This window comes from Urocitellus parryii, chromosome 5, assembly GCF_045843805.1.
Source record: "Urocitellus parryii isolate mUroPar1 chromosome 5, mUroPar1.hap1, whole genome shotgun sequence".
Lineage (NCBI taxonomy): Eukaryota > Metazoa > Chordata > Mammalia > Rodentia > Sciuridae > Urocitellus > Urocitellus parryii.
In genome coordinates this window covers 156,611,278-156,728,435 of record NC_135535.1, presented here as the reverse complement: position 1 = coordinate 156,728,435, position 117,158 = coordinate 156,611,278, and the positions used below count along the sequence as shown (strand labels likewise).

The 117,158-nt window shown below is 37.3% G+C and overlaps 1 protein-coding gene across 5 annotated transcripts; it reads right to left on the bottom strand.

Annotated features, from left to right (window-relative positions):
- Positions 1 to 7,858: 7,858 nt before the first annotated feature.
- Tet1 (tet methylcytosine dioxygenase 1) lies at positions 7,859 to 115,753 on the bottom strand. Of its 5 annotated transcripts, XM_077799001.1 has the most exons (12): positions 113,808 to 115,753; positions 87,646 to 87,699; positions 47,896 to 50,164; positions 43,049 to 43,139; positions 42,381 to 42,474; positions 26,525 to 26,736; positions 23,160 to 23,310; positions 22,325 to 22,411; positions 17,576 to 17,665; positions 15,891 to 16,028; positions 14,072 to 14,423; positions 7,859 to 9,424 (listed from the first exon to the last, which is right to left on the bottom strand). In XM_077799001.1, the coding sequence occupies exons 1-12, from the start codon at positions 115,695 to 115,697 to the stop codon at positions 8,415 to 8,417; spliced, it is 6,438 nt and encodes a 2,145-aa protein (XP_077655127.1). In that variant the 5' UTR covers positions 115,698 to 115,753; the 3' UTR covers positions 7,859 to 8,414. The 5 variants fall into 5 exon arrangements, with proteins under 5 accessions (XP_077655127.1, XP_026250457.1, XP_077655128.1 ...); XM_026394672.1 differs by lacking the exon at positions 22,325 to 22,411; XM_077799002.1 differs by lacking the exon at positions 87,646 to 87,699.
- Positions 115,754 to 117,158: the final 1,405 nt, after the last annotated feature.

Genomic DNA, 117,158 nt, shown 5'->3' with positions numbered 1-117,158 from the left:
ACCATATAGCATGAGAGAATGTGAACAAAATAGAAAACATGGTTATCTCTCTGCCAAGTAATTTTATAAGTTTCTTTTTAGGGAACACTTCTTGACTTCTCAGTAACCCATATATGGCCATCTACCCATATTTCACAATGCAAAAGCTGCCCTTAGTTTTTACTATAAAACCAGTTCTCGAAAAATATCCTCTTCAAGCACCTATCACAATGTTATCTTATAAAGGCTAAAAAAAATATATATATAACCATACATTGCAATAAAAATATTTAATCTTTTTTTAAAAGAGCTGTTTTTGTTAAGTTCTATATCATTAGCCATTTTATCCTAGCACAAATAGGCATTGGTGAGAATAGGCAGTTAGCAAACTCACCAAAATCATAAGATTTTTTTGTTTGTTTGTTTTTAATATTCAAATTTTGGCCTGGATTTTTGTACTGATGGAATAGTCAAAATATTCACTCTATATACGGGTTGCTAAAATAATCCATAAAAAGGTTATTAGAAACTTTACAAATACATCTCATTATTTTTCTTAACCTTCTGGCAAAGGAATATATATCTTTTGAACCACAAATTTTATGTGCCTGAAAACAAAGAGAAAAAAAAACAAGACCAATTCAAGTTCAAATAAGTGTTTCCTTTTAGAAAGGCCAACAATTTAGCATTTATATTATGAGGGGCTGGGAACTAGAATTGCTTACCTCGCACCATTTCCTTCAAGAAACGTGCACTTCAATAAATTTTAAGAAATACATTAAACATTGATTGTGACCCTGTTTTTTTTTTTTAAGTAGTATTCAAAAAATTATTTAGAAGATTCCCGATTTTAGTAGTACTGGGGTATTTTTTTTTGGTGGACACAACATCTTTATTTTTATGTGGTGCTGAGGATTAAACCCAGTGCCCCGTGCATGCCAGGTGAGCGTACTGCTTAAGCCACATTCCAGCCCCAAGGGATATTCTTTATAAAGTTTTTGTTTTGTTTTTTGTTTTTTTTTAGGAAGAGAAAGAAAGAAAAAACAGTAAATCCAAGCCCTAATATGTAATTTATTATTCCTAGGAATTTAGGAATCTTTTCTTAGGCATGAGAAAATAGCTAAACAAAATACTTGAGAAACATGTTCTTCAAATGATAAGATTCTCTGTCAGTTCAGGGTATAGAAATACATTTAGCAATCTGCAGTTACTAAATATTTTAATCTCAGAGTTGATATTCTTGTCATCCACAGATTCCTGATCTGTAAGATGAGAATAATATTCTTTGTCGGATTTTCAGTGTCAGAAAGAAAAAGTTGCACATAATAAAGCAGTTTTATAATAGTGCTTCATTAAGTGCAGGGGTTTTATTATAATTATTGTTATTATTATTGATATTGGGGATTAAATCAGGGCCTTGAACATGCAAGGCAAGCACTGTACCACTGAGATATCTCCCCAGCCAAGGATCATAGCTTTTATTACTGTCATATTTACGTCCAAAACATTTCCTTAATTTTAGCAGCAACTCTCATATATAAAATGTTGTAGAGTGCAAAGAAGAAATATTAAAAAGTATCTCTTCCTTTTGAGGTGGTTGATTGAACCTTCAGTTGCTGGTAGGAGCATAATTCTCCCTCCTTTCTGGCCCTTAACTCTTCCCCATAGTGCCGTGACCTTCAGTTTCTGATGGCTTACTAAATCACCCTCTTCCAATTACTTTCATTTTTAGACTTTTCTCACCCAGATTATAGAATAGTTCCTACTATTGCTAACAACCTAAGAATTCCAAAGGAGTAAATTTACATTAGAAAATAGCTATCCACATAGTTTGATTGGGAAATTAGAAATACAGGTAAAGAGATACTGCCTACTTTATAGATAAGATCCATTACTAATCCAGTTACTGTTTAGTAAATATATAATTAGCATGAGGGATTACACAGAAATTGCATACAATACACAAAGTCTTAAAATATTTATCTTCTAATACAATTTTTTTTGGCAAAAGTCTTGAACACCAAGAAAAAATTTAAATATTAATGGGATTTGTATAGAGACCACTTGATAATAAACTCTGTTCTTGTATCTAGTGCGTATTCCTATAAACAGAATTTGCCACTAAATTTAAATGGTTTAATAAAAGCTCTTGATTGTTTTTGGTATTCCATCTGAAAGGACTTGTGAGATTAAAAGACAGAAAAAGACAACTTAAACAGGGTCACTAGTGTTTTTAAAACAAACCAAGTGTATTTGCAGAATGGACCTGAGGAATGGAAACAGGACAAAGAAATGGACAAAGAAATTTTTATTAATGTAAATAAAAGTCACAGGAAGAATAAAGACGTAAAAAGAAAGTGAACTTAGCAAACAGTGCAGCTTCCATAAAATGGAAAAATAATAATGATCCGAATTTTTATCCCAGGATTTTAAGTTTATAGCCTGCCAAATGGAGAATTACATTCCAATATTATTTCTCCTAAAATGAAAATCTGACAGCTGCAATTTTTTTTCTTATAAACAAGAGAATGCCTTTACATAACAGCTGCTGGGGCAAAATTTCTATTTTTAGACAATTATGTTTATAGGATTAACCAAGTCTCAAACATCACATTCAAACATAAATGAGTTAAATCAGCTAATGCTCTATGTTTGATAACATTCCTACTTTGGACTAAATTTTGCTTTAAAATAAGGGACATCTATGGCAGAACAAAGGAGAATAAAGTTTATGACCCAGATAATGAGAATGATAGTAGGGATGGAAAAATGTCTACAGGAAATAAGGAAACTATTAATGTTTGATTTTTAAAGCTAGGAATATGAAGTGTTTGCATACTAACCAAGAGAAACTTGAATATGCCTTGAGCTAACCCGCCCTTTTTTTGGTACTGGGTTTGAACCCAGGGTCACTTAAACTACTGAGCAATATCCCCAGCCCCTTTTATTTTTTATTTGTGATGTGTCTGGCTTCAGCCTCTTGAGCAGGCACAAGACTGCACCTGGCCTCCATCTCAAAAAAAAAAAAAAAAACTTTTGCGTAAACACTGGTATTTAATTGGGCGCATCTCTCCCCAAGAAAGGATCAAAACATATTCATTCAAGCTGGGCACAGTAGCTCATGCCTATAGTATCAGCTGTCTGGGAGGCTGGGGCAGGAAGATTGCTGTAGTTAAAGACCAGCCCAGGGGCAAGATGTGGGAAATTAAATTCATCCAGATGCAGAACTGCATAAAAAGTTCAACAAGGACAAAAATAGTGAGCTCTTGAATAAAAGCTTGCTCTACCATTCTTAAAAATAGAGAAACTCACTTTTTCCTTTTTTTTTTTTTAAATATTTACTTATTTATTTTGGTTTTTGGCGGACACAACATCTTTGTTGGTATGTGGTGCTGAGGATTGAACCCGGGCCGCACGTATGCCAGGTGAGCGCGCTACCGCTTGAGCCACATCCCCAGCCCACTTTTTCCTTTTTTTAAAATGTGGTACTAGGAATTAAACTGGACTGCTCTATCACTGAGTATATCTCCAGTCACCCCTCTCTTCTTTTAAATATAGTTTATCGTGAGACAGGACCTTGCTTAATTGCCCAGGTTGGGCTCTGACTGTGATCCTCTTGATTACTGTGTCCAGCAAGGTATTCAGTCTCTCTTGTTTTTTGAACACTGGAGATTGAACTCAGGGGCACTTGACCACTGAGCCACATCTCTAAGCCCTATATTTATTTAGAGAAAAGGTCTCACTGAGTTGCTTAAGGCCTGGATAAATTGCTGAGGCTGACTTTGAACTCATCATCCTGTCTTAGCCTACTGTTTCTATATAGCACACACATTTAAGAAAATGCAGACTCAGTTTCCAATGAAGTACATATGGATTTTGACTTTCAGAATTGCCTTTCTGAGCCACAATGAAAACATTTTCTAACGCTGTTAGAAGAAAACTCAACATGGAACACAATTTGATTTAGATAAACTCAGACTAGGTAATCTGGCACTGATGACATCACTTGGTTAAGTATGATGTACAGACCGGTGTTGAAGCTACAACACACCTGAGTAATTTTCGGAACTATGGATGTTGAAACAATATTCCACTTCTTGTAGAGAGACACATGCTGGGACTTGCCTAGCTGGATATGAAGGGAATTGTATAACCATGGCTAGGAAGTATGGAAATGTTTTCCTCAAATATTTCAATCACTTGTAGATGGACAGAATGGCTGTATTTTTCCTTTTTTTAATGAACCCAGTGCCACATGCATGGTAAACAAGTGCTCTGCCACTGAGCGACAGCCCTGTTAATCATCCAATATTTTAAAAACATCCTTATGTATGCTAGGTACCAAGGGAAGGAATAAGTATAAGCCTATAGTATAGAAGCTCTTGAGATGTGCTTAATGAAATGCCAGAGTATTGCCACATCTTCTAGGAAGAGTTAACAAAATAGCTCCCAGGGATGGGGAGGTAGTTCAGTGGCACACACAAGGACCTGGGTTCAGTCCCCACTACTGTGCCAAATTAAATAAAAAACAAACAAACAATAGACAGCTTCACGGGTAAGTCAGCTCATTTCCCACAAAAGTATATGAAGTCAGCAGGCAGGGGCATTTTGACCTATTTTCACTGTTCACTTTTTCTAAAGATCTCAGGGTGGAGGGGAAAAGTCATTTTATGTTATTTTCTTTTGTGTGTGCTCAGGATTGAACCCAGAGGTACTTACCACCGAGTCCACTTGTATCCCTTTATCTTGAGACAGGGTTTCATTACTAACTAGTTTAGAGTCTCACAAAATTTCATAGGCTAGATTGAATTTATAATCATCGTGCCTCAGCCTCCAGAATTGTTGGCATTTAATTTTGATACGTTCCCAAAGAAGACTATTTCCTAGTGATAAATCACTTTGTGGGTGAGATAAAATAAAGCTTGTTTATACTCTACGGTTATAAGCACAAAGTAGTCTTCACCTGTAAAAGGTTCAAGGTTTAATTACAAATTGAAATTGATATCTGTTCTTTGGCTTCCAGTGAACGAACTGTTTGACTTCTGAGGTGAATTCCAACACTTTGAGAAGCTAACATGTTATCTTATTTAACAATTGTCATGAATTTCTAGACAAGATTAAAACTCACACTTGTAGTAAACCTAGGTTTCCATGGACTAAGGAGTGAAATTGAAGGAAAACTACTAAAGATTTCATACACCAACCAATTTAGTAGGTATGTTCAAAGGAAATGCTGTGCCCATTATTGGTGGAAACTGTCATGCAATGATGTTTTAAATTTGCCTGATGAAAAAAAAATCTTGATTTTTTTTTGTTTTAAAGAACTCATGCTATGGTGGAATGATAATCAATGATTCCACCGGAGTAATAACATTAGAAAGTAGGTTACTTCCTATGAACTAAGTCGGTACATTTGCAAAGGGTATGCATTCAATTAAGTATGTATTGGGGTTATGTCTTAAGTAAATTGGTTATGGATCTCATCTAGTGAAGTTCTGTATGTAACAAATCAAATTATTTCATCCACATGCAAATTGAATAATAATGATGTTAAAAAGTTACTGAAGATGTGAATGTCCCGAAAATTCAACTACAATTTTAGTTTCCTTGCCCAATAGATATTTCAATTAGATTGATATGATTTAGTTGGCTATTTGAGGATGAATTAGAAACAAAATGTAGGTAAGGCTGATGAGCAGAGGGGGAAAATATAATTCAGTGATGGCCTCATAAACACTAGAAATGGAATCTTGAGGTACAGTTGTACTTTCAGTAGGATTCTACAATAGGCAAGAGTTATTTTATTATAATTGATAAATTTTGTTGTTTTGGTACTGGGGATTGACCACTTAGCCACATCCCAACCCCCATTTTTGTATTTTACTTAGACACAGGGTCTCACTGAGTTGCTTAGCGCATTGCCATTGCTGAAGCTGCCTTTGATCTTTCGATTCTCCTGTCTCAGCCTCCAGAGCCACAGGGATTACAGGTGAGTGCCACTGCGCCTGGCCATTATAGTTGATAAATTTGTAACATTATTAACTGGAATAACTTGAAACTCAGGTATAAATGAGTTCAATGATCATACCATGAACAAAAAGCAGACTTAAAACCTAATTTTAGTGCAATAAAGAGGAAAAAGAAAAGTGATACTAAAACATAATAGAGCTGCAGAAATGTTAGATGACCAGTTTTATGAGTGAAAATGTCATTTAAACCAATTTATTTTCTCACTTCAGGAGAAAGAGCACACTCCATTCATGATGTTAATTACAACAATGGACTGGAAACATTTTAGTTTAAAATGGACATTCTCAGTAATTGTTTTGGTAAACTATAACTAGCTTCATAAGTTTAGATTATTATGAAAGTTTTTTAAAGATAAAAACAAATTGATTTGAATTACTGTACATATACTACAATGGATTATTTTGAATGTAATTTGCTATTTCTTTAAAAATACATATCCACGGTACCATTGAGGATTTTAATTCTTCAACTCTACCAATTCATAGGTGATGATTCAGAGAAAAACAAAAGTGACATTTAAATTTTGTGGGTATTCAATAAGTGTGTACTGGGAAAATGGGTAGATGGATGGATGGATTAAGGGACATAAAGTTTTATCCATTATATCTGGTGAGGAAACAACTTCTAGTGGGAGCTAAAGCTTAAAATCTAAAATGTAGTTATCACAAGGGTGTACTCCTGATAGTCAAATGCTAGAAAATATGTTATTTAAGCAGCTGAAGCAATAAACAATCACTTATATACTTATAAGAAACCTTAGGCTCAAAAAACAACAAAAACACAAAACAAAACAAAAAAAGCCACATTTTAAAACAGATATCTAAGGCACAGAAAATACTAAACCAAGTCATTGAATTACCCTATTTTACATATACAGGTCTATTAATGGACATTTCCTTATTTACAATCCCTTCATATTCCTTTACTTAGATTAGTCAAAAGCTTTAAACTGATACTTTGCACCATATATTATTTTAATAAGTTATAATGAGATTTTTTTTTTTTGAGACCTTGCTGGAACTGTTTGCTTTTGCACCAAAATTATAAATTAGCAGTTGTGGGCTTCCTATGGCATTTCCAAGGGAGAAGCACCATTAGGTTTTCTAGACTCCCAAAGAATCTGATACTTTGAATATTATAGCACCTCAACATTTTAACAGAATCAAGTATTTCTTAGAAGGTTCTTCTTGTTCTTAATGTTTTGTTTCAGTATAACCATATTTATAATACTATTACCATTCTTAAGTAACTGATAATAATGGTGACTTTATTTCAACAGGAATTTTTTTTTTATTCTATACCAGGATGGATATCATAATAACAAAACAGAAAACAAACAAACAAACAACAACAACAACAAAAAAAAACAATTTGGGATGGGTAGGATAAAGCATTTGACTATTCTGAATCACATTTTCTCCCATTTTCCTTTTGAAACTTGTTTAATGGGTTATATTGAAAAAGCTGGGATGAAAGTAACTTGAGGCCATGGTAGCTCAATAAATCATAAGAGACCACACTATTTTAAAATTTAAAACAACTTAGTCAATATTGATGATATGTTTCTTAAGTCCAATTTTAGGAATTATTCACTATTTTATATAAGTAGCTATTACATAACGTGAAAGGACACATTAAAAGAATAAAAACCATATACACGATGCAAATAACATGTTGCATTTAACAAGATGGAACTCTACACAGCAAGAATAAATGATTTCTCTTGTATGCAAATATGCACAAACAATAGACAATAGAATTCTTATACTATACTATTTCAAGTTACTTTTAAAAATAGAAAGTGCTTTTAAAATATATATATTTACAATTACGAACAGCCTCCAACCATTACAAACATAATGAATTATTTTATACAGGAGAAATATTTAAAGAGAGAAAGCATTTCATTGGTTTAATTCAAAGGAAAATGCTGATTTTCTAGCAGTGATTGGAAGATATTGGAACATGGCACCATGAAACAATGATTCAGCTTATTTTTAACTGTGTCAATGTGGTTAAGCACCAGGAGCTGTGTAGAGTTAACACTGTGTCTTGACTTTACATCACAGACATGAACCTGTTAAAATCCTCTAAAAATGACTCGTTTCATAGTAAACAGACTTAATTTAAAGCACCAAACTGAGTGATTCTGTCAAGGTTAACACCTAACCAAAATGTTTCTTTATGTATTTAAAACTAGAAAACTTATTTTTGCTTAAAATGTGCACCTTCTACCAATTGACAAAATAGTCACAGTTAAGTACCCACCCCATTTTTAAAATTTTTACCTCAGACTTGAAATGGGTGAGATGAAGATAGAGTAAACGACAACATGACTTTCTCTTAACAGCACCTTGAAAAAATACACTGCATGAGGAAAGGCGATAAGAAGGGGAGGAAAGCCTTTAGACCCAACGGTTATAGGGCCCTGCAACCTGTGTTAGAGCATAAGGGGACACAGTGACAACATTGTCATGGGTTAATGTTAATGCTTTATGAGAAGGAATTTGGTTCAATTCATTTATTTCAGGGGACAGTTCAGCACCCTTGTTAGCTGCCTGGTCTTTCAGCTCTGAGGCCTTCAATTTCTTATTCTTAGCTACTTTAGCCTCGAACTTAATCCTGTTTAGTTCAAAACCATGGTGGGGCTTATTCAGGTTTTTGTGCTGGTAGAATACAAGGGAGAGGCGAGCAGGATGATTGCGGTTTGGGTGTGCCACAGCAGTGGTAGCATGAAGCTCTCGCCGGGCACACTCAATCATGACAGAACCATGAGTGGGCGCAATTGCCACCCCACCAATATTGGGATCTGAGAAAATGTGCTCATTGTCTGACCAATATTCCTCGATGTGGGGAAATTTTTCCTCAGCAGGTGAAAGAATGTCTTCTGATAGGGGGTCATCAGATACAGGCTCATCTGCTTCAGAATGTTGCTCATCTTCTTCCACCAGACAGGAAGCAGGCTCATGAGGAGAAATGAGGAATGGGGGCTGCTGATTTGACTGATTAGTAGTTAGCTGCTCAGTTGGACCAGTGGGAGGCTCAGAAAAAGCAAGGGAATCTGTCATGGGAGGAGGCAGGGAGGGAGGAGGAGCCAGGTCGCTGGGCTGTGCAATTCCAGTGCCTTCCCCAGCAGCTGCATTAGCACCACTGTGTCTTCCAGAAGGCATTGTGCAGTGGGGAATGCTACTTCTTTCTGAAACCCCGGAGGAGGCTACTTTATTGAAATTAAATGGAGCTGTTGGCATGGAAGAAGTCTTCGGGTAACAGAGGACTGGAGACAGGGTTGCCTCATTCACTGTTGGAGGAATGGATGGGGTCAATGAATAGCATTTAGTGTTCTCTGAGCCTTTGAAGATAAAATGATGTTTAGTTTCACCTTTTATTCCAGGTTGCACTGTCTCACTATTATTCCCTAAACAGATAAAGGAACAAGGAATGTAAAAATAAGCTATGATTTTTTTTCCCTACGAAGCTAGAGAAGGAGCCCAAGGTCAGGTATGTGCTAGACATGTACTCTACCAGTGAGCCACATCCTAGCTTGTTAGACATTTTGTAAATCATGGTGTTACTGGGCGTTGAACCCAGAGGTGCTCTACCACTGAGCTACATAATCATGCTTTCTTTTTGGTACTGGGGATTGATTCTAGGGGCACTTAACCACTTAACCACATCCAAAGGCCTTTTTTGTACTTTATTTAGAGACAGGGTCTTGCTGAGTTGTTTAGGGAATCACTAAGGTTGCCTCTGAGGCCGGCTTTAAATAATCCTCCTGCCTCAGCCTCCTTAGCCCGTATGCCACTGTGCCAGGCCTTATTTTTATTCTTTATTGTGTGACATAGTCTTGTTTAGTAGCTGAGGCTAGCCTTGAACTTGCAATCCTCTGTCCTTGCTCTCTCCAGTATGTGACACCATGCCTGGCCCGAGTATTAGTTTTTAATTCGTAATGTTCCATAAAGCATTTATCTTTTTGGAAGTAATTAGAAATTAGAAATAAGTGCAAAAAGTTATCCATAAGCATGGATATTCAGTATTTAAAATGGTAAATTAAAAAATGATCTAATAGGCTATGCACAAAAAGCTCAACAAAACATTGGTATGCCTTGCAAGTGATAACACAATGACATGGAAAAATAAATATCTACCAAGTATCTATATGACTTTTCAATTTTTTAAAATTTTTTTAAAATATATTTTTAGTTTTCAGTGGACTTCCCTACACCTCATTTTTAATTTTGAGACAGAGTGGGCTGGGGATGTGGCTCAGCGGTAGCGCGCTCGCCTGGCATGCGTGCGGCCCGGGTTCGATCCTCAGCACCACATACCAACAAAGATGTTGTGTCCGCCGAGAACTGAAAAATAAATATTAGAAATTCTCTCTCTCTCTCTCTCTCTCTCTCCTCTCTCACTCTCTCTTTAAAAGAGACAGAGTATTGGAAACTTGCATAGACAGATCTTGAACTTGCCTTAGCCTCTCTAGTAGAGAAGATTATAGGTATGTGCTACCATACCCAGCCTCATGTTATCATTTCTAGAGCAGTTTAAGTAATAGTTCAAATATATTTCTGGGTAATAAGGGCCTCACAATTGGCAAAATGTTATTTTTTATGTAAAGGAAGTCAAAAAAATTTTACTCGAAAAACATTTACCTTGAGACATTCTAAGCTTGTTTTGAAGCTGGAAAATGTTCGGGAAAGGAAAATTAGTCAATTTAGCAATGACAAGAAAGAAAAGGACCCATATTATGATATAGTAATGTAACAATAAATATAACCAGCTTCAGATGATTTCCAAGTTTCTTAGATGACACATCATAGGAACATGAAAGGAACGAAATAAAAAGTATCAAGCAGGCCGGGCACAGTGGTAAACGCCTGTAATAACAGCAGCTGGGGAAGTGGAGGCAAGAGCATCAGGAGTTCAAAGCCAGCCTCAGCAACTTAGCGAGGTGCTAAGCATCTCAGTGAGACACTGTCTATAAATAAAATACAAAAAAAGGGTGGAGTTGGCTCATTGGTTGAGTGGCCCTGGGTTTGATCACCATTAACCACATGTTAAGTATTAAGCAGTATTATATTATATTAAATTATATGAAGCAGAAAATTGCCTTGCAGGCACAAGGCCCTGGGTTCTAACCTGTACCACACACACACACACACACACACACACAAAGAGTAATAATTAAATACCTGTACTATGATTTCTTCCATCTCATAAAGTGAACAAGCCATCTTATAAATGTGAAAATGAAAGAAGATAGGAAAGCTCTAGATTCTTCTTTTTCTGTACTGAGGATTGAACCCAATCCAGACTAAGCACAGACTAAGCACAAGGTTTTCCACAGGAGTACTTGCCCAGGGCTATCCTGTCATTCTAAGTTATATATATTATACACACACACACACACACACACACACACACACACATACATATATATGACAGTAGGTCAACGACAAACTTGTGCATCTGTTTCATGTGAGACCATCCTTATATGTAACTCTAATTTGACTGAAATAAAATCTAAATCAAACATAAAATTAAAAATCATATTTACATCAGGAAGTGATAAAATCTTTTGGACAGAAGAAAGACACATAGGTTTACACATGAATGCACAATCACATAATTTACATAACTGAAAAGTACTATATTATCACCTAATTGTGGAAATCATATTCTGTAAGCTATTCAGCAATTGGTATACATGTTTAAAAATGTTAAGAAATTTATTTTGAAAGTTACATTAGGCTTCCCTAAGGGTAAATAAAACACAAAAGTACAGCTCTTTGCAGAGGAAAACATTCTGTATTCAATTATAGCTGGTTGATAAAGTTTTCAAATTTTTAAAAAACATCTACTTTTTAGTTTTTTTTTTTTTAAGGTGGACACAATACCTTTATTTTATTTTTATGTGGTACTGAGGGTCAAACCCATTGCCTCACACATGCCAGGCTAGCGTGCTATGACTTGAGCCACATCCCCAACCATCAAGTTTTCAAATAATTATTAATATTAAAATCAAGGCAAAAGACCTAAAAACAACTCAATATGTTTAAATATTTTCATTACATTTAATGCCTAAGAATATTTCATACATTAGAGTGGAACACACCTGTAATCCCAGCAACTCAGGAGACTGAGGCAAGAGGATCACAAGTTCAAGGACAGCCTCAGCAACCCAGCAAGGCCCACAGTGAAAATATTTAATTATTTTCCTGTCTTACATTCTTTCTTATTACCTTCATTAGGAACCTCTCACGCTCCCTCCTCCTCCTCATTCTAAGTTTTAATATCAGTATAAGTTGATGATGTATTTTTCTGTAGGCTCCTTATATAAATGGATGTTATTAAATACAGAGCAGAATTATATAAAATAAGCCTGGAACATTCTGTTGTAACAGAAGCTGAGAAACACTATCAGGGTGTGACAAAAGAATTCACAAGACACACATACATAAATTCACAAGCCAGCTTGAAGGGATTTCTGTAGACCAAGGATAGGAAAATTACAAAAATTTGAATCACTTTAAAATTCACAACTTGGGTTGTGGCTCAAGTGGTAGAGCGCTCGCCTAGCACGTGTGAGACACATGTTAGTTCCTCAGCACCACATAAAAATAAAGGGATTGTGTCCATCTACACCAAAAAATAAATAAATATTTAAAAAAAATACTGGAAGGATGAGGATGTAGTTCAGAGGTACAGGGCTTGACTACTATGTGCAGGTAAGTCCTGTGTTTGATACCTGGTAACACACACACACACACACAAATTGTGTGAGTTGACCTAATGTGCATCAAAAATAAATGTCAAAAAATTTGTGAGATCAAAGTGACATTAAATTTTAAAAAACTGACCACAATGGAAGACACTTAGCAGGCACACTTTTCAGAGAAGAATGACTGGGGACATAGTGCAGTCTATAGTGTAGAAGAGCAATTAATTGCCTATCATGAGTGAAGCCCTGACCTGAATTCAATCCCAACACCACAAACAATCAATTAGACTTAACTCTAAACAATAGTTTCTTCTGCTCCATAAAGAAAGGACGAAAGCGGAAAAAGCAAGGACAGCAAGCTTAAAATGAGAGGCCTGACTGACATATTATTAATTAAATAAAATGTGTGACTTTCTGTGTGGTACTGAGGATCTAATGCAGGCCCTCAAAATGTTAGGAAAGGATTCTATCACTGAGTTCATACTGATTCAATAATCTGAATAATAGAATTATGGTATCACTGGCTTTGTTCACATTTGTTTTCTTTCTTGTTTGTTGTTATTGTATGGTAGTAACAAAAATCCTTAATGGGAATGATGATGAATAACTGACTACAAATACTAAGAGGCTGAAGCAAGATTCTAACTTTTAGTGATACATACTGATGAATATGGATAATGTATGATTTCTTCAGTATGCTCAAAACAATCTAGGAGCCTCATGCAGTGGTGCAGGCCTCGAATCCTAACATGGAAGGCTTAAGTAGGAAGATCACAAGTTTGAAGACTTCAGCAACTTGACAAGACCCTAAGCAACTTAGACACTTTCTCAAGATGTAAAATAGCTGGGCACAGTGGCCCAGGCATGTAATGTGAATGCCAAGTGAGGCTGAAACAGAAGGACCTTGAGTTCAAAGCTAGGCTCAGCAACAGCAGGCACTAAGCAACTCAGTGAGACCCTATCCTCTAAGCAAAATACAAAATAGGGCTGGGATGGGGCTCAGTGGTTAAGTGTGCCTGGATTTAATCCCCAGTATTAAAAAATAGACAAACAAAAACCACCCCCCAAAGCAGAGATAGGTCACGTTTTTCTTAATTTTCAGTTTGAATACTCATGTAGAAATATATTTGGAATCTAAGACTTAACTCTAAACAAAGTATAATAATGAAGATGAGACTCAGTAAAGTCTAGTAAATTATCCTTTTAAGTTTGTCTTCTCAGAATGCCTTTGACCTAAGAAGGAAGTAAAGATAAAGGACAGGAAAAATATGGTGAAAGAGAAATTGCCAACCCTGTGTCAAAGAAGTTTGTACACAGAAGAAAATTTGGTCCCACAGGGCTCACCTGGGAGTGGCACCAATGAAGTTTTACTGTTCTTTGCCAGCGCAGAGGTATTCTTCCGCTTGACTCGAGGCATTTGTTTCTTCTCCACTACCCTAATCTTGCGCTCAAGAACTTCGGTCATCATTGCTGCCCTCTTCTTCCCGGATCGAGGAACAGGCTGAGTAAAACGTGTTCTTTTTTTGCAAGTTGGTTGAAGGAACTGAATGGCTCCAGATTTGACCTTGGCTTCCATCCCTTCTCTGGACCCAAACTCATCAGTGTCGGCAAGTTTATACAAAGGCAGGACATGGAGCTGCTCATCCTCAGGAATAACACCCAGGGTGCGGTTATCTTCTCGGGTTAAAGTACATACCTGTTAGGAGGAAAAGAAGTGGGAAATACAAGCTGTACATCTTCATCATACATATTATTACCTTTTTAAAAAAAAGTTTATTTTTCAGTTGTAGTTATTTTTAATTTTAATTTTTATTTATTTATTTAAAATATTTATTTTTTATTTCTCAGCGGACACAACGTCTTTGTTTGTATGTGGAGCTGAGGATCGAACCTGGGCCGCACGCATGCCAGGTGAGCACGCTACCACTTCAGCCACATCCCCAGCCGTATTTTTTATTTTTAAATGGTGCTGAGGAACCCACAGCCTCCTAAATGGTAGGCGAGTGCCATACCGCTGAGCCACAACCCCAGCCCCCATTATTACCTTCTTTTTGAGGCAAATATAAAAGATATGTGCAGTACCCTTTTTACTTTCAATTAGTTGTTGCTGGGATATTAATTTTGGTATTTTCTATCAAGACAATCAACTTGGTTTAATTCTACCAATTAATCAGTTGTCTGTAAGCTGTTCAGGTATAATCTAATCGAATTCTATAAGTAAATTATTATATTGCAAATATTTGATATTCTTCCTATTCAAACTTCTTGTTGAATTCAATCTCATTTCTTTTTTTTTTTTTCCAATCTCATTTCATTACTTACATTGAGAAATGGTTATTGAATTGTGTTCAATTGACCTATCATAGTGACACATGCCTGTAATCCCAGATACTCAGGAGGCTGAGACAGGAGATCACAAGTTCAAAGACAGCCTCAGCTACTTAGTGAAGTACTAAGCAACAAAGTGAGACCCTGTATCAACATTAAAAAAAAAAAAAAAAAAAAAGCCTGAGGGATGCAAGACAAAAAGAGAAATTACCTTGCTTAACATTATGAGTAGTAGTTTGAATAACATTGAATTGTTGCATTAAAGACTCAACAAATCATGCACTCTCACCTCCCAGCAAAAATATCCAATGAAATATAAAATGCAAACCCGTAAACGTTTATTTAGTTATTTTGGTAAAGGAATTAAACTCAAGGGGCTTAACCTCTGAGCCACATCCCAGGGCCTTTGTACATTATATTAATTTATTTATTTGTGGGAACTAGAAATTGAACTCAGGGGAACATGTCCATTGAGGCGCATCACCAGCCCTATTTTGTAATTTATGCCTTACTGGTATTGAGGCTGACTTTGAATTCATGTTCCTCCTGCCTCAGCGACTGGAACCCCTGGGATTTAGAGGCATGCACCACTACACCTGGCCATGTCTGGGGGCTGGCTAGATGATCCTCCTGCCAATGATGTTCCTAGTCATGGAGATTACAGGTGTGTATCACTGCACCCAGCTCAAACGTATTTATTCACGATCAGTTTTTAGAAACACAATAAGTTCAATAAATATCACCTATTTATATACTGACAACTAATAGCACATACAACATGACTTGTGACAATAATCACATGTAAGAACTGCAGCCTAGGCATATAGGTACATACTACGGTGCTTCCATTATTCATGTTGTGTATGTCTCTGTGGGAATGGGCACAGAAATCTAGGCAAGCAGTGACCCCAGAGAAAGGACGACCTTCCTTATAACCAAGTCGACATTCTTGGGCAACATGTTCATATTCCACCTAGAAGAAAAAAAAAAAGAAAAACTGAAGAGACAGAAATAATCACATTTAATAAGAAACAAAAATCATTACATAACAAACTACTTAACATCAATGGCATGTAGAGTAAACTGAGAAAAAGGTCAAGTGTGAGGCCAGCCTCAGTACTAGAGAACTTCTGGTTTCAACTGCTAGTAATACAAAATAAAAAACAAAAATTATAATAAAACTATGGCAGGGGAAAAAGGACTTTTGGTGCTGGGGTGTAGTAACTCAGTGTCAGAGTACGTGTTTAGAATGCACGAAGCCCTTGGTTCAGTTGCCAGCACCACATTTAAAAAGAAGGAAGTTGGGCTGGGATTATGGCTCAGCGGTAGAGCACTTGCCTAGCACATGTGAGGCCCTAGGTTAGATCCTCAGCACCACATAAAAATAATACAACTAAAACTTAAATTAAAAAAAGGAAGTAAAAATTACTGAGCATAGTAGCACAAGCCGTTAATCCCAACAACTCTGGAGGATTAGGGAGAAGGATTCTACGTGTAAAGCCAGCCTCAGCAACTTAGCAAGACTCTGTCTTAAAACAAACAAAAAGGAGGTAGATTGGTGAAAGAGTGTTCCTGGGTACAAATACCTTTCCAAAAATAAATAAAACTTCAAAAACATAACAACAAGAAAAGAAACACTTGCAGTCATATTTAAAATACACGCATTTTTCTTATATACGGTAGATCATTTCATGTTCCTTTCTTTTTTGGTTCTGGGAACTGAACCCAGGGGCACTTCACTACTGAGCCACATTCCCAACCCTTTCTTGTATTTTATTTAGAGACAGGGTCTGAAAAAGATACTTAGGGCCTCAAAATTGCAGAGGCTGGTATCATTTGAAGTCAAAAACATTGATTTCAATGAATTTCCATTTATCCATTTTGGATTGTTCAATACTAACGTATAAAAAGATAGTAATGCCCAGCCCATTAAATTAATTCATCCATTTAAAACAAATATGTTCTTTTCTAATGGGCATAGAAACCAGGGGCACTTTACCACTGTGCCTTTAAGACAGGGTCTCACTAAATTCACTCAATTACTGAGGCTGACATTAAACACAAGATCACCCTGACTCAGCCTCACAAACTGCTGGGATTACAAATGTGCGAAACCTCGCTGGCTCTGGGATTATGGATTTGAAGCACTGTATCCAGCATTTGGTTTTGTATGTTTTGTGTTGCTGAGTAATGAGATCAGGACTTCAATGCTTGGCGAGTATGCTAAACTGAGCTATACTCAACGCTCTTTTTAAAATTTTGTTTTGAGACAGGGTTTGCTAAATTGCTAAGGCTGGCATAAAACTTGCACTGTCTGGCCGGAGCTTCCTGAGGCTTCTTCTTTAACTGAACTGAATGGAAAGAGTTAAAAATCAAAGTAACAACAAAAACTCTACTAGATCCTTACCTGCGCGTATACATATATATCTATGTGTACATATATGGATACACCCCCCCAATAAGTACTTTGTTATAATTTGAACCATGTGTAAGAACAATGTAAAATGTTTCAAAACATACCTGGTTTTTGTAAGCTTCAGGAACCATCTGCTTATACAATGGAGCTAATTCTGTAGCCAAACCCTGTAAAATACCTTCAAAGAATTGTTCCTATAAGAAAAGACAGGCCATATAGGTTATTTTATGACATTTAAAAGAATTTAATGTATTAAATTCTACGATAAATAATTGCTAATGGATGCCTAATGGACAATTCATCTTCATCCTGATAAAATAGCTATCACAGACAAGAGTTTTTCTTTCTTTTTTTTTATCTTTTGAAACTTGCTAATTTGTGGCCTTGAATTTGTGATCCTTCTGCCTCAGCCTTCCAAATTGCTAGGATTAAAGACATGTGGCACTGTGCACAGTTTTTTATTAATTGTAACGAAAAGGAAAATTATTTGCAGTTGTAATACCTTAATAGCATACTTGGAAATAAAAATTTAAAATCTAAATAGTGTTAAAGAGCTAAGAATGGTGGTATAGGCCTGTAATTCCAGACACTCAGGAGGCTGAAGGAAGAGGATCATAAGTTTTAGGCCATAGAAACTCTGAGATACCCAGTCTAAAAATACAAATTTTAAAAGGGGTGAAAGTATAGCTGTGTTACAGAACCCCTGGGTTTGGTTCCCAGTACCACAAAAAGCAAGCAAACAAACAAAAAATTCATTAAAAAATGTTGCTACAAATGAGAATCATACTTTATATATATTCAATACTACTGGATACTTGATACAATCGGAGATTCTTGCTGGCATGGGGTATGTTGAAGAACAGAATGCAAACCAGCACAATTCGATGAATTTCTATATAATAGAGAAGGATGAGGAGGAGCAACATATCAAAAACATGCATAGTATAAATTGGATCCTGGGTTACCAGTTTCAAATACAATAAATTTGTCTTAAAAGTAAAACTTCAAGGTAGAGAGGGAAAATGGGAAGGGAGGGGAGGGGAGTGGGGATAGTAGGGGATAGGAAAGGTAGCAGAATACAAAAGTCACTAATATGCCATCATGTAAAAATGTGAGTATGTAACAGATGAAATTCTGCAATCTGTATTTGGGGTAAAAAAGGGAGTTCAAAACCCAATTGAGTCAAATGTATGAAAGATGATATATCATGAGCTCTGTAATGTTTTGATCAATAAAAAAAAAAAAGTAAAACTTCACATTTCAAAGAAACTGGCTGAGAGGTAGAGTGCTTGACAAAAACAAGGCAAGGTTTTGAGTTTAATTTCCATCATCAAAGAAAGGAAAAAGAAAAGGAATCAAAAAACACCCTAAAACACTTGACAAGGCCTGATATACGTGTGTGTGAGTGTGTGTATTTAAAGAATAGCAAAGTGGGTCGGGGTTGTGGCTCAGGGGTAGAGCACTTGCCTAGCATGTGGGAGGCATGGGTTTGTTTCCCATTACGACATAAAATGCCTGAGGATAAAAGATAATTAGGTAATTAACTGAGTAACTAGTTGTCTAAAACCAATATTGCCTCTTCTTCACCATAATGACTATAAATTTAGATAGATCTGATAGGAATATGAGGACCATGAGCACCACATTAAGCATCTGGACTCACTGATTAGAGATGTGGGAAGTTTAAAAAGGAAAATCAATGATGGGAGCATCTATTAAAAGTGCTACTGCTGCTGATGGTATGAAGAATGAAGCAGGGAGGGGAGACACTGAAAACCAGAAGACTTCAAAGACCAGTTAATGTTTAACAGAAATGATTCTATTATATTTGAAGTTGGAGACTTGTCAAATGTGACTTCTATCACATCCAAGGAAGTCAGTTTAAAGGAGATTGAGATAAAGGATGAAGGAAGAACTTGACAAGGTTGAGGCAACAGCTTCATGTGAGAGCTGGGATACAGATGCCATAAATATAGTCAAAACACCTTAATTTGGTCATGTTCTCCTGTAACATGCTTTAAATTATTGCAGAAAACAAAGCTACCCAATATAGAGGTAGGAAGTCAATTCTGTAGATTGATGACTGAATCCGGGCAATTATGAAGCATGAGAAATGACATTCATTTCCCTACTGACTTATGTTTATTCTTTCATTTATTTTTTAAAATATTATGTTTTAGTTATAGTTGGACACAATTCCTTTATATTATTTTTACGTGGTGCTGAGGATCGAACCCAGGGCCCCATGGGAGGCGAACACAATTCCACTGAGCCAGAATCCTTATATTGTATACAAGAAATAAATGCATGTAGGTTCCACTTCTAGATTGTGCTCTTCATCTGTTTATACCCACTGGAAAATTCATTTGTGACTTCATTTATTTGGTCTATTCTTGAGGATTCTAACATTGTTTTATTGGTAACATCCTTCTGCTCTTCTTACTCCATGTTTGATCTCTAGGACTATCATACTTTAAATTGATGACCTCACCTAGACCTCCTCTTCAGCTGTCACCACTTAAGATTTCCCTTAGGGACTGCAAACCTCTCCTGCCCAAATTGAATTCATTATCTGCCTTCTACCATCCTGGTCTTAGTGTGTTCCATATGAAGGAAGAACATCAGAATCCAACTTTTTTTATTTTTAATATTTATCTTTTAGTTGTAATTGGACACAATACCGTTATTCCATTCATTCATTCTTATGTGGTGCTGAACAACGAACCCAGGGCCCCGTATGTGCTACTTGAGCGCTCTCCGGCTGACCCACATCCCCAGCCCACAATCCAGTTCTTACAACCTCTCCAAACCAACCATGGCTCCTGTGTCACAGTCATATTCCAAGCCACCATTAATCCCTGTTCTGGATTGTTCTCATAGATTGGTAGCTCAGGTTCCTAAACCCTTTCAAGGCTAATTGCAGTCAAATTATTCAAAAAGCATCAAGGGAGGGCTCATTAAGGAACAAGTGTAATTACACAAAACTCCTCCTTAAAATCCTTCTATGATCTTACAGAATTCTTGAGGTGGCATATAAGGTTGCCACCTGCACCTCATGCTGCCTTGTCTGCTGAGAGTCAGACATATTGGCCAGGAGCAATGCTTCTTCCTATCAGCACTGTATAAATTTTATTCATTAATAAAAACAAAAAAGATGTCACAACTATTAATTACATAGTGATATCTATAATTGTTGTAGTATGAAATTTCACCACAAATATTGATATATTTATATACTAAGAAACTTACATAATATTTATTTTTATTTTTTTAATTTTTATGTGGTGCTGAGGATCAAACCCAGGGCCTAGCACATGCTAGGCAAGCGCTCTACCCCTGAGCCACAGCCCCAGCCCCTTACATAATATTTAAAAGGAAAAAATTACTTAGAAGATAGATGGACATCAAATTATAGGGTGTTGTTATCTATGAGCATAGTACATGTTCATTTTTAGGTATTTCATATAAACTTTCTACCTTTTGTTTGACTTTTGTGTCCGACTAGTTCCAACTGTTTTGTTTTTTATATATTTTGATTTTTGCAGGAAGATAAGGTACTGGGTATTGAATCCCAGAGGGTTCTATCTCTGGGCTACAACAACAGCCCTTTTTATTTTGAGAGAGGGTCTTGTCATGTTCTCAAATTTGGCCTCAATCTTGCCATGCTCCTTCCTGTCCTTACTTCCTCAGCTTCTGGGTTTGCAGGTGTGCTCCCACACACTTGCCACTTGGTAGACTAACGACTTTAAAACTCTTTTTTTGTCAATTTTCTTGCCTCTTTTGGGGGGTAGGGTGAACTGAGGACAAAAGCTATACACGTGCTACCTCTGAGCTATATTCCAGTCAGTAACCCCTGTCTTTTTCAACCAAGGGTCCTTTACCACTTAGCCACATCTCCAGTTAACCCCCCAGTTTTCTGAGGACTGATGAGGTGTGACCGGGTCACAGCCTTTTTTATTTATTCTTCATTGTGTGACAATTTCTCCCTAAATCGCCCAGCCTGGTGGCGATCTCTCCATTTGGAGCCTTAGCCTCAGTGTCAGGGTAGTGATTTTTCTTAAACTCTTTTGCTAAAGTTTTGAAAGAAAGATTTTCTCTCACAACTAGTAAAAATATCAATTTTATTCAATTTGTTGAAATTTTTAAATACATATTTTTCTCAAATATGGTTTTCTCACAAAACTTAGAGCTTTGTTTTCCAAGCTTGGAGAATTACTTATTGGTGGGAGAAGAAACTAATTTAGCAAACAAACTAACACTTTATAAAGAAATGAAATTCACTAAAAACACTGCAATACATATAGGGGATTCTTACAACAATGTTGATATGCTTTTTTCTTTTGAACACAATATTTCATTTGTTTATGTAGTGCTGAGTATTGAACCCAGTACCTCACGCATGGTAGACAAGCAAATGCTCTACACTGAGCTACAACCCCAGCTGGATATAAAAGACTTTTAGAAATATTTTAACATTTTACTTTATAATTTTGCTAAGTATTGGTCTTTGATGATGTCTTAATTTTTTGGTTTTTCCCACACTATAATTTTTTATTTCTATAAATGTATATGTATAGTGGTTGTAATATATACTACTTTTTTACTTTTGGAACATGGACAAAACACCTATCTTCAAGTTAATTAATATGATTAATACATAAGTCCTCTTCACCCAAACAACACAAAAATATTGCCATGCTTAGTCCCCACTGAGCCACATGGCACCCGTTTCCCACCTCCACCAAGTTGATATGAATTTGTACTTATACTAATAGGTGCTTCTTTTAATTAAAAAAAGAAAGTACTCAACTTATTTAAACTTAATTTTAAATTTAACTAATTTCTTTGCTCACCGTGGCCTTGTGTTCCGGACAGACTCGTTCCGGTTTCTTAAGTCTTCTTCTTGCATTACGTCCTTTAGTAATTCTGTCATAGAGGTTCTGTGGGTAGTTAAACTTTCTGAGTCTTTGAAATGTTGGCAAATGGTAAATGGTTTTTTCTACCAAAAGTGTAAAATTCTAGGTTCATCTATCAATAGTTTCCACGAGGGTTGAGGCGCAGGAGGAAGGAGCCAACAATAATTTATATGGGTTGACACGTAATATCTTTACCTAATTTATTTGAACTTTTTTTTTTTTTCTTGTACCTGGGATGAAGCCCAAACACAGGGCCACATCACAACACCTATTTTGTGTTTTATTTATAGGCAGAGTCTCACTGAGTAGCGAAATGCCTCGCTAAGGTGCAGAGGTTGGCTTTAAACTTTGGATCCTCCTGTCTTAGCCTCCTGAATTACAGGAATTATAGGCCTGTGCTACCATAGCAGGATACTTTTAATTATTTACTTAAACATATTTAGTATTTCATTACTACTTTTTATTTCTTGACATATTTTCTTGGTGGTCCTGGAAATCAAACTCAGAGGTACTGTAACACAACTACCTTTTGTAAATTTTATTTTTGAAACAGGGTCTTACAAAATTACAAAATTCCAAAGAGTAGCCTAAAACTTCCTACGCTTCTACCTCCAAGTAGATAGGATTATAGGCATGAGCTACCACACTTGATTTCATTACTTGAAAATATATGTAGTTTTAAAAATATATGTACACATTTAGTATTTCAAAAATGTTAAAGGAATACATTTATATACACGCTCTGTAATTTAAAAGGGAAGAGGACACTTACATGTCTGGGAGAGCTGGGATCAATTCTAAACCTTCTGGGGTTTGGGCTTCTACCAAATTTACATCCATTGAAATACATGCTCCATGAACAGCCATAAGAGTATGAAGCTCCACAAGTCCCTGGGTCAGTTCCTTGACATATACAGTTACGACTGCAAGAGGGTAATTGTAAGTGAGTTGAAAGGTAAACCAGGATAATACCTGAGACAGAATATTTGAGAGTCACATAACTATAAAAGTATAAATGGATAACAGATCAGTTACCAAATTTATCTATTTAAAAACTAATCTCTTTCTTTCTTTTTCTTTCTTTTTTTGTTTGGGTGTGTGGTGCTGGGGATCCAACCCAGGGCCTATGCATTGTAAGCATGCTCCCTATCAACTGAGTTACATCCTAGTCTTTAAAAAGTAAACATTAAAAAATATATACTTTTAGTTGTAGATGGACACAATACTTTTAGTTTATTTATGTATTTTTATGTGTGCTAAGGATCAAACCCAGTATCTCATATGTCTAAGAAAAACACTCTATTACTGAACCACAACTCCAACCCTGAAAACTCAACTTTTAAGTAAAATGTTTCTTTTTAAGATTACAACCCCCCACTGCCCCATTCCTTTGAGCCATTTTATTTTGAGACAGTCTTCCTATGTTGTCTCAGGCTCCAGTCTCTCAAATTTTCGACATGTACCAATGCATGCAGCAATTTTGGGGTATTTCTGAAGACCTAAACGTTATTATTATTGTTTAATCTTTATTGTGTTCATTTATTTTTATGTGGTGCTGAGGATCAAATCCAATGCCTCACGTGTGCAAGGCAAGTGTTCTGCCACTGAACCACCACCTCAGACCCATATATATTATTAAAGATGCAAAAGCAAGTAGATAGTGTACATTCTTCAGGAGATTCTAAATTTGTGTAATGCTTAAAACATGAAGTAGAATATATGTATGACTTATGTAATGATCAAAAAATACAAAAAGTGAAAAAACAAAAATTATTTTTAAAGTCAAGGAAAATAATGTGGAAATTCAGATTAAAACAATGCTTTGGTGTGAAGTCAGGAAAATCACATAACATTCCTTATAATGAAGAAAATGAAGATCAATCAATCAATTTAACAACTTTGAAGACAGGTGCGGTGGCTCACACCTGTAATCACAGCAGCTTGGGAGGTTGTCAGGGGGATCCCAAGTTCAAAGCCAGCCTCAGCAATTCAGCTAGACCTGACTCAACATAAAATAATATGAACAAGGGCTGGGAATGTGGCTCAGTGCTTGAGTGTCCCAAAGTTCAATTCCCAGTAACAACAATAACAACAACAAAAAATTAAAAAATAAAAAACTTTGAGGGGGAAGAAAAACAGGACTCAGAAATATGGCAACTTCCTATAGAGGTAGAAGATGTATTTTGGAGGGTTTGGAGATCCATTAATAGTACAATAATTGATAAAGAAAAAAAATGAGTTGCAAATTTAGATCCAAGGCTTAAAGTAAATTTGAAATTGTAGAAGGAAATTAAAGGTGCCAAACAAATAGAAAAATAATTTATGTACATCACAGCAAAAATACATAGGGAAGAGAGAAAACTATAAATTAACATACTCTCAATGATTATTTCAAACCAAAGACGTAAGAAATGTGACAAATTGTGAGACTTAATAGAGCTGTAAGTTAACCTCTCCAAAAATTGACTTCAGATAGCTTATAATATTAAATGTGGCATATACTACAACTACCAATACTTCCAAAACTGATGTGAATCTGAAGGAAACTCTATGAACAATCAAAATTTCACCAGGACTCAACAAAATTAAACTTTTCCCTTTAATGATTTCAATGCCCTAAACAACAAAAACTGAAACAAAAGCTTTTTGAACTCTAAAAAACAAAATAATAAAACACATTGAATTTTAGGTAGAGGAAAGTGACTATAATGCACCTTTTCAAGAAAAGGGTATGTGAATGAGAGTATATAATATTTTCTAAAAGGCAATTTTCATGAAATAATTTAATACTAGAAGTGTTACTGTTATATATCAACATAATAAAATAATTAACCTTATCTTATGTAAGGATTGGGAAGAAAATGATGTAAAATTTCATTTACATTTTGTTTAATGACATTTCTTTTAAGGAAACTTATGTGGAAAAGTTTAAAACATTCTTAAGGGAAACTATATTGAATGAATAGAAAATTTATGCTATTGAATAAGACTCAATATTATGAAGATGCCAGTTATATCATTAGATTATTAAAAGTATACAACGTTTTATTTTTTAAAATAAAATTTTATATATGGAAGCAAAAAGAAAAAAGAAAATCTTACAGATAGCGTTGTGGCTCAGTGGTAAGAGAACTTGCCCAGCGGGTGTGAGGCACTGGGTTTGACACTCAGCACAACATTAATAAACACACATAATCACATATATTATACTAAAAAAGAAAAGAAAATCTTACAGAGTAGCAAGAATGGGAGTGAATCCTATCAAATATTAAAATAAAACATAGGGCTGGGGATACAGAAACCTGGGGTTTGATTCCCAGCACTACATAATAAAACAGCAAGGAAACAAAAATGGCACAGAAAAAGTATAAAGAGGGGCTAAAGTATTGTGTCCACCTACAACAACAACAACAAAAAGCATAAAGAAAAATGATCTGGGAAAATAATTTGCAAATTATAAACCAGGCAAACTTTTAATAGTATTGATATCAAAAAACAGGAGAGAGAAATACTGGTTCATAATAAGATGCAATTAAAATTATGCTGATGACATTAATAGACAAAAATTCAAATTTGACAACATAATCAGTGGCTAGAGAGGAGTAAAAGCAAATATTCTCTGATTTTGAATTGAACAAATACAAAATGATACAAATTCTTTTGAAGTACCATTCTTTGTGCTATAACTACTTTCCTGTGCATGTTTGTATACCTGGCAATCTGGAAGGTTGAGGCAGGAGATCACAATCTTAAGGTTAGCACCAGAAATTTAGCAAGTCCCTAAGCAATTTAGCAAGATCTGTCTCAAAATTAAAAATAAAACATATCTGGGTTCAAAAAAGAAAGAAGTGATAAAAAATATGAGGGGCTAGGGACTTAGCACACTGTTAGAATGCTTGGTTAATATGAAATAGGTTCAATCAATAGCATTGTTCCACACTGCATTTATTTGGAGAATATTCTAAAATGGCCCTATCAATGATACTAATTTCTGTTTAACAAAATATTTGTTTATTCTACCAGAATACCTAAAATATTATTTTCCCATACAGTATACTTAGTTGTTAGTTAATTAACAATTTACCATTATATAATATGGATCTGACTGTCAAATCAGAACAAAACAGATTTGATTACTTTTCATTGAAGGTACATCTTCGGTCTGTCGGATGACCATTGTATGACCGTAGACTCTCAACAATCTCCTGATACAAACTGTCAGCAATTGGAGGACATAAGGCGTCCCATATCATGATGAACACCACCATCACAGCAGTTTCACAGTGGTGGCCTGTACGCACCCGGACCAAACAAAGAACTTTTTCTTCCTCACTGCTTCTTCTTATAACCTGCAAAAGCAGAATGCATTCATCTATGGAAAACAAGTATCCTACATTTAAATGCAATGGACATTTATCTTTAAGTTCTGCATGGTTATATATTAGTTTATTTCTTTCTTTAAAAAAAAAAGTATCACTGTATGTCTCAAGGGTTGGAAAGAAGCCAATGAGATAAGCTGTTGTCTTCCTAGTTGCCTCCATAAAACTTATATCAGCTTATAAGAACACAAAAAACTAGGCAGAACAGAAATCTGTGATATGTGGTTGGCTATTCTTTTCAAAGTAGTGCAACATTCTTTGTTTTGTGATGGGGTTGTAGCTCAGTGGTAGAGTGCTTACCTAGCATGTGTGAGGCACTGGGTTTAAGTCTCAGCACCACATATAAATAAAATTAAAGTTACATTGACAACTAAAAAAAATTTAAAAAACAAGATTATTTGTTTGAGTTCCAAAAGGGGAAACCGAGGACTCAGGAAAATTTAAATACCTGCTCTGCTTTTCCACAAATGGAAAGAAACCAGGAATCCCAATATTAAAAATAAATGTAGAGCAGGATGGAGTACTGCACACCTGTGATCCCAGGGGCTTATGAGGTGAGGCAGTAGTATTGGAAATTCAAAACCATCCTCAGCAACTTATCAAGATAAAGTCTCAGAATAAAAATATAAAAAGGGCTGGGGATCTGACTGAGTGCTTAAAAGCCCCTGGGTTCCATCAACAAACTTGACATTGAACTGTGACAAAAAGGTATAGATTGCTTTTGTGTCTCATGTTACTATATAGGATACAATATAAACCAATGACCATGCAATATCTATGATTTCGTTATGCTATTACAAGACTGTATCACACCTATTTTAATCATAAGACCAAAATGGTGCAGCTGACTTGCAAAATCCAAAATATAATAATTAATTGTTTGATGTGTGTTGATGGAAATTGAACCCAGGGCATTGTGCATGTCAGGCAAGCAATCTACCAACTGAACTATATCCCCAGACTCATCCAAATTCTGATCCTGGGATGCTAACTGGATTTAAAATACCACCTCCTGATTCTGTTTATTGGGGGAAAAAAAGGAATGCCAGAATAGTCAGGTGCAATAGTGCAGGCCCACAGTAATCAGAGCGACTCAGAGTGACTTGGGAGGCTGAAGAAGGAGGATTCCAAGTTCATGAACAGCGAACAAAAAATTAGCAAGGCCCTAAGTAACTTACGGTTATGACTCTGGAATTATAGGAGTGCACCATTGTGACCAGCAAGATGGAGTCTTGATCAGTTGCGCAGACTAGTTTCAAATGCTTCTCCTACCTCAGATACCCAAGTGCAATGACTAAACCTAGGAAAGAGGATTCTTTTTTGCAAGGCTGGGAACTGAATCCAGGGCTTCACACATGCTTGTTAAGTGCTCTAACACTGAGCTACACCAACCCCAGGCCTAGCAAAGAAGATATACATTGTGATGATATTGATGATATATGGGTCTTTCACAGATGTTTTTCTTCAGTGAACTAGGAGCTGAGTCAGTAAATATGGATCGTGGTTCAATAAGGGGTTGAGGTATTATATCTAACTTCTCTGAAATATATAAAAATATTGAAAGAAATAAAGCCATTATAATAAAGATAATAACCAGTCACAAAAATGACAAATACTGCATGAATCAATTTATATCAGGTATCTAAAACAGTCACAATTATATAATTAGAAAGAACCAGGAGCTAGGGGGAAAAGACAGTAGTTGTTATTTAATAGGAATAGATTGAAATTTACAAGATGAAAAAGTTCTGGAGATCTGTTTCACCTCACTGAATATACTTAACTCTACTGATCCCTACACTTAAACATGGTTAAGATGGAACTGAGAATGTAGTTAAGTGATAGTAGCACTTGTCCAGTATGCCCGACGTCAATTTGATCCTCAACACAGGAAGAATGACAGAAAAAAAAAAAGTAGGATGTAAATTAAATTGCATTCTTCTCTCATAACAAATTATAATTTAAAAAAAAAGGAGAGGCAGGAGCCAGAGTGGGCAAGGTGGCCTATCCCTGAATTTAAGCAGCTCCAGAAGCCAAAGTAGGAGAATCATAAGTATAAATCCAGTCTCAGTCTCAGCAACTTAGGCCCTAAGCAACTCAGTGAGACCCTGTCAAACACAAATAAAAAAAAAAAAGGGTTTGTGATGTGGCTCAGAGGTTAAGTGCCTCTGGATTCAATTACAGGTACAAAAAGGGGTAGGAGGGTTTAAAGAAGAGAAACTACATAACTAAATAGAATGCTTACAAGAAACAAAATATTAAACACTAAAAATGTTCAGAAACACTCTTGTATACTATGCATGAAAACGTTAAGAAAGGAGAACTACTTGTGGAAAACTATTAGTATCAACAAATCTAATCAGCTAAGCATGTCATCTATTCACAATCCAGGAACTCCACTATACACAAATGCACTTCCCTGTTTCCCAAAGTCAGAGGCATTATTCATAATTATCCCAAACTGGAAATAACTGAAATGTCATTACCAGCAGAAGTGCCCAATAAATTTTAGCTATTCATAATAAAAGAATACGACTTAGCAAAGAGAATGATTTATAATTATACACAATATGAATTAATCTCATAATTACAGTGCTGAGAGGCAAAAAATGACTTCTTTTTATAATACAAAAAATGTCAGAAGAGAAGGAGAGTGATATTTTTGGTAAGTAGCTAGGGATTAAGAGGGGACAAGAATGCTTCTGAGGTGCAATTATATTGCACACTGACAACAAAATTGTGTTCACCTTGTAAAAATTTTGTGAGCTTAGGATTTATGCTGTCTTCTGTAGGTAAATTATAGTGAAATAACGGGCTTACTTTAATCATCTTTTTCTTTTTCATTTATTAGTTCAGGTCATTTTGGCGCATCTCTTAACTTTTCTAAAGTAGCATATTAGGATCTAATAAATCTTAACTACTATTTTATGTTTGTTTGCTCTACCACTGGAAACATGGTTACTGAGCACAGAATTCATTTCATCAGAGGCTCACATCAAATATTTGTTGAGTGAATATTTAAAAACCCTGTGTGGTTATACTTTATGAAAATTTCAAATCCTTCATTTTGCACTACTAATAACAGAGAATCTCTCTCATTAAAAATATTTGTCACCTGCCAGGCTCACATGGGTACTTCCAGCAACTCGGGAGGCAGAGGTAGGACTATCACAAGTTCAAAGCCAGCCTCAGCAAAATAGCCAGATATCAAGCAACTAAGTGAGATACTGTCAGCCCATTTCTGTAATTTGAGAGGTTGAGGCAGGAGCATCACCAATTCCAGGCCAGCCAGTGTAACTTAGTGCTATCTCATAATAAAAATGAGTAAATAAAACAAGACTAGCAATGTAGCTCAGTAGTAGAGCACTTGTTTACGAACATGCATTAAGTTCTGGTTTTGTTCATGTATACTCCACTGGGCATTAAAAAATTGTATGACTTAAAGTTATTTTCTCCCATTTTGTTAGCTGTCTTTTCCCTATTTCAGAGTCCTTCATAGCACAAAAATTTCAGTGTTGATGAAGTTCAATTATTTTATTTGTTCTTTTTAGTCCAATTTATCTTTAATTTTTTCTTAATCACTTCTAGTCTTTTTTCTTTATTTTGGTATCAGAGATTGAATCAAGAGGAGCCGAATCACTGAGCTACATTGACAGCCCTCATTTTATATTTCATTTAGAGATAGGGTATTGCTGAGTTGTTTAGTGCCTCATAAGATTGCTGAGGCTGGCTTTGAACTTTCAATCCTCCTATCTGAACCTCCTGAGCTGCTGGGATCACAGGCTTGAACCACCATGTCTGGCCATTTATACCATTTGTACCTTGTGTGTGTGTGTGTGTATGTGTATGTGTGTGTGTGTGTGTGTGTGTGTTGCTGGGGATTTAACCCAGGGCCCTGTGCATGTGGGGAAAGCACTCTACTAACTGAGCTATATCCCCAGCCCCCACTAGTATTTTTCATATTATATCATCTAATTAAAAATTATGGGCTGGGGATGTGGCTCAGCGGTAGCGTGCTCGCCTGGCATGCTTGCGGCCCGGGTTCGATCCTCAGCACCACATACCAACAAAGATGTTGTGTCCGCCGAGAACTAAGAAATAAATATTAAAAATTCTCTCTCTCTCTCTCTCTCTCTCTCTCTCTCTCTCTTTCTCTCTCTCTCTCTCTCTCTCTCTCTCCCCTCTCTCTCACTCTCTCTTTAAAAAAAAAAAAAATTATATGCTGGACCTCTAACTACCCCAGCTATATTTATTGAAGATTATTCTTTCCTAATGATTCTTGTCTTGGCATATTTACTGAAAAATGAAGTGACCATAAATGTGAAGCTTTATGATCAACTCTCGATTCTGTTCCATTGACTTATTATGTTCCATTGACTTATGACAGGAACAACACTGTCTTGATAGCTTTGGGATGCATTTTGAAATTGGGACAAGAGTCTTTCAATGTCACCCTTCTTTTTCAAAGTACTGCTGGCAAGCAAAAGGAGAGAATAAACCTATTTTGAGCAGAAATTTGAAGACCAAATATCTTTTGTAGAAGTCTTTTTTCTATGACTGAGCAAAATCCCCAATCTTTTTTATTTTGAGACTCAGTCACTTCCCCGGGCTAGCCTGGAACTTATGATCATCCTGCCTTAGTCTCCTAGTCCCTAGGATTACACGTGTGCACAATGGTGCCGGGCCCCAGAAACATCTTTTACTGTGTGCAGAAATTAGAGAACCCTTTAAAATTCATAGCATAACCAAGGACCTAGATTCAATACCCAGTACAATACACACATATAAATAAATACCATAGTTATTTATAGTTAATATAAATAGTTATTGCTTGGGGGAAAATGTCAAAAATAAAAAGTATTTATACATGCTCAGTAAAAACGTAATTTCTTTTTTAGCCTAAATCCCATTCCTGCCCTTGGCGCAGTGATGATTACTATAGATGTGTGGTGTGATTTCAGGGAACTGGAATTAAAATCTGAGTCTTCTTGTATGAGAAGCACACATTTTACCACTGCGCTACGTTTATAGCCAGGACAAGTATTTTTGATACACAGAGGGTTGAGTTTGGGGTTGGAGGACCCACAGATAAGAAGGACTGACTATTTATTTGTTTATTTTTATCTGTAAATGAAAACAAAATTCTTTGAGGTTGAATCAGGGTTGTTTTAGCACTGAGCCACATAGCCAACTCTTTTGTGTTTCTTATGTTGGAAAAGGGTCTAACTAAATTGCTGAGGCTGGCCTCAAATTTGTGATCATTCTGTCTCAGTCTCCCAAGATGCTGGGAATAGTCCTGTACCACTGAGCACAGCTGTATATATTTTGAATGCCCAAACATTGGGATAATAATCAGTGTGTAATAAGTTTTGTAAGCATGCTAAATATAGTCATGTATCATTTCCACAAAAGGAGAAAATGACTGCAATGCATTTTTCTCATGTAATACTGTGAGCAGGGAATACAAAGAATTATAAGGGGTTTGTATGAATCAGGGTGCAAAGCAGGGTCAGACTTCTTGATTGGAAAGAAGTGAGCCCCTTTCCAGGATGAAAATAGAGTTAATCATGGTAAAAAAGATAGTGAAAATGTTATGCTAAGATTTTTGGGAAACAGGGACCATGAGACAAAGTTAAAAAAAAATTCTACCCATATGTTGACAGAAAATGCCTTCTATCATTATAAAACTCTCTTCACAAAATTATTATATAGAGAGATGGTTCTAATTCAGGGATCTCTGAGATAAAGATAATGCTTCCTCTGTTTCCAAGACAGCTCAAGCTGGGCATGATGGCTCACATCTATAATACCAGTAATGCAGGAAACTGAGGCATGAGGATAGCAAGTTTGATACTAGTCTCTGTAACATAGTGAGGTCTTAAGAAACTTAGCAAGATCCTATTTTGTGTGTGCGTGTGTATAGTACTCGGAAATTGAACGCATGGCCTCATGCATAACACATTGAGCCATATCCTAAATGCTGAGAATTTTTCTTAAAAGAAAAATAAAAAAAATTAACTGAAGATGCAACAGTTACCCAAAATCTTTCCTGGACCGACACCTCTGAAAAATATTCTTGCTTTCCTCCCTGCTGACTTTCAAGGCCATTATCAACAGCAAGTAGAAGGACATGGCAATAACTTCCACATTGGTGAGTACTTAACACAAAACCATGGATAAGCTCACCTAAGAATGCTGTTGAAGACCAATCATTTTCATTGGCAGTACTGGTAACTTTTGGGATAGGACTTTTACAGAAGGGGTGGAAATAGGCAATAGATCTTTTTGATAACCTATCTCGGAAGATTTCTTAGGTGGAGGACATATCTCAGTAGTAGAATGCAGGAAGGACATGGTTTTAATCTCCAACACCCCATCCCCTAAAAAGATTAAATCAGGGATTTAACCCAGGGGCACATTAACTACTGAGCCATATCCCCAGCCTCTTTTAATATTTTATTTTCAGTTAGGCTATCACTAAGTTGCTTGGGACCTCATTAAATTGCTGAGGCTGGCATTATAGGCGTGCCCCACCATGTCTGGCTACTTTAATTTTTTGATACTGGGAACTGAACCCAGGGACATTACAACTTCATGGGCTTTACAACTGAGCCACTATTCCAGCTTCCTGTATTGAATTTTTAAGAGAATAAAATGGCTCCTTTAGCGTACACCAGCAATAACCCAATAGAAGTTTGGTTTAGAGCCTAAATTAAACATAGAGAAAGGGATTATTTTAAGTAGAATGCATTGTAAATTATACTTCATTAGAGTTGCTAAAACACAGAAAAATGTAAAAAACATAAGAATATAAATATAAAATATAAAGATTATAAAAAGAAAGCACAGCCGAGGAGAACATAATAGTTGTCCTAGATTCGAAGGCCAAACACTAAAAGATGTTCATTCTAGGGTTAGGGGATTGGCTCAGTGGTAGAGCACTTCCCAGTATGTTTGAGGCTCTTGGTTGGATCTCCAGCACTACTGAGACAAGTGAGAGATTTTCACCCCCTCCTCAGTCTACAATTCAGTTTGTTTCTAAAGTTCATGTGCAACAGTAAATGAGAATTAAGTCAACAAAAAAGTTTTTAAACAAATGAAAGGAAATTGTCCTCTAAATTAAAAAAATGTTTCCTTATAAACACAGAAAACAATAGGGTAGAACCGGACAAACAATGTTCCCCTCTACTGGGTTAATGAGTAAAGTTAATAGAACCAGTAGGAGGATATACTAGTAAAATTTAAAATCGATGAAAAATTGTCAAATTAATTACTGGTTGTCTACAAAAAAAAAAAAAAAAAACCATGGAGAGTAACACATATTTTTGTCATTAAGAAGGGAAAGACATCAGTAAAATAAAACTCCCCTGGAGCCAAATAAGAGGAACCATCAAAGAATTAAGCTTCTCTACAAGGATAATAGTCAGGCACTCAGGAATAAAGGAACTTTAGATAAAGACAATGGCAGGCTGTACAATGGAAGTCTTGTTCACAAAAGTACAAGATGGGTTTTGAATAATAAATTCATGGGAGAAATACAGTGGTTAATAAATAAACACATCCAAATTTACTTCCTAAAATGCAAATAATCAAAACAGTAATATTTTACTTACTAGTGTTAGAAGGACAAAAAAGATTAACATTCAATGAGTATTTTCCTTCACTTTTTAAAATTGTTAATATCATCCAAAAGATTGAACAACTTAAATTATTAAGAGTAAAGAATTTAAAGGATTCCATTTTTGGTAAACCTTTTTTTTTTAACATTAATTCTTGGATGCATCCTTATATGTTCCTGGATCCAAACCACCCATAACAATTGGGTTATAGTTCAGTTCCATATGCAATGAGGTCCAAAAAACTTTGATCATATTCTGCTTGAAAACAGCCCCATGTTTATTTAATCGAAGTTTCTCAACATTTAGAATACTATAGAACAATTAGCTTTTATCACAAGTAATATTGACCTTATCACTAATCTGTTTAACATGCTTCAATAGTTGTCATGTATCAATCAGTGTGAAGTTCAGTGGTACAGTGCTTGTCTAGCAAAAAGAGGCCCTAGGTTACTAGGTTACCACAAAACAAACAAACAAACAAAAAACCATCATCTAGGGCTGGGGTGGTAGCACTTGCCTAGCATGTGTCAGGCCCTGGGTTCCATCCCCAGCACCACATAAAACTAAATAAACAAAATAATGGTATTGTGTCCATCTACAACTGAAAAAACAGAAACAACCCATCATCTGTAATTGAAAGTTCTAACATCTTTGCTCTTGGTTTGGGAGATACCCTAAATTGCTAAAAAGATCACTTTTCAGAAAGGGTAAAATTAAGATGTCTTTCAAAGTTTGAAAGTATGATGTTTATTCAACTGCTGAGTTGCAAACTATTTTTACTTCAACTAAATTAGATAGATGTGGTGGTATACACCTGTGATCCCACTGATTTAAGAGGCTGAGGCAGGAGGATCTCAAGTTGAGTACTATTCTAAATCAGCCTCAGCTAGGTAGTAAGACCCTTAGTGACTTGGCAAGACTGTCTCAAAAATAAAAAATAGGGGGATGGGGTTGTTGGCTTAGTGGTAGAGTGCTCGCCTAGCATGCGTAACGTACCGGGTTAGATATTCAGTACCTCATAAAAATAAAATATATTCTTTCCAACCCAAAGTAAATAATAAATATTTTTTTTAAAAATTCTATACATTTCAGCTAATATTATTTAAAAATAAAAAATATAACAAGGGCTGAGAATGTAGCTTAGTGGTAGAGAGGTCCTGGTTTCCATCCCCAGTACCAATAAATAAATAAATAAGGGTATGAAAAGGCTGGGGATGTAGCTCAGTGGCACATACCCCTGGGAATAATCCACAGTTCAATAAATAAATAAACAAATGGAATATAACTAAATTAAAAATTCAACTAAACGGATCATCGGAGCTTCAAAATAAATTATATTTAATATTTTGAGCTGGGGAAGTAGCTCAGTGGTAGGGCCCAAGCCTAGCATGCTGAGGCACTCCGTTTGATCCTAAGGCAAAAACAAAAACAGTCAAAGCAACTGTGGAAGAAAATAAGTTAACATGAAAGTAATACTAATGATACACCAGCAGATAATAGATTTAAGTGAAGAAAAACAAACAAAGGACAAAACAAGCAAGGACAGTGAAAACTGTAAAACCGTAACACTGTTTCACAGCTACCATCAACTCAACTGAAACATAAAATGGCTATGTTACACTAGGCAGATACTAAAGTACCAAAGAAGTATAACCCAGGATGCCAGGTACCTTTTCATAGGCTATTATGGGAATGGACAGGAGGTACCTGATTTGGACACAGAAATCAGCAGCACCCCCAAGACAACCATAGTAGATATTAGGAAGAACCTTGGAACAAAATATGGAAGACCGAAAAAAGGTTTGTAGCAAGATGGTTTGTAGACTTTGAATATTCCATTTAGTTCACAACTCAACTCAGAACTCTGGGGGAATCAGATGAGAGTAGTAAAGAAATTACCCCTCATGTATTGTCATTAACACATCTATCCTACTGCCTAATACAGTAATTCTTTGGAAGGAGCTGAGGAGCCCCTGAAATTAACAGGCATTGGAGCCAACTGGGCTGCTGTGGTTTGAATTCTTCCTACTCCTGCCATCATCAGGAGTTCCAGAGGTGGGGAGTACAGGGAGTTAACTGAACGTGGGCACTCAAGAAACTATATCACCTTTTCCACCCAAATCTACAGAATAACAAGACAACTAGTCCCTGACAAGACCCAAAGTGACAGAAAAAAGGAGTCAAAATTTCTGCCAAAGTCTAATAATTATGTGGGAGTATAAATGATCACCTGATAAGGACTCATTTCAAAGAAAAGAATAAAACAATGGAGAGAAAAGGCAAAACAATCAATGTGAGAATGACTCCAAATGCAGGCTACTACTCAGAATTTGCTTTTAGAACCTGATGTGGTGGTGCATGCCTGCTAATCCCAAAGACCCAGGAAGCTGAAGGAGAAGATTGAAAGTTCAAGACTAGCCTTACCAATTCAGCAAGGCACTGACACTTAGTGTAACCCTGGAATTGTAATGGAGGTTAATGTTTAATGTGGATTACACACAAAATGAATACACTAAGATGAAAGTAAATTTAGAGACACACAATCCACTAGTTACAAGTTTATTAGATTCCTTAGTTCAAAATGAGTGGCTGACTGGGTTTCATTTCCTCCCATACCCACAGATAGGACTTAATTATGCTGGTGTCACTCCAAATAATGTATAGAGTCCTAAAGACTATGGACTATAGTTTATTATATTTTGCATTTAACCTTAATTTAAAGTTCAACTATGGGTTAGACAACTTAAACAGATTTCTAGCTTGAATTCTTTTCTCCTCTTAGAAAAGAACTAATATTGGGGTGGAGATGGGGCTCAGTGGTAGAGTACCTAGCATGCGTGACACACTGGGTTCAATTCTCAGCACCACATAAAAATAAATTCAATAAAGTTATTGTGTCCATTTACAACTAAAAATTAAAAAAACAACTAATATGGAAAACATCCATACTACTTCAAGACACCAATTCAAATGCAAAATATTTGGTTTTCTAAGTATTATCTAACCTCAGTATACATTTATTCAACAGGAGCTTATTGTTTGGCAATGAACAGATTTGGTCTTTTATAAGATAACCTGGAAAGTTTGATTAAACTTACTATTTTTAGATTTCATTTATAAAACCTATTTCATTTCCACAAACATGCTACATCAATAACTGTTTTTATTATCAAAATTATTTTTTTGGGGGGGTACATCCCCCGCTAGTGAAGGTCTCTACCATGGAGCTACATCCCAAGCCCAAGTTTTTATTACTGAATGGTCATTAAAAGATATTAAAACTTTCACTCATTAAGTCACTCAGCAACAGAATTTTATTTTATTCCTTCTCTCTAAATTATTTTTGTATTCATGAAAAGTTGGAGATATACTACTACACTATGCTGAGATGTTCTTTTATTCTAGGAAGAAAAAAGGGAATATCACATAAGACAAAAGAAGAAAGAAATTTATCGATACCTGAGATTCATGGAAAATGCTGAACAAATACACTTTGTACCTAATAACTCACAGAGAATGTTACAAGAAGTTTCTATGAACAATGAGATTCAAATTTTGTCTTAAACGTACACACATACCGTAAATCTGTTAGTATCATTATTATTATTATATGAGAAGAGGTTTGGAAGTCAGGAAGGAGAAATCTCACAAAACCCTATCATATAACTGAACTACCGTGGGTTAATTACGCATTACGGGGGAAGACAGCTGCCATTTCAAGAGATATTTTTACTCCTTGCTACTTACTAGGCAAATAAGTAATGGATCCAGAAATAACTAGCAGATGCAACTAAATGAATATGTCAACTACCAGTGCTACATATTGAGAACTAATCCCTGCCATCTATTTTAGCAAAGGAACAAGGTGAAACATAGGGGCAAGATAAAAACAAAACTATTAGAAAACATAAGGTGAAGGTGTCCAGAAAAGGAACCAGAAAAATTAGAACAAATTGGACATAACATTCCTATATTCAAATATATTTATATATGAATGTGACCAGCGAAACTCCACATCATATTCAACCTCTTCTCAAGAATGGGAAGTTATACTCCATGTATGTGTGATGTGTCAAAATACATTCTACTGCCATGTATATCTAAAAAGAATTTAAAAAAGAAATTATCACAAAAGCTAAGGGAGATTTATCATTGGAGCTTTTGGGAATGTAACAATGTTCTTTTTTTTTTAATACCTTTATTTTATTTATTTTTTATGTGGCGCTGAGGCTTGAACCCAGTACCTCACAAGTTCAAGGTAAGCACTCTATCACTGAGCTATAACCCTAGCTCCAACAATGTTTATTTTTAACTTGGGTAGCTGTTTCATGACTGTTCATTTACACACACACACACACACACACACATACATTTTTGCAGGGGGGAGGACAGTACTAGAATGCTGAGCTATATCCCCAGTTCTTTTTATTATTATTTTAACTTCCTGATTATCTCACCCAATCCCTTCCAATACCTTCAGTATCTCAAATCTAGAATACTTATATGCCCTGTTGAAACCAAAGGCTTCCTGGGGCCCAGAAAACTAAACTTATAAGGGCTTCTTTATGAAGGAGTATAGGTGTATATATATATATATATATATATATATATATATATATATATATATATATTCTCGTTCCCTGGGAGCTCTCAGTTCCCAGAGCACAAGAACTCAACAATAGTAAATCTCCTTTCTTCTATCAGGATCTGTGCTTCATTGTGGACACACTTTTTGAGTATCAGGGCTGCATGTCTCAAAGTATTTCCTTTCATTGACCAGTGGTAGAATGCTTGCCTAGAACCAGTGAAGCACTAGGTTTGATCCTCAGCACCACATAAAAACAAATAAATGAAGATAATTAACAAAGCAAAAAATAATGCCACTTGTGTTGGATTTCTATTACTGTATAACAAATTAACAAAAATTTAAGAACTTAAGCAACACAAACATGTTATCCCACTTTCCAAGTGTGAGAAGTCCAATGTGTTAGCTGCTGAAATCCAAGGGGCTTTGATTCTTATCTAAGGCTCTCTGGCTGTTATAAACCCTTAGTTTCTTTCATTGCTAAGACTGAGGCTCCGGGGCTGGGGATGTAGCTCAAGTGGTAGCGCACTCGCCTGGCATGCGTGTGGCCCGGGTTCGATCCTCAGCACCACATACAAACAAAGATGTTGTGTCCGCTGAAAACTAAAATAAATATTAGAATTCTCTCTCTCTCTTAAAAAAAAAAAAAAAAAAGACTGAGACTCCTCTTTTCCTGGTAGCTGTTAGTCAGTAACCACTCTCTAGAGCAACTTGAGGTTGCTTTCAGTTCCCTGCCATGGAAGTCTCCATGGGCAGTTTACAACAACAGGCTATTTGCTTTCCCGCAGCCAGGAAGAGTCTTTTAGACAGGGCCTCTTAGGCTGGCTTTGAATTTGTAATCATCCTGTCTCAGCCGAACCAGTAGCTGAGATTATAGCAATTCCATTACAACTGACTTCTTTTTATAATTATGGACAAATCATATTCTTACATTTTATAAACTTTGCTCTTGACATATTCCATAATGAACAGCATTGATATTTAAGAGCATTATGGGGCTGGGGATGTGGCTCAAGCGGTAGCGCGCTCGCCTTGTATGCGTGCGACCCGGTTCGATCCTCAGCACCACATACCAACAAAGATGTTGTATCCGCCGAGAACTAAAGAAAAAATAAATATTGGGGATTCTCTCTCTCTCTCTCTCTCTCTCTCTCTCTCTCTCCTCTCTCACTCTTTAAAAAAAAAATAAGAGCATTATGATATAATATTCAAAAAATGAAAGCATTTGCCATTTAGAGAAGATACAAATAAGATAAACAAATTTTAATATGCCAATATAGTGCTCTTTTATGGCAGGGAAGAAGGAGGGGTTCTAGAGAGTGAATCCAGGGGAGCTTAACTGCTGAGCAAAATCCCTACCCCTCCCACTTTTTTGGTACCAGGGATTGACTCAGGGACACTCAACCACTGAGCCACACCCTCAGTCGTATTTTGTATTACTTTGAGAGACAAGGTCTCACTGAGTAGATTTTTCTAAGATTAGCTTTGATCTTCCTGTCTCAACCTCCAGAGCATCGCACAGTGAAAACTTTATTTTGAGACAGGTTCTTACTAAATTGTTTAGGCCTTCTCTTTGTTGCTGAGGCTGGCCTTTAACCTGTGATTTACCTGCTTCCGCTTCCCAAGTAGCTAGTTTTACAGGCATGTGCCACCACATCCAGCTCAATGTAGTGTAACTTATTTATTTTTATTGAAGAATAGATGTTGATTTTTGTGCTTGACAGTCTCTAAGATGGCCCCAAACTTCACTACTTCCTGATATTTGTGCTCTTACATTTTCCTGTCCACCAAACAGCACTGATCTACATAGACACCATGAAGACACCATAGGTTACCCTCTTTGCCCTTTTATTTCAGGGTGGGGGGTGCATGTAAAACTAACCTTCCAGGCCACGGGAATATTTAAACAGTTCTATGATGAAGAATTGAGGCCTCCAGCCAACAGCCATCAAGGATATATACTGGGGATATAGCTCAGTTGGTAGAATGCTTGTCTTGCATGCACAAGGCCCTGGGTTTGATCCAAACAAACAAACACACACACACCTATGGCCTCAAACAGGGAGTCTGGAAGTGACTCTGCATCTATAGCACACTCCTTTCAGTAGTCAAGTTTCCAGATGACTACAACCTCCTGACACCCTCTGCCAAAAAGCACACTTGTCAACTGCTCTTGAATTCCCAACCCACAAAAGAACATAATTGTTGTTCAGAGATACCACAGGTTTTCAGGTAATCTGTTAAGCATCAACATATCTTCATATACACTTTACCAATGAATTCCTTAGACTACTATTTAGAAACTAGATAGCTTACCCCTATCTGAAAATGCTTCCAATGCTTTCTATTGCTCATAGAATAAAACCTCACCTCCTCACTATGGCTGACAAAACACTCATGATCTGGCATCTGCCCATCTTTTCACCATCACCTGGTTCTAATCCTTATCTTCTCAACTTGACTGGACACTTCGGGCATTTTTTTTTCTCCCAATGTCCCCTTTTCCTTTATCTAAGACCTTTTCTCTTATTGTTTCTGAGCTTAGGAATGCTCTTCCCTACATTCTTGGGAGTATTTTATTCTGCATAGTTTGCCTCTTTCTTTAGCTCACTCTATAGATTTTTAAAAATATTTTTTAGTTGTTGATGGACATTTATATTATTTACTTATTTATATTTGGTGCTAGGAATCAAACCCAGTGCCTCACAAGTATGAGGCAAGTGCTTTAGCGCTGAGCTAAACTCCATCCCACACTCTATAGTTTTTTCTGGAAAAAGGATGTATCTTTCTGTTGCTCAGACTGGGCTCAAGTGATCCTCCTGATGCAGTTCCCAAATAGCTGTGTCTGTGGGCATGTGCATCCAAGCCCAACTTCACTCAATTCTCAGTTTCAATATTCCCTCTCCAGAGAAACCTGCCTGGATGACCTATACTTAATAAGAAAATCCCAGAAGGATCACAGCTGAAACAGAAACAAGATAAAACCATCACCATCAAATCAATATAAAATTGAAGTTATCTGATGGACTAGCTAACTGTATCTAAAGAAATAAATTCATAAATAAAATTGATAGGAGAATATAAATTCATTACTATAGAGAATATGTAGCTGAGATACACAAGGCAAGTAAACTGGAAAAGAAACATGTAACACCTGAGTACAAAACTTTTTAAAAGCTCTGAGGGAAAACTGGTTTAAAAAAAAAAAAACTGGTTGTTTAAAATAAAAATGACAAGTGTTCAATATTCTAAAGGTGTACATCTAGCAATAAAATGCAAAACACAGGCAAAAAGAGATAACTGCCTTGTTATCACCTTGTGGCTATTTTTCTGATCCAAGCTTTCATGGGACCGCCCCAAAAAAGCATTTAATCTGTATTTTCAAACATTTCCAAATATCAAGTACTTACCCACTTAGCGATCGGACACCCATGAGAGCTTTTTCCTTCTTTTCCTGTGTATACGATTTGTTCTAGCCTTACTGCCTTTCCTTTTTGGCCATACCTATTACAAAGCAGAGTGGAGGGAATACACTAATTAACTACAATCTACACTAGAAACAATTTGTTTTTAATTGCTATGTGCACATGAGATAGAGATGAACAGAAGTTAAAAAAAAAAAAAATCAAACACGCCTCATAAATTTACTTTTGCCAAAAAATTGCTTTTATGTGGCAGACATTTCTATTTCTATTTCATAGTTCTTCTTACTGATCCTTAAAGATCACTCTTTAAAAATAAACTGAGTCCAAGTCAAGCAACGGGAATGCAGGGTTAACTTAATATTCGCAGTGTTAATTTGAACTATTCTAACATTATATAATATATATATATGAATAAGGATTCCTGAATTAATTATAGACAATTAGCCTTGCTTCCTGAGAGTCTTTTTAAGCACCCAGCAGCTTATCAGGAGGACTCAGGAGAACATATGGGCATTTTTCTTCTGAGCCCTAACAAACATCCAACTCCTCAAAATTCTCTATTCACCTCATATTTATTCCCAGAGATAAACTTATCTGCATTGAGTCAGGTCCACAATAAAGAATGATTTTAACAGGGAAACACATTTCCTCACCTATTCTCCATGATTTCCCTGACAGCAGCAATACTTGGTCCTGCCCCAAGGTGTGTATAATATGGGCCTTTGTCTTTTTGTATACCTCGATCTGCGGAAGGAATAAGATTATTAGACCCAAAGCCTTACAAAATTTCATACGGGCAAGGAGCTCTTTTACTATTTTTCCTTTGTTTTTGTTTTAATTCAGAACCATGAATCTTTTCAAGATCTTAGTCAGCGAGGTTTTCCTGCTCCTAATGTTCTTTCTTTCTTTCTTTTTTAAACCATCAGAGGATGAGGTGGGTCATCTTTATTATGTGATCTCCTCCTTAAAAAAAAAAAAAATTATAACTAAGGCACAAGTTAAAACTTATCCAAGACTGATAGGTCTGAGAAACTTGACCTCAATTCCTTTTAAAATTGAGGCTATCAATTTCCCTACTAAGAACTTATCTTACTTCACACACAATTATGTATTTAGATTGGAAATATACAAGAATGTTCGTTGCTACAATTACCAATAGAATCAAAAGAAGGGAACCAACCTTAACAAAAATCCCAGCAAATGATAAAAGGTAAATAAATCATAGGAAGTTTATATAGAATATAATAAAGTTACTGAAAAATAATATGTATAAACATTTTAAAAAGCTAAAAAAAATTTAAAAGCTATTAAATTAAAATAGCAAGTTGCAAAGTGGTGCTTTGAAAAACCTACATTCAAACCAGAGACAAAATAAAAATCAGCAATAATGTTTATTCATATAGAAAAGTATAACAGGGATTTTTTCTCAGAGAATAGAAAAAGATATTTACATACTTCTGATTTAGAATCATGTATAACTAGAATCACTGGGGAATATCTGCATTTTATGCATTTCTGATCATGGTGTATCTAATCAAAAAAGTCAGTGATCATTTTGACTGGACATTAAATATAATATAGAATCACTTATGTGGTTTTGTTTCCCTTTTTTTTTTTTTTGATACCAGGGACTTAACCATTGAGTGACATCCCTAGTCCTATTTTGTATTTTGTTTAGAGAAACAGTCTCACTGCATTGCTCAGGCCTCACCTAGTTACTGATGCTGGCTTTGAACTTGTGACCTTCCTGTTTCTGCCAGGATAACCAGCACTGCCCAGCTTTCTGTGGCTTCTTAGGCAAGGTACATAGATGAGATCTTAATTTATTGGGCATCTAGAGCACTAGTTGTTACTACTAATCTAAAGCAGGGGCAGTTTTGCCCCAGGGGCAACATTTGGCAATATCTGCAGACATTTCTGGAAGTAATAATTTGTCAGGTATGTGTGTTAGTCCTGCACAGTAGCACTAATATGCAGTGAATAGCTACACAGGCTGAGACAGGAGGAGGATCCAGAGTTCAAAGCCAGCCTCAGCAATGGCAAGGTGCTAAGAAACGCAGTGAAACCTTGTCCTTTTTTTTCTTTTAATATTTATTTTTTAGTTGGATACAATACCATTATTTATTTATTTTTATGTAGTGCTGAGGATCGAACCCAGGGCCTTGCAAGGGCTAGATGAGTGCTCTACCGCTGAGCCACAACCCCAGTCTCCCCCGAAACCCTGTTTTTAAATAAAATACAAAATAGTACTGGGGATATGGCTCAGTGGTTGAGTGCCCCTGAGTTTAATCTCCTGGCCCCCCCCCCAAAAAAAAACTAGAAACTTGACCCAAATTTGTTATAGATAGGGCATTAGCTAATGCTGGGTGCTCCCTCCAAAAAAATCAAATCCCACAACGCACAGGACAGCCTCCTGTGTTCTAAAATGCTGATAATTCGGGCTGGGATATAGCTCAGTGGTAGAGGGCTTGTTTAGATGCACAATGCCATGGGTTCAATCCCTAGTACCACCAAATAAATAATAGTGTTAAATTTGAGAAACACTAGATACCTATTACTACACTTCACTAGAAAATAATGCCCCTGAAGGAAAGCCATTACCTGCCTTACTTGATGATCCTACTTGGTCATCCTACACATGTGAGCACAGAACCCTCAGAGGTAAACGATTAGACATAGATGTGACAGTGTATACCATAGTTTAATACTTGGTTGTGACTGCTTACTTTGCATGAGGAAAGGGTCTTGAAAAAAGACCACCATCTATTAGAACCATCCATACAATTAAACTAGACTTGTACAGGTTATATATTGACTTTTTTTGAATTGCTGGCCTTTTTTTCCATTTGTAATTATACACAGAAACACATTCTTCCTCTTATTCTTTGGATTTTTGAAGAAAGAGACAGTGGAGATTATAAGAATGGGCTCTAGTTGACACTGCCTGTCTCCTAATCCCAGTTCAGTCACTTTCAAATATCTCTGGGTCCCAAATTTCCTCATTTGTAAAATAGTAAAAATTGATAATAAGTATTCCCTATGCAAGAATGTTGTGAATTTTAGAAGGCATGGCATAGAACCAGACTCATAGTAGGAGCTACAGATGGTGAGCCATTTACCACTGTTAAACTCTTCTCTTTCCTTAGTATAAGAATCTCTCTTAGTTTCAGCCAGGCATGCCTGCAATCCCAGCAGTTTGGGAGGCTGAGACAGGAGGGTCAGGAGTTCAAAGACAGCCTCAGCAATTTAGGAGGCCCTAAGAACTCATCCAGACCCTGTCTCTAAATAGAATATTAAAAAGGGCTGAGGATATGGCCAAGGGGCTGAGTGCCACTGGGTTCAATCCCTGGGAATGAATGAAGACCTCTATGTTTCAGTTCAACTCTCTTCAGACGGTGCAGTGCTTCCCAGAAGAGGGTACCCTGGCACAAGGTTGTAAACCCAGTAGCCATCTACAAATGAGTCACATGCCCAGCCCTTTTTATTTTATATTTTGAAACAGGATCACAAAGTTGATAAGCCTGGCCTCAAATTTGTGATTCTCCTGCCTCAACTTCCCAGATTCCGTGGGATCACAGGGATGCACCATCATGTCCAACATTTGGGCCATAATTTAAGTGAGACTGTTTTAATAACTAAACCTAATTTAGATGGGGTTCAAAACAAGTTCTTTCACAAATTCTGTCCTGTTACAATTCTATAATCATTGAAATAAGGGGTTTCAATGAGAAGATTAAGAAACTATAATGACATGACCTATTTAATCTCTTTTTTTCCCCCATCTATGATTACTGATTACTTTTTCTCTCCCTTTAGTACAGTAGATTGAAATCAGCGGTGCTTTACCACTGAGCTACAACCAAATCTCTGTGTATTTTGAGACAATGTCTGGATAAATTGCCTGGCCTGAAACTTGAAATCCTCCTGCCTGAGACTCCTGATTCACTGGGATTACAAGCACACATCACTGCACCCAAGCTCAATGGATTTGTTATATTTGGTTGCTTATGTGAAATTTGAACACAGTGACTAATCAATATGAGTCACATTAAGCTTTCACATTATTCAAATGCTAAGCAAATTTCTAAAGTACTACTGAAGAATCTTAACCCTAGCAAGACTTTTCGTAATTTTTTTAAGTTGTAGATGGATACAATACCTTTATTTTGTTTATTTATTTTTATGTCGTGCTGAGGATCAATCCAGCACCTCAAAAATGCGAAGCAAGCACTCCACTGCTGAGCCATGACCCCAGCCCTACACCAGGCCTTTTAACCACAGATAAAAGTAATTGTTAAGAACCATGTAGTGGTGCATGCCTATAATCCCAGCAATTTGGGAGGCTGAAGCAGAAGGTGTTTAAGTGGCCACCTGGGCAATTTAGTGAGACACTGTCCCACAACAGAATATAAATTAAAATTTAAAAAAATGAAGCTTGGTATGGTGGCACATGCCTGTAATCTCAGCAGCTCAGGGAGGCTAAGGCAGGAGGACGGCAAGTTCAAAGCCAGCCTTAGCAATTTAGCAAGGCCGTAAGCAACTTAGTGAGACTCTGTGAAAACATAAAAAATTATAAGGGCTGGAGATGTGGCTCAATGGTAAGCATCATTACTAACAATACCTAGTACCAATAAAAAATTTATTAATTTCTCAATATTCTCTTTCAATGACTCCTCAGGCACAAAATATACTGTGACCCCCCTACTAGGACAAACTTATCCATTGAAATAGAAAACTAATATCTGCAGAATAAGTATTGAAATACATTAAAACTCAAAAAGATTTATGAATTCTAGCAGTAACTAACATAAAAGAATTTCTTAATACATGGGTACACATTTTCAATTGCAAAATAGAGAAGCAGTAGAACCTGGCTGAAAAAGAAATAAACCATTCTTAAGTGGATGAGACTTTGTATAGTTATTTGTTAAGTTCTATATATTCTCTGTATGCACCTACTAGCTAACCAGAAAAAGTTTTTAATGAAATCCTTGTAAGTCAAAATTCTTCTAAATATTGGGAGAACAATTAGTCTTTAATAAAGTATTAAAGAAATCCTTCTTAGGCTATGACACTAAACTTGAGACCTTTTTTTTTTTTATGTTGTTCTGAGGAATCTAACCCAGAATCCTTTACCAACTTCCCAGACCTTTTTTATTTTGACATAGGGTCTCACTAAATTGCTGAGGCTGGCCTTGAATTTGTAATCCTCCTCTCTCACTCACTGGGATTATAGGTCTGTGCCATCATGTCCAGCAACTTGAGACATTTGCTTGGAGAGAAAGTTTACCTTTACTTTTCTGCACTATGAGTTGAAATATCTGTCTTTTCTCAGCAGAATGGATTAAATGTCTAATAGAAAAATGGGTACAGAATTATTTAGTCCACCTTACCTTTGGGGGAAAGAATATTATTCAATGAATCAGACAGGATTCATTGAATCTGTCAGGATATGTGACCATTTCTGCAGAAGAAAGAACACATCTATACAAGCACTTACCAAGACAGTTGCAAGCCGGAGCTTCTGATTCTTTTGTTGCAGCCGCCAATTTTTTTGCAGGGTTACTAAGAAAGTTCACAGCATAATTAAAATTTGTCTGTACACTGTCTACCAGTGAAAAATCTAATGTTTCAACACTAGATGAACAGACCGTCTCTTCAGCTTTGATAGAAACCACTCTAATTCCCCCTGAACTTCCTGCATTTACATTCCTGAGAATATGTGCAGGGTCTGGTAAGGGTGTCTCATAACAGACACCAGGCAATGTTGTCAGTCTCTGATGCACAAGATGCTCTTGAATATCTTCTTGAAACTGTGTTTGGTCATCAATAGCCATCACATTAGCACACTGGTTAGGTGGAAAGGAGGCCTGGGGCAAAAGATGAGCTTTCTGATTGACATTCACTGTTGACTGTACCTGAGAATTACAAGCTTTGTCTGTAAACTGCTGCCCATCAGATTCTGTTTTGCTAGGAAATAATGGGAGAGAATCCAATGGTTCAACCTTCATCATTTTTTGCTGTACTGATTCAGTGTATCTCTCAAATTTTATCTGAGTGAGTGGAGGAAATAATTTTTTCTGTTGTAGGGATAAACTGGCTTGAGTCAGTGGTTTGAGTACTTTACCAAAATGAGGAATTTTCCCCAGCAGAATAGGAAAATCATGTGACCCAAATTGACCGAATCTTTGAAATTTGGATGCTACCCAAATATCATGTAACTTACTATACTCATAGGACAACTGCTCCTGCTGCTTCTGCTCGTTTTCTTGACAGTTTATAGCTAGAGGCCTCTTTTTCCGACGATCTCTTGATGGGATAGATTTTGTCTTTTTCTGGGTTGAGTTCTTTCGCTTTGGTAATGATGGAGCTTGATTATTTTGCACACTTGGTGGTGGTTTCTGTTGAATTGTGCCCTTCTCCTGACTAATTTTTTGCTGCACATTATATGGAACAATACTTGTTGGGGTACTTTCAATATTCTTTTCCTCTGGTTTTACATAGTTGAAATTAATGATTGATGCAAGTTGTGTTAATTGTGTTGCAACATCTTCTTCAATTTGACTGTAGGATACATCTTGACTTGATGAATTATCTTTTGAATTTAAACTTTTATTACTGTCCAATAACTGGTTAGATTGCTCCAATTTATTACTTCTTGGCGACAAGTGAGGCAAGTCATTAAGACTAGTTCTGCCTTCCAGTGCACTTTTATTGGTATCAATATTAGATGAATTTGATTTTGGGGAAAAAAGGGAGTCCGAATTTGATACATTTGAATGTTCATGTGGTTCTACAGATGCTTGGTTAGTGGCTGAGCTGTGCTGTGACTTGGACATGGTATTTTGGCCATTGAACACTACTGTGTTGCATGAACTTTCCTTTTGGAGAGGTGGACAGTTATGAAGGGTTGGTGAGTTTGGGTCATGGAGGTCTTTTGTTACAGAATAGAGGATAACTTTGTAACTATTACGGAAACAAGCTGTTGTCTGATCTGTTTCTTCATCCTTCTCTGACTTCGATGGTGAAGAATTCTCTGATGGGGTTCCTGACAGTTGTGTGAGGGCCTCTATTGCGACCAATTGTTCTATAGTTAAATTCCTATCTTGCATCATGGATAAAATACATGGTGTAACTGGAGACCCATCTTTTGTTTCTTTACTTGGTATGTTCTCAGGAGGTTTTGGTTGATCACCTTCATTGTGTGCATTAGTATGACTATTTAAGTTTGCAGAATTTTCAACCAATATGCAGTTAAAGCCAGGCTGTGGGAAGGGTAACGTGTGACTCTTCCCCTTGAGATGACCACCACTTGCACTAGAAGGAATAGAGCTCATGGCATTGTTATGATTGGCAGCATCTTTCAAAAGTTTACAGGGATTGTTTTCCAATGACTTCTCAAATTCTTCAACATTAAATTTGTTAAATGACACATTTGTTTCACTTGGTAAACACTGTACATTTGTAATGCCATTACTTATTGTTGGTACAAACAACTTAGGAGGTTTAATTTCTTCCTTATCATCTTCAGAGTTTTTTGATTTTTCAGCCTCTGTTAAACTTTCTCCTTTGACCTGATCTATTAAATGTATTTTCTTGTTTTGTGTCCACCTCTCCACCTTGATACCTGTCATGCTTTCTTCATTTTTAGTTACATTTTCAAGGGGATGTGTGTTCAATTCCAAACTGTTTTCTTCCCCATAACCACATCTGCTGTATTCCATGGATTCTGACTTGGGGCCATTTACTGATTTGTTGTCAAAATCTACCTGTAAAATAAATACAGAAATTACCCGTATTAACTACTTAAATATCAAAGTTACAACAAAAGGAACTTTATAATTTAATATCAACAAAATGCGAAGTCTCTATGGATATACCCTAAAAGATTATTATTTCTGCCTTTCATACATTCAGATAAGTCATAAAATACCAAAAAGTAGAATACAGGATGAGAGAAAAAAAATTAGAAACTATCATAATATCATGCAGATTAATGTCAAAACTTCATGTCTATTTTCTTTTCTCTTTTTGGTACCATGGATTAAACCCAGAGGCACTTAACAACTAAGCCAAATCTCAATCCCTTTTTATTTTCAATTTTTAGACAGAGTCTCACTTGGTTGTTGTCCTCAACAAATCTTTGTTGCTTTGAAATTTCAATCCTCCTGCCTCAATCTCCTGAGGTGCTGGGATTCTAGGTATGTGCTACCACACACAGCTCAAAATGACATGTCTTTTAAACAAACATCCATTCCTTTTTCCATATGTTGTTATAAAATATTTAATAATGGATTCATTCAATGGGCAATATCAATCATTTAAATGCTAATTGAATTGACAAAAACCTTATATACAAAAACAATACAAATCCTAATTGTTGAATTTTCACAAAATGAATAGTGATGTACCCAGTTCTTAAGCAAGAAACTCCTTTGTCCTGTCTTCAATCAGCCTTCAACAGATAAATATTGTCCAGATAAGTAAGATCATAGACTTCTTTCTTTTCTCTCTTGGTACTGGGGAGTGAAACTCGGATTCTTTGACTCTGAATTACACCCCTTTCCTTTTCATTCTGTATTCTGAGACAGGGTCTCACTAAGTTGCTTAGGACCTCATTAAATTGCTGAGGCTGGCCTTGAACTGGAGATCGTCCTACCTCAACCTCCCAAATTTCTGGGATTACAAGCATGTGCCACTGAACCCAGCACATCATAGATTTCTTATTCTTATTTTCAAAGTTTACATTACACTTTTGAGATACATCTACCTTGTTAGGTATACTTATACTCCATTAATTCTCACTACCGTAATTCCTACACTGACTAATTAACAATTTATTACTCAATACAACATACATAAACTACTTAGCATTTCAGAAACCCTGAGTTCCATATTCAGAAATATAAAATAAATTTTTTATACAAATTAACCACTAAGCAAATGCACTGTGTAGTTGATAAGTTAACAGACTTGGGTATATCTAGAGTTAAAAATCTGGGGTTTTTTGGTATATGTGTGGTATTACAGATTGAACCACCATGCCTAGAAAAAGTTATCTCTTTCTCAATACTAGAGGAAATTTTGATTCCAACTTCATAGAATACAACAAAGATATATATATATATATATACATATATATGTATGTATGAATTTAGTAAAAATAAGCATCAAACACAAACATACACAGAGGTATTGGGTATTGAACTCAGAGGCACTTTACCACTAAGGCATATCGAAGCCCTTCTTCTTTTTTGTTTTTAGATAGGGTCTCACTAAGGCTAGCTTTGAACTTGTGATCTTCCTGCCTCAGCCTTCCAGAGTCAATGGGATTACTGGCATGCACCACTGCTCCAAGCACTACAATTGTTTTGAAACAAAGGTATTTGTTAAAAAGGAAAGAGGTTTCAGGATAAACAGATGGTCAGTTTGCCAAAATAGACATGGCTTATACCAGAGTTCAGAAAACTCTTCCTGTCAAGGATAGAGAATAAACATTTTGGACTTTATAGCGCATACATCTCCATTACAACTACTCCTGTTATAATGGGGGGAAAAACAGCCAGACAATTTGGGAGAAAAAAAAATGTGGCTCTATTCCAGTAAAACTATTTATGGAAACAAAAATGTGAATTTCGTGTAAAATTTACAACACCTACAAACACAAAGATGAGTAAGGAAAGATAGTCCTCCTCAATACATATAAAATTAAGAGGCTGAGGATATAGCTCAGTGGTAAGAGTACTTGGCTGGCACACTAGATAAGACCTTGGCTTTGATCACCAACACAAGGTGGTAGGGGTAGCATGGGGTTTGGCACCTACAATGTAACAGTAATCAAATAAACAAGTGCAGATATGATGTTATCATCCCTTTTCTTGTGAGACCCATGAACATTTATCTAGCCCAGATGAAACACCAGTAAGATAAAACCAAAAATGCTAACAGTACTTATATCACTGCAAAATGGAACTGAAAATGGGGAGGATCATTTTTCTTTTTTACAGATATGCATATCTAAGTACACTGAGGATACATTGCCCAACAATGATATATTGAAGTCCTTTTAAGAATTATGTACCAGAAGATCTTCATAACAAATTCATATTAATTAATTAGTTTAATTAAAAACAGAACTTTGTTACTAAGTTTATTCCATCACTTTAAAACACTAGGTGCCATAGATCTGTAAATATGTGAAAACATGCCTTGACACAGCCATCTATTAAAGTAAGACTTAGAAAACAGTTTTTTGAGCAGGTCACTATGGCACAGGAGCTACAGGAGGCTGAGGGACAAGACCACAAGTTTAAGGCCAGCCCAAAACATCTAGCAAGGCCCTAGGCCCCACAAACAAAAAAGGCTGGGGAAGCAGCTTCATGTTAAAGCATCCCTGGATTCAATATCTTATGATATACACCAAATAAGTAAGTAAATACATACATAGAAAACAGGCCGGTGGATTCCATTTTGGTGGAAGCCAATTATATTTCCTTTTTCTGTTTTCTCAAAAGTAACCACTGAATTGCAAAAGCATTCTATTAAATGTGTGTGCATGTGTGTTCTTACATGGTTAATCTTTTTCTGATACCTGCTGTTTATATTGCAACTGGATGCCTATGATATCTCTGTAGGGTGTGGAATTCAAATTCAGGTGTGGTCAAAAGTTAATAATCTAGGACTGGCATGATAACTCAATCCCAGTGATTGGAAGGCTGAGGCAGGAGGGATCTCAAAGTTTGAGATGTTGACAATTTATGGAGACCTTGTCTTCAGATTAAAGACAAAACAAAAACAACAGGGAGAGGACTGTGGTTGTAGCTTAGTGATAAAGAGTGTTTGCCTAGCATGTACAAGGCCCCAATACCACAAGAAAAAAATAGTTAATTATAGAAAAATAATTTTGAAAGGAAGACTCAGAGTGTAGCTGAGTGGTAGAGAACTTCTACAACATGAGGACCTGAGTTCAATCCTGAGTACCAGAAACAAAAATAAAACAAAACAAAAGAAATAAAACAAACCCAGGGCCTCATGCACACTACATGAGCACTGTAACACTGAACTACATCAAGTTCCTGAGTTTTGCAATTTATCCTGTAACATAACAATTTCAAATTTGAAGATTTATTGTACTGTTAAAATTGTACATAATGACAGTGTATTTTATATAAATAATATACATGTAAAAGCATTTTATATATATACATGTACATAATGTTTTGAAGGTTATTATAACAAATGATTAAATATATCTAAATGTTCATTTATAGGAAGTATATTGTGATGCCTACATAGTACTATGTAGCCACAAAAGAGCAAAAATATTTCCATTGCTATGGGCTGGGGTTGTGGCTCAGAGGTAGAGCACTTGCCTAGCAAGTGGGTTTGATCCTTAGCACCACACAAAAATAATGGCTGGGGTTGTACACAGTGATAGAGGGCTTGATGTTAGATACTGTAAAAAAAAGGAAAAAGTGAGTCTGGTAGGGGAAGGAGGAGGAGCTTGGGAGTGAACACTTGATTAGCAAGCTGGGGTCATAGGGTTCAATTCTCAGCACCAAAAATAAATAGAACATAGAGCCTGTGTAATAGAAAAAAATAAAAAGGAAGGGCTGGGGATATAGCTCAGTTAATTGGTACAGTGCTTACCTCCCAGGCAAAAGGGCCTGGGTTCAATCCCCAGCACCCCCCACACATACACAAGAAACTAATTATTACCTAGTATGCAGAGAAAAAAGAAAAAGAAATACTAGTTGTCATATTGACAGTAGGAAGGTTAGAAGCAAGAATACATAAGAAAAATACATACTTTTAGTTGTAGTTGGACACAATATGTTTATTTTTATATATTTTTATGTGGTGCTGAGGATTGAACCCAGTGCCTCACACGTGCTAGGTGAGCGCTCTACCACTGAGCCACAACCCCAGCCCAGAAGCAAGAGTTTTTCATTTTTATTTCTTTTCTTTTTGGTAGTACTGGGAAATTGAACCCAGAGGCAAGCTAGGACACAGCTACACTCACAACCCTGTTTAATACTGAAATAGAGCTTTCTAAGAAAACCAAATTTAAAAGCAAAGGAAAGCTGCTGTGGTGGAGCATGACTTTACTCCCAAGAACTCTGGAGGATGAGGCAGGATGATGCAAGTTCAAGGACAGTCTCCCTAATTTAGCAAAGCCCTAAGAAATTTACCAAAACAAATAAAAACGGCTGGGAACATAGCTCAACAAGCTTCACTGGGCTACATTCCCAATACCCACAGCCAAGGCCCCCAAAAGGCAAAGGAAAGATTAAGCAGGTACCCAAAGGGTTACCTAAAGATTCTAAAATGAGAAGAATACGGGGCTCCAAAGGCTCAAGCAGAAATCCAAGGTTAGTCTCTGAAACTTACTAAAAACCCGTCTCAAAAAAAATAAAATAAACTGGCTGCAGTGTTGCACGCCTATAATCACAGTGACTGGGGAGGCTGAGGTAAAAGGATGGACTCCAAGTTCAATGCTGAGCCCAGCAACTTAGCAATGTCCAAAGGATCTTAATGAGACACTTGTCTCAAAATAAAAAATAAAAAGGGCTGGGGATGTGGCAAAGCACTCCTGGGTTCAATCTCCAGTACCAAAAATATAAAACGAACGTCTAAGGCAAAAGCAAAACCAAAACTATCTTTCAAACTAAACCTGCAAAAATGATACCTCATTTTCCATGATCAATTCCAGCCACTTACTCATCCCAATATTCTTCCATCTCTCTCTACTCTGTCCATAATCAGCAGCTGAACCCACTTAGTGGGAGTCAGAGTAAAGTACAGGATCTTCACTCACCCCACCTTCTGTGACTTTTCTATGCCTGGACCTTCTGGGAGCTACAGTGGAGACTAGAGAAGTTTCCCACTTCCCCTTCACTACAGGCTTCTTTTTTATTCTAATTTTTCATGGCAACACCCAACAAAAACTCCACCCTAATCTAGCCACTGGATCTTTAAATCCAAAGTCCTTTATTAACTCAAGGGTGGAGTGAAGGGAGGCTGGAAGAGGGGCAGTATGTTAATAGAGAAAAAGGGTTCTAAAGCATAGACAGTGTAAATTGAAATATTGATTCAAAATCTAGAAATCTAGAAATCACTAAACCTCATGCGGACCTCGGTCTCCTTTCTTTGGGACTATGGGCCATCACTGCATTTCAAAAAGACAAATAAATAAATAAATAAATAACCACTTAATAACCTAAATCTGTGCTGGGGATGTGGCTCAAGCAGTAGCTTGCTTGCCTGGCATGTGTGCGGTCCAGGTTGGATCCTCAGCACCACATACAAACAAAGATGTTGTGTCCTCTGAAAACTAAAAAATAAATATTAAAAAAATTTTCTTGCTCTTTCTCTCTCACTCTCTCTTAAAAAAAAAAAAGAACCTAAATCTGCACACAACTTTGGCAATCATCCTAGCATCTTCCCTTTTTATTCAAATATCTTAAACTATCCTACAGCATATTTTGCAATGATTTTCTCAATTGTCAAAGTCCTTAGATACTATAGACTTGGTCTTTATAGAATAAAAAATCCTAAAGCCTTGGTGTTCCCTAGAGCTTCACCCACACTTCAGGTCCCCTATGTAGGTGGGTTTTCTCCAGCCTACCCCTAGAGGACTCCAAAGTGAAGTCTAATCCTTTTTATTCTTCTGTCTTCTCAAGATCAGCTTCACCCATTTGCAAGGTTAACAGCCCTCTGCATCATCCCCTGTGTTAATCTTTCCACCTTTTTAATGCCTTAACTGTTCCATTATACATATGATTTTTTTCATTCTTTCTATTTATTACTTGATTTTTCTTTTCTTTTTTTTAGATAAGTCTAGAGAAATCCCACAGGTTGGCCCTGAACTTGAAATTCTCCAGACACAGTCACTTGACCTGTTACATATATATATTTAAGAATATAGGTTTTGCTGGAGTACCCTCCCAGTTTCATGTTTTATACCCATATATCCTAGAGCAAATCCTTGCTCCAGGTTGTTGTTTTTTTTCCCCCTTTTTGTTGAGAAGGGGGAGGTGGGTGGGTACAAGGGATTGAACTTAGGGGTGCTTTACCACTGAGCCACTGCCCCAGCATTTTTATTTTGAGACAGGGTCTCACTAAGTTACGAGGGCCGCACTAAATTGCTGAGGCTGATTTTGAACTTGTGATCCTCCTGCCTCAGCCTCCTGAGTTGCTGGGATTATAGGCCTGTGCACTATGCCTGGTATCCAATTTTTGTTTTCAATATAGCCCTTGATGCTCTGTCACTGCAATTTATTTTTAAAATGGACATTTATTTCTCTTCCTCTCTCCCTGCTCCTCCTTATTGTCTAATCTCTCCCACTCCCCAATCTCAGGAGAAACTCCATAACCATTCTTCCTCACCCTAGGCAGAGTTATCTGTCCTTGAGCATACACCTACCCCAAGGAACAAGTAATTCAGACTTTGGGGATGGTATCAGAAGATCACTGACAGGACTATCACCCAAATTAACAAGTGAATTACAACTTCAGGCTAGAGAAGACTTGGAATAAATATAGCCCTTCAATGATCTCTCTAAAATCCCCCCCAGTTCCTGTGGATGGGCAGAACCACTGCTTTAGGAAAAGCAACAAACCTTTTTCCTTTTTCTCAAAACCCTATCCTCATTATTGGATTGGCATGGGGACAAGGACAGACCTTTCTGCAATCCTAATATAAAGAAGACTCACCTAATGGTACATGCCTATAATCCCAGCAGTTTGGGAGACTGAGGCAGGAGGATAGCAAGTGTGAAGACACTCTGCGCAACTTAGTGTGTCCCTGTCTGAAAATGATAATAAAAAGGTCTCGAGATGTAGGTCAGTGGTAGAGTGATCCTGGGTTCAATCCGAAGTACCACAAAAATACATAAATAAAAATAAAAGGGGCTGCAGTTGTGGTTCAATGATAGAGTGCTTGCCTAGCATGTGGAGGCAATGGTTCAATTCTCAGTAATGAACATAAATAAATAAAAAGATCAATTGACCCCCCTCTCCCCCCCAAAAAAAAAAAGAAACAATGCAGGAGAACAATTACAACAAGTTCACTTTGGTACTAATTAACAAAGTTTAAGATTACAATGAACACTTAGAACAACATAATTTTTTTTTAGTGGCTTCTTAGATTATGGGAATTATTGTTCTGAACTCAATGCCTTTTTTTTTCTTTTTTTCTTTTTTTGGTAGTGCTGGGGATTAAACCATGGCCTTGTGCCTGTGAGGCAAGCACTCTACCAACTGAGCTATATACCCAGTCCTCAATGCTTTTTAATTCAACTATTTGTAAAAGTATTCTGAGTAGTGGCACAATACCACTGCTCATCAAAATACTGGCACCTTATATCCAAAGTCAATATATTCAGAGAGAGTACATACCAAGTTATTCAGGAAAGTCAGCAAGTTTAGAAGCCCATATGGACATTGATCCTGGAGGTAGTAAAAGGTCAAGTTTTTCTTGGAGTATAACCCTCATTATTTCTGGATATCCCTCATGTTTTATCTTTTTCCTAAAATTTTCAATTTATAATTAGGAGATATTTGTATTTAAAGATGTAATAGTAGAAGCAAACAGTAAACAAATTAAAACAACTACATATTCCATGGGCTGGGGATGTGGCTCAAGTGGTAGCGCGCTAGCCTGGCATGCACAGGGCGCTGGGTTCAATCATCAGCATCACTTAAAAATAAAGATGTTGTGTCCACCAAAAACTAAAAAAATAAATATTAAAAAATTCTCTCTCTCTTTATTTTTTTTTATAATTTTAATATTTATTTTTCATTTTTTGGCAGACACAACATCGTTGTTTGTATGTGGTGCCGAGGATCGAACCCAGGCCGCACGCATGCCAGGCGAGCGCACTACCACTTGAGCCACATCCCCAGCCCCTCTCTGTCTCTTAAAAAAAAAAAAAAAAAAACTACATATTCCAGATTACCTAACTCAGTGACAAAATTTCAATCTCACTAGTTTTACAAATGCAACTTATATAGACTCACCATAAAAGGCAAACTCCCAAGACCCTGTTTATTATTGTTGTTATTATTATTATTATTATCATTATTTTTAAACAAAATCTTGGTACATTGCCCAAACTGGTCTTTAACTCCAGGCCTTATGTGATCCTCCTGCTTTAGCCTCCCAAACTAGCTAGGATTATATAGATATACATTGGTATAGGTATAAATAACACCAGCCCCAACCTCCATATTTTGTTTTCTTTAATTTTGCATTTTTAGACTTCAAACCCAGGGCATCCCTCATGCTAGGGAAGTACTATATTACGGAGCTATCCTCACAGATCCTGAAGACCCTGTCTTTAAAAATATACCTGCACAGCTTCTTAAGATTTCTAGAAATCCATTTCCAGACAAATCCTGTTTTCCACTAAGGTTTGGTCTCTATCTCTCCTGTCTGGAATGCTCCCCAGATTAAAGATAATGTTCCTGGACCTTGCCTAACTCCATTCAAAGGGTCATTAGATAAGGAGTTAATTCTTAAACAAGGCATCAAAGAAAGGTTTGGACTTTCCATAATGCCCACAGTACCTTGAGTCTATAGCCAGCCACCTTCTCCTTAAAGAGAAAAATAATGTCCATTTCTTTCTTTTTTTTTTTAAATATTTATTTATTTTTTAGTTTTCGGTGGACACAACATCTTTGTTTGTATGTGGTGCTGAGGATCGAACCCGGGCCGCACGCATGGCAGGCGAGCGCGCTACCGCTTGAGCCACATCCCCAGCCCCAATAATGTCCATTTCTATCTTGGCTTTCTAAGAACATAGGCTCCATCAGCACTTGGCTGGTGATGATGTTCGCAGAGGTGTTTACATAGAAAAGAAAAATCAGAGAGCCAAAGTTTTGAGATCTATAAATCTTCCTTTCCTGGCTTCATTCCTACAGAGTATAAGAAACTCAAGTCTTATCTATCTTAAGCAAACAAAACTTTTTTTTTTTCTTTAAACAAACTTTTTCTTTGGAAGCTCAGTGACACAAGCAATTGATCACTTCTACTGGGGGGGCTAAGACAGGAGGATGGTAAGTTTGAGGCCAGCATAACTTTCCAATAAAAATTAGCCCCCACCCTATTCAACGACGACATCATTTGATAATTAATCATCTCCAAATAATTCTGTAATGACCATCTGTCCATGGAGCTTAATAATAATCCACTATAATTAGATATTTTTCCCCACCACTATATTGAAACTGCTCAAGGTTCACCAATGTCCTGGGGTGACAAATTTAATGAATTTTCAGATTTTAGAAAACCAGATTTTAAAACAGCCCCTGAATGGTCCCCTTTGTTGACATGCCTGACCCCCACCACTACCTCTACTCAAGTAGTAAATATTGGAATCCGGGCTGGGGATGTGGCTCAAGCAGTAGCACACTCCCTGGCATGCGTGCGGCCTGGGTTCAATCCTCAGCACCACATACAAACAAAAGATGCTGTGTCTGCCAAAAACTTAAAAAATATTAAAATTCTCTCTTGAAAAAAAAATATTGGAATCCAGGTGTGCTTTCCCAGTGAGCTACATTGTAATCTCTTTATTTTTTGAGACAGGGCCTTACTAAATTGCTGTGGCTGGCCTTGAATTTAAGATTCTCCTTCCTCAACCTCCTAAAAAGCTAAAATTTCTGGATGGTGCCAGCCCCGAATGCCATGCTTCCTCCAGTTTGGACAAGAGGTAAAAACACCATAAAGATTCCAAAACTAGGTAGGCGAGTGGGCATGTGGCTCAGTGATGGAGTCCTGGCTTAGCATGTTTGAAGCGCTGGGTAGGAAGGTAAGTAGAAATGTAGGTAGATTAAGACAGAGGGGGAAAAAAGATAAAGAAGAATAAAGAGTGAAGCTGGGAAGGAAGGAAGGGGGAGAGAGGGAGGGAGGAAGGGAGGAAGGAAGGAAGGAAAGAAAAATAAAAATTTGAACAGGTAAGGTAACTTCAAGAACCACCATTCCCCAGAGCAAAGCAAGCAAGCCCTAAATTGCAAATTTTACAGACTTGCCACCTCAGTATCCCCACACCAGCTCCTCCCAACATTCTTGCTGAATGCTCCAGGGCTATTTTAAGTAGCTTATTGGAAGGAATAACTTCAACCTAGAATGCCCTTTATTTAGCCTTTAAACCCTTCCTCCTCTAATCAGCCCCAAATGGCCCTATTCATCTCTCCAGACCTGGACAAAAGGTGACCAGAGAACTCTGTCATTTCTTAACCAGGCTCACTCAGATAAAACTAAACATTTCTTCCTTTACTATTTCTACACAGATCTTTATCAAATCAATTGAGTACACTTACTTGTATGCAATGCCTTTTCCACAATCTGGACTTTAGTCCCTAGAGGGCAAGCCTTGGTGGTTGTCCTCAAGGCTCCAAATTGTTTTATTTGGGGTCTAAGAGGATATTAGAAAATAGAATGGAATCCCAATAATGGCAAGATTGTGTGGAATGCTCTTATCAGTAAGAAATTTAACATTAAGGATGTTACTTTGTACTTTCCAAAGGTTCATACATACAAATGACAATTGCTGACTTGAGATAATGGATACAGTAATGTTTATTATAGGATTCTTTAGATCTGTTTGGAAATTTTTTAATAAAATTTAATGAATTTTTAATTTTTAATAAAATTTAATGAATTACAGTAGATGGGGTAGAAAGAGAAGATGTGAGGGAAGGGGAGGGGGGATAGTAGGGGATAGGAAAGGTAGCAGAATACAACAATTACTAATAGGGCATTATGTAAAATTGTGGATGTGTAACCCATGTGATTCTGCAATCTGCATTTGGGGTAAAATTGGGAGTTCATAACCCACTTCAATCTAATGTATGAAATATGATATGTCAAGAGCTTTGTAATGTTGTGAACAACCAATAAAAAAATTGGATGTTTACTTTATTAATTTTATTATTATTTTTTCATACTAGGGATTAAACCCAGAGGTACTTTACTGCTAAACTGCATCCTCAGGCCTTTTATTTTGGGACAGGGTCTCACAATGTTGCTGAGGGTCTCCCTAAATTGCTCAAATCTGCTATTCTTCTGCCTCAACCTTCTAAGTTTCTGGGATTATAGGCATCTACCACTGTACCAGTTTCTATTTTAATTTTTAGGTGCTGAAGCTGATTTCCATTTTAAGCATGCATAAATACATGCTCTACCACTGAGCAACATTGCCAAGCCTTGGAGTTTATCTTAATAAACAAACAAACAAACAAATAAATAAATAGAGTTTAAATGGGGAAAACACATAGACCTTCCACAATGGCTCAAACAGGAATGTTTTTAAACTCTATGAGTGTTCAAACATTTGTAACAAACATTGCATTCTTCATTTTGTTTTTTGTACTAGGGATTGAACCCTTACCACTCACTGTATCCACAGTCCTTTTTTTTTTTTTTAAAGACAAAGCCTGCCAAAATTGCCAAGACTAACCTCAAACTTAGGATCCTCCAGATTCAATCTCCCAAATTGCTGGGACTATAGGCATATGCCACTACCCACAGCAGTTCTAGTCTTTTATTGCCCCCTTCAAAAATGTCTCAAGACCTAAGCACTGGGCTAGGTGATTAACTCAGTGGTAGAGCAATCACCTCGAACACGTGACACACTGGGTCACATCCTCAGCACCACATAAAAATAAATGAAATAGGGCTGGGTTTGTGGCTCAGTGGTAGACTGCTTGCCTACCATGTGTAAGGCACTGAGTTGGATTCTCGGCACCGCATATAAATAAATGAATAAAATAAAGACTCATCAACATAAAAAATTTAAAAAAAACCAAATGTAATAAAAGTGTGGTATCCATCTACTACTTGGAGATGAGGGGTAGACATAAGCATCCCTAGGCTGACTCCGTCACCCACCATATTTGGGACAGTATACAACATCCTTCTCCATAACTAGGCTTCTGGTCTCTTTCTAACTAGGTGGCAGAAATTTGATACAATAGTCCTGTTTCACCTGGCTCCTTGGAACATTCCAATCATGAGTTCAAAATCAGTACCCCCTCCTCAAAAAAATTAAATTAAATTTTTTTAAAACACAATCTGCATCTTTTTTTCTCCCTAGTTCCCTACCCCACCTCTAGTCTGTTTTTTCCACCTTTTATTCCCCCAATAACTACAATTTTCATCTTATTGTCTCTTGTTATTATACCTAATCATTGAAAATATTTCCAGATTTCGACTACTTATTAATAAGAATAAAACAATGGGCTGAATAAATATATTTGCTCATGATCTATTTGGTTTGCATTATAAGAACAAACATTTCGATACTAACCAAGAATGAATGAATAAAGATACTATGGGGGCGGGCGGGGGATGTGGCTCAAGTGGTAGCGCGCTTGCCTGGCATGCATGCGGCCCAGGTTTGATCCTCAGCACCACATACAAACAAACATGTTGTGTCTGCCGAGAACTGAAAAATAAATATTAAAATTCTCTCTCTCTCTCTCCCTCTCTCTCTCTCTCTCTCTCTCTCTCTCTCTCTCTCTCTCTCTCTCTTTAAAAAAAAAAAAAAAAAGATACTATGGGCCCAGTGCAGTGGCGAAGGACTATAATCCAGCAGCTCTGGAGGCCAAAACAGGAGGATTGTGAGTTCAAAGCCAGCCTCAGCAAAGGTGAGGCACTAAGCAAGTCAGTGAGACCCTGTCTCTAAATAAAATACAAAATAGGGTTGGGAATGTGACTCAGTACTTGAGTGCCCCTGAGTTCAAAATCAGTACCCCCTCCTCAAAAAAAGATACTATGGTATGTCTACCCTGTAGGATTCCATGCAGCCAATCAAAATACAGTGTACTAAAATGGCAAATAGTCCAATCAAACCATGAAAATAGAAAGATGAAAAAATGTATGGAAAACAACTTCTGTGTTTGCAGAAGAAGAGATGAGGATTGGTATATACCTAAATGTACACCTAATATATGAAAAGGCACAGAAGACACTGGTTATTGGGTGACTACAAGGAAGGACAGAAGTGGAGGAAAAAGCAGTATTTTCAATTTTCAGCACTTTTCTATTTTTTCAACTGGTATCTGGTCCTATTATAAAGACCTAATAAATTCTACAAGCATAAAAAGTTGTTACTAAATTCAGGAAATTATATCCACCAAATTCTGACATTAAAAGGCTTCCCATAGCTGGGCACAGTAGCACTTGTCTATAATCCCAGTGTCTCAGAGGCTGAGACAGGAGGATCATGAGGTCAAAGCCAGCCTCAGCAACTTAGAGAGCCCCTAAGCAACTTAGCAAAGTCCTGTGTCAAAATATAAGAAAGGGCTGGGGATGTGGCTCAATATTTAAGAACCACTGGGGATTCAATTCCTAGAACAACAATGACCAAAAAATAAAAAATAAAAAACTTCCCATAGCTAGGTACAGGGATACCTGTAATCTGAGCCAATGTGGAAACTGAGGCAGGAGTATTGGAAGTTCAGGGCTGGCCTCAGCAATTTAGCAAAACCCTGAATCAAAATCAAAACCAAAAGAGTTGGGGATGGAGTTCTGTGGTAGAGCTTTCCTGGGCTCAATATCCAGATTACATTTTCCATAAAGATGTTTGGTTATATTAATTATAATAATAATTGAAATAACATGATCATGTTTAAACTGTCATATTGACATAAAATAAGCTGAGTGGCAGAGCGCTTGTCTAGCACATCTGAGGGACTGGGTTCGATTCTTAGCACAACGTAAAAATAAGGCATGCTGCCCACTACAACTAACAAAAAAAAATTTTTTTAATTAAAAAAAAAAAATCTAAAGCTGATATACTGTCATGGTTCAAGTTTAAATTTTCAAAGGGGGCAGGGGATGTGGCTCAAGTGGTAGCGCACTCGCCTGGCATGCGTTCGGCCTGGGTTCGATCCTCAGCACCACATACAAAGATGTTGTGTCCGCTGAGAACTAAAAAATTAATATTAAAAAAAAAATTTCTCTCTCTCTCTCTCTCTCTCTCTCTCTCTCTCTCTCTCACTCTCTTAAAAAAATTTTTTTGTCAGAGGGCAATAACCAAACTTTAATATGTACACCCCTAAATATACTCTATCATTTACATTTCTCTGGGAAACTTTTGTTCATCCTTTGGCTTTCATCTTCTTCCTTTTTTTTTTTCTTTTCTTTTTTTCCCCCCCACACTAGATATGGAACCCAGTGGTGCTTTTACCAGGAAGCTACATCCCTGATCCTTTTTATTTTCAGGAAAGGTTTCTATAAAATGCTGAGGGACGCTGGCCTCAAACCTGTAAATCCTCCCGCCTCATCTTCTGAGCTGCTGGAACTATAGGTATGCACCACCATATTTAGCAATTAATTTTTTTAACCTTTATTTTATTGATTTGTATGTGGTGCTGAGGAGGATCAAACCCAGGACCCCACATGTGCCAGGCAAGGGCTCTATCTCTGAGCCACAACCCTGCCCCTTAAATTAAATTTTTTAAAAACACAATCTGCATATTTTTTTCTCTCTGGTTCCCTACCCCCCACCTCTCTGTTTCTTTCTTTCCTGGAATTGGGGATTGAACATAGTACCTCATGAATGCCAGGCAAACTCTCTACCATAAAGCTACATCCACAGACATTCCATGCCCTTTTGTTTTGTTTGTTTATTTTTAGGCGGTACTGAAGATCAAATACAGTAACTCACAGGTGAGGGGCAAGTGCTCTGCCACTGAGCCATAACCCCAGCCCTTCCATGCCCTTTTAATTTATGTTATATCATTTAATTTACTTTATTTGGTACTAGGGATTGAACCAAGGGAGACACTACCACTGAGAAACATTCCCAAATCTTTTTTAAGTCTTATTTGGAAAACAGGCTTTTCTAAATTGCTGAAACTGGTCTGAATCTTTAGATCTTTGTGGCTCAGTTTCCTGAGTAGCTTGGATTAAACACCGAAATCAAACTTGTGTTATTTCTTTTAGATGTCCTGCATGTATTTACATATTATTTTAAATTCGCTTTCCTTTCTTTATTTAATTCCCTGGCCCCCTCCACTTTTTTAAGTGTACTAGGTTAAATCCAGAGTCTCACTCCAGCCTTTAATAAAATCCACATTTCTTGATTTATCAGAATAACAATAAAAGTTGGATACAGTGGCCACACCCAAGTTACTTTGGAGGCTGAGGCAGGAGGAAATCAAGTTCAGGACTAGCCTGGACAAATTCAGAGAACTTGTTTCAAAATAAAAAGTAAAAAGCTGGGGATATAGTTTATGGGTAGAATACCTTGGATTGAATCTCCAGTATGGAAAAGGGGGTAGACCACAACAGGTTGAGATCACAGTCCAAAAATCAAGAGTACAAAAACAAATCAACAAGTTGAATACAGTGCTGCACACCTGTAATCTCAGAAATTCAGAAGGCTGAGGCAGGAAGAGCACAAAGTTGAGGCAGGCCTCAGCAATTTAATGCGACTCTGTCTCAAAAATCAAAAATAAAAGGACTGAGGAGGCAGGCGTAAGGTAGTGGTGCACACTTATAATCCCAGTGGCTTGGGAGCCTCAACAACTTAGCAAGACCCTAAGCAACTCATCAACATCCTGTCTCATATAAATATATAAAAATACAATATAAACAGGCTGGGGATGAAGCTCAGGGATTAAGCACCCCTGGGTTCAATCTCTGGTACCAAAAAAGAAAAATAAAACAAAATAAAAGCCTGGCAATGCAGCCCAGTGGGATAGTACCTCTGGCCTCTATTGCCAGTTAAAAGAAAAAAGTAGGTGCTGGGGACGTAAATGAGTGGCAGAGAGCTTGCTTAGTATGTTTGAGGCCCTGAGTTCAAACCCCAATATCACACACACAATGTCAGAAAGAAAAGAAAAGATGATATTATAAGAATATAATACAAGATCCATCTGTATGAGATGTGGGGAAGTGAACTGACCGTAACAAATTCAGGTTACAATGAAGGAAAAAGACTCTTAATAACAAGTATTTAGAATGTCATATCTTCTAGACTGACATTACTTAAGATAAAACACCAAAATATATGTTGCCATAATCTTTTTTAAAAATATTTTTAGTTACAGACGGACAGAATACCTTTATTTTTTATTATTTTATTTTTATGTAGTGCTAAGGATTGAACCCAGGGCCTCATACATGCTAGGCAAGTGATCTACCACTGATATAACCCAGCTGCTATTGCCACAATCTTTACATATATTTCATACTGCAAAGAAAATGCCACTTATGAACATGAAACCATGCCAGGCATTGTGGCACAGACTTGTAATCCTGGGGAGGCAGGAGGATCACAAGGTCATAATCAGCCAAAGCAATTTAGGGAGACAATGTCTCAGAATAAAAAATGAGACAGGGCAGGGGGTGGAGGGGGTGGGGCCTGGGGTTGTGGCTCAGCAGTAGAGCAATCAACTTGCACATGCGAGACCCTGTGTTCCATCCTCAACACCACATAAAAATATATGAATAAAATAAAAGTATTGTGTCAAACTACAACTCAAAAATAAATATTAAAAAAAAAAATGAGACAGGGACACAGCTCAGTGATAGAACAGAAAGCTCTTGATTATATCCATAGGATTGCCAAAAACAAAACAAAACAAAACAAAAAAAAAAAATATATATATATATAAACATATATGCTTTCTCTATGTGTATATGTATGTTATATGTATATAGATCTATACACTATATATCAATATATCCATCTAAATTTATGAATGTCTGGATATATAATATATCTAATTTGGGGCTGAGGCTATGGCTCTGTGGTGGCTCACTTGCCTGGCATATGTGAGAAACTGGGTTCAATCCTTAGTACCACATAAAAATAAATAAGTTAAAAAAAAAGTACTGTGTCCATCTATAACTATATCTATAAAAATATATATTTGTTACCTGTATCTATAGATACAGATGTATTCCCCACATGTATACATAGATCAACAGACACAAAGTAGTCATATTACAACCACTAAAAAGCATTATACAACATTTATTAAAATTACAACTTGCTACAATCATAAAGAAGGACACTGTGTTTACTTTCTTATAAGTATTTCTTTTGACAGTTATAAACAAATTAAAATCTTGGGTTGTACCTTTAAATTCCTCATAAAATGCCTTCAAGGACACACCTATCTTCCCAGCTACCAAGGCTGAGGCAAGAGAATCACTTGAGCACAGGAGTTTGACAGCATGCTGGGCAATATAGTAAGACCCACATTTTAACAAACAAACAAACAAATAAATAAATAAGCAACAACACCAAGAAACTTTATAAAATTCTTAAGCATTATAGAATATAAATCAAAGAAAAGGCCAGAACAAAACCTAAATCTCCAATAAAGGAAAAAATTTTGAATTCCATAGTTCCAAAAAGATTAGTATTGTATAATTAAAAGGAGAACACTGAATTTTAAGGTCATACAACTCACAATGGTTGTAAAGACCAATACCACTGAATGTTAAATTTTTAACCAAAATACACAAAAATAGCACCATAAAAAGATGGGTTCTTAGCCTGTGTACACTGAGGGTTTTCTGTTACTGGTGAATTTTCTCACCTCTTTTATAAATTACAAACTGACCCTAAAACATTTCTATTCTGTACCTCTCTGGAATGTTGCCAAGGAGCCTTTTGTGGCCTGTTCTTAAGTCATAACAAATGAGATGACAGCAGTGGAAACAAATGAGACTTCTGAGAACACAAGGCTCCTGCAGGAGGAATCTTCAGCAGATGTTATACATTTGGACATTAATAATGAAGCAGTTCCTACAAGGCTTCTTGGTATTTTACTTGCAAAACTGATATGGGCAAATCAGCTTGGAAAAAAGCAAGTCCAGGAACTAGGGAACCCAGAAGCTGGATTCAACACAGTCAACAAGAGACTCTTGCCAGGACTGAGGGAATATGGCTAGAGAAGCTTCAAATAAAATTTAAAACCTTTTAACTAACCATCAACTAAAAACCCAACCAAAAATCAAGTGTTGAGCCAGTAATAAACCAGATCAATGCAACAAGCTACTATAAAGGAGCAAAATTTTAGCACTGACATTAAAACAACAACAACAACTAAACAAAATAAAACCATATACTAAGAATAAAATCCTGGGGAGGGGGGGCCTGGGGTTGTAGCTCAGGGGTAGAGAGCTTGCCTAGCAGGCGCTAGGTGCTGGGTTTGATCCTCAGCACCACATAAAAATAAATGAATAAAATAAAGGTATTGTGTCCGACTATGACTAAGAGTCACACAGTCAGGTACTTGGTATTACAAAACAAAATAATCTCCATCATACATTCCAGAAAAGGTCACCTTGAGGTCTGTGTTGAGTTGCAGATGCAGAAACCCAGCTATCTGAAAGTCGAGGAATTCATGAGATTGGCACACATAGATAATTTAGGGTGGACATCTACATACCACACCCTTTGCCTGGAGTGTTTCCTGGGTCTTACTAATTATGTCACAGATATACCAGAAGCTAGATATCCTCTGATGCAAAGGCCATGCTACACAATTTGCTAGTTAAGGAAGTTAGGAAGCAGCCATATGTATTTTCTGCTTAAACTACTAAAAGGACCTCAAAAGTTATAGGAGATCTTCAGGGACATGGAGTTCACGTTTACGGCATTAAGTAATACTTTACCTTTGCTTAGGTATCTAGAGAAATAAGGAAATACTTCCGAACAGTGCTACATTGCTGTTTCCTCCTACCTCCCCATCCATCAGCCCTAGTTTTACCTATTGGAGGTTAAAGTGGCAAGTGAAAAAGTCACTCTGAGGCTTGACATGTAGCTCAGTACTGCCACAGGTAGAGCACGTGCTTAGCATCCAGTAGGCTTTGCTTAGCTCTCCAGCACCTCCCCAAACAACACTCCTATAGGAGTGAAATACAGAACACAGAGTAAAATAAATAGCTGTGAGCACATATTCATTAACAAATTAGTCAATGAATAAGCAAGTAGGAGCAAATGGATAGCACATCTTTCCAGTAGAATTTTCATTAGTAGATGTAGAAAGAATGGTATAAACTTATAATGAGCATTTGGTAAACACCATCTTAATAACTATTGGATGTAATAATTATTAATGAATACTAAAAGTAGTCACTGAAAATATAATTGAGTCAGGCATGTTGGTGATTATCTGCATGTAATCCAAACAACTCAGGATGCTGAGGCAGGAGATGACAAAATAGGGCCAGTCTCAGCAACTTAATGAGATCCTTTCTCAAAAATTATAAAAAAGGGCTGGGAATGTAGCTCATGGTAAAGCATCCCTGGGTTCAATCCCCACTACCAAGAAAATGAAGAAGGACGAGAAGAAGGAGAATACAATGGAAAACAGGATATTTGCATTGTCTTTAAGTATTTTCCACAAAAATACTTGTTAATTAGAAAACTAATTATACAGAAAAGCAATGTGACTTACACCTGAACCAAGAGATGAAAAATAAACCATAGGAGATTTTATGATATACAGAGAAGGGTACATCACTTCTACAAACTCTTACCCCCTCCCCCCAAAAAAAATGTATATACTAAATTCAACTATGAGGAAGTAAGTATCACACACGCCAAATATAAGGGACATTCTACAAAAGTAAGAGATCAGGATTCTTCAAGCATCAATGAGAAGCCAGGTGTAGTGGTGCAAGCCAGTAATCCCAGTGGCTCATGAGGCAGAGACAGGAGGATTTAAAGTTCAAAGCTAGCCTCAGCAATTGGGAGGCACTAAACAACTCAGTGAGTCCCTGTCTCTAAAATACAAAATAGGGCTGGGGATATGGGTCAGTGGTCGAGTGCCCCTGAGTTCAAAATCAGTACCCCCTCCTCAAAAAAAGATACTATGGTATGTGTACCCCGTAGGAGTACCCCTAAATTCAATCCCCAGTACCAAAAAAAAAAAAAAAAAAAGTGTCAGTGAGAAGCACACTGAGAAACATTGTGTTCCTGAATCTAAGGAGCAATGAGAACTAAATATAATGAGGGATCCTGGATGGAACTCTAAGCCATAAAAAGATTTCCCCTATCTACATTTACCTTTCCAAATTCACAAGGCCAAACGTGGTATTGTATAATAATTACACTTTTCAAATTAATATAAGAGGTTGTACATTTAGAAATTATTCCTTGGATATTTATATTTCTTTGGTGAAATTGTGCACTTAAGATTTTCTCCAGCTGGGGGTGTAGCTCAGTGGCAGAACTCTTGCCTAGCATGTGTGAGGAACTGGATTCTATCCTTAGCACCACATATAAATACATAAAATAAAGGCATTCTGTCCATTTACAAGCACACACATACAAAAAAGATTTTCTTATTAATTTAAAATTTCCTGAAAACTTCTCCATTCCGTATAACATCAACTCACTGATGTTTCTTTTCTTTCCTTTCATTTTTTTTTTTTTTTTTTTGGTACCATGGATTGAACCCAGAGGCACTTGAGTGCGGAGACACATCCCATCCCTTTTTATTTTTGGATCTCACTAAATTGCTGAATTTGATTTTAAATTTGCAATCCACCTGCCTCTGCCTCCCAAGCCACTGAGATCACAGACCTGCTCCACCTTGTCTGGCTCACTGACTATTTGAGAGCTTTTATTTCTGAGTCCTGTCAACATTAGAGGATCCCATCCATATTAATTAGAAATGTGAATACTTTTTAGGCTGAGTATAAACTTCTGTGTACTGTTGTAAAACATCCTGAGTTTCAATTCCTGGTCTCTAGGTTCTATTCTTTAATCCAAACATTGAGAAAAAAATGGCAAAACTAAAAGACAGGTTCGGTTTCTTTTCTATATCTACCAAAATCTGCCACAAGCCCTTAGAATAAAAACCAAAACAAAACCTCACTTTCAATTTCAACATCATTCTTCCTTATGCTGTTATTACAGGCTCAATATTATATTTACATAGATTACATAATATCCTTTAAAAAAAACTCTATGTTCAATCAAGTCTGGTTATTTTAGCAATGATTGTAATACTTCAAGAGTCAAAGTCAGGGCTGGAGATGTGGCTCAGTGGTAGCGCGCTCGCCTGGCATGCGTGCGGCCCGGGTTCGATCCTCAGCACCACATACCAACAAAGATGTTGTGTCTGCCGAGAACTAAAAAATAAATATTAAAAATTCTCTCTCTCTCTCCTCTCTCACTCTCTCTTAAAAAAAAAAAAAAAAAGAGTCAAAGTCAATTCATTCTCCTGGATAATAGTATTTTTCCATAAACATTATTGTAATTTAATACATAAGACTTTTTTTTAGATAAGAATATTATTCAAGGGCTGGGGATGTGGCTCAAGCGGTAGCGCGCTCGCCTGGCATGCGTGCGGCCCGGGTTCGATCCTCAGCACCACATACAAACAAAGATGTTGTGTCCGCCGAGAACTAAGAAAAAATAAATAAATATTAAAATTCTCTCTCTCTCTCTCTCTGTCCCCCTCTCTCTCTCACTCTCTCTTTAAAAAAGAATATTATTCAAAAATAAATTTAAGCTGGTATTATAGAGCCATGCAATAGGTGACAATTTAAAAGAATGTTGTTTCCACAAGGATGATTAAATGAAAATATTGCCAAAACCAAATGTTGGTGAAGATGTAGGACAACTGAAAGTCTCCTGATGACTGGTAGAGATTCTGAAATTAACATTCCCCAATCCTATTACTCAGCAATTCCACTATTTATCTAATAGAAATGAAAACATATGCCCAAAATGTTGTACAAGAATGTTCATAGGGGCTGGGGATGTGGCTCAAGCGGTAGCGCGCTTGCCTGGCATGCGTGCGGCCCAGGTTCGATCCTCAGCACCACATACCAACAAAGATGTTGTGTCCGCCGAGAACTAAAAAATAAATATTAAAAATTCTCTCTCTCTCTCTCTCTCTCTCTCTCTCTCTCTCTCTCTCTCTCTCTCCTCTCTCACTCTCTCTTAAAAAAAAAAAAAAAAAGAATGTTCATAGCAGGTTTATTCATAATAAACAAAAACTGGAAATAATTCAAATGTCTATCAACAAGAGAATGGATAAACAAAAATGTAGTACATTTTACAATAAACTTCTCAGCAACAAAAATGAACAACTGACTGATATATACAAAAACATTAATGAATTGCAAAAGTAATGTTCTGAGTGCCAAGACAACTCAATGGGAAAAGAATAGGCCTTCCTAAAAATGATGTTTGGCTGACTGGATATTCATATGCAAAAGAAATAAGGTGGACTCCTATATTATACCATATATAGAAAAAATAAAATAAAACAAACACTTGAAGGTAACAGCTAAACTAACAATACCCTAGAAGAAAATATAGACTTATAGATAAGTCTTTATGACTTGGATTAGCTAACAGCTCCATCAAAAGTCCAAGCAACAGCTGGGTGCAATGACACATGCCTGTAATCCCAGTGACTCAGGAGGCTGAGACAAGAGACTTGTGAGTTCATGGCCAGTCTCTGCAACTTAGAGAGGACCTAAGCAACTTAGCTAGACCCTGTCTCAAAATAATAAAATGGGCTGGGGATGTGGCTCAATGGTAAAGCATCTGTAAGCTCAATCCACAGTAGAAGGAAGGAAGGAAGGAATGGATGTATAATTTCAGTACACGTTAAATTTACTCTTTCCATTGTATACTTGTTTTAATTCATTTCAGTGTGATGATTTTAAAATTTTAAATTATTGCATTTTGAAATGCTTTCATTGAATTTCCTTTTCAATCATACTAATTTTCATTTTCTTATGAAAACATTAATTTTTGGCTACACTTTCACGTATTAATCTTGATTCATTGGTTTTATAATAGATTGTAGTTATGTTTTTGCTGTTAATATAAGATATAAAGAGATAATAAGAAAAAATTTTTTTTGTTTCTCATCTATACACTGAACACCACCTTATGTTATTTGTGTCCTATCCAGTACATTCTTTTCTATCTCTCTTTCTTTCTTTCAATTTTTAGAGCTTCAGGGTTTTTAATTCAGAGTAGATTTCCACTGATTGATAGTTTTTGGGTTTTTGTGTTTGTTTGTTTTCCCCAGCTTTACTTGGTGTCTACTGAGTTTCTCTGAATTTGGTATCTTTCTTTTGTTCTAAGTTCCTGGTAAGATAAGGTTGGGGAGAAGATAAGAGTAAGAAAAGGCAAGATAAAGAAAGAATGAAGTCTATTTCACACTGCATTGGAATTCTGTGTCTAGTTATTTTCAATCCCCACCAATGCCTGCATTTCACCACACAGTAATTTGAGTAAGATTTCTCAACCAACATTGAGCATTGAGCTACACTGTGTAACAGGACATTAAATAGAGACATAGATATTCTTCATTATTTATAATCCCAACTAGCTACTCAGGAGGTAGACAAAGGAAGACTACAAATTAGAGTGATAGCCTAGGCAATTTAGTGAGACCCTATCACAAAATGCAAAATACAAGTTGAAGAAACAAATTTGGTTTTAACTTTTTAAAAAGGAAAAATGCTTGTTTCACATGCACAAGTCCCTGAGTTACATCCCCAGCACCACCAAAAAATAAATAAAAAAGAGCTGGAGATGAGGCTGGGGTTTTGACTTAGTGGAAGAGTACTTGCCTAGCACATGTGAGGCACTGGGTTCTATCTTCAGCACCACATAAAAGTAAATAAATAAAATAAAGATATTGTGTCCATCTACAACTAAAAAAAAAAAAAAGAACAAAGAAAGAAAGAAAAACAAAACAGTGTGAGGGGGCTGGGAATGTTGCTCAGCAATAGAGCATCACTGAGTACAATCTCTAATACAAAAAAAAAAAATAGACATTTCCTATTTCTATGCCCAAAGCAAGTGCACTAAATACAATGTAACACAAGATAGAATGGTTAGGTTCAAATGAAGCACCATAATAATATTTCTTCCAGATAAGAATCCTTGACAGCATAAAAAGGGCTGGGATGTGGTCAGTTGTAAAGTATCCCCAGTAGCTTAAAAAAAAAAAAAAACACACCTGGGTCATTGCTAAAAAGGCCATGAGAATAATAGAAAATAATAATAGAAAATTTACACAGTTTCTGTTTTGTTTGGATTCTTTCCCTCTCTTCTAAGAGAGGATGAAATTCAGAACTTCGTGTATGCTATGCCCATACTCAACCACTGAGCTACACCTTTACTACAGAAAACTTACATGCTCTTAACTACTCAGAAGATTATATAATTACAAAATGAAAAAGGTAACTACTGACTTCTGGAGACAATTAGCAGAAATTACCTTAACCTAGTGATAAACTCTAACATCATAATAATGAGGTACATGACATCAGGAGACACTTAGAAGATCACAAATTCATCTCTGTAAGATTCTTGTTAAAAATGAACAACCTGGGGCTAGGGTTATGGCTCAGTGGTGGAGGGCTTTCCTCGCATGCATGAGGTCTTGGGTTCAGTCCCCAACACCACATAAAAATAAACAAATAAAAATAAAAATATTGTGTCCAGGGCTGGGGATGTGGCTCAAGCGGTAGCGCGCTCGCCTGGCATGCGTGCGGCCCAGGTTCGATCCTCAGCACCACATACCAACAAAGATGTTGTGTCCGCCGAGAACTAAAAAATAAATATTAAAAATTCTCTCTCTCTCTCTCTCTCTCTCTCTCTCTCTCTCTCTCTCTCTCTCTCTCTCTCTCCTCTCTCACTCTCTCTTAAAAAAAAAAAAAATATTGTGTCCATTTAAAACTTAAAAAAAAAAAAAAAAAAAAACCTACCAGGCCATGGAGGTGCCAGCCTATATTCCCAGCTTCTGAGGAGACTAAGGCAAGAAGATCCAAGCCAGCATTACCAACTTAGCAAGGCCCTACACAACTTAGCAAGAACCTGTCTCAAAATTAAAAATTAAAAGGGCTGGGGATGTAGCTCAATTGGCAGAGTGCTTTGCTTTGCATGTGTAGGTCACTGGTTCAATCCTTAGCACCACATAAAATAAACAAATAAAATAAAGGCATGCTCATCTACAACTACAAAAAAAAAAAAAATTAAAAAAGGGAGAGGGGGACGGGGCTGGGGATATATTCAATAGTTAAGGGATCCTGAGTTCAATCTCCAGCACAAAACAAACAACCTGAATCTAAGCATGAGCAAACATAAAATAAACCCAGATTGAGAGATGCTACAAAAATAATTGAATGTACTCTGCAAATAACTGACAAAGACTACAAAGACAATAACCACATGTAATGTATGATGAGAATATTATTTGATACACAAGCATTACAAGGACAATGGGGAAAATATGAATAGGGTTCTGATCAGCACACTGAACTAGAGTCACATTATATCCGATCAGCGTTAACTTCCTTAGTTTCATCATTGTACTGTACTTATGTAAGATGTCCTTGTATGAAGGAAACATATGGTGTAGTATTTAGGTTTAAAGGACATCCTTTCCAAAACTTACTCTCAATGAATGGATGTGTGTGTGTGTGTGGGGGGGGGGGAGTGTATAGAGAAAGAAAATGAGATAAAGCAAAAATATATACATAAATATATAGTAAATATTTGGGCTGGGGTTGTGGCTGAGCATTAGAGCTCTTGCCTAGCATATATAAAGCCATGGGTTTGATCCTCAGCACCACATAAAAAAATTTTAAAAATTAAAAAAAAGAAAGTGGCATTAAATTGAAAAAACACATGTATATAGTAAACACTTGGGAGACTGAATGAAATATATATGTGAATAATCTGTACTATTTTACAGCTTCCCTTGTTTGAAATTATGTTAACTTTTAAAAATTTTCATAAAATCCATGAAAAAGTAGAATGAAATGTTTAAGAATGAACAAAAATACTAGAAAGCCAAGGGGTTTTCTTGTTTCAGAAGGAAGCAAATTTTGCATTTCTTGGGCAATAAATTTGACTTCAGTTTTCATTCCTTCCTTCCTTTTTCTTTTTAGTATTGTGGATTGAACCCAAGTACGCTCTACCATTGAGCCACATCCCAAGCCCTTAAATTGCTAAGGGCCTCACTAAATTCCTGTAACTGGCTTTGAAGTTGCAATCTTTCTGCCTCAGCCTCCTCAGCCACTGGGATTATAGGCATGCACCATTGCACCTGCATTGACTGAGTCTTTACAGATAAATCAAACAGAAAAATACATTATACATTATTGATATTGTCATTTATCCCCTAAGAATAGCACACATATTAATCTTCAGAATTTTTCCTTAGAAATTGTATTGAGCAGAAATTAACCGGTCAGGCCTTGTACTCTAATCATATCATTCATCATAAAACATTATGTTAAGAAATCTGGCCCATTTATTTTGATGATCCTAACTTGTTATAGTTAAGTAATTAAATATCAGCTGGATTACATTTCCAATTATATGTTCTAACCCACAGATTGGCTGTTTTACACTATCTACTGAGTAAGGACAAACTAGATTTCATGGGTGGGTAACAAAATTGTTACTTTTAAATAGCTTCCACATTTTTTTTTTTTTTAAAGAGAGAGTGAGAGAGGAGAGAGAGAGAGAGAGAGAGAGAAGAGAGAGAGAGAGAGAATTTTTAATATTTATTTTTTAGTTCTCGGCGGACACAACATCTTTGTTGGTATGTGGTGCTGAGGATCGAACCCGGGCCGCACGCATGCCAGGCGAGCGCGCTACCGCTGAGCCACATCTCCAGCCCCGCTTCCACATTTTTTTAATATTTATTTTTTAGTCTTAGGTGGACACAATATCTTTATTTGATTTTTATGTGGTGTTGAGGATCAAACCCAGCGCCCCGCGCATGCAAGGCAAGCAGGCTACTGCTTGAACCACATCCCCAGCCCACTTCCACATATTTTAATCAACAAATACCCTTACTATATTTATAAAGCTCACCAAAACCAACATTTCAATGTAATATTTTTATTCATACTTCCTCATGGCTCTATGAATGCCACTACTTCTTTTTAAAATTTTACCTTTTTTATTTTTCCAGTGAGGCAATGATTGGCACATTCCTTTATCTTCCTTCTTTATTATCACCTAGTGTAGATACAGCAGATCAATTTAATCTCAGAGTTTATGCAACTACACCTATTTTTAGCAACATGCTAATCTCCTCTAATTAGGAATTTAGTATCTAGAAGCTTTAGACATTCTCTCTCTTTTTGGTTGGGGTGGAATGTGGAAGAGTACTGCCAATTGAACCCAAGGGCACTTTTCCACTGAGCAACATCCCTAGACCTGTTTTATTTTGAAACAGGGTCTCCCTTCCCTGCCAAGATGACCTTAAAACTTAAATCCCCATCTCAGACTCCCTAGTAGCTGTGATGGGCCTGTGCAACCACACCCTTTTGCACTGCATTTTCTCCATGGAAGACCCCAACAACTAAACATGGATTGGAGAACCAATTTGAAACTTGAATTTTACTGCCACTTGATGCCTTTCACTTGACCTTCAAATCAAAAAATTCTATAAAAATGTAAGAAAAGACAGGTAGTCTCCAAGCATATGCAAGAAACACACCCATGTCCACTCACAAAGGTGGGAAAACTAGACACATTCAAAGAGACTTGAGCCTGCAGTTTGACTAAACTGCAAATTGATGTACTCTAGGACTGAGCCATAATGGATTTGGAGGAAAGTAGCTCAACAAGATTGAGGAGAGGGTTTTTGTTGTTTGGTTTGTTTTTCTTTCAGTACTGGGCACTGAATCCAGGAACCTTTTTCTATGAAGATACATGCCCAGTAATTTTTTTTTTTAATTTTGAGGCAGGATATCACTAAATTGCCAAGGCAAACCTGTAACTTTCAATTTTCCTGCATCAGACTCCAGAGTCACTGGGATTATAGTTGCATGCTGCAGTTCTGGGAGGCTTTGAAAAGATTTGAAACTGTAAAGTATAGTATATAATATTAAATTGAATCAATTGTGATTAGGGATATAACTCTGTTTTAGAACATTTGTCCAGCTCATGAAAGGTCCTGGATGTCATTCTTGGTATCCTACCCCACCCAGCCTGAAAATGGAGCTGGGCTTGCTATCACGCTCCTATAGACCCAGCTATTCTGAGATTCTGAGCCTGGGCAACCTAGACAGGCCATGCCAAAAAATGATGTTTTTATTATTATTATTATTCATATTATTATTATTATTATTATTATTATTATTATTACTACTACTACTACTACTATTACTACCAGGGAAGTTGGCTTTGAACTTGCAATCCGCCTGCCTCATCCTCTGGAATTGCTGGGATTATAACAAGTTATGTGCCACTATGCCCAGCCCATGTACTATTCCTCAAATTCTTCTATATGTTTCAGATTTTTTTCATTTTAAATATATCTATATTTTAGGTGTGGATATACACAATACCTTGATTTTATTTATATCTTTTATGTGGTGCTGGATTAAACCTAGTGCCTCACACAGCCCAGACAAGAGCTCTATCACTTAGCCCCAACCCAGTGTCCCAAGGTTGCAGGTTTTCTAAGGAAAAACTGAGAAATAATTAATCACATTAAAATAAGTGTACTATATATGTACTTGGATTTATACACTATCAAAAGTGGACTGACAACTTCAACAAAAGGGATACTTTTTCCTATAGACTCAAATGTCACTACAATAATTTCTATTTTAGGGGCTGGGGATGTGACTCAAGCAGTAGCGAGCTCGCCTGGCATGCATTCGGCCCGGGTTCGGTCCTCAGCACCACATAAAACAAAGATGTTATGTCCGCCGAAAACTGAAAAAATAAATATTAAAAAATTCTGTCTCTCTCTCTCTTAAAAAAAGATTATAATAATTTCTATTTTAAACTTTGCTTTCGGGGCTGGGGATGTGGCTCAAGCCTTAGCGCGCTCGCCTGGCATGCGTGCGGCCCAGGTTCGATCCTCAGCACCACATACAAATAAAGATGTTGTGTCTGCCAAGAACTGAAAAATAAATATTAAAAAATTCTCTCTCTCTAAAAAAAAAAAAAAAAAAAAACTTTGCTTTCATTTAAACTTCCAAAGTAAGTTTCTCCCCCCCCCCCCCCCCCCCCCCCCGCCAACCCCAACCCCACCCCTTTGTTTTTCTTTGATTGTTTTGGTTTGGTTTCATTTGGCTTTGATTTTGACAGTCTTGCTTCAGCTCCAAGGTTGGAACTGAAGTCCTGTGCTCAAGTGATCCTCCAGCTCAGCCTCCAGAGTAGGTGGGACTACAGGTGTGCATCACCAGGTGCTGCTTAGAAAAGACATTTTTAAAAAGGCACTGTGGGAGCTGGGGTTGTGGCTCAGCTGTAGAGCTCTCGCCTAGCACAAGTGAGGCCCTGGGTTCCATCTTCAGCACCACATAAAATAAAGATATTGTGTCTATCTACAATCTACTGGGGAGGCTGAGATGGTAGGATTAAGAGTTCAAGGCCTTGGGGCAACATAACAAAACCATAGCTCAAAATAAATGAATGCAATACAATAAAATGTAAAGAAAGCCACTCAGGCAGCAGATGTAACTCAGTGCTAGAATATGTACTTAGTAGGCATAAGGCCCTAGGTTTAATCTCCAACAAACACATGAACAACACACAGCCACTGTTACCTTCAAACTCTTGCATAGGTCATTGTGGTAAACAAATTCTGCTATAAAATCTTTGAAAATATAAACATTTTGGTGGCTGGGCTTGTGGCTTAGTGGTAGAGTATTTGCCTAGCACATGCAAGGCCCTAGGTTCAATCCTTAGCACCACATAAAAAATAGATTAAATAAAGGTATTGTGTCCAACTACAACTAAAAAAACATATTTTGGGGCTGGGGTTATACCTCAATTGGTAGAATGCTTGCCTTGCATGCACAAAGCCCCTTGGTTCAATCCAGCACCACCAAAAAAAAAAAAAAAAAATTTTTTTTTTCCAATACTGAATGACATTTCATTTATAATGTGAAAATGAATAAATACTAGTAAAACTTTAACAAAAATCAAATTAACAATTATTTGGCTATTTGTAATCTAACTTTTTTTTTTAAGGGGTAGGGCAACTAGGGATTGAGCCCAAGGATGCTTAACCACTAAATCACATTCCCATCCTCCTTTTGAATATTTTTTCTTTATTTTTTTTTTCTTTTGAGACAGGGTCTCATTAAGTTGCTTAGGGCCTCAGTAAATTGCTGAGGTTGGCTCTGAACATGCAATCCTGGATTACAAGTGAGCCCACCATATTTTTATGTGAGTTTTGAGAATATACTCTACTCAGTACATGAATAACTATCAAGGAGGAAAAGTACACCTCAAAAAGATGAATCCAACACCATCAAAACAAACACAGTATGAGCATAAATATTTAAGACATAAGGCATATGTTCTTTCATAGACTAGGACGAATTTGATATGTTTTTTCTGTTTGTAGCCTGAATGAAATTTTCCTCCAGTCTGTCCAACCTCACTTGGCATTTATTCACTCAGAGTCTCTGGGACCATTCCTAGAAATCACAGAATGAGGGTTAAGGATGTAGCTTAGTGGCCGAGCACTTGCTTAGACTGATATTTAACCTAACCCCAGAGTTTAATATTTAGAGTGGGGAATGTGGGTGGTGCAGCAGGGGGAACAGAAAAAGAGTAAAAGGGGGGAAAAAAAACAAAAAACACAGAATTGATATGAGTCTTTTATTTATTTGTTTTCTCTGGGGATTGAACCTGGGGCAGTTTACCGCTGAGTTATATCCTCAGTCCATTTTCTTTTGAGATGGAATCTCACTAAATTGCTGAAGATCTTCCTGAGGGTTGCTAGGGCTGGCCTTGAACTTCCTCTTGCCTCAGCCTCCAGAGTTGCTGGATTACAGGCATGTACCACGCAGCCATGGTCTGTTTTGGACATGGGTCTCAAAACATTGGATATATCCATGCTTTCATAATAACTGTATGTGAACTGGGGATTTAGTGAGAACCCAGTCCCGAAATTAATCTGATTCTCTCTAGGCAAAATGCTACACAACAGTTCCTGGGTATGCAAACCAGCATCCCCATGTGTGCCTTTGATGGTGTGAATAAACACTGCTGTATGAAAACACATCTTTTACAGTTTTTGCCAGTTTATGACATAATGTGCAAATTAAAGGCATTTGTTTAATTAGGAAAAAAAATTTATTAAAATTTACATGAACCCCTTTGTATTCTCAAATTATTTTCTTCCAATTTACATATTTGCTTGTTCATTGTTTTTTAAGCTGGTATACTCTCAGCACCCACCCACCCCAAATTCCCCAGGCATGGTGGCAGACCTGGAATCCCAGAAGTCAGGAGGCTAATGGGAGGATTTAGAGTTGAAAGGCAGCCTCAACAACTTATTGAGGCCCTAAGCAAATCAGCGAGACCCCCGACTCTAAATAAATATTAAAAAGGGCTGTGGATGGGCTTACTGGGTCAATCCCAGGTACAAAAAAAATAAAATAAAATAAAATCCCCCTACCTACTGACCCAATACATCCAAATGTCTGTAACACTCTATCAAAATGCTACTTTTTCTCCTCTCCCAAAGATGGTTTAGTATTTAATCAATGGATTCAATTTGCAACATGTTGCTACAAGTAATAGTGTTGTATAATTAGCAGTTTTTTTTAAAAAGTATCATTTTACCAATGATTTCTTTTACTAACTGAAACAATGTTAGAGATAACAGCAGACAACAAAAATCTGTAGCAACTCTGTGAACTCCTATTTCTTGTAGCTTAAGGGAATTTAAAATAAACAAGGAATCTCAACTGTATCTAATTTAGTCTTTTAAAATCTGTACTTGTATATATATTAAAATTTACAAATTAAGGGAATAGTTCTCACAGATACCAAACACATTTCCTTAAAGGATGTTTTTCCCATCTCCCACTTTTTGTTATTCTTTCCTTCAAAGCATTCACTGCAATTTGGAATTTATTTGTCTTTAAATTTTCTACTTGCCTTTCCTCAGTAGCATTTAATCTCCTGAAGAGCAGGAAACACATTGGTCTTAAATTTTTCCACTATACCACCAGCATTTAGTATGGGCTCAAAATATATTTAGTAAATATTAATAATGTTATTTAGAACAGATCCCTTCTGAAACATTTAATAGAGGCTTGGTAATGGTCCTAAATATTTTGAAAATCACTATGTCGTGCCAACTGAGAGCATGTACAAATGTGACTCATTTATTTATGATTTGATTCTTTTTAAAACATGTTTCCAAATGACATGTAGTTATACTATATGCAAGTATCCTGTCCTTTGCTAGTGATACAGGCTTTATGCCCCCCATTCCCCGAATGGCTAGCTCTTCCTCTTTATCAGCATCATCAAGGAAGGAAACAGTGGAGAGCAGGGCTGCTGGTGCAGACCCAGCAGCAAGATCATGTTGTTTCTTTCTTTTTTTTTTTTTTTTAATCAGTTTCTGTAGACACTTTCCTGGTTTAAAATTCACTGACATTTCTTTATATTTATTCACCCAGTTCTTTCAAAGATATTATATAACCAAATAACTAAAAAATGTACCCTGACTGCCAAGGTCTTCTCCCCAAGATGCTCACACTTTTGGTTTTGAGGTGATTTTTAAATTAAGACACAAATTGCAAATATAGTATAGAGTGTTTTGTTTGTTTGTATTCCTTTTGGCAGCAGAGGGGATTAAAGGCAGGGTCTTGCAAATGGTGATCAACATTCTACAATGAACCACATCCCCAGCAGTATAGAATTCTTATATAGCATTCACACAGCCTCATCGAATGTTACCATCCTCATAATCATGATTTGGGTCCTCCTCGACCCAACAGTAAGTACAGCCCTCCTAGCTACTAGTAATGCTGAATATGTTCAGGTCCACATTCCACGTTCTATACATTCATATGCATTCCAGGAAGCTGACCTGGATGCAGTTCATCAGAAAACTTAGTTTCCCTCTCTATGGCTTCCCATTGGGGTTGACCATTGAAAACAGGAGAAGACTGGAGGCCAGGGTTTCATTCCCCCATGACTCCATGTAGAAGTCCCCCTCTAAGAATAACCACAAGAGAAATCTGTGATCACAGCTGGATATCCTGGCCCACAGTAGTAATCCCAGGGACTCTGGTGACAAAAGCAGGAAGATCAAGTTCAAAGCCTGCCTTAGCAACTTAGCAAGGCGCTGTCTCAAAATAAAAAATAAAAAGCTGTGTACATAGTTCAGTGGTAGAGCACCTCTTGGTTCAATCTCTGGTACTGTACAAAATGGAAACAATAACAAAAAACTTTCTCCTTCTGTTCAGCTACCACTCCACCTGAGTTCCTTCCCCCACTCCTCTGCCCTTCCACCCCAGTCATAATAGCTTTCTGCCTTCTTTAGCCCTTTTATCTTTTACCATCATTAGCTATTTTTTAAATTCTGCTCACACCTTTAAAATATTCCCTTTAGCCAGGCAATGGTGCATGCCTGTAATCCCAGTGGCTCAGGAGACTGAGATAGAAGGATCACAAGTTCAAAGTCAGCCTTTTTTTTTTTTTTTTTTTTTTTTTTTTTTTTTTTTTTTAGAGAGTGAGAGAGGAGAGAAAGAGAGAGAGAGAGAATTTTTAATATTTTATTTTTTAGTTCTCGGCAGACACAACATCTTTGTTGGTATGTGGTGCTGAGGATCGAACCCGGGCCGCACGAACGCCAGGCGAGCGCGCTACCGCTTGAGCCACATCCCCAGCCCTCAAAGTCAGCCTTAACAATTTAGAGAGGCCCTAAGCAAATCAGTGAGACCCAGCTAAGTACTAGGGGCTGGGGTTGTGGCTCAGTGGCAGAGTACTTGCCTAGCATGTATGAGGCACTGGGTTCGATTCTTCTGTGTTTGTGTGTGTGTATTTTTAAAGGGCTAGGGATGTGGCTCAGTGATAAAGCACCCCAGTATAAATATATAAATAAGTAAAATGTTCCCAGTATAAATACATAAATAAGTAAAATGTTCCCCTTATGAAATTTTGCTCAAATTTCCAACTGATTGTGCCGATTTTCTCCAGGGAAAAGGACTAAAAATCAAAGCAAAATCAAAGCAAGTTTATATTACCTTAAAAACTGACTTTCTCTAAGGAAATATATCCTCCTAAGTCATCCCCTCTGACATACAAAGTGAAAAATATTAACATAAATGTTTCTTTCAAAAGGAATTCCAAGGCATGTAGTGACAACCCCTAAGTTCATGAAAACTAGTTCATACTTCTACTGTAGTCGAGAATCAAGCTAGTCAAATGGTGCACATCTGTAATCCTATCTACTCAGGAGGCTGATGCAGGAGGCTAGCAAGTTAAGTTGCAGGCCAAATTTGGAAATTTAGCAAGATCCTGTCTCAAAATAAAAAATTCATATCTCTTTATTTTGTATCTGAACCATTGCATCTCAGCAGAAGAGGGCTTGCTTACCATGCATGAGAGAGTAGGTTTGATAATTGCTCGCGCGCGTGCACACACACACACACACACACACACACAACAAAGTCTTATGTTTCCTAGTACAGCATAGCTAAGAAGTTGCCATCCGCTCCCCCCCAAAAAAAAAAGAAGTTGCCATCCCTATGTGAAAATAACAATGATTACCACCCAAGCCATAAAGCATTAGGAAGGAAACAATTCAGAAAGAGGAAGATTAAAAAAAAAATAGACATCACTACTTAAAGCTTTAAATTTTGAAGTACAATTGAATGAATGTAGGTATACATGTAAGTAACAATTTCATTTAGCCTTACTCAGAAACTTAGAGAGGCCCTAAACCAGTTAGCAAGACCCTGTCTTATATATATGTGTAAAATGTAAATATATATATATGTAAAATAATATATTAAATATATATATGTAAAATGTAAAATATAAGTATATGTAAAAATATATATGTAAAATATATATAAAATTAAATATATATATAAAATGGCTGGAGATGTGGCTCAGTGGTTAAGTGCCTCTGGGTTCAATCCCAGGTACAAAGAGAAAGAGAGGTATGAGACAAAGCAATTTCAACCCTGCAACTGGATTCAATAAGGACCAGGTTCAGAGCAGAATGGAATAACCCTCAAATTCTATACCCAATTTCCTCCGTGTTGACCAAAATCAAAGAAAGCAGACTGGATCTTTGATTCAATGCCAAAAGCAAGGACAAAGAATTATGAAAAGAGTCCAATTTATAATCTGTAGATTCCCATCACTGAATCTCTAGGGAGAATCCAGGTAGAACATTTAAGTCCTTATGCGTTAAAACCTAAACTGATCTAGGTACAATGATACAAACCAATAATGCCTGTGGCAGGAAAATAACATGTTAAAGACCAACCTGGGCAACTTAGGGAGAGCCTGATATTGTTCAGTGGAGCAGTGCCACAAAAGCCACAAAACAAAATCTTAAAAATTCATAGTCTTTTCCTACTCTCCCTCCTTTCTCAAACACACTTGCCATCTTTTTTAGGGTCATATAATATTCTACATCTGTCTAGCTGAATTTTAATCTGAAGGCTTTTAACATTCTTCTGTGCAGAAGAAAAACAAAGCTTGGAAAAGGAGTGTGTGTGTGTGTGTGTGCATGTAAAGTTTTTAAAAATTGAAGTGCCTATATCAAAACAATTTTTTCTCTTAGAGCATTTTCCTTGCCTTCATTACTTTAATAACTAACTATGGAGGGAAAGTAAACAATTCAGTTCTGCTTGCTAGGACAGATGACATACGGCCAATCACAGGTACTTAAAAATAAAAATAAATTAAAAAGAATCCACGATTCCCAAAAGCAACATATGGTATATTTACTTCTCAAATTTATTTCAAGTGACAGGACACTCACAGATTAACATATAAACAGAACTAAATAACACTCCCAAAGCCCAATTCCTTTTCTTAGCAAAGGTGGGAAAAGATTTACTGTCTATTTGTTTCTACATGTAGACTCTTTTTTTTTTCCCAAGACTGAATCTATTCTCATGAAAAACTTAATGCTTGAGATAGATACAAAGTATAATAGAGATCTAAGAAGGACTCCACAGATGAGAGAAGGGAAGGGCGTGAAAGGAGGCAGATGAATCAATATGAAACAGAAAAACAGAAAGTGGTTAAATTTGTCTTGAAAATAACCACTATTCATTTTGTCCAGGCCCCAAGAGAATTTGTACCAAGCATTTCATTCATTTCACAGTGTCTCGCACATTGCTAACTGTGTGGTAAATAGGAAATAAATACTTGTTGGTTGATGAAAAATGTACATGCCAACACTGTGTATACACAGGAAACAGAAACTCAGGTGGTCAGCCAAATTAGAAATCAACACAAGGTTTGGTTCTAATGTGAACACTTTCAACTCACACAACTAGGGGGACAAACAAGATAAAATTCTGCCATAGTCATGGTTCAAGATGTTGTTCCTCTTTGAGGCTAAAACTTTATTTGCAAAAGAGAAGTTACAATTAGGTAAAATATTTTAAATTAAATATATACAATGTGATTTTACAAACCAATTTTTTTTTATTGCTTGCTATTTCTTCTTGAGATAAAAATGTTGCTAAAATGTAGAGTAGCAATATGCCACTTGAAAGCTGAAGCACATAAGCACCTATTTGCAAGACTAAAGCTAGCCTTGAACTTTTAGTGATGCCATATGCTTTTAAATTAACCCTTCTAAATACTGTACAAAGCTTATAACATGGATTGTTAGCTTATAACCAAATTAGGTTACTGTTAAATACTCACCAGTCAATGTATAGAATATAAAGAAAACATTTTTATTCCTATAAGCTCTATGAATGCCAAAATTAAAGACGATATAATGAGAATTATATTAAGCAATTATAATCTGGCTGTAAGATCTCAAGACTTACACATTTTAAGTTGAACTAAAATCTCTATGGACCTTTTCTCTTTGGGAAAATAATCACACATTTTAAAATAGTCTTTAATGGATGGTCTATTAAAATCACAATGGATCTTAGCTGTCAACTTCAAATAGTACCTTTCTCCTAAAAAGCTTAAGTACACACACCAGCTTAAGTACACACACTGTGCAACAACACAAATGCAGATGTTACAAAGGGGGATATAAAGAAAAATGAATTTTATTCACAACACTTTGCATATAAACTTTTCCTTCTGCAGACTTGTGGGAGTTGAAAATAAAGGGTGCTAATATGCACATTATGCAGTACATCAGAAAAAAAAAAGAAAAAAACTTGAGTGAAAATTCATTAATCTACTAAAAATCTGAGAGAATACACATCCACTGTATTCCATATTTACCCTCAGGTGACAGAAAAAAAACTATATGAAATGGAAAAAAAAAAATAAATATTATTTAATCAACAGCTGATTACCTTTAAAACTTTGGGCTTCTTTTCCCTCTGGGGCCTCTTGTTTTCTTTTATAACCTAAAAAAAAAATCAAATTGGAAAATGAGCCTCCATCAAGAAAAAAAAAAATTAGCTCCCACTCCCCCCCAATTTTTTGACTATTTCTCTGTAAAACTACTTATACCATTTAAAAATCATCAACATGTTTGCTAGGCAGAACCTAAAGATCTTATGTAAAATGTATACTTTAAAGTCACTAAAAAAATTTTTTTTCTATTAAGATGAGGTAGGGAAATACCCTTTTTTCCCCTTAAAGTCTGTCTTAATTAGCCTCTGCATTCTTCACAGCGAAGCCCACGAGGTAGCCATCTTGCTTGCTTCTGCAGAGGAAGCCTCTACAGTGGAACAGTTCTGCAAACTGCTTTTGGTATTATTATCATGGTGTTTAAAGGCAGCCCTGGCCTGCCAGCACTGTAGACGTGCTGGGCATGCCTTTTGCAAAAACAGCCCCACAAAGAGTGCAGCCAATGGCAATGCAGAGCTTAGCAACTCCAAAGTGATCTTCTCAGCCTAGCCCTTCCTAGACAAAGGATCTCCTGTGCGGCTCTGCTCTCACCACAGGACACAGGCAGCCACAAGCTGCGACATGGAGTTCTCTGCAGAGGATCTGGTCGCGCCGAAATCACAGGAGGCTTCAGCAAAAACAATGCACACAAATCCCCCAGGTTGCCACCATTGGATCCATGGTGGAGTCTCCCTGATTAGTAACCTCTTGGTGGCTCTGCGGGTAGGTCTCCGTGGGGGAGGGGTGTGCGGTTCGCCCTCCAACATACAGGAGACATAACTAAGCCTAGGGGGGCATTTGGGCTTGCTGAAACTCTGGAAGGTATTGTGCATTTTTACTTTATAAGGCAAGGCGAAATATTGGCGATATTTAAGGCAGGGAGGTTATGTGAGGACAGTGTAGGCTCAGCTGTTGGGCTGCGTGTCTCATTCCTTGGAACCACACCTCTTTGCAGCAGGCGCTCTGCCCAGAAACACAGCAATTTGATTTCTGTCAATAAATGTCCAATGACAAAGGCAGATTTAAAAACAACAATAAAGCCACTTAAAAGGAAAAGGACAGGATGAAGACAAGGAGAAGGGGTGGCGTTTTAAAAATACACTTGCCACTGTCTAGAGAGAAAAGATTTCTCTCTCTTGCTATGGACATTTCTGATGACTGTCAATTACAAAGAAATCCCTGATTAACCAGAAGGCAGATTCTGACTTGTACCTGTAGGACAAAAGGGCACTTTTGGCTCCTTTCTCTCCCAAGATCATCAGCTGTCACTGAGCATTTCTCTGCAAAACTGACAAGCGGATGCCCACATGGAGCCTGAGTGGTCAGACACAGCCACTGGCTTCCCAGGGACTAGGAGAGGTACCTGAGCCAGGGATGGAACAAACCACCCACATTCACAAGACCCCCTCATATGGGACTGCCCAGTAGGTGGTAGGCACAGTGAGCTGATACCATAGTTGACACCTGCCAGACACTGGGAAAGGCAAGAACAGAAAATTCTCCCTCCCATCAGCCCCCTGGTGTTACAACAGTGAAAGCAAAGGACCAAATCAGCAAAGAACTGGAGCAGCAGTGGTGAGCTAGCTGGTCTCAAGGTCACTGCCAAAAAGCAGTGCAGAGACCAGTCACAATCACGTCACAGCCACCTTGACAGCTGCATAGATCTTGGGAAGATAGCCCCAGTTCCAGCCTAGCAGAGCCAAATTTTCAGCAGCCCATTTGGAGGATTGGCAGGATGGCTTGCCTGGCTGCTGAGCCAAAGAAGGGTTTTCCACTTGCAGTTGGATTCGGAACAGATTCCCACAACCAAAAATTGGGAACTGAGTGAGGGCCGGAAAGCCTGTGTTTCATAATCCTTGGTTCCTCGCCTTTCAGTTTGCCACGAAAGCACGCTTTGCTTGTTGAATTGTGAAGTCCAACCTGCCTTGTTTTCCCACTTACTCTTTTGGAGCTGGGTTTGAACTCAGTGTGACATGCATGCTCTACCACTGAGCTATATCCCCAGCCATTATTGCACTTTTAAACTAGCTCTCTCTACCACCCACCCTCAACATTTTTATTTTATTTATTTATTTATTTATTTTAATTTATTTATTTTTTAGTTCTCGGTGGACACAACATCTTTGTTGGTATGTGGTGCTGAGGATCGAACCCGGGCCGCACGCATGCCAGGCGAGCGCGCTACCGCTTGAGCCACATCCCCAGCCCCTATTTTATATATATATATATATATTTAGTTTTCGGTGGACACAACATCTTTATTTGTATGTGGTGCTGAGGATCCAACACAGTGCCCCGCACATGCCAGGCAAGTACACTACTGCTTGAGCCACATCCCCAGCCCCCCTCAAAATTTTTAGTCAGTTCATGTAAGGAGGAAAAACCTACTGAGTGTGGTGTTCTCAGGTCTTCCTTAAACACTTGTATCAACACCAGTGGATTCTGACTTAACCACATCCACCAGTACAAACACACTAACCAAGCCCTTACTACCTCCAAGAACTTCTCTGTGAGGAATGAAGCATGAAGCAGCCATAAAACAGGATCAAATACACTAAGCTTTCAAATACGATGCTTTTGAAAACAGGTTTAGAGTCTGGTGCAGTGGCACATGCCTGTAATTCCTGCTGCTCAGGAGGCTGAGGCAGGAGGATTCCAAGTTCAAAGCCAGCCACAGAAAAAGCCAGGTGCTAAGTAATTCAGTGAGACCCTGTGCATGTCCAGCTCTAATAAAATACAAAATTTTATTAGATGGGGATGTGGCTCAGTGGTTGAATGCCCTGAGTTCAATCACCAGTGCCAAAAAAAAATTTTTTTCTAAATATTTCTTAGTTGTCAATGGAACTTTATTTTTTTGATATGTGGTGCTGAGAATGGAACCCAATGCCTCACAAATGCTAGGCAAGTGCTCTACAACTGTGCCACAACCCTAGCATGCCCCCTTCCCTAAATTTTTTAAAAAGATTTTAAAAATAGATGTTAGCTTAATCTGTTTTCATTTTTTTTTTCAGGCTTTTTTTTTTTCATTGTAAAATATATGTAAACTGAGCATCATGGCACATGCCTATTAATCTCAGTGACTTGGGAGGCTTAGGCAAGAGGATCACAAGTTCAAGGCCAGCCTCAGCAATCCAAGGAGACCCTGTCTCAAAAACAAAAAGGGCTGGGGATGTAACTCAGTGGCAGTGCACCCATGGGTACAATCCCCAGTAATGAAAAATAAATAAAATATATGTAACATAAAATTTATCATTTAATCTATTTTTTTCCAGTATAATTTGGTAAGATTAAGGGCAGGGGTTGTGGATCAGTGGTAGAATGCTCACCTAACATACACTGGGTTCGATCCTCAGCACCACATAAATGTAAAATATTGTGTCTACATAAAAAACTGAAAAATATTAAAAAAAAAGATTAAATATGTTCACAATGTCATACAGCCATTTCCACACCTCTTTTAGTCACTCAAACATTAGATCTACCTATTCTCCTCCATTTGTCATTTTAGGGGCTATCAGTTTGTAAAAATGTCTGGTTTTAAAAGAAATCCAGGGCATGGGGTGGTGGCTCAGTGGTAGAGTGCTTTCCTGGCATGTGTGAGGAACTGGGTCCAATCCTCAGCACCACACAAACATAAATTGTGTCCATATTTTTAAAAAATATTTAATAAATAATAATAATAATGAAGGAGAAGGAGGAGGAGGGGGGGAGGAGGAGGGGGGAGGAGGAGGGGGATGAGGAGGAGGAGAATTGATCAGGCCTTTTATCAGAGATTTGATTTTTTTCCCCCAATGGGAATTGAATTCCAGGCCTCCTGAATGCCAGCCAAGTGCTCTATTACTGAGTACATGTCCAGCTCTTTTTACTTATTTATTTTTATTATTTTGAGACAGGATCATGCTAAACTGCCCTGGCTGGCTTCAAATCTGTAATTCTCCTCCTGCAGCCACCCCAGTAGCTTGTATTATAGTCATGTGCCATGATGCTAACCCCTATCAGACACTTTTTTTTTTCCTGTTCCTTTTTTTTTTTTTCTTGGTACCTGGGTTTGAATCCAGGGGCACTTATCCACTGAACCACATTCCCAGCCCTTTTTATTTTGAAACAAGATCTTGCTAAATTGCTAACAAAGGCTTTGAACTTGTGATTCTCCTGCCTTAACCTCCAAAGTCACTGTGATTACAGGTGTGGGTTACCACACCCACCTCCTATCAGAGACTTTTTCAAATTAGTTTGGTTTCACTTCTTGTGACACATAAAAACCTGAAAGACTGACAACCGAGAACCATCCTGGGTGACTGCGTTAAGCAAAGCCTTAGTACCGCTATTCCCTGGTTTCCCTCTAAGGCTACTGTATTCCTATATCCCTCCAAGGAGCCAGGTCTACCAGTATCCACTCCCTTCTCTGCAGAAGTCCTGTCTCCTGTTGGTTAAAGAAGTTCCTTCTTTTTTTTTTTTTTTAAAGGGACAGGGGTGTTGGCGAATGAATCCAGGGCCGGCAAATGCTCTACCACTTAACCACATCCCAGTCCTAAAAATTTTGCTTCTTATTACTAGTCTGGTTTGTATAATAATCATTTTCTTTACTTTTCTTCCTACCTTCCTTCCTTTCTTTCCTTTTTTCCCCCTTCTGTTTTTAAAAGAAGTCTGGTCCCATGAGGTGGTGCACATCTGTAATGCCAGCAACCATCAAGGCTGAGGCAGGAGCTCAAATTCAAAGCCAGCTTCAGCAACCTAAAGAGACCTAGTCTCAAAAGAAAAAATAAAGACTGGAAATGTAACTCAGTAGTAGAGCATCCCAGGGTTCAATCCCCAGTACCAAAGAAAAAAATAACAGGTAGGGTGAAAACACCAGCATCTCCAAACCAAATCCTCTAAATAAGTTTGAAATTAAAATTTAAACAATTGTGTTATTGTTCAGATTTACATGAAAAAAGTGCTTCACCTATCTTTGTTTGCTTACAAAGTTGTGGTGGCAGGGAGTGGCTGGGGATTGAACCCAGGGATGTTTTACCAACAAGTTAAATCCACAATCCATTCTATTTTTTATTTTTAGAAAGAATCTTGCTAAATTGCTGAGGCCTCACAAAAGTAGCTAAGGCTGGACTTGAACTTATGATCCTCTTGCCCCTGTCTCCCAAAGTCAAAGGAATTACAGGAGTGCTCCCCGACACCTGGCTATACTAAACATTCTCTCAGTCACTTACCATGCATGTGATATATGAAAGTGGTTTTACATATTTTGAAAAGAAAGCATTACTATTTACTCCTGGCACATTCAGCAGAAAATACTATCTTATACAAGATCAATGTTCTTGGTGGGATAAAAATCTTAAGGTGCTATTAACTTTACTGCACCTAATTTCCAATTGGTGTAATTACAACAATGGAGAACTGTGACTGTCACTAATTAATACAACTATGTACAAGTGAACAAAATAGTGAGCAATGAAAATTCATTTTGTGTAAAAATTGGAGATCTTCACAGCACCCAATATTTTAGGGCAATGGAAACTTTCCCAGATAAATCTACTATCAAACAAGATTGCTGCAAGAGATAAGACACAAACTCCACCACACCATCCTAACATCATCTTATATTTATGAATTTTAAAAGAACATAAAATTTTCATTTCTAGTGATAATGGAATTGGTAATTTGGAACAACTCTCTGGCCAGAGATAACTTAAAAAGCTGGGCAAAATATAAAATCATCTGCTTGAGGGAATGGAAGAGTGAACTATTACCATGGTACTCAAGAATTACTAGACCATGATTCAGAGGTGAATGAGGACTAGGGAAGGAAATACAAGTAAAATGAAAAATAGGTAAAAAGATAGTCAAAGGAAAACATTGAAGTTGAAAGTATTTGATTCATGTTTAAAATCTTTTATAGCTGAGTACCTGGAGTCCAGGTTATTCAGGAGGCTGAGGTAAGAGGATGGCTTAAACCCAGGAGTTGAAGTCCAGCCTGAGTAACATAGCAAGGCCCTGTTTCTTTCTTCTCTCTCTCTCTCTCTCTCTCTCTCTCTCTCTCTCTCTCTCTCTCTCTCTCTCTCTCTCTCTCTCGTTGTTGTTTTTATACCAGGGACTGAACCCAGGGGCACTAACCAGCACCTCACAAATATTTTCAAAAAACTCCACATCATGTACAATCACAAGAATGGGATCCTAATTAGAATAAACTTTTAAAAATTTAAATTTCATTTCTGTGAAATAAACCTGTAAGATTCTTTTCCTTTCTTTTTTTCTCCCCCCCCCCTTTTTTTGCTTGTTTTTTTGGTGGTATTGGAGGTTGTATCCAGGGGTGGTCTTCCACTGAGCAACACAACACCCCCAGTTCTTTTCATTTTGTATTTTAAGATCAGGTCTTGTTAAGGGGCTCCTTCAGCTGCTGAGGCTGACCTCAAACTTGGGATCCTCTTGTGTCATCTTCCTGAGTCTCTGGGATTACAGGTGTATGCACTACATCCAGCTGAATCTAGGATTCCTTCCAAGTTCCACAATCTAATAAAAGACTGCAGTAGTACTCTCCCCACGGTTATCCCTTAACCAGACCAACTGCTGATTGCACTCCCATCCATCCTGTCTGGGCCCTAAACATTTTGATTAGGGACATGGGGAATGCCTTCCAAACCAAATCCTCTAATCCTGCTTCAACTCTATGGCCCTAGACAATTTACCAAGTCTCTATAAGCCTAAAAGTCTCGATTCATAAATTGGGGGCAGTATATACATTTCATAAAACTGCTGTTAGATTAAATGAGACACCATAAGCCAGATATTACTACATGCAGAAGGAAAGAGAAAAAATAATTTGAGCCAATTCAATCAAATCAGTGAGGTTTCTATACAATACAGAGTAAAGTTCACTTTTTGGATTACAAAAATGAAAAGAAATTCAGCCCAAGCAACTAGATAAAAAAAATGAAATATAGAATTACTCAAAATTGAAAACTTTGGGCTGGGGATGTGGCTCAAGAGGTAGCGCGCTCGCCTGGCATGCGTGCGGCCCGGGTTCGATCCTCAGCACCACATACAAACAAAGATGTTGTGTCCGCCGAGAACTAAATAAATAAATAAATATTTTGAAAAAAAATTCTCTCTCTCCTCTCTCACTCTCTCTTAAAAAAAAAAAGAAAGAAAATCTAAAAATAAATAAATAAATAAATAAATAAAATAAATTGAAAACTTTGTTTCAAACATTAGCAAAACAGTGAAAAGATATCATAAAGAGAAAATACTTGGAGCTGGGAATGGTGGTACACACCTGTAATCCCAGAGGCTCAGGAGGCTAAGGCAGGAGGATCAAAAGTTCAAAGCCGGGGCTGGAGTTGTGGCTCAGTAGTAGAGCACTTGCCTTGCATACATGCATACAATCCTCAGCACCACATAAAAACAAAAAAATAAATAAATAAAATAAAGATATTGTGTCCATCTATAACTAAAAAAAAAATTGAAAAAAGAGAGAAAATACTTGGAAATTATATATTTTAAAGGGGGTACAAAATCCACAATACATAAAGAATTCTTGACAGTCAAGGACAAAAATACTTTTTTTTTTGGGGGGGGGGGTAGTTTTAGAGATTGAACCCAGGGCTTGAATGCTAGGCGAGCATGCTACCACTGAACTACATCCCCAACCACAATTAACTAATTTAAGGAATAGGTGAAGAGTAAGATATGTCTCCATATAGAAATGGCCTATTAGCATAAAAAAAGGTAACTCAACTGCATTAACTAATAGAGAAATACAAATCAAAACTAGAGTTAAGACAGCTTGGTGGCAGGCAGAGGTAAGAAGGTCAAAAGATTGAGGCTAACCCTGGAAAACAGGTGAATGATCTTTGAAACACTAAGTAGGATTGAAGATGTGGTAGAGCACAAGCCTAGCATGTGTGAGGCCCTGGGTTCAATCCCTAGTGCCAAAAAGCTAAGTGAATGTATACAACCAAAGATATGAAAAATTGTGCTCTATATATGTAATAAGAATTGTAATGCATTCTGCTGTCATATATAAATTTAAAAAGGAAAGAAAAAAAGGTAGATCAATAGAGACAAAAATCAGATTAGTGGTTATCAGGGAATGGGGAGCAGGAGAACTGGTAAATGCTACATAATAATACTAGGTTTCTATAGGGAGTAATGAAAATGTTCTAGAATTGAAAAAAAAAAAGAAAAAAATGTTCTAGAATCGAATAATGGCAATGACTGCACACCATGGAAAGACAGATTACTGAATTTTGAGCTGAACACAGAAGAGCACACCTACAGGATTACAATCCGAGCTACTCAAGTGGTTGAGGCAGGAGAATTGCAAATTTGAGGCGAGCTTATGCAATTACTGAGATCCTGTTTCCAAATAAAAATAAAAGGGCTGGGGATGAGGCTCAGTGATTGAGTGCCTCTGAGTTCAATCCCTGGTACCCTCCATAAATAAATAAATAAATAAATTTTTGAAAGGCTGGGGGCCATACCTCAGTGGTAGAGTGCTGCTGAGTTCAATAACAATTATCACAAATAATAATAATAGTAGTAGTAGCAATAATATTGGTTATTTATTTTTTGTGGTAGTAGTTGTAATAATGATTATTTAATTCTTTTGTGGTAGAAAGGGCAACTCTAATACTTGCTATTTGTGCAAAATTAAACACATTTTTTTTTTTTAAGAGTTTATTCCTAGTCTTCGAACTGAGAATCCTCAAAAGGCCCTGGGTTCAATCTACAACACAAAAAACAAAAATATAAAAATCCTAGTCTAGACCATCATTAAATATTAGTTTCTGTCCTCCTGTGTGTCAAGTGGAAGAAAGCTGAATTTTGTTAAAATTTATCCACTATAAAGACAGAGACCTGTGGTTGTTGGTTGTTTACAAAGGAAGAAAAAAAAAAAGGTGGAACACTGTTTTGTTCTGTTTTCCCTGTTACATTGATTTTTGCTTTATGGTCTCAGTGTGAACAGGAAGGGTTTCTCAAAAATAGGGTTAGGTAAATAATGAGAGCAATTTAGTTTCTGTCTCCCAGTAGACAAAATCTCCCTATAATTCTGGTATTAGCTTTTATTTTTAATTGACAGTAGTACTAGGGATTGAAATCAAGGATGTTCTACCACTAAGTAACATCCTGACCCCTTTTCTTTTCTTTCTTTTTTTTTTTCCCCAGACAGGATCTCACTAAATTGTTGAGGCTGGCCTCAAACTTGATATACTCTGGCCTCAGCCTCTGAGCTTTATTAACTCTTAGACAAATTACACATGCACAAACAAACTTGTCTCTAAATCTAACCTATATCCATTCTACCAGAAATCCCACAGCTTGGATAAACTGTGGCCTTCTACTATATTGTACTCTTATTTCCTCCTGCCTTGACCCAACATTTGCTCTGTAACAGAAAACTCACCACAAAATGGTACTGTGTATGAAATATAATATACAAATAAGCTCTATAGTGTAAATGTGTAGAACACACCAGAAACACCAAAACCCTCTCATTACATAAGAACAAGAAAACAACTGGGACATGGTCCTCTCACTAGAAACCACAACTATAATTCTGAATCACATGGGAACAGAAAACCAATTCATTCATAATGTATCCTAAGCCTCCAACATCTGCAGGAAAAATGCTCAGTAGATTACTAAGAAATGGTGTATCCTGGATACTTTTGAGGACTTCAGTTATTTTCCTCTAAATAGCATGAATAAGGTGGCAAGAGGGAAAAACAGGTGAAAGTAATGAGATGAATACACAAATCTCTTCAAGGATATACCAGCATTTAAGCAACTACCATATAACAGATTCAGCAGCAGATTCTTTTACACACCATCTCTGCTCCTTCCTTAGCTCACCCCTGCTTCACAATAGGACGTTCTCAATGGTACAAGTAGGTCCATCTCACAATGATACCACAGGGGGAAGGCTGAACTGTCACTGTTTTTCCCTTAAACACAAAATAGTTGTCAGTGCTCTTTTTTGTTTGTTTTGTTTTTGCTGCTATGGATGCAACACCAGAGCCTTCCACATGTGAGGCAAGTGCCCTACCACTGAGCTACATCCCAGCCAAAGCAGTTGTCAACTGTATTCCATTAAAGGCTGAAGAAAGCCCCATGGTTCTTTCACTTTGGGGAGTGGGGAATATGATTTATATTTCTCTGAAACCTAATAAGAACTATGGACCAACATCTCTCCAGGAAAATGCATACTACAATTTATTGCATTTGGACCCCAAGGTGCACACCTGTAATTCCCGAGACTCTGGAGAATGAGACAAGAGGATCACAAGTTTAAGGACAGTCTCAGCAATTTAGTGAGACCCTAAGCAACTTAGGGAAAACCTGTCTCAAAATAAAAAACCAGGCCTGGGGCTATGGCTCTGTGGTAAAGCACTTGCTTTGCATGTGTGAGGCACTGCATATAAATAAGCGAATAAAATAAAGGTCCATCCACAACTTAAAAAAAATATTTTTAAAAATAAATAAATAAATAAAGAGGCTAGGGTTGTGGTTCAGTGGCAGAGTGCTCGCCTGGCACATGAGAGGCCCTGGGTTCGATCCTCACAACCACATAAAAATAAATAAATAAATAAAGGTATTGTGTCCAACTACAATTGAAAAATAAATATTTTTCAATCAAGTCTCCCTGGGCTCAATGCCTGGTACCAAAAAGAAAAAAAAAGGGAGGGGGGCTTGGGAACTTGGCCCAGCAGTCAAGCATTCCTAAGTTCAATCCCCAGTTCAAAAAGGAATTTTTTTCCACGTAGTTTTTTTTTTTTCTAATACCTTTGTTTTTATATGTTGGTGAGGATCGAACCCAGTGCCTCACATGTGATAGGCAAGTGCTCTACCACTGAGCTACAGCCCAGCCCCTTTTCATAGTTTTTAGACAGTGGAGTCCGTCCAGATCCAGCACCTTTAATGTGGTTGCTTTTGTTCCTATTTTTGTTTGTTGAGGGAATAGAGTCAGGAGTTTCACTGCCCTCATCATCTGGATCCTGTGTCAGCCTCCTAAGTAGTTGGGACTACAGGCATGTGCCCCTGCTGGAGCTCTGTGAAGTTGTGTTTTTATGATTTCCAAAACACCCTGTGAAAGATTGGTGCTGGTGTCATTTACACTAGGATCAAGTTAGTCCTAGGAATTCTTGTACACCGAACAAAAACATGTGGCAAGTTTAGCAGTACTAAAGCACTAATATAGTACTAGTCATTTTCAAATTCTGATTTTTCCATGGTAGCTAAAAATATACCAAATACCTAATCTGATCTGGCTACTATCCAGTCATTAGTTAGATTTACTGAAATGCTAGCTTAATCACCTTTGTAAGGGCTTTGGTAAGATGTGTGTGTGGTGGGGGGTTTGTTTGTTTGGTACCATAGATTGAACTTAAGGATGTTCTACCACTAAGCCAAGTTGCTTAGGCTTGTGATCCTCCTGCCTCAGCCTCCCAAGCCATTGGGATTACAGGCGGGTACCTGGCTTTCATAAGATTCAAAAAGAATCTAACAACTACAGAGTTGCTTTTACCTTCCTTTTGTTGTTGTTTGTTTTTAGTAATGAGGATTGAAATCAAGAGTTCCTTACCAAGATCTACACCTCCAGTCCTTTTTAGTTTTTGAGACATGGTCTCCCTAAATTACTGAGTGTCTCAGTAAATTACAGAGACTTGCCTGAACTTCCAGTCCTCTTGCCTCAGTCTCCTGAGTTGCTAGGTAAAAAACAGGTGCCTTGGGCTGAGACTACAGTTTCTTATTTGGGAAGAAAGATATGACGTGGCTATCCAAAGAATACCTTTAGTTAAACTTCACATTTCCAGAAGTGGTAAAGAATTAGAAATCATTAGTCATTAAGTCATCAGCAAGATATTAAATATGTTGGTGGTTACCATTTAGGCCTTGAAATAACCCATTGATTGCACCGCAAGAAAACAAACAATGTGGAAAAAAGTTCACTATGCTATAGAAAACTGAAAAATGGTAAGAAACTGAAGGGAATCATTCAGCCACAAAAAAAGAATGATGTTCATTTACTTAAAGAAATATTTTGCAGGCATTTAAACACCCTTTATGTTGTTTGAGTCCAAGACTTTTAGGAAAATCTGAACAATGGAACATTGCAGCAATACCCTTACTTTAAATAAAAGAAAATACAAATTTCTTACTATGTGACAAAATAGTGATGATACATTAAGTGATGGAAACAAAAGAAAACTCCTACTTCATCTGCACAAACTTTTTTTTTTTCTTTTGTACCAGGGATTGAACTCAGGGACACTAGGCCAGTAAGCCACATCCCCAGTCCTATTTTGTATTTTATTTAGAGATAGGGTCTCACTGAGTTGCTTAGTGCCTTGCTTTTGCTGAGGCTGGCTTTGAACTCCAGATCCTCCTGTCTCAGCCTCTGGAGCCACTGGGCTTACAAGTGTGGGCCATGGTGCCCACCTGATAACCCCACATTTTTATTTTTTGGTACTGGGGATTGAACCCAGGGCCACTTTACCAATGAGGTACATCCCCAGTCCTTTTTTTATTTTGAGACAGGGTCCCACAAAGTTCCTGAAAGTCTCATTAAGTTGCTCAGGATGGACTTAAAATTTACAATCTTCCTCCTGCTGTAGCCTCAGGGATCCTGAGATTATAGCCAGGCACCATGACACCTGGCTGGTACCATCAACTCTGCAACAACTATTCTGAAATAGAACAAAGATGTTGATCAGTAAAAGAGATTGGGAGTTAGTTGTTTTCTGTAGAAAAATAAACATGTACCCTATTAGTGCTTCCTATTATATAATAGCTTAGCATGGATGATATTGATGATAGATTACAATGTTTGCTAGTTTCGCACAGTTTTCTTATACATAAGATGATAAAAACAAAATGGCAAGGTAAGACTTGAATCATAGTGGAATCATAATTCCAGAAGTTAACAACCACAAATAACAATCAATCAATATCAGCATAATTTTGTTGAGGTATTCAGGGTTTATGAACATAAGTACACTAGACACCAAAGACTTTTGCTTCTATTTACATCTAGTTCTTTGGAGGCAGTATGCTACTGAAGTCTCAGTGTGATACAAAGAGATTCCTTAAAGGCATATTTAAGGACATATAACATCTGCCCTCAATTGAAGGAGTTGGTAGCAAAAAATTTGTTCCATATGCCATATGCAACACATCCCGAAATAAGATCCAGCTGTTTTACAACTGAGAAAAGCAATGGCCAAGTGAGACTAGACCCAGTTCAAACTCCCACCAGAAATGGTAAGATAAAAATAAAAGGAGTGTCAAGCAATTCTGAATGACATCTCTGGAACTAGACTGTTATCACCTGGAAAGACCCCTATAATAGTATACAGGTAGTGGATTAATTTGTGTCATTTAGCACTCCTTAATTATTAGCTTTTCAAATACAATCTGTGTAGGTAACACTCTTTTTTCCAGTAGAATTGGCCTATCTTAAGAAGATAGCATGGGCCCAAGTGGCACAAGTTCAAGGCCAGGGTCTTAGAGAGACTCTGTCAAAATAAAAATAAAAAGGGATAGGGATGCAGCTCAGTGGTAGCATGCCCCTCATTTCTTTCTTTTTTCTTTTTGAATTGAACCCAGGGACGCTTAACCACTGAGCCACATTCCTGGTCCTTTTTATTTTAAGATAGTGACTCACTAAATTGCTTAGGGCCTAGCTAAAAATCACTGAGGCTGGCTTTGAACTTGCAATCCCCTTGTTTCAGCCTTCCAAATCATTGGGATTGCAGGCATATGCTGCCATGCCCAGCATGCCCCTGATTTCAATCCCCAATATTTAAAAAAAAAAAAAAATGATAGCATGGTTTTGAACACAGCACACTTTAGAGTGTTATATAATATACTCCTATTTAGTCTAACCAAACATAATATAACTTGACATTTTGAAGAGGGAACCCACACTAGCTAGAGTAAATAAATGTAACAGATTATTACACTCTGGGTAGATCAATTCACAATCTGCTCTGTCTAGTCACTCAATTAATGTTAATTAAATACATGATATCATACCAAAATGAACTAACTAGAGACATAACTAAAGACCACACCCTCTATAGCCTATGTAGAAACACACTGTACAAACAATGCATTTTGGTTTCGTTAGCTTTTATACACAATAAAGATTACTTGCAAAAACGTAGTCAGCCAAAATCCCTGCTCTATGTCCATAAATTCTGTACTAGGCTGGATATGTAGTCCAGAGGTAGAGTGTTTGCCTAGCATGTGTGAAGCCAACTTTAATCCCCAGTATAGGGGAAAAATAAAAGCCTTCACTTATCTTTTAAAAATACTTCTATAGCTGTTTAATAATTACAGTATTGCATGTCTCAAAATGTTAAGTTACAACTATACATGAGGAATGCTCTAGCCAAAAGCAAATTGCTAGATAAATACAGAAGTGATAAAAGTCAGCTGAACTCAGTGGTTTTGGCCTGTAATCTTAATAGGACTCTGAGGCAGGAGGATTGCAAGCTGAAGGCCATCTCTAGCAACTTAGGGAGATTTCTGTCTCAAAATATTTAAAAAAAAAAAAAGTGCTGGAGATGTAGCTCAGCAGTAAAGAGCACCTTGGTTCAATCTCAAGCACCGAAAGGGAAAAACAAGGAGGAGATAGACTTAAAGGATTTTTTACAGGGAGAAAGTATTCATTTGAATTACCTATATTTTTGATACAAAGGGAAAGGTAAGCTGAGTTAAGCATGACCAAAAAAAAATGAATACTTTTTTTTCTTGACTTAAACGTATCTCTGGAAAGTCTGAAACCTTATTGTACAATTAAAAGAAATTGTAGCCAAGCGTGTTGGTACAGACTTGTAATCCTAGCAACTGGGGAAGCTGACGCAGGAGGATCCCAAGTTCAAAGCCAGCCTCAAAAATTAAGTGAGACACCCCCCCAGCAATTTAGCCAGACACTTTTTCAAAATAAATATAAACGTATAGATAAATAAATAAATAAATAAATGGGGCTGGGGATATTGCTTAGTAGTAAATATATACCTCGGTTAGATCCTCAGTACAAAAGAAACAAGCAAATATATTTGCTTGCCAATATTTCAAGAAACCGGGGCTGGGGGTTGTGGCTCAGAGGTAGAGCGCTCGCCTAGCATGTGTGAGGCGCTGGGTTTGATCCTCAGCACCACTTAACAATAAATAAGGGCATTGTGTCCAACTACAACTAAAAAAATTTTTAAAATATATATTTCAAGGAACCAAATTAAATGGTCTTCAACCACGAATAACACCAAAAAATATGAAATACTGAGGAATAAACAAGTTTAAATAAGGGCTGGGATGTGGCTTGCTGGTAGAGCACTTTGGCACATGTGAAGCCCTGAGTTCTGTTCCTAGCATGGGGAAGAGGATTGTGGAAGTGAATAATGAAAAAGTATATATTGAAAACTACAAAATATGATTGAAAACATTCCCCCCAAAAAGAATTCCATAAAAAGGGACAGTAAGGGTGTAGATATGAGGTAGATCCTTTGCCTAGTATGCACAAAGCCCTGCCTTTAATACCCAACAACACACACACACACACACACACACGAAAGTAACATAAAGAGGTACAATGGTCATGAACTAGAAGCTTTGTATCCAAACAAAACTGATCTCTCCAAGCAAATCCATACATTGAACATGTCATAAACAAAATCCAGCAGGTTTTTACTTTTGTTTTTTTTGTTTATTTATTATTTTTGTGCTCAGCTTTTGTTTTTTATTGTTTCTAGGGACTGAACCCAGGTCCTTACATATGCTAAGCACATATTCTACCACTGATCCATATTTCCAGCCCCTAAAGGAAGTTTTAATTGGAAAAATCATAGTTACTTGATGTTTTCATTTTTTAAATTTTAATTTTTGTGAATTCAACCTGGGGAACTATACCATTGAGTGACACACCCAGCCCTTTTTATTCTTTGGCACAGGGTCTTGCTAAATTGTTTAGATGGCCTTGAATTTATGAATCGATTATCTCTACATCCACAGTCACTGGGATTATAGGTGTGGGCCACACCTGACTACAATTACTTGGTAAAATTTAGGAAAACTAAACAAATGCATATTTTATGATCCAGCAATGCCATTCTCAGGATTAAACTCAATATATACATATATTCACCAAAGGACATGTTCAGTGTTCATACAAGCACTACTGCTCATTAACAGAAGTCATAAATTATTTGTTATACATATGATGGCATACTCTACTGCAATGACAAAGAATAAGTGTAAGCAATATTACTGATGAGTCTTATAAAGAACACTAAGCAAAATGAACCATAAAAAAAATGGGTGTAGTAATAATGCATGCCTGTAAATTCAGCAATGATTTGGGAGACTGGACAAGAAACCCCTAAATTCGAAGCCAGTCTGAGAAATTTAGTGAGACCTTGTCTCAAAATAAATTTTAAAAGGGTGGGAGATACAGCTCAGTAGTACAGTGCCCTGGGTTCAATTCCCAGGTTTGGGACAGTACAGAAAGTAAACAAACACATTTAACAGAAAGAACTCTTGTCTGAGAAAGGAAAGAATTACTCAAAGAATGTTGAAGGTGCTCTATGGTCAAATGTGCAATTTCTGAGCATCAGATTAAATAATTAGGATGCTGGAGGCGTGTGTTATTGAGACTTCATAAATATATTGTTAGTCCACAAACTTCCACTCCCTAGTTTAAGCAACCATTAATGATTTTTGTGCAATGATTTTTCATCTGATAATTATTTATTTCCATCATTTCTAATAATTATATTTAATCTCTAAGGCAGAACAGAGTGGTGTACACCTGTAATCCCAGCAAATGGAAAGAAAGGCTAAGGCAGGAGGAGCCTAAATTCTGACCAGCCTCAGCAATTTAGCCAGGCCCTAAGAAAAGTAGTGAGCTCTTGTCTCAAAAAAAGGCCTGGGAATGAATAGTGCCCTGGGTTCAATTCCCAGGAACAACAACAACAAAAGTTAATAAAGGATTATAGTCCATTGAATATAATAAAAATCCATGAGTTTATCCTGAAAGATAAATAAATAGTAAATAAAATGGAAAAGCTCTCCCTTAGAGGTATAAGCTAATTATTAGAGTGGGAAGAAATGATGGAAATAAAGAATCATCGATTAAAAATCAAATAGGGTAGGGCTGGGGATGTGGCTCAAGCGGTAGCGCGCTTGCCTGGCATGCGTGCGGCCCGGGTTCGATCCTCCAGCACCATATACAAACAAAGATGTTGTGTCCGCCAATAACTAAAAAATAAATAAATATTTAAAAAAAAAATCAAATAGGGTAGAGAATGTTGGAGGGGGGGGGAATTTTCTCCCATTATGGAAACAGTATGAAAATTCCTCAGAAAACTTGGAATGGAATCACCATTTGACCCAGCTATTCCATTCCTTGGTTTATACTCAAATGATTTAAAATCAGCAAACTACAGTGACACAGCCACATCAGTGTTTTATAGCAGCTCAACTAACTAACAATAGCTAAACTGAAACCAACCTAGGTGTCCTTGAATGGATAAAGAAAATGTGAGATAGATATAATATATATATATATATTTTTTTCTCTCTCTCTCTCATGGAATTCTACACAGCCTTAAAAGAGAATGAATTATGGCATTTCCTAGTAAATGAATGGAGCTGGAGGATACCATGCTAAGCAAAATAAGCCAATCCCAAAAAACCAAAGGCAGGCCGGGCTGGGTAGCACACACCTATAATCCCAGTGGTTTGGGAGATTGAGGCAGGAAGATCTCAAGTGCAAAGCCAGCCAGCCTCAGCAACTCAGAGACCCTTCCTCTAAATAAAATATAAAAAAGGCTGGGGATGAATGAAACTCAGTGGTCACAGTCCCTTAGGTTTAATCCCTGATACAAAAAAAAAAAAAGATTTACAAAGTCTCTATCTCAACCATAAGGAATTTGGAAATTAGTAAAGTATAGAGGTAGAGCCCACTGGTAAAGCACTTACTCAAAATGGGTAAAAAAAAAAAAAAAAAAAAATTAAAAAGGTATTTACCCTGAGTGTGGTGACACACATCTGTAATCTCAGCATCTTGGGAGGCTGAGATAGGAGAATTCCAAGGTTCAGCCTCAGCAACTTAGCAAGACCCTGTCTCAAAATAAAAAATAAAAAAGTGGGGCTGGGATTGTGGCTCAGCAGTACAACATTTGCCTGCCACGAGCAAGCTGCTGAGTTCTATCCTCAGCACTACATAAAAATAAATAAAATAGGGGCTGGGGATGTGGCTCAAGCGCGCTCGCCTGGCATGCCTGCAGCCCGGGTTCGATCCTCAGCACCACATACAAAGATGTTGTGTCCGCCGAGAACTAAAAAATAAATATTAAAATTCTAAATAAATAAATAAATAATATTGTGTCCAACTACAACTAAAAAATATTTATAAATGAATAAATGAATAAATAAATAAATAATAATAAAAGAGGGGCTGGGGCTGCAGCTCAGTGGAAGAATGCTTGCCTTACACTGTGAGGCACTGGGTTCGATCCTCAGCACCACACAAAAATAAAGATATTGTATCCATCTACAACTGAAAAATATTGAAATAATAATACAATGGTTGTAGCTCAGAGGTAAAGTACTCTAGGGTTCAATGTCCAGTACCAAATTTTAAAAAATGACATTTACAAAGTACAAAAAGTAAATTACAATGTTAAAAGTTAAAAGACACTACCCTAACTAAGGGATCAAAATGATGATCCTAAGGGGCTGGGATTGTGGCTCATACTAGCATTTGTCTAGTATGTCTGAGGCACTGGGTTCAATCCTCAGCACTGCATATAAGTAAGTAAATAAATAAATATCCATCAACAACTTAAAAAAATGATGATCCCAAATAATAAAGGAATAAATTGACATCATATGTCTCTTCAAGACTCACATTTTGTCCCCAAATTAAGGAACAAAAATAATTGATTTGAAGAGGTTGTAGAGAAAAAGGAATCCTTTTACACTGTTGAAGGATTTTAAATTAGTACAACTATTATGGAAATCAGTATGGAGGATCCTCCAAAGACAAGGAATAGAACCACCAAGATTCAGCTATACCACTCCTCAGTTTTTGTCCTAAAGATTTAATGTCAGCATACTACAGAAATACACGCATACCCATGTTTACAGCAGCAGCACAATTCACAATACCAAACTATGTTATCAGCCAAGATGTCCGTCATAGGATGAATGGATTAAAGAAATGTAGTATATATACATAATGTTTAATTCGGCCATAAAGAAAAATTAAATTATGTCATTTGCAGGAAAAAAATGAAACCAGAGACCATTATGTTAAATGAAATAAGCCAAACTGAAGGGCTGTATGTTTTTTTTCTCAAATGTGGAACTGAAGAAGAAAAAGGAAAAGTCAGAGAGATCTCATGAAAATTGAAAGGAGATCAGTATAGTAGAGGAAAAGGGACCATAGGGAAGAGAAGGACCATAGGAGAAAAAAAGGAGAAATACTGGAGAATGTTATTGACCAGATTATATTTTTATACCGTGTGCATGTAAAATATGTAACAACAAATACCACCATTATGTATAATTATAATTTACCAATAAAAATATGGAAAGTGTCAGGTGTGATGGCTCATGCCTGTAATCCCAGTGACTCAGGAGGATTACAAAGGCCAGCCTCAGAAACTTAGTGAGGCCCAAAGCAACTTAGCAAGACTCCATCTTATTAATCTAAATAAAGAAAAAAGGCAGGAGGTAAGCAAGAATAAAGGAACTTTAGATTGTGCAGGGGGAGTGAGGAGAGGGGTGGGGTGGGAGGGTGTGGGTGGGAGTATGGGGAAATGAGATGGACATTATTACCCTATATATATATGTATGATTACACTACCAGTGTGACTCTACACCATGTACAGCCAGAGGAAGAAGTTGTGCTTCATTTATATACAATGTCAAAATGCATTCTACTGTCATGTATTGAACAAATTTAAAAAATAATAATAAATTTAAAATATATATATAACAAACAAAAAGAGGCCTGGGAATGTACCTTAATGATAAATACCCCTAGATTCAATCCCTAGTACGACAAAGAAAACAAAAAGGGGCTGAGGATGAAGCTTCATGGTGGAGTGCTTGCCTCTAACACAGGATGCCTTGAATTCGACCCCCAGCATCACAAAAATAAAAAATTGAAAGCCATCTGGGTACAGTGATGCACATCTGAAATCCCAGCAATCTGGAAAACAAGGCAAGATGATCAATAGTTTGAGGCCAGCCTGGGTAAATAAGTTACCCTGTCTCAAAAAGAGAAAAATTGGGCTGGGGATTTGGCTCAAGTAGTAGAGTGCTCGCCTGGCATGCGCGGGGCGCTGGGTTCGATCCTCAGCACCACATACAAATAAAATAAAGATGTTGTGTCCACTGAAAACTAAAATACTTAAAAAAAAAAAAAGGAGAGAGAGAAAAGTTGGTAAAAAGGATTAGCTCAGGGGTAAAGCACCTCTGGCTTCAATCCCCAGTACCACCAGCACAACAACAAACCACTCAAGATCTAAATTTATAAAAGATATAAATTTATAAAACTGATTGAGTTACAAATATATTCTCTTTTCATATTCCCAACAAGTATTTATTGAGCATTTTTTACTGTGCTAAAGGAGACAGGCACTTAGGAGAAAAAAAGTCAGCTGGTACGTAGCCTGGGTAACACACACATACAGTTTTGACAGAGTAAGGGGTGAGAGTGACGGGGGAGAGTGGGGTTGTCAGATAGAAAAAGCAAGATGACTATGACATGGGAATAGAGCCTGGTTTTGTTTAATTTTTTGTGTTGGTACTGAGGATGGAACTCAGGTGTACTTGTACAATGAGCCACAACCACAGTCCTTTTTAAATTTTATTGAGACAGCCTCTTGCTAAATTGCGGTGGCTGGCCTCAAACTTTGGATCCTCTTGCCTCAGTTTCCGAAGTAGATGGGATTACAGGTGTGTAATCGCAGACACCTGTAATATTCCATGCTAGTACATTGAGACTTTATGTATAATTTAAATGCTTTGAAACTTTGTCTCTATTTTCTTTTGTTTGTTTTGTTTGATTGATTGATTGATTGATTTTTAGTTTTTGGTAAACAAAGTCTTTATTTTTTATTTATATGTGGTGAAGAGGATCCAACCAAGTGCCTCATGCATACCAGTAGAGCTCTCTACCACTGAGCCATAACCCCAGCCCTTTGTTTTATTTTGACAGAAATACAACCCATATGCAGAACACTAAATGTATTTAGGAAGGAGATAGTAAGGCAGCCTTGCTTGATTTCTTAACTTCCCTGCTAGCTGGTACACTCCTGACTATCTTCCGTGCACAGCCCAGAAGGCAATAAGCAGTGTTGACAATAAACTGAATTCTGTAATTGTATTAACAACAGATTAAAAACAAAACAAAAAACTCAACTAGTGGCCAAGAAAATACAAAGGATGGTGGGCTCACATCTTATAAAATTAAAGAATGTAGAAGGATGAGAGAGGAAGGCATCAGAGCTCACTGACTTTTCTATTCTGGGTGACCATGTATATGGTAAGCCATTGAAGCCAACATAAGAGGAGAAGCAGGCTTGGGAAAGAAGAGAACTAAAGTGCTTATATGTATTAGAGATGTTGTTTTTGGTACTGTGTCAATTAGCAATGCTGCTCATCAGTAGTTTACAAGGGAGGTCTCTCTGGAAGAGATATTAATATTGCTACTGAGTGTCTTAGATATATTTTTTTAATTATTTTAGTTGTAGATGAACATAATACCTTCATTTTACTTATTTATTTTTATGTGGTGCTGAGGATCGAACCTAGTACCTCACGTGTTCTAAGCAAGTGCTCTGCCGACTGAGCCACAACTTCAGCCCCGAGTGTCTTAGATATTTGTAAACCATGTGGCAACCAGTCATATTTGTTCTATTCCCACATGTGTGAAATGACTTATATAAAGAAAGATTACTCATTACAATAAGGTTTGTAATAACAAAATATTTTAGAAACACTTTAAATGCTCATTGATCTAGGATTGGTTAAACATCTGGGCTCTTGTTTGCAAAGACTTAGTAAAATAAGAAATCAGCATTTTGGACTAAAATTTTAAATCAAGCCAACACAGTGGTGCACATCTGTAATCTCAGCTATTCTGGAGAAGGAGGATTGCAAATTTGAGGCCAGTCTCAGTAATTTAGTGGGACCCTATCTTAAAATAAAAAATAAAAAGGGATGAGGAGGCTATAGCTCTATGTTAGATTGCTCCTGGTTCGATCCCTAGTACCAAGAACTCAATAAACAAACAAGTAAATAGAATTTTAAGTCAATAGCCAGGCATGGTGGCACACACCTATAATCCCAGCAGCTCAGGAGGCTGAAACAAGAAGATCAAAGCCAGCCTCAGCAACAGAGAGGTGCTAAGCAACTCAGTGAGACCCTGTCTCTAAATAAAATAAAAAATCCAGCTGGGGATATGGCTCAGTGGTTGAGTGCCTCTGGGTTCAATCCCCAATACCAAAAAAAAAAAAAAAAAAAAAGTCAAATCAAGAAAGAAATAGAAAAATGATTGAATTAAAGTTCAAAAATGCTTTTAAATCAACTCCCCCTATAATACTGCATTTATAGTAGACAAAATGAACATAACCTCATGTGATTTAAAAATCATAAAGCCGGGGCTGGAGATGTGGCTCAGCGGTAGCTCGCTCGCCTGGCATGCGTGCGGCACGGGTTTGATCCTCAGCACCACATACCAACAAAGATGTTGTGTCCACCGAGAACTAAAAAATAAATATTAAAAATTCTCTCTCTCTCTCTCTCTCCTCTCTCATTCTCTCTTTAAAAAATAAAAAAAGGGGCTGGGGATGTGGCTCAAGCGGTAGCGCGCTTGCCTGGCATGCGTGCGACCCGGGTTCGATCCTCAGCACCACATACCAACAAAGATGTTGTGTCCTCCAAAAAACTAAAAAATAAAAAAAAATAAAAATCATAAAGCCCACTGGGTGGTGCTAACACCAATAATCCAAGTGATTAGGTAGGCTGAAAAGGATCACAAATTGAGGCCAGTCTCATCAATTTAGCAAGGCCCTGAACAATTTAGCGAGACCCTGTCTCAAAATAAAAAATTAAAAGGACTCAAGGACGTAGCTCACTCAGCATCTCCCCCCCCAAAAATAAATCAATAAATCATAAAGTCCCATTCTTCACAATTGTTTTATTTTATTTTTGGTACAGAGGATTGAACCATTTTGAGCCATTTTACCACCGTGAGCTACAACCTCATCTCTTTCTTTTTTTTTACTAAATTATTTATTTATTCTGATTTGTTATATATGATGGCAGATCTTTCTTTTCTTTTTTTTTCTTTTTTTTTTGTGACAGGGTCTTGGTAAGCTGCTGAGGTTGACCTAAATCTTGTGTTCCTCCTGCCTCTTTAGTCACTTGCAGCTGTCTTTTAATTTATTTTTAAAATTTTTATATATAAAATGTATATATTATATAAAAAGTATGTAGATTTTCGGGGGCACTCCACCACTGAGCCACATTCCAGCCCTATTTTCTATTTTGATTTAGAGACAGGGTCTCACTGAGTTGCTTAGTGCCTTTTACCTTTACTGAGGCTGGCTTTTCTTCCCCCACCCAAATATTTATTTATTTATTTATTTTGGTTTTTTAAGTGGGCACAGTTATCTATTTTACATTTATGTGGTGCTGAGGATCGAACTCAGTGCCTCAAGCATTCTAGGTGAGGACTCTATCACTGGGCCACAAACCCAGCCCACTGAGGCTGGCTTTGAACTCACAATCCTCCCACTCAGCCTCCAAAGCCACTGCGATTACAGGTGCATGTGCCACCATGCACAGCATCTATAATTTTTTTTTTAGTTGTTGATGAACCTTTATTTTATTCAATTATTTATATGTGGTGCTGAGAATAGAACTCGTGTTTCATGTATGCTAAGCAAGCACTCTACCACTGAGCCACATTCCCAGCCTGACAGGTGTGTTTTGTGTTTTTTTTTTTTTTAGTTGTAGACAAACAAGATACCTCTATTTTATTTATTTATTTTTATGTGGTGCTCAGGATCAAATCCAGTACCTCACAATGTTTGAGGCAAGTGCCCTACCACTGAGCCACAACCTTGCCCCACCCCCACAGGTGTGTTTTAAAAAATAAAAAGGGTTGGGGATGTGGATCAGTAGTTAGAGAGTCTCTGGGTTGAATCCCTGGTGTGCCCCCACCCCAAACAAAAAAAATGTGAGAGGCAAGACAGGCATAGAAGTGCATGCCTGTAATCCCACTGAAGCAGGAGAATGGCAAATTGGACATCAGCCTCAGTAACTTAAGGAGACCCTTCTCTCAAAATAAAAAACAATAAAAGCACCCCTCAGTTCAGTTGCCCCCAAAAATGTGATAAGCAGTAGTTTTGAGTTTTAGCCAAGCTCTATAAAAATCTTTTAAGTAAATTCTAAATTAAATGATACTTTTACTATTATAGGTTCATAAACTTTCGTACTAAGACTTAATATTTGTGTCATACTGAAGTTTACAAACTATTTTCATTAATCACTAAAACCCCCTTGAAATAAGCAGAACAGGTAGAAGTCACCCCCTAAAGATTGAGATGAAAGCTGTTTTATTGAAACACCTCCAAGGCAAAGTTTGTTGCATAAGTATGCAAAAGTATTAATTCTTTCTTTCTTCCCTTTTTAACATTTTTTTAGTTGTAGTTAGACAAAATATCTTTATTTTATTTATTTATTTTTATGTGGTGCTGAGGATCGAACCCAGCACCTCACATTTGCTAGGTAAGCTCTCTACCTCTGAGCCCCAGCCCCAGCCCCACTTTTAACTCTTTCAAAAGCAAAAAATTTTAACTTATTTAGGCAGGATTGTCATGAGGCACTGGGTTTGATCCCCGGCACCACATTAAAAAAAAAATTAATAAAAGAAAGGTGGGCTGGGGATGTGGCTCAAGCGGTAGTGCGCTCGCCTGGCATGCGTGCAGCCCGGGTTCGATCCTCAGCACCACATACCAACAAAGATGTTGTGTCTGATAACTAAAAAAATAAATAAATATTAAAAAAAAATAAAATAAAAGAAAGGTATTTGGGGCTGGGGATGTGGCTCAAGTGGCAGCCCGCTTGCCTGGCATTCGTCAAGAACTGGGTTCAACCCTCAGTACCACATAAAATAAAATAAAGATATTAAAAAAGAAAGAAAGAAAGAAAGGTATTGTGCTCATCTAAACTAAAAAATATATTTAATTTTTTTTTAACTTCTTGGATTTTTCTGGGCTTCAAGGGAGTTAGGGAGTTAATTAATTTGCTCCACTCTTATATTTTAGTCCTGTAACTTCCATAAAAAGATGTCCATTAGCCAAAATGAGGCAGAGTAGAAATTTTAGCCAATCCAAACTTCATGCAATTTCCCTATGTCTCTATCAAATCCTATAATGGAAAACTCTATGTTCTAGTTTTCTGGGACAACTTCTAAAAGCGACCTAAGGCCAGGTGCAGTGGCACACACCTATAATTCCAGTGGCTCCAGAGGCAGGAGGTTTCCAAATTCAAGGCCAGTCTCAGCAACTAATCAAGGCCCTAAGCAACAAAGTGAGACACCTATCTCAAAATTAAAAATACAGCTAGGCATGATGGTGCACACTTCTAATCCCAGTGGCTTGGGAGGTTGAGGCAGGAGGATGTAGAGTTCAAAGCCAGCCTCAGCAACAGCAAAGCGTTAATGCTAAGCAACTCAGTGAGACACTGTCTCTAAATAAAATATAAAATAGGGCTGGGGGTGTGGCTCAGTGGGTGGGTACACCCCAAGTTCAATCCCCAGTACCAAAAAATAAATAAATAAATAACCCAGAGGGCTGGAGATGTGGCTCAGTGGTAAAGTGCCTCTGGGTTCAACCTCCAGTACCAAAAAATAACAGTTTAAAAAAAAAAAAGGCAAGCAAAGGCATCAGAGCACAAGACAATCTTCAAGTAGACCCACAAATTCTTACAGATAAAGCCAACATTTCACCAAAGTACGATGATATAGGACTGAAACAAATCATCTCTGCATAGATCATTATACCCACATTGCAGTTGTCTCCCAGGCCTTTGACCCTTTGCTTACCTCCAAAGCCACAGATGGCTTCTTTTTCAGCTCCTCGCATTTCCTCTTCTTACAGATCTGATGGCTATTCTTTCTGTTCTTGCAGTAAGTACATTCGCCACAGTTGTCTTTCTGTTGGCAGGGCTCACAGACCCCACATCGCTTTCGTTTCTTTCTTTCCGAAGTTGGTAGCAAGGTGGTAGAGGGAGAAGAGGTGGTATTGGCAACTGACACTGGCACGGATGTCCCTGTGGTGTTAACATCAGCCAAGCTGGTCATGCTAACCTGGGAATTTCCTCCTTCTGATATACAGGGATTGGCTTGGGAGACTGGGGTCACACCCAGTGAAACAGGGGTGGAAGTGAACCCCTGAGTGTGAGCTGGCAGAAGGCTTCTTGGAACGTGCTTCTCATTTTCTACATTGCTTGCAGTTGTTCCTGGAGGTATGGAACCTAACTCAGAGTTTGATGATAATTGAGGAGTGTGTCCCGAGCCCAAAGGCAAAACTGGCATAGCACTCTGGACCTCAAGCCCATATGGGATAGCGCTCTGGGGCTCAGGCCATTTGAGGTTGAGGGGAGCATTACAAGTAGCAGTTGGGTTTGGAACAACAGGAAGAAAAGTAGGCAGGTCTGGGGCAGCATCCCCAACCACACCATGCATTCCTTGTTGGTTTGGGATAGTACCAAAGACTTCTCCTTGGACCGAAATAGCACCAGGAATCTCTGGTGGGTCTGGGATCTCACCGAGAGCCTCTCCATGAACTGGGTTAGCACCAGGAAATTCCCATTGATGAGGGATAGCACTGAAGGCCTGTCTTAGGACAGAGGTGGTATCAGGAACTTCCTCTTGATCTAGGGTAGATTTGAAGGCCCCTGGATGATCTGGTTTAGTACCAAGGGTTTCTGGTTCTGAGCCTGCCAAGAGGAGTTTTATTAGAGTGTTGGGATATACAGACCCACCAAGAGACAAGCAATTTCTAACATCTAATTCAGGTATAATCTTATTAAAACTGGGAGATGGGAAACAAGTAGGTTCACTCTTAACGGGTTCCAGATAAGAATCAGTTAGCTTCAGAGATTGTACCTGGGAACCCAAATCTTCTAACTGAATGGTACTTTCAGAGGTAACTTCGGGGGCTGATCTTTGGATTAAAGGAGCACCTACAGTGTCCTGAGCAAACATTCCAGGAGAATTACTGATAGCATTTGATATCTGTTCAGAGAATGGTCCTTCACCACTATGTGTCCCTTCCAACGGCCCAGAAAGGATCCCTGCTGCAGGGCTACTATGAGCGGGTACATGGAATTTGGTATCCTCTATCCCTTGAGACCAAGACTGAGTAGTCTCTTGACTCTCACCTTCAATTAAAGATGTATGTTGTACACTGATTAGATTCTCTATATCAGGGAGGATGAGGGGATCTTGATCTTGGATGGGGACCGAATCATTTTCTGAGCACTTTCCTCCTGTCTCATTGACTACCTTATAGTCAGACTCATGTTGCTTTTCTAAACTCTTGGAAGGTGGAACTTTCTTGGGTTTAGATGTAACCACTGGGGGTTGAGAAAGCCGCCTGCTAAGAGAGGTGCGTCGGAGAGCCATTGTAAAGCCATTGCAAGTTAAGGACTCCGGGTTCTGAAAAAGAACCTCCGTCCTGTCCAAATTCATTCGGGCTGCTCCAGCTCTTGTCAGAAGGCTTCTGGCTGGCGTAGGTGATTTAGGATCTGTTTTTTTCTTAACATCTCCTTCTTGAAGGAATTGCTTTACTTTTCCAAGGCTCACAGTCTTGACAGATGTCACATTTTTGTTGGCTGGCTTGGATGCCTTCTTCAGCTGGATGTTTTTCTTTTTGGTTAAATCTTCCTTTCTGACCAATTTGGAAGGTTTTGCATGGCGGGATCGAGACATAGTTATGGAGTAGGAAAAAATGAAAGGACACAGGAAACAGAGTCATTGGTCCTTTGGAAAGTCTCACTTCTGCAGAGAATCTGGATGTATTGTCAAGTTCAGTCGCACCAGGTTTTGGTCTGAAATAATAACAATAACAAAAATATTGTAAGTCGTTCTCATTTGAAATAGAATATTTACTATTATTTGAAACTGAGAAACTGAGAAAATCTTTACTTCCAAAGAGAAGTATAATAGACATACACAAAAATATACTAAGGAATTCTTTGGTGTGTGTTGTTGTGTGGTGGGTACTAGGCATCAAACCCAGAAGAGGGAACCCAGGGCATGCACGTGCTAGTCAAGCAATCTACTATAGACCAAAGGAATCTTTTTTTTTTTTTTTGTGCGTGTGTGTGTGTGTGTGTGTGTGTGTGTGTGTGTGTGTGCTGGGGATTGAACCCAGGGCCTTGTGCTTGTGAGACAAGCACTCTACCAACTGAGTTATATCCCCAGCCCCTCAAGGGCTTCTTTAAACCTTGAATTCACAATGCTCCTTTAGTTACTATGACAACTGATAAAAGTTGATGAAATTCTTTAAATAAGATAATCACACTAGTAGTTACATGTCATTTATACCTTTAAATCCCATTTGGATACTTTAAAATTTATCCCTACACTGGGTACTTACAATCCCATTGGTTTGGGAAGCTGAGGCAGGAGGATTGCAAATTCAAAGCTAGCTCAGCAATTTAGCAAGGAGGAAGTGCCCTTGGGTTCAATCCCTGGTACCACAAAATAAACCAAAAACCTCTTGCCAGCTGCTCAGGAGACTGAAGCAGGAGGACCGCTGAGTTCAAAGCCAGCCTCAGCAATGATGAGGCACTGAGCAACTCAATGAGACCCTGTCTCTCAATAAAATATAAAATAGGGCTAGAGATGTGGCTCAGTAGTCAAATGCCCCTGAGTTCATTCCCCGGTATTCCCCACCCAAAAAAAAAACCTCTTAGGCTGGGCATAGTAGTGCACACCTGTAATCCCAATGAGGCTGAGGCATAAAAATTGTAGGTTCAAGGCCAGCCTCGGCAACTTACCAAGACCCTGTCTCAAAATAAAAAGTTTGTGGCACATATACACAATGGAATATTACCCAACCATAAAGAAGCATGAAATTATGGCACTTTCGGGTAAATGGATAGAACTTGAGGCTACCATCCTAAGTGAAATAAACAGATTTAAGTGACATAAACAGATTTACCCAAAATCAAAGCCAAATGTTCTCTCTGATATGAGGATGCTGACTCACAATGAGGGGTTCGGGGAAATGAAGGTTGGACAGTGGGGAATGGGAAGAAGGGAGTGGGGATGGGAATGGGAAAGACAGAATGAATCAGACATAATTTTCCTATGTTCACATATGAATATACAACCAGTGTAATTCCACATCATGTACAACCACAAGAATGAGAAGTTATGCTCCAT

Coding starts and splice junctions, on each gene's coding strand:
- Tet1 (XM_077799001.1), bottom strand. CDS start 115,697: ATGTCTCGATCCCGCCATGCAAAACCTTCCAAATTGGTCAGAAAGGAA. Junction 50,165..87,645: donor AGAAGCCCAAAGTTTTAAAG/GTAATCAGCTGT, acceptor TTTATTTTACAG/GTAGATTTTGACAACAAATC. Junction 9,425..14,071: donor TTCATTGGTGCCACTCCCAG/GTGAGCCCTGTG, acceptor TTATCTGTTTAG/GGAATAATAGTGAGACAGTG.